The sequence below is a fragment of the Triturus cristatus genome, chromosome 11 (genome assembly GCF_964204655.1).
Source record: "Triturus cristatus chromosome 11, aTriCri1.1, whole genome shotgun sequence".
NCBI classification, from domain to species: Eukaryota; Metazoa; Chordata; class Amphibia; order Caudata; family Salamandridae; genus Triturus; species Triturus cristatus.
Genome location: NC_140594.1, coordinates 1069228895 through 1069373073, shown reverse-complemented (window position 1 = coordinate 1069373073; position 144179 = coordinate 1069228895).

The following is a 144179-nucleotide window of genomic DNA, read 5'->3' as shown; positions in this document are numbered from 1 at the left end:
ACGCAACAGGGCTTTGTGATTTATGTAAGGGAGGATTGCAAGATCTAACTCATGTTTTAGTGCTCTGCCCAAATCCTACTCTAGTAGAAGGAAGGTGGAGGTATATCAGGCCTATTAGAATTCAATACAATGTTACTTCTGCACAAAGCTTAATTACTCTCTTTAAATTAACACCGGACGAATTAGTTTGTTGCCAACTGTATACATTTTTAAAACTTTTCTTAAAGCTGTTTTAAAGTTGATGATGCTAATGTTTTTAAACTCCTAAACATCAAAAGCCGATTTTATGACCAATTCATAACAGACCCAATTTTATTTTTTCTCAAGGTCTACGTAAATTTAGAAAAATAACCACTAGACGAACACAAATATTTTATATGTTTTAAAGTGGCATAAACTCTTAAACAGACTTGAGCTAAAATCGTTTTAAAAAGCTATGTTGAATAGATTCTGCATCATAAATGCTTAAAGTTGATGATATGAGTTTTCTGCTATATATTTTAAAATCGTGTTTGTATGTTTGTTGACCTCAGACGAGGTCTATATCAAATAAAATAAACTTGAAACTTGTAAGTATAGATAATTTAGGAACATCTATCCAACAGGAAAGTTTAACTTTAAAAGCAAGCGCAATAAAAAAGATACAATAGTAAAGGTTAGGAGAGAAGTGGTAAAAAAACATTTTTTAAAGTAAGCGGTGCATTACAATGAAAATTCTTTAAGCACTTAGTGCCTTATTTATGAGAGCTCAGCGTCAGTTTTGCAAATGAAGTGTTAGATGCGTGACACAGGGATCTGTATCATATTTATGAATCTTCCAGTTGTCTCATTCATTATGAGTAAGGCAACACAGGGCATATCGCTGCATTGCCTTACTCTGCACCTGGGAGGCTTTCGATGATCATTGCAGTGGGTTTTCCCATGCAACACCCATGGAATTTGATGCTGTTTCATATTTACAAAATCATGTAAACCTGGGAAAGCGCCAAATCCTTTTCCTCCCAAGGTGAGGTGTACTGAAGAGAAATATGTTTATTTCACCAAATCTTTCCTCTTTCTATGTGTGCTACATTCTGCAGCACACATAGAAAGAGGAAAACACCTCTTATGATTATTTTTTGTGCAGGAAGGTGCCCCTACAAAAACAATTCTGCATGCAAAGGAGACAACCTTGCATCATGGTGTAAGGGTGCCTACATTGGAGCTAGGCTGCCAATAAGGCACCAGCGCAGGGAGAAAGGACAGGAATGCACAATATTGCATAAAAACCTTGCATTCCTGCCCTTTCACTTTGGTGTAGGGCAGCACAGCAAGGAGCCTTGCTGTGCTCCCCTATGCCATAATCCCATCAATGAGGCCCTTAAATCATACAAAATGTCACTTTTTTTTAACATGACAACAAGCATAAAGAATCAAATTCAACAATAGATATTGGTGTTATAACAGCTCTATTGGTAAGAAAGAAGAGGGACTGTTTGATGCGAGCAGCTGTGGAAGTAGCAAAAATCTTGCGCCATATGTTATCCCAAAATTGTGGGGAGAAGAAAATGGATATATCATCCTCCCAAATGAGCTTTAGAGGACTTTTAGTTCTAATGGAATCAGGGGATTGGAGTGTCTTTTTAATGATGGCCGCTTTGGGCATAGTGTGTTATAAAATCTTATTCTAAAGAGGTACATTTGTTGCTGGTTAAGAATTGCTTTGGTGTTTGGAAGAAAAACCTAAAAATGAAGAAGAAATTACATTCATAGTCCTTCAAAAAGGAGCCAGGTAAATGATTATGAAGTTGTAAATATTGCTAGATACAATAGAATTATCTTTCAGGAATTGGTGAGCAAAAAAGGTCTTTCTCGTTCCAATGTTTAAAGTAGAAAGTTCAATTATGCAATTTAAGAAATGCATTATACTAAACAGATGAGTACAGAAAGCATTGATGTAAAGAAAAATTATTACAAATATTTTATGAACTAAATAATGTGAAAATATTTCAAACTGGGATTTTTAGACATGAAGGTACAATTTGATATATAAATAACCTCTTTAAAGGAAAAATCTTTCGAAAAAGCATGTTCAAATTTATTCCAACCTTCAGAAGGTCTCTATTAATGCAGCAACACCACATCAAAATGGCCAATGACCTACTAAGTCTAAGAGGTTGAAAAATGATCCTCCATCAGCCATCATGTGTTCTAACAACCCCGTTTTTGACTCCATCCTTGATGAGGTAAGGCGCTTGCAACCTTTTTTGTGTGCAACCAAGGGGCAACTTCAACAGATTGAGGATTAATGGATCATCGAGGACGGGAAAATGGTTGAAATGGAGCAACGTGTGAGTTCTCTTCAAGATCTGGCCTCTAAAATTAATTTGCTTGAGTAGGAGATCCCAAAACTTAAACTTCACACAGTAGATTTGGAAAACAGAAATCGCTGTAATAATTTCCACCTTTATGGTCTGCCAGAACCACATGAAGGCTCTAATCTTCTTGTCTTCCTGAAAATAATTCTTCCTAAAGCAACTCGGTCTTCCTACTGCTCTGCCTCTCGACATACCACAAGCTCATCATCTGGGCCAACTTAACCCTCATCCTACTAAGCCTAAAGGAATAATTATGCTGTTTCTTGAATTTCCAGACTTTTAACGCGTCTTTGAAAATGCTAAAGATAACTGTGGTCTGGTTTAGTCTGGCCATAACATCTCTCAAGACATCTCCAATGTGGCCAACGCTAGGCGTTAGGAGTTCCTTGCTCTGAGACCTCAAATGAGACAATCAAATATACGTTACGGTATTCTGCATCCCAGCCTATGCTAGATAACTTACTTATGGCTCTTCTACATCCTTTTAGGATCCTTCAAAATTAAGAATGTTTTTTCAGACTGTTTGATCCCACGTTATGGATATCACTGCTCAGAAATCTTTAAAGTTTCTCATGCATATGTTTTTTCTCCTTTCCTAATAATCACTTATTTTGTTTTTGGTGTTCTTAGTTTTTTATCTGCAGTTATTCTTTACATGGTGCCGACATGCCTCGTACCACCTCTAAGTATTTTTCCTTTCATATCTGGATCTCATCCTTGATCTGCTCCTTTCTTAGTTTCTTCATGTCTTTTCTTTCCTTTGATCTTCGTTCTTATTCATTATATTTGAGCTCTTCTGTAGTACTTTTTTTGCCTACCTGTTCTCATCCCATGTCACATTTAATAGATGTTGTCATTTTGTCCCTTCTCCCTTTTTTGGAGCTTGTCAAACATATTCCTGTACTCTCACACCCATGTTTTCAATATGTCTAAGGTTGTCTTGTGTAAATTTTGAGGACTTGGGCACCTGGTCAAGTAGCAAAAGGTACTTTCACATCTATCACAGTTTGATTCTCAAATTGCATTCTTACAAGCAACTCATTTTAATACTGTTGAATCTGTTAAACTGAAAAGACAATGGGTTGAACACGTTTTCTTCTCTCCTGCTATTAATTGTCAAGGTGGAGCCTCTATTCTTTGTCATAAAGCACTAAGACAACCACACAACATAATCTCAAAAAATGAAGTACACCAGACAGGTGGTTGGAGGGCGTTGTGGCTTTCTCTTGCTAAACTCAAAATTGGTGTCTAATCCTGCCTTGAGAGAATTTGGTATTTTTTGCTGTGCATCAGTTTTTATTTTTAAATATTTTGTAAGTGGGATTGAAGCTTTACTGAATTTCTAGGTGCGCGAAGATACATCTAGGAAAAACTATCTGAAAGTAATTCCAACCTTTGCAGTTTTATCAGTATTTAAGCAGGCACTTTTTAAAACCCATTGTTATTGTATTTGAAATTAGGAACTACAAAGCTGCTACGCGCCTTTTGTGCACAAAGAAGTTCCCTACCATATGTTTCATTGTTACGTCTTTTCTCTCTTAAGCTATTTGCAATAGGAAAAGAATGTTTCAATAATTTTTGCCACTGTATTGTTAGTTTATTATTGATCCTTGAAACACATATTTTAATGTTTTAACTTGTCTTATGAAGCATTGCATTATATTGTATATAACGTGCTTTAATGAACTATGGTAACAGTGCCAAATAAAGATGTTTTGATTTGACTAATCCAAACCATTTTATGTTTTTGCTCCTAAATAAGGTAAACTACACTAAAGACAACCAGCCCTGCATGCCTTTCAGAATGAGCTATTTTCAATTTTCATTTGTGAGAGACAGGAAATGACATGCCTTCCAGCTGAATGTTGTTCACGTGCCAGTAATCAGATAGGTGGTCCCTTGAGGTCTTGCCCAGTTTTGGAGGGTTTATACTCAGGAAGTGGCTCTGTGTAAAGCATTATGTACTTTCTCCACAGAAAGATTTCTTTGATAATGCGCCTTTGTAGTTTCCATTTTTCTAGTAGATGTATTACCATGTCTGTACATGCTTGCCATTTGTCTGCTCTTCTACTAAAAGAACAGACTTTTGCTAAGTAATATTTTGCTGCTAAAATTGCTAGGAAAAGAATAATAGCAGGTGGAATGCATATGATCGCATGAACTCATTTTAGAATTAAAGCTTTATGAATTACTGTGTGTAGGAATCTGGCTCTTTATATAATATACCAAAATTAAGTATATTGTGTAGAGAGTCCAGGTATTCCTTGTGAGTGGACAGGTACTTGCTTTAACAATCTCAAGGTGCACTTTTTATAGTAGCGTGGTCGAGCAGCCTTAGGCGTATCAAGGAGGAGTGTTAGACATTTGTTTCACACACACTCAATAAGGAGATCCACACCAATTTAGAAAAATAGCACATGTTTTTATATATCTTTAGAACCAAGAACTTTTTGTTTAGGGTAACTACTTCTTAAAATAGAAGTTTTAAAGAAAACAGGTAAATACACTTGTATTGTCTCTAATGCGGTAATGTTATCCTACGGAGAAAAACACATATACTGCATATGGGTACTTTGCAGTGACTTACAGGACCAATCATCTGGAGTTAAGATAAGTATGGGACAAGGTCCAAGGCAGCACCAACAGGTGACCTTGGTAGGCTCTGGGGCATCTGAGTGCAGAGGTGCTTTACGGCGTGGGATGCCCGTTGGTTTCAATGGGAAACGCTCCTGGGAAAAAGAGGCTGCAAGCTGGGACTGGGGGGCCAGTGCAGTGGGAGCCACAGTGGAGCTTGGACCTTGAGATGCTCTGGCACATAGGGGCACCATCATTCCACTTTTCCTTGGTCTGTAGGGCTCAGGTGCAGAGGTGTTTTTAGGTGGTGGGTCTGTGCCGCAGAAGGCACTCAAGGTTGAGGGGGCCTGAACAAAGAGGCTGCAGGTGGAAACTGGAAGTCCAGTCTGGGCAAATGCAGGGTGGGGTTCGACTCTGGAGGTTCTCAAGACCTCATTGGCACTGTTGGTACACTTAGACTCTGGCTGGGAGGCACGGGTACAGTGATGTTTTCCGGTGTTGAGTTTTGATGTCTGGAGTCATTACTGTTCTTCTTAGGTGCCTAAAGTGTGCAGGGAAGTAGCTCTGCTACTCCATAGGAGATGCTGGTTGCTCATTGAAGTGCTGCCAGCCCACCCAGGCTTTTGGAGGGAGAGCATCCTCATGATGAGTCATCTTCGGTGCAATTGTTGGGGAAAGCAGGCAGAACGGCAGTGTTGGTGTCAAGTCAGTAGATGCTCCTCAGTGCTTGCTCTTCGTGGCTCGTCGGTGTCCTTCTTCTTCTCAGGTTCACAGAATCTACTTTCCTGATGTCAAGGGCTCCCCTAAATGCTAAATGTTGGGACATTAAGTGGGGTGAAGGGAGGTAGCCAATGGGCTACTTACCTTTGAGGTCATTACACCCCTTGTAGGACCATTTCCTGTGGGAAGTGGGCATAACCCTGTTCCAAAGTTCCTAATTCTGCCATCAGGAAGGTGGTCACATTTTCTTATAAGGGGGCACAGCAGGCAATTCCCCTTAGGGGTGTGACTGGCCTGGTAGTGCACCACGCCTCCCTGCATATCTAATTTACCAGCTGTCCTGGTGCCAAATAGGCCACAGGGCCGGGCTTTGTCATTTCCCCTGTCTGGGGAAGCAGTGGTCACATTTCAAAGGTGGCAGAGGCCTTTGAAACATCTTGCCTTGATATGCTGATTACTTAGCGATCCTGCTTGGAGGAAGTGACCACGCCTAAGTCCAGAGCAGGCATTGTTTTTGCCCTCAGAGAGAGTAGGTTCTCACCTGCAAGGGGTCAGAAACCTGTGTGTGGTGGCAAGCTGGTTTACACCAGTCTGCCAGCACACTAGAGTCTGGTAGGTTTTCAGGGGGCACCTCTAAGGTGCCCACTGGGTGCATGTATTATTAACTCCACCACTGGAATCAGGGTGGGTTTATTAATACAAAGTGTTTGATCTCAAACCCCATAGATTTCAGTGAAGCCATCGTGTAGCTGGGAAACTCGTTTTTACCAGTGTCCAGCACACATACTTAAAATGGTTTCCCTGTTCACTTGTGATATCTAAGAATTGAATTAGACATAGGGGCATATCTGTTCATGCAGATATAGCCTCACATGTGGTATAGTGCACCCTGCCTTAGGGCCATGAGGCCTGCTGTAGGGGGGGCTTACATATAATGTATGCGGTGTCTGCAAGCATAGCACACAGGGATGTCTGTCATGTAATGTTTTCACTTTCATCTGCACCTAGACACGCAGCCTGCAATGGCAGTCTGCATGGGTTTGGTGAAGGGTCCCTTAGGATGGCACAATGCATGCTATAGCCCTAGGTACCAGGGGCACCAATTCCTCGGGACTTACAGGGGATGCTAAAGGTATTGCCAATTGGGGCAACAATTGTTCAGTTTAGGGAATGAGACTTGGCAGCGGCGTCACTATGGGGGTGCGGGGGGTGCGGACCGCACCGGGTGACACCCTCACATGGGGTAACACCAACAGGGCCGGTGTGTGCAGAGCAACCTAACCTTTTAGGACGAGGAGGTGCCTGTGCGCATTGCGCACTGTCTCCTCTCCTTTCTTTTATTTGCTTCCCTGTGAAATAGATCCAAAAAAGAAAATCACTTTTGCTGGAAATCAATGTCGTATTTTTCTGACATTTATTTCCAAAATGCAGCATCGGGAATAAAAGATTAAAAATATGAAAAATAAATAACTAAATAAAGTAAGGCAGAGTGGTAGCAAACTGTCCAGATTGATTTTATTCATACCCAAACACATTAGCACCACTTTTACAGAGTTTGCCAGTGAAGCGCTATTTTTGTTGTCTTGGCTTTGTTTTCCCTGGGCTTGGAACTAGTGCACCAATCCTGGAGGTACTGCAATGTGAGGATTGAAAAACTAAATTTGTACTGCTGCTCTGTATCTAGGGATGTTGTCTTTTTTTTACCATACTGCTTACGTTTTGCAAGGATATAAGCAATGGCCATTGAAATGGGTCCATTCAGGGCCCTGTTGTCATGTCCTTAACTTGGCAAAAGCACTCACTGATTTCTGAACAGTGAGTGTAAAAGTGTTAAGGTAACCATGTTGTTCCTGCTTACATTTCACATGGTTTGCAAAATTTTGCATTCGCTATGATGGTTTGCTTTTTCCAGGATGCTGTCACTTTTTTTTTGTAGGCCACATATTGCTCTTGCCCAGTGCGTAATTTAAATTGAGCCGCATCCAGGTGTTTATAGCTGGCAACAATTGGGTTGTAGTTGAAGGCAGACTGAGTTTTTCTCAGTGGGGCAGTATGGTGTTCAGTGGGGGAGAGGATGTGGCACTATGGCCAGAGCTGCTGAATTTGGAACTGGCGAACCAGGTTTAGCCTTAATAACCCGTCCGCCAGACAACTCTCCTGAGAGAGCACTATCTCATGCTAGACCTTAGAAGGCTTCGCAAGACATTAGAAGCCCCGGTGTCGTAGCACCAGCAGGTGGACCCTAGCATTACAAGTGTAGGTTAACCTTCAAGGCTTGTCCATCACTATTCATACTGAAGTTCACCTCCAGTCTTGCGGGCAGGCCTATGAAGCAGTACACCCTAGAACAGTGACCCTGTCACTGAGATCACAGGACCCTTGAGAAGGGCCAGCTCTAGGGCGGTGCAACCGGTGTGACCGCACCAGGTGCTCCCTTTAGGTGGTTTTAAAAGCGCTTGCTGCCTCCTTCCTGGCCTACAGTAATTTTCGGTAACAATAAAAATGTCATGATGACTCTGGTGATTAATGTTCTTCCTAGAGAGAGATCGGAATTTTGTCTAATGGAAGATTTGACTCATGGAAAGGTAGCTCAGAGGGTTAATGTACCTGCTGCAAAGAACATGTACCATGCAGATCACAAATTGCACATAATGTAAATAGGCCAGTGGGCTACTGCTTTTGCCAGAGAGATCCTTTTGTTACTTGCAGTTTATAAGTTAAAATCCTAACATAGAACAGTGAGCTATTAACTGTCATCTACGCCGCAGCAACACAAGTCACATTTTTTATTAACTTTTGATACGTTTGAGCTACAAACAATTTATTAGTTTAAATGGTCAGATCATGTTGCAGATCTTGCATTATGAGGCAAATATGGCAGAGCCATTATTATTTAGAAAACATTTGCAAACTAGGATTTTTAGCCATTCATGTTTGAACTGCTGTTTTGGAAAAGGGAGAAGTGCTGATGACAAACTCCATGGCTCGGAGACAAATGGCTTGTGCTTCCACATTTTATCGTATTTGGGATCATTCTGTGATTAGAAGCATATCCCACTTTGTGAACACATTTTACTGTCATTAGATCATTATAACCTTAAATAATCATGTGTATCTATTGGTTGATAAAACTGGGCAGTGAAACCAAACAAATACAAAAAATTGGGATGTTTGCGCATTCTGGCCACGCCTCTGGCTCTGCCCACTGATCCAATCCTTGGGTTATTCCCGCCCTCTGATTCTCCGCCCACAGTTCCCCTACTTTTTTTCCCCCTCTTCGACCACTGATATATCGTGTTGCTGGATAGTGGGAACACCACACCAGTAAAAAGTACCATACCTATGATATTATAAATTCCAATAAACTGTTGACTAGCAGGTAGCCCACTGTACAACCTGATTAATGAGTCATTATCACACTGTTGTTAACAGGCACATTTTGTAAATATAGGACGTACATTTACAAACGTTACTAAGGATTCTGTATGGTCCCCTTATTTACCAACTGTGTCCACTGGCGGACTCGAAGCGGAGGAGGTCCATGCGGTAGGTCGTGAGGGGGTGACACCATGAGTTACCCGCACCGGGTGACACCAACCCTAGTGACGCCACTGAGACTTGGCACTAGGGACCTGGATAGCTGGAACCCAGTGCACTTCTGTCAAAATACCAGGCAAAATGTCGGGGTGACCATGTTAAAAAGGGGCACTTTCCTACACTGTGGGCTTTATCATTTCCTGAAAGCTTAGTAATATTTGGTATTCATTTTAAGTATAGTTCTTGTAGTTGCAGTCATGTCTTTCTGTGTAAGATCTCCCCCTCAGCAGGCTCGTTGTCATATAACAATTTAAAAAGAACATGTGTTACTGCCTGGCATTAAATTGTCAGTTTGCAAAGCAGACGTCTTCATTGCAACTTCTAAACAAATCATATTTACAACATTGGCACCACAAATCTAAGTGCATCAATTTAATTAGATTTACATTTTCTAGCACAAGGCTACAACATTGAAAATGACTCATTCTGTAAAAATGAGTAAAGGGCATCAACTGGCAGGGCAACCACTTTCCTCAAGAGATTTCAGTAAGCATCGACGGCAGGCAGAGTTTAATGGTTACACTATTTCAACATTCTTCTCCCACCACACAGCTGCCTTCCATTTGAAGAATCAACAGCAATATCAAGAAATGTTCTCTTCCTCTTCCGCACTAGTGACATCAAACACTCAAGGATGCATCCAATCCCACTCTTTCACATATAAAGCACAGCTTCTTAATTCTGAGTTGTGACATTACAGCTGTCAAGCAGGCCTATTGCTGACAATATAGAGAGGGCTTTGGGTCCTCCCCTTTCAACCATTGGCTTGTTTTCAACCCGCCTCTTTCAGCCATTGCTAGAGACATCTTGGCTCACCTCAAGGAGTATTCATCTCTCTCTCCTAAGGCTATTGGCTGTTTGGGTGTATGCTTGGGCCTCCATTTAAGTGCTTGCATTCAGCCGCGGCTCCTGCAGGTGAAAGCAGTGGGGCGGTGGGCCGGCTGGGGGGGATTACGAGAGACGACCACATGGGAAAATTAATTATTTATTGAATTTTCCCTTGTGGTCGTCTCTCGAAATCTCCCCCCCAGCCCGCCCCACCGCTCTTACCTGCAGCAGCTGCTTGCATTAAACTAAATGAGGAACCTTGCAGTTAGACTTTCCTTAATCTCGCTCTTGCTGAACCCATGTTTATGGCTCTACTACATGCGTTACCACATTAAAACCAGATCTATTGGCTTTGTCAATGATTGTTTCTCGTTGACTTTGATGCTGCGCAGCATCAGCCGAGTCTCATCTTCTCAGTTCTGTCAGCTGAGCTTAATCTTACAGGCTTTTATCAGCTGTCTCAGCCGCTGTACATCTTTGTTCAGCAAGCCAGGAAAAGGTTTCAAGTAAATTGGGCTATTTTCCAACTCTCCATGTCTTCTATATCACTACTTTTTCCAGTAAAATAACTGCGGAAAGATGCCGCCTCAGGGGGCTGATCCAGAGCTGAGAGGATAAAGGCTGTGTTGGCTCATTGCCATTACTCAGGCGTGTTCTTAATAAATAATTCTGTATTGGTGGCATGATATAGTTTGGTTGTCCAGGGAAGTTTTACAGTTTGATTTCTCAGAAATGATTAAGGCTAATTTCTTGGAGAGATATGGATGTTTTAATCAACCACAGACCCTCGAGAGGGAATATTTTTCAAAAAGGCTATCTGAACATTACATTTGGCAGCAAATGATAGTAAACATTGGCTGTATTAGAGTCATACTAGGAAAACTAAGTTTGTAAAACCTTTGGATGAGTGTGTAGGTAGGACTATTGCTCTCTGTAGGGCAGGACTTCTAGGGGCTTTATAATGCACTGGGAATCCTATACCCACAAAGGTCTTGGTAAATACTATGATTTGTAGCCCAGACTTTTCACATATTTGTTTTCCTGTCTTGAAAAACTGTTCCCCACCTTGTAATATCTAAAGATGATGTGTCATTTTTTAATCGTTGTTTTTCAAGTATAGGAGCTATTTTCCCTGCAAGTAGTTTTAGTAGTTAGAGGAACTAAGGGTTTATGTTTAATACCATTTTCATTGTTCATCAGTATCCATTGATTAACCCTTTGATTTGATTTCCATAGTGATCATTGAGACCTTCTAGGTGTCGGGAAACATCATTTACCCTGCATGCATTACAACGTGGTCATTACAACAACCGCATTGTTACATCGTATGCCATTACAATGCAAGCCGTTACAACGACTTGCTGTAGGGAGCAGAAGGTGTTGGATTTGAAATCCAACACCTTCCCTACTGTTGCACAGACTGGAGTTTGAATAGTAAAATATACTATTCCAACATTCAGCGCCCCCTACAGCAAGTCGTTGTAATGCTAAGCGATGTAACAATGCAGTCCTTGTAATGACCCCGTTGTAAGGCATGCATTCTAAATGCATGCATTATAACTTGGCCTATTCCTAGGTGTCTCCTATATAATCCAGTCCTGATGATGACCCTTATCGAAACAATTTTGTATTGTGGGTCGAAACGGATTTCAACACTCCTACACGGAGTGCTCTCTGTTACATCCTAACATCCTTATCTGTCACATGTATATACTTGTATTATGTATATCACTTGTGTGTTATTTACTCACTGCATCACTCTCACTGCACCATCACACAAATAGGAGCACCTTGTTTAAGATCGACACTTAGAATTACTACATCAAGTTCTTGTTTGTATCAAGATAATTTTTTTATGAGTAACAAAATAAACTTATGAATCGCATATTAAACCTTACGAATGAAGGTTTTGTTGTAACTATTGCTGTGGAATTCAAGAACTACACTTCCGCCACAGGGACTATCTGTGTCTTTAATAATTGTCCTACCCACTTTCCCTGGTTACTGGATGGCCCCTTATTCTATAGTAGAATAGTCCCGGATTGGCATGTAGTTGGCATGATGGCTCTGAGCTTCAGTCTGGGTAGCTGAGCTCCAGCTGGATCGTGCTGCAAGCAAGCAGACTTAAAAGCCCTGCAACAGTAGTAGTTATTTGCATTCAGTGTGCCTTGTGCTGTCTGTGACTGGGGATGTGTGAAATTTTGCAATGGCCATGAAATTCCCAACATTTGCAGATTTCATTTTACACAAAGTTCCATTCATTTTGCAGGTATGAATTTTCATACACCTTTTGAGGGGGACTAACTCAAACAGAACATTTCATGTGGGAAACAGCTTGAAGCAGAAATGGTCTCACAGGAGACATTTCTCCATGAGCGAGTTCCTTAGTCGGAATCTCAGGTCACATTTGAAACTGAGGCATGCTCTCATATTACATTTACATGTGTGATACCATGAACTTAATGTCTCTGCACTGATAAACATTTGTCCAAGTTGTCATTTAAAATGGCCATCACCCATTTTAAAATGTAAATTAAATATGACCGCCATATGTTATGACTCTTGCACATGCATGTGTCATGCCGCAGGCACATTAATGCAAGAAGACACTCACCTTTGCATGCAGCACAACGCATGTGTATGCATTGGCAGCCATCTTGGAATGAGCTGGAATGGCAATCAAAAAAGCATTTTAAAAGCCAATAGCTCAGCATTGAAGAGCCAGGGCCTGCCAGCTAGGCCAATGCATGTTTAAGAATGAAATCAGAGTATTAGAGTAAAACACTGGTGGCCAGTAAATCAAATATGCAATACCACTGTAATGGTGCTGAAGAATTCCTTTTTTTGCATTTTGATCTGCTCTGGCAGCATGAGTGCATTTCAGTGACCTATTATTAGATTTGTCAGGCAATCACTTCCTTTCTTCTAGCTACACTCACGAACTTCTGGAAACACAGATTTAAAAACAAAAAAAAAAAAAAAACATGAGTGATACATTATGGGGTTGGGGAAGAATGCCAGGAACCTTTGGTGCAGTAAGAACAAAGTCAACATTTTATTTGAATACTTCAGTAGATAGTACTAAGAGGATCAAATAACTAAGTTCTTGTGCAATTAATCTCTTTCATTTGGATTTAATAAGTGGAAGATCTGTATCTATTATTTAAATTAATTTAAAATTTCTCTAAATTATGTGTTACATTTTAGTTGTTCATCTAGAGAGTGCAAATTGAACACTGAATAATAATGTCCTGCTTTTCCGTGAGCTTCTATGATGTCAGTGCAAACTATATCCAAGGTTCTTCTCATTGGACTTTCTTCTCCAATAAATCACATCTGAATCCCTTTGTTTGTGGAACATGGAGTGTGTATGTCAGACATCACACCTAGAAACAATTGGACCTTGTAATTACAGTTATTGCCAATTAATTCACCAGTTGAATACTGAAATGTTTCCAAAATGAAAATGCTTAACATTTCTTTTTTTAAGCTAATGTCAGAGCCAATTTCCCTCTCTTCTTAGTAATCTTGCATACACTCTTAGATAGTGGCTTGGCTTTTTTTTCGTATGTGCCAGTTCAAGTCTATGCTCCAAAGCATGCTTTTCACAGAACGTGATTAAAATGTTGAATTAAAAAGCGAATAGTGCTTTGCTCCAATATATATGAAACATATAGGCTTAGATTTACTAAAGCTTTGTGCTGTTGCAAAACTACATAAAGTCTAACTATCAAGCCCAAACGGTGTTTTGTACTAGAAAGGGGCCTTTTTGCAGGGCAGCATTCTGTACAAATGTCAGACCACAGCCACCCCAGCACCAGAATATTTTACATAAATGTGTCCCTGCTGTCGTTCTATCTATGTGCAAACCATCTCTGGTGCACCTGTAATGTCAGGTAATGCTGTATCCATTTCAATGTCAGATTCCCTGATGCAATTCATGGCAATTTCGTTCTCAGATAGCCAGGAATTGCACCACAACTGCACACTTGTCAGTCTACCATCTCACCTCTATCTTTTACCAGACAGTGCTTTCAGCAGCATCAGGACCCTTGAAGCCATCTTCTTCATCTCTAGCATCTAAACACTTTCTCCCATTCTGGAATCATTCAAAAAGGTCAACAGACAAGTGCAGGTTGGTGTGCCGGACAGAAAGCCATTTTGACAACCCTAGCTGGTCATGGCCTCTCAGTAGTAGGGAACATCCACTGTATCATAGGTGTATCATAGGTGTATTTTATGCCATGTCATCTGTAATAGGGCTAACCATACATCATTTACAATAATGAGCATGGAAACTGAAGCAATAAAGACTAGTGGCCTGTTTGGTACAACTGTCGGGAAACGACCTTTACAACGCAGTCATTACAATGCACTACCTTTACAATGCAGTCATTACATCGCAACATCCTTTACATCGCATGCCATTACAACCCAGCAATTACAACACATGTCACTACAACGCATGCCATTACAACGCATAGCATTACAACGCATAGTTATTACCCCTTGTCAGGACTTGAAAGGATCTAGACCTCTCTGTCTGTTCAACATGTCTACGTTCAGCAATTTCATGTTTACCAAAGGTAAAGGCTATTACCTGGAAAGAAGCTTGGAGATTAAACTACTCCAAGATGGCCGACCATGCAGGGAGAGTGCAGTTCTAGTTTTCCTCTGCAAGCTGAGTTACGTGAGGCGCTCGCAATAGAACGTTGATGCACTTCACCTGAACTCTTGACGGAAGCACACGCACCTCAAGTATCTCGTGTTTAGTTAGTTAGTTTAGTCAGGTTATCGCCGAGTCCGTCGGGCTTTCGGTGGTGAGTTCTACAGTTATTCCTAGTGAGAAACGACTACGAGTTCAAAGCAGTTATTTCTCTTTCGTGTGAACGCTTGCTACAGAACTCATGCGCACCTCGCTACTGAGGAGAACGCTACTTCTTGAATCCTGCGCTATTGAAGAAAGACACTACCTCGTCGAGGGTATAGTGTTTGAGGCGGCGGAACACTCACAAGACTTCTTCATCCATTCAGTTCGACGGAATTGAATGCTGAAACACATCAGGCAGAGTACAGTCTCTGGTACCAGAATTCGTAATGGAAAACTAGAAACCAACTGCAGCCAGAGCTAAGTACCCATATAATGTTTGAGCATTCTGAAGAATAGTTTTATGATTTAATCATTCAAGTAAAGTCTACAATGAGTTAATTCTTATCAACTGATTCCACTTGATGTACACCAGTGAAGATAGAAAATGAGAGAAAGGTCATAATAGGAATAAGGGTCAGTACACCTCATAACCCAAAATTATAGACAAACAGAGTAGGTGGAAATAAAGATTAACTCAGTGTATGTTTCTTGATTATAACAGAAGTTCATCACACAATAAGAAATGTCTATTTAACGGTAGCAGAACTTATGAAGACATTTGAAGAGAAGCAAGACCTAAGGTTATCTTGGTACGTGGGTTGGATTTAGAAGGGAATTAGAGTTAATATAAGACTTGTGTTAAATAACTGTTTTGGGTTAGAGAGAAAACGGCCGAGCTGAGAACATTAGACGAAGAAGAAACAGAAGGCAGGAAGCAGATAACCGCAGGCAGTCTCTTTGTCTTCTTATTTATTTTATCCACTCCCCCTTCCCCCCTTGGGAGGTTCTGCTTGGTATTACTAAAACATTACCTGGAGACCTCCTTGGAGGGGCATCGGGAAAAGGCATCTCTGTTCCTGCGCAAGTTCTGGAAGCACCTGACAGAGTGAAGTGCCCAAGTATTGAAATGGCTGAGGGCTTAAATTTAAAAGATTTGGGAGAAGTCCTTGGTTTAATTAAAAAAGAATTAACAACAGTCAGAGAAGAGAATAGAGGGTTGAGGCAGGAAATGGTGGATGCGAGAAGAGAAACGGTAGAGTTAGCAACTAGATTAGCTAACATGGCTCAAACTTCTAGTCAGAGATTTTCAGACTCGGGAGGAGGAACCTTGGGTTCCACGTCTAGGTTAGCGACGCATGTAGTGCATTCCCTTTCCCCAGTGATTCCGTTAGCACCACCAGAACGATTTAGTGGGGATCCACAAAAGGCCCAGACATTCTTGACTCAATGTTCTTTGCATTTTATGTGTCGACCTGCGATTTTTCCGGATGCACAGACCCGCGTTGCCTTCATGTTGTCCTACCTCGGTGGTGATGCCGCCAACTGGTCAATGCCTATAGTTTCAAGAGATGATACCTTGTTATATAATTTTGAAGACTTTAAAAAAGAATTTCTTCGGATCTTTGATCGACGGAAGATATCACAGGCCACAGACAACGAGTTACTAGAATTAAAACAAGGTAATAAGGACCTGGTTGCATACTTGGCCCAGTTTAATAAGCTGGTGGTAGAAACAGACTGGCCAGAAAGCAAAAGAGCCGCTGTTTTTTATCGAGGTCTTAAAGATGAGTTGAAAGACATTTTAGCCCAAATTCCCAATCGTCCCACAGATATATCGGCCTTAATAGATTTGGTGTTAGAGATCGATTTTAGGCAGACTGAGAGGAAAGGAGAAAGAAGAAAGGAATTCAGGTTCAACACTCCAAGATTCGACAGAGCTAAGACAGATCCAACGAGAGCAACTGGAACAACCGAGGGTCAACCAGGGGTGGAGCCAATGCAAATTGGAGCAATTCGTGGTCCGCTAACTAAAGAAGAAAAAGAAAAAAGGCGACAAAATAATTTATGCATGTACTGCGGAGGTAATGGACACTTTGTAAAGATGTGTCCAAAGAAGCCCAAGATGTTTTCAAAGGAGAAGGAAAACTTCAAGCACCACCAGTAAACGGAGTTGGACTGGTGGTCGCAGAGAATAAATCAACTCCAGAAGAGCATCTTTTGGCAAATACCTTACAGTCATCTTCACCTCATTTAGTAATACCCATGACATTGAAATTCAGAAATAATACCTTGACTGGAGTTTCGGCCATGCTAGACTCCGGTGCGACTGGAAACTTTTGCGATCTAAGGTACGCCAGGAAGATTGGGTTGAGAGCTATTCAAAAGGCTACAAGTGAACCAGTGAGAGCGGTGGATGGAACAAACCTTTCTTCCGGGCCCATCACCAGTCATACGGAACAAATCAAGATGATCCTAAAAGAAGGCCATCAAGAAATCATACAATTTAACCTCATAGATGCCCCGCAATTTCAGATTATACTAGGAATACCATGGCTCTCAGAACACAACCCAAGTATTGATTGGGAGAAAAGAACAGTAGAGATGAATTCCAGCTTCTGTAAAGAAAATTGTTTTGATTCCCCAACAAGATCAAGAGAACCTGGACCCGCTTCACTTTTGTGTAAGCAAGCTGAGTCTGTCTGTGTGATTCACACAACAGAAATTCCGTAGGAATACAAGGAGTTTGAAGACGTTTTTGATGAAATTGAGGCTGAAAAACTGCCACCTCACCGATCCTTTGATTGTCAAATAGAATTGGAGCCAGGAGCAAATCTACCATGTAGTAGAGTCTACGCTCTTATGGAAAAGGAAAATGAACATCTGAAACAATACATTGAAAGATATTTGTCCAATGGGTTCATCCGCCCCTCCCAGTCCCCAGTCTCCTCGCCATTATTTTTCATCCCCAAGAAAGGAGGCGAGCTCAGAACTTGTATCGACTATCGAGCAATTAATAAGGTCACAATTAAGAACAGGTACCCTTTACCGCTCATATCTGTGTTATTGGACCAGGTGAAAGAGGCACAGATATATACAAAATTGGATCTTCGAGGTGCTTACCACTTGGTTAGGGTAAAAGAAGGGGACGAGTGGAAGACAGCCTTCAGGACTAATTTTGGATTGTATGAATACCAAGTGATGCCTTACGGATTATGTAATGCTCCAGCTGCCTTTCAGCACTTTATAAACCAAGTTTTGAGAGAATACATAGACCAATCCGTTATTGTATATATAGATGACATCTTAATTTACTCAAAATCTGAAGAAGATCATCCAAATCAAGTGAAAAAGGTATTACAAAAACTAAGGGAAAACCATCTGTATGTAAACTGGAAAAATGTGTATTCCATACCAAGGAAGTTGAGTTTCTGGGATTTGTCCTCACACCATCTGGAATAACGATGGATTCTAAGAAGGTGATGGCTGTCTTGAACTGGAAATCCCCAGCGAATGTAAAAGAGCTACAAAGCTTCATTGGGTTTGCCAATTTCTATAGAAGATTCGTTAATGAATTTTCACATAAGCTCATACCCCTTACTCGGCTCCTTCGGAAAGGTGTTCCATTTAATTGGACAGAAGATGCTGAAAAGGCTTTTCGACAACTGAAACAAGAGTTCACTACCGCGCCTGTTTTGTTACATGCTGACCCTGCAGAACCTTTTTACCTGAAAACAGATGCTTCAGATTTGGCGATTGGTAGAGTTCTCTCCCAAAGAAATAAGAGAACAGGACAACTTCATCCGGTGGCGTATAGATCTAGAAAACTAACCCCAGCAGAAATCAACTATACGATTACGGAGAAAGAATTATTAGCCATCAAGGATGCATTTAAGGAGTGGAGGCACTACCTGATGAGAGCCAGACATACAGTGACAGTGTTCACGGACCATAGAAACCTGAAATTTTTTAAATCAGCTAAGACTCTTACTCCACGTCAACTTAGGTGGTCATTATATTTCGCGGACTACGATTTTGTGATCACCTATCGAGCAGGAACCCAGAATGGGAAGGCTGATGCTTTGTCTAGATTGGATGTGGAAAAGATGGAAAAACTTCTAGAACAACAAACGATCATTCCTGATGATAAGATCGTGGCAACTGTAAATCAAGAAACCATTGAGGAAAAAATAATAAAAGCCATGTCACTTGAAGAGATGGTAGAGTGTCAATGCACACTAACCCCAGATTCGCTGGGGGAGGGAACTAGAGGCTGATTAGGGTAATAGGAGACGGCCTGCCTCCAACACAACTTGATATACACAAATGGGGCCGCTCCTATCCGAATGACCTAGAGAACAGCTGAGTAGTGTTATGTGACTGTGGACATCTCACTAAAAATTACGGACTGGCCTCACACACCACCTGGTGTCATGCTTCATCATCGGCCAGTCCTCGCCCTCTAAAAACTTGGTTTGATAGAGGGCGGGCATACACCTGACGACAGGGATGCACTTCTAACTAAGTGGGGCCCAAAGTGAATAAGTGAGATTAAAAGCCATTATAGTAACCTCATTCTCTATTTAATGGTTACGGAAACTATATGGTCTATAAAAACAGGTGTACGGCGCAATTGGGAGAAATTATTATTCCCTCGCCGTGTGGTCATTGGTCTGAAAGTGGGTCGACATGTTTCTGCCTAATGTCAACAGAGGTACTCGGCATTCATCAGGACCTAAATATATTACCAAGAAACGGGCTCCACTCTTACCAAATTATTGGTTAAATGGAATCATCGGTGGAGAGACCATGGTTACTCTCCACTGTGTGTATATGGGTCAGAAAAGTACCCTGTAGAAAAAAAGGAAATATAAAATAACACAAACTCAGCAACCAATAGGTTATGGGGTCATTCTCAAAGAATCAGAACAGGCGCAACTGTATCTTATCTAATGTGCGCATAGTGCAAGTGTAAAACACGTGACTGGCATATGTGAATACACAAGTGAGAAAACACACGGGGAACACAAGTACTCCCCATTTCTTACCTACAACCTAAACTCCATGTACTCCATGGGAGGGGGAGTAAAGGAGAACCCCTATAGTCAAACTCTGAAATGGCAAAAAAGAGAAACTAATTTAGGCAGTATATTGAAGCCAAACAATGATAAAAACTGGAGAGGGGGCATGATATTGTACACCATACCCTACTCGACATGCATCCCACTCTCATTCATCCAGAAAGCTGCGTCTTACTTCATCAAGGTGCGTTCTCCTCGGGATCACCTAGCTGTGTACCACACTCCTCCCCGGTGACAAGTAAGTGGGGGAAGAGCTCTCTGTTAAATAGCCGTCTTAATTGGTAAATTAATGGGAGGTACTCGATAGTAATGTAATTACGAGACCCAATGATGAGATCCGGTGTCCCATTCATTCTCAGTGTTGGAACTGCCTGGCTCGGCCTGTCTTCCGGGGGAAAGAGCGTCATAACATGTGACGCTACGGAGCAATATATCAAGATAACCTGAAGAAACATTGCCCAAAACATCCAAGTAGTCCCAAAGGAGGTGTCTAATTACTGGGATCAGAAAAAGCTCGATGCGCGTTTAAAGGAGGGAACGGCAACACCGCTTCGTGTGTGCTAAGAGACACTAACGTTACCACTGGGGGAGGGGCAAAAACCGGAAGACTACGTCCCGAGTGCTGGAGGGAGCGGAAGTCAGGCACAGTGCCGAGAGTAAGCCTCGTTAAAACATTGTTTGCTCAACTGTCAGGGGCTTCTCGAGTAAACATTACATACAGAGAGGCCATGTATATCAAATATTAAAGTGCACATAGAGTGATGTAAGACAGTTATTTCAATATCAACATATAAATTGCTTGCATTAGCGGCGGAGATATTCTATATTCAAAAGAGGCTACTACTATCTTAATGTAAAGGAGCCATCCTGACATTTACGATCATGATATACTTGTCAGGTAAACATTACATATGGAAAAACCATGTGTACCATAAATAAAAGTACACATAGAATGGTGTGAGAGAGTAATCTCAGTGTCTACGTGTGGACTGCTTGTATTAGCTGGGGAGACACTATGTTCAAAAGAGGCTAATATGATTTCAATGTAGAGGGGCCACCCTGACATATGTGATCTTGATATAAAGGCGCCACCTCAGACAGAAAGGGGGTATGTAAACCATACAACCGCAAAAGGGAGGAAACCACTGCGGAGTATCTGGTATATGTTGTGTAGGGAATATGGAATGAATGTTCTAGTTGTTATTTATTCCCATCCTGATATGTCAGGTAATTACCTTCCCACTTGAAGCCAAGGAATTGCGTCATTCAAGCCTACGTCCCATGTACGTAAGCGGAACACCCAGCGTTGTTCCCTTTGAAAGAGGGCTTGGGTTATGACAGTCTTTCTTTTTTGCATAACCTCTAAAACCACCCATCTGATATCAGTGTCTTTGTGGTTTGCCTCATGGAAATGTTTAGTTAATTTAGTATTGGATCTGCCGCATCGAATATTACTGCGGTGTTCGTTGACTCTAGTTTTTATTTTTCTAGTAGTCATACCCACGTATCTAAGGTTACATGGGCATGTCAGCAGATAGACCACCCCCTCGGTGTTACAGTTGCTAAAGTTCTTTAGCCTCCAAGGGTTCCCAGTCCCAATGTCCACTTCTTTTGTCATGTATGTCTGTGAACACGCTACACAATTCCCACACGGGAAATGACCATAGGGTTTCGGTTGGCTCCAGAGTGTCCCTTGAGCCGTAGTTATATTCTGATGTACCTGTGCCTGGACCAGGTCATCCCGTAAGCTCTTGCTGCGTTTAAATGCAAAAAGTGGGGTTTCCCACTTTTGATCAGAACTGTTCAGAATAGACCATTTTCTCTTGATAATATTTTGAATCCGATTTGATGCAGGAGTGTAGGTGGTTACACAAACAATCCTGTTACTTTTCTCTTTATTAGTAGTTTCCAGGAGACTCTCTCGATGGTTATTCCAAGCCCTCTTTTTTGCTCTCTTAACCATAGTTGTAGGATAGTTCCGGTCCAACAGTTTCCTCTCTAGTTGATTGGCTTGTTCATTGTAAGTACTCATATCAGAACAGTTCCTACGTATCCGGAGGAATTGTCCGACAGGTAGGTTCTGTCGCAGTGCTTTAGGGTGGAAGCTTTCATAGAGCAGTAAGCTATTTTTGTCAGTTGGTTTATTATGTACTTTGGTGTGAATCCCATCTGAGCTCATAGAAATCACCAGATCAAGAAAGATAGCTTGCTTATTGTCAATGGAGTATGTAAATTTCAGATGTTCATCTTTGGAATTTACCCATTGTGTGAAAAGGATAGCTTCTTCCATAGTGCCACGCCAGATGATAAGAATGTCATCTATGTAGCGTTTCCAGGTTTTGAGTTGTGCTGCATAGGGGTTATTCTGATTAAAGATGTAATCCTCTTCGAATTGGTGTACATATAAACATGCCATGCTTGGCGCGAAAGTACTCCCCATGGAGGTACCGGAGATCTGGTGGTAGATTGTACCTTCAAAATCAAAGAAATTCTCAGTAAGGGCAATTTCTGCACATTCTAAGATAAAAGGTATCGGAGTGATGTACGACCATTCCATATTCAACAGAATATGTTCGATTACAGCCAGGGTACGTCTCTGCGGAATGCTGGTATACAGCGCCTCAATATCCATGGTAATGAATATATCTTCAGTGTCGTTTATCTCAAGATCCCGTAGATGGCACAGGACATCTTTTGTATCACGTAGATATGATTGTGATTTCTGGACAATAGGTTTCAAGAACCAATCGCAGAATTGTGAAAGGGGTTCAAGCAGTGAACCTATCCCGGACACGATGGGTCTACCAGGAGGTGGAGTTTTGCCCTTGTGAATTTTGGGCAAGATATAAAATCTGGGAGTTCGAGGATTATCATTAATCAAAAATTCAGCTTCCTGTTTCGTTATCCAATTGTTAGTGACTGCCTCATGTACCATGATCCCAATCTGATTCTTGAGGCGGTTGGTAGGGTCACTGACATGGATCTCATAACTATTGGAGTCACTCAGTAGTCTATTGCATTCATTCCGGTACATATCCAGGTTCATGGTTACAATAGCACCACCTTTGTCAGCTGGTTTAATTACCAGTTCTTTGTTGTTTTTCAAGGCTAGAAGTGCGTTCCTTTCATCTTTTGTCAAGTTTTGATAGCCTTTGGTTTTCTGGAAGTCAATCTTGTCCACCTCGTTCAGCACTGCCTGTTCAAATGCCTGGATGTTACATGATATTTCTTGTGAAGGTGGCGAGAAACTGGATTTTTTCCTCAATCCTGTATTAGTTTTAGAATCGTGGTCATCTTGATGATCACCGAAGAAATCCCTAAGTTTTATTTTTCTGAAGAACTGGGCCAGTTCTGTGTGAAGGCGGAAGGGGTCATTAGTGGGCGTTGGTACAAATCCTAAACCCTTTGATAAAACCGATTCCTCATCCTGTGTAATTATATGGTCACTCAGATTTACAATGTTACTCAGTCTTTGCTCGTTGAGGGGCCGTTGCCCTTGCCCATGCTCCGGGTCACCGCCCCTGTCACATTCGGTGTTTGGTCGTCCCATTGGACTCTTGTGTTTCTTCTTTGTTTTTGTCTTCCTCTGCCCCTGCCACGGCCTCGATATAAAAAAGGCTGTGGTCCTGGAGGAAATCCAAATCCTTGGGGGTAGAAGGGTTGTTGCCAGAAACCGAAAGGGGGCATCGGTGGTGCATACATAGGGTGGTGTCGATTCTGGTATTGTTTTCCAAATTGTCTACCCGTATTCTCATCTCCGCTACTTTCCGAACTACTCCTATCTTCGCCTGAGCTGAATGTCCAGTTCTGTGGGGTTGGTCTGGGTCGTTGTTTTCTTGTTATTTTTGATTGTTGTAATTGTTGTGGCTGATCATAATATTCATCTGTCGTGTAAGGATAAACTGTGTCTCTATTGAATTTTTGTACATCCTTTTGCAATTTAGTGATTTTACATTGAGTTAAATATTCACGGTATTCTGATTGATCATTATTAATTTCCTCCAGTTTTTTCTTGTAGACAGTAATCTGAACAAGTGTTTTAAGTCGGCTTTCACTTTGTTGTATCTCTACTAGTAGGGCATCTGCCAGTTGTCTAGCTGTGTTAATTATAAGGACTAGCCAGTCCTTCGTGCATTTCCATGCAATACCGGACCAGTTGATGCGAAACTCTTTATTATCTAAAAAGAGTCTTGGTTCATTGGTCACCACTAAACCTCTAGGAGCTGTATTCTTCCTTAGATATTCAGTCATAAAAGCTCCATGAAGGGCTGTCCTAACTTGATGTTTTTTCTTAGCTGTCAGAGCTTCCCAGTCGTCTGAATTCTTCAGTGTTTGGGTTACTACAGTCTCCGCCAGAAGGGAAGGAGTTCTCAAAATCTCAGCATAATTTTCTTCTCCAAAAGCCAGTTCAGATTCCATGTTTGATATAGGGTGTCAGTAGGTAAAAGAAACACTTGTGTGAGGAACACTAAATGTAGTGAGTCCTAGGTTATCAACTAGACTTGCTTAGTGTAACCTTTATGTATTATTATTAATGTGAATACAAAAAACCAAAAAATACCCTAAAATATGTTCCCACAGCCGTTGGCTGTACCACTGTCAATGCACACTAACCCCAGATTCGCTGGGGGAGGGAACTAGAGGCTGATTAGGGTAATAGGAGACGGCCTGCCTCCAACACAACTTGATATACACAAATGGGGCCGCTCCTATCCGAATGACCTAGAGAACAGCTGAGTAGTGTTATGTGACTGTGGACATCTCACTAAAAATTACGGACTGGCCTCACACACCACCTGGTGTCATGCTTCATCATCGGCCAGTCCTCGCCCTCTAAAAACTTGGTTTGTCTAGATTGGATGTGGAAAAGATGGAAAAACTTCCAGAACAACAAACGATCATTCCTGATGATAAGATCGTGGCAACTGTAAATCAAGAAACCATTGAGGAAAAAATAATAAAAGCCATGTCACTTGAAGAGATGGTAGAGTGGTCAAAACAAGAAGTTGAGAGAGAAATAAGACACGGATTACCTTTTCGCGCAGGGAAACTGTATCTGCCTAATCGAGAGTTGCAACAATTGATCTTAGAGGAGAAACATGACAACAAGTTGGCTGGTCACAAAGGAACTTTGAAAACTGAAGAATTGATTAAAAGGAATTTTTGGTGGCCACAAATGTCTAAAGACATAGATTTTTACGTGAGGACATGTGAGGCCTGTGCTCGGGGAAAATCGGAGAGACAATCTCCCAAGGGACTCCTTCAACCCATGCCCACTCCCCCACATCCATGGCATACAATCACAATGGATCTAATAGTGGACTTACCTTCAGACCAAGGCTACAACACTATATCAGTATTCGTTGATGCCTTTACCAAAATGGACCATTTCATTGCCTTAAAGAAAACCCCAACAGCCCAAGAATTAGCTATTCTTTTCAACACACACATAGTGCGGGCTCATGGTGTACCCAGGGTAATAGTCTCAGACAGGGATTCCCAATTTCTATCCGATTTTTGGAAAGCATTCATGGAGGGGCTGGGTGTAGAAACCAGGTACTCCACTAGCTTTCATCCAGAGGCAGATGGGAAAACAGAGAGAGTGAATCAGGAGTTAGAACAATATTTACGGTTGTTCCTACTTGATCAGGAAGGGGATTGGCCAGACTATATTTGGGCAGCCGAGTTTGCGTATAATAATGCAAAAAATGTCTCCACAGGATACTCGCCATTCTATTTAAATTATGGGAGACACCCAAATTCCTCTGCGAATGAGAGTGAAATCTCCGTTCCTGCAGTAAAAGATCTGATTGAAAATCTGGCTCATGTCCATCAGACTGCTATCGAAAACTTGCGTAGAGCTAAGGACACATATAAGAAATATGCAGATAAAAAGAGAAGAGTGGGCCCAGTCTTACAAATTGGAGACAAGGTATGGTTGAATTCAAGAAACCTTAGATTAAAAGGGGTTCGCAAATTTCAGCCTAGGTTTGTAGGCCCCTACCAAATTGAAAAGATAATTAACCCAGTAACTTATCGTTTGAAGTTACCCAAAAGAATGAGGGTTCACCCAGTTTTTCATGTTTCCTTGTTAAAGAAAACTTCACCAGGTTTGAGATTAACACTTCCTCCTAGAGCTGTACAATTAGAGTCTGGAGAAGAATTTGAAGTTAAAAGAATACTAGATTCTACGAAACGTAAGGGAAAAATCTATCATTTTATTGACTGGAAAGGGTATGGCCCAGAGGAACGATCCTGGGAACTACATACAGATGTAAATGCTCCTCGTTTGGTGAGGGCCTTCCATAATAAATTTCCAAGAAAACCCAGACCGGAAGAGCCTCCCTTGCGAGGGGGTACTGTCAGGACTTCAAAGGATCTAGACCTTTCTGTCTGTTCAACATGTCTACAATTAGCAATTTCATGTTTACCAAAGGTAAAGGCTATTACCTGGAAAGAAGCTTGGAGATTAAACTACTCCAAGATGGCCGACCATGCACGGAGAGTGCAGTTCTAGTCTTCCTCTGCAAGCTGAGTTACGTGAGGTGCTCGCAATAGAACGTTGATGCACTTCACCTGAACTCTTGACGGAAGGACACGCACCTCAAGTATCTCGTGTTTAGTTAGTTAGTTTAGTCAGGTTATCGCTGAGTCCGTCGGGCTTTCGATGGTGAGTTCTACAGTTATTCCTAGTGAGAAACGATTACGAGTTCAAAGCAGTTATTTCTCTTTCGTGTGAACGCTTGCTACAGAACTCATGCGCACCTCGCTACTGAGGAGAACGCTACTTCTTGAATCCTGCGCTATTGAAGAAAGACACTACCTCGTCGAGGGTATAGTGTTTGAGGCGGCGGAAAACTCACAAGACTTCTTCATCCATTCAGTTCGACGGAATTGAATGCTGAAACACATCAGGCAGAGTACAGTCTCTGGTACCAGAATTCGTAATGGAAAACTAGAAACCAACTGCAGCCAGAGCTAAGTACCCATATAATGTTTGAGCATTCTGAAGAATAGTTTTATGATTTAATCATTCAAGTAAAGTCTACAATGAGTTAATTCTTATCAACTGATTCCACTTGATGTACACCAGTGAAGATAGAAAATGAGAGAAAGGTCATAATAGGAATAAGGGTCAGTACACCTCATAACCCAAAATTATAGACAAACAGAGTAGGTGGAAATAAAGATTAACTCAGTGTATGTTTCTTGATTATAACAGAAGTTCATCACACAATAAGAAATGTCTATTTAACGGTAGCAGAACTTATGAAGACATTTGAAGAGAAGCAAGACCTAAGGTTATCTTGGTACGTGGGTTGGATTTAGAAGGGAATTAGAGTTAATATAAGACTTGTGTTAAATAACTGTTTTGGGTTAGAGAGAAAACGGCCGAGCTGAGAACATTAGACGAAGAAGAAACAGAAGGCAGGAAGCAGATAACCGCAGGCAGTCTCTTTGTCTTCTTATTTATTTTATCCACTCCCCCTTCCCCCTTGGGAGGTTCTGCTTGGTATTACTAAAACATTACCTGGAGACCTCCTTGGAGGGGCATCGGGAAAAGGCATCTCTGTTCCTGCGCAAGTTCTGGAAGCACCTGACACCCCTACACTATCCAACACTTACCCTACTGTTGCACTCTCTGGAGTGGGAATAGTAATTTTTACGCCTACATTAGCCAACACTTACCCTACTGTTACCCCCAAAAATTATGCGATGTAATGGTATGCGTTGTAATGGCATGCGTTGTAAAAACATGCATTGTAATGGATGTTGAGATGGAAAAACTGTGTTGTAAAGGCATGCGTTGTAACGTCATACATTCCAACTGTCCCTTATAACTGCAACAACCCGATGTATATTTGTTGTTTAGGCAGGTATGTGTCTGCTGAAACCAGTCCTTTTGTAGTAAACAGAAATCAGGTTGTATCCTTTTACACAAATCATATACAAAACACATCATCATACAACTTGCGCAAATCTTACACCTTCAAAAATTCTTCATGTACATTAAACATGTGTCAAACTTAACTGCTCACAACTTCCCATCAACCTACGGATAGGCCATCGCAAGTATGTGGTCCATTAGGGGCATCAGGGTGCTGCGCACGTGCTTCCCACATTGGGAGGACTTACCAAGGTGGACTTCGGATGACCTCTTGGTCCGGTGTTGTATGCCCTCCCACCACTTCTGACAATGAATGCTGACCCGTTTGTACACCCCCAGGGTCCGTACCTTCTTGGCAATGGCCTTTCAATATCTGATGGGCGTTGAATTTTATGGATGCAAATTTTTGTCTGTATTGATGCAACACAATTTTACTTCAGCAATCAAAAGCATTAGTAAAAGAGTTACTACAAAATATATATATTTTTTCATCCTGCCAAAACTAAACAATAAATAATACTTTTGTCTCAGCCTGTTGACTACCCTTATACCTTGTCATTTCCAAGATTAGTAATCCAGGCTAGTGGCATCATCTAGGCCAGGGGGCTCCAACATTTTCTGTATTGAGCTACTTCTTATCTGTGAATATCATTGTGAAAAACTGAAGGCTAAACAACATGTGCATTGTAACTAGGCCTGGGAGGTGAACTCTGCTCCGTTTGCAAAGTTTGCAGAGTTTTCTGCACTCCTTGCTCCGTAGAGCTTACGAGTGCAGAAAACTCCGCTTCGCGCAGTGCAGTGGAGTTTTTTCCCTGCTCGCGATCGTGAACGGTAAGTTTTTGTGCGCGAGCTGCCGCTTTGGTAGAATTTATAACCAAGCAGCAGGAAGACCAGCGCTAACGTCAGTTCGCACTGCACTCCGCCACTTGCGGAACTCCACTGACTTTTTTTGTAACTTCGTGAAGTTCCGCGTATGTGAACTACACCAAGGCCTGATTATAACCACACACCACCATTCCCAGCTACATTGAGTTGAAGCCTAATGTTCATATAGCCAGATACTATGGTTTGAACTAAATACTATGACTATGGGCAGAATGAAAGGGCTGCCATGTGTCAGTGAGAACGTGATCTTTGGGGATGTATAAAATATGTGCATATGATGGGGATATATGTACATGGGTGACTGAGAGCCTGTGAAATGTACACTGCTTATATAATTAATAACTCTCCATTTCATTTTTCTTTCATTTAAAAACCTTCCAATTTTGAGTTGAGAAGGAATGTTTAGCTACTGGTAGCTCTCAATCGACTGGTTGGAGACACACCTGATCTAGGCTGAGTGATTTGTATGATTATACACATAGCAAACATAATTTTAATTTGGCATGTAAAAAGTTATATATATATATATATATATATATATATATATATATATATATATATATGCAAAAAAGAAGCAGAGAACTCTGGGTAGTTCTCAAGTTTAGGTGGAAAGCAGCTCCTGTATGGAACACTCTCAACACCAGTGACACTCTAGATCTGCTCACCTCAAATGTCTGTTTTTCTATCAAAATCTTTAAGCATAGGATTAGCACAGTGCCATCCACGCCGAGATAGAAAAGGACAAAGTCTTTTCCCTTTTGTACAGCGAGGTCTTTAAGCATAGAACTAGCACAGTGGTGTCCTTGCCGAGCTGTAAAATGACAAAAGCCAATTACCACTCCAGGCACCGTATTACAGCTTTGAATTGGTAAAATACCAATCAAACCAACCTGAAATGAGTAAAAGCAACCCCTGACACAGTGTTTCGCTCTAATTAGAGCTCTTCAGAGAGGTATAGCTTTGTCCAGACACAAGGGAGCACCCAGTATGAGTCAAAGAAATACCCTTTCAGGCATAGAGTGACGAATAAAATATGCAAAAAAGAAGCAGAGAACTCTGGGTAGTTCTCAAGTTTAGGTGGAAAGCCGCTCCTGTATGGAACACTCTCAACACCAGCGACACTCTAGATCTGCTCACCTCAAACGTCTGTTTTTCTATCAAAATCTTTAAGCATAGGATTAGCACAGTGCCATCCACGCCGAGATAGAAAAGGACAAAGTCTTTTGCCTTTTGTACAGCAAAGTCTTTAAGCATAGAACTAGCACAGTGCTGTCCTTGCCGAGCTGTAAAATGACAAAAGCCAATTACCACTCCAGGCACAGTATTACAGCTTTGAATTGGTAAAATACCAATCAAGCCAACCTGAAATGAGTAAAAGCAATCCCTGACACAGTGTTTCGCTCTAATTAGAGCTCTTCAGAGAGGTATAGCTTTGTCCAGACACAAGGGAGCACCCAGTATAAGTCAAAGAAATACCCTTTCAGGCATAGAGTGACGAATAGCATTTGCGATCTCAATGTGCCTTTCTACATATGGCCCAAAGTGCTTAAAAAATTCACACCATCATTGTTTTATGTAATGTAAAAAATTAATGACACTTCACTTCAATCATTGCACTTCACTCAATAACTCAAAGGGACATTCTAGATTGTGTACTAAAAAAAAGTCAGTTAGCCAGATTTACAAATACATTTTGAACATGTATCTGTTTCTCTGGTGAGCCATAGAGCTGGCTGTATAGGGACAAAACCGCACTTACCAACAACTCCAGCTCCTCTGGCGAGAAGGGTGGGGCCTGTCACCTGCTCTTCCTGGCCGTGTGGCTCCCAGAAGTTGGAAATTGCAGCAAAAGTTGAGGAGGTCTTATTGGCTGCAGTTTTAGGAGGCAAACGAGGTTTTTAAAAATTGCTGTTTCATGTACACAGAGTACGCAATAGTCCACGGCGAAGTACACATCCATTGACTATCATACGTTGCTTTCACACACGTTATCCTATGGTGGGTGGTGTTTGCACCGCTGTTGATGGTATTTATGCAGACAAAAAGAAATAAGATTGTGGGGGGGGCGTGGGTTGCCAGCCAACATGGCGGACATGGTACTGCCCTGAGTGTCACCGGGTGGTAGTGGCGCTACACCTGACGGGGCCCACCCTTGCATGAGATAGAGGCGGCACGGATTGGCGGGCCCTTCCTGACTGTCAACCCGAGCGCAGAGTCCCTCTGAAGAAGATGGCCGCCTGTGCTTAACTGCCGCGACTGGAGGCAGCAGTGAGAAGTCTGACCCAGTGCAGTCCTGTGCAGCTCTAAGTGAGTGGTGGGGTGGGGTCGCTCCAGTCGGCGGTGCGCATCGGGCCGCGTGGCCCCCCCTCTTTTGTACTGGCGGTGTAACCGGGGGAGAGACAAACCCCTGCAATATCCCAGGTGCACACGGGCAGCGGAGACTCTAAGCCCGGCGGGGTCCTACCTACCTGCGCGGGCCCCGTTGTGGTGGCGTGGCTCCTGCTGCGGGTGGCGGACGACTGGAGCGGGGACCGCCCAGACTGGGGTGCATGGCACCGATGAGACTCGGTGCTGGGGGCCATTGAGGCAGCACACGTGGAGCCCCTTCAAGCCTTGACGGAGCCATCCCCGGTGGGTTGCACCTGTGGTGAGGGTGCGACCCTGGTGTGGCAGAATTGCAGGAGTTGGGCGCACTCTCTGGCACCCCTGGAGTGGCCACGGAAATGGTAGGATGCCCCGCACCGGTCTGTGGCATCAACGGTGGCGGCCTCTTGTGAGAACGGTGGTGAGCTGTGCCTACTGATTGCTGCCTGGGGGCCCTGCTGGGACTGCCCCGCTGTGTCTTGACACCTGTCATCTTCGGTGGTCACTCCTGTCTTGGCGGGGGCCTGGCCGGGTGGCGCCCTGACACCATGCCCGTGAAAAGAACATAGGCACTGGGGGCGGCCCCTGCGGAACACCTTTGGAGAGGATAGCGGCCGGGTTAGGGGTGCGCCAACGTTTGCAACGACCTGTTGACCGCGCGCCCCAGCCTGGCGGCCGTCACGATCGGCTGCCCCCCTCTCGCTGGACGCCTGCAGTCGGAGTCCACCCCGGGCCCTCGTGGGGCATCATCTGCGCACTGACCGCAACCAGCTGGACGCATCCGCTGCACTTTGCCTCGCCGGAATATGCTCACGTGCACCTGCCACGGGAGCGGCTCACTCTGTCGATCACCCCTCACCGGCATACTGCCCCGGCTGGTGCCCAACTGCGAATGCCCACGGCGCAACAGCTCGTGATGGGTCGAATAAGAGCCAAAATGCAACAGGGGCCCCTGCGTGGGAATACGCTGGACCCTATAGCTCTGAGTACTGGTGGAGCAACGGAACGCACGACCACGGCCCTAGCAGCGAAAATAGACTCTGTCCTTGCAGCAGTGGAAAAGATAGGTGCTGCCTTGGAACACACCAGAACCTCCCTGGAAACCCGGATCGACAAGGTCACCTCGGAATTCGCCCTCCTACACGCTGACCATCGTAGGCTGGTTGACAAAGATACCGTGCAAGGCCAAACAATCAAGGAACTTCAACCAATCACGCAGTTATGCCGCAGCGCTGCAAGACCTAATGGCCTGGGTTAATGACCTGGAAGACAAAGCTGACGACACAGAGGGTCGCTCCCGCCGCAATAACGTTCGCGTGGTGGGCTTGCCGGAGGGCGAGGAAGGTAGACACCCGGAACAATTCACGGAACGGTGGCTTCGCGATCTCATGCCTCCAGGACTATTGTCCCAGCAGTTAGTGGTTGAGAGTGCCCATCGCATCCCGGCACAGAAACCTCAACTGGGGGCCAGGCCATGGCCATTCCTCTTAAAGCTTCTCAATTATAGAGACCGCGATGTGGTCCTCCGTGAAATACGCAAGTTGGACGATCTCAAAATAGGCGGTAGTTTAGTTATCTTCTTCCCTGATTATACAGCCCGTGTGCAAAGACGTAGGAGCAACTACACAGCGGTGAAGCAACAACTCCGTGCCCTAGAGCTACCATATTCATTGCTGTTTCCAGCCCGCCTACGTGTTGTGACTAAGGGGAAGACTCACTTCTTTGACTCCCCAGAGGAGGCATGGGACTGGCTTGAGGAGTCGGGACTGTGGTCGGGAGTGAGGCCTGCGAATTCGGATGGTGATGCTGCGTCGGGTAGGCAAACCCGGCATCGTCGTCGACGCGGGACCATGAGGAACATCCAGCCTGGGTCCAACCCCCTGAATCCAGAAAGCATGCAAAGGGAGAGAATGGAAGCCCTTGAGGCGGTCACCACCCTCGGCTCCCCACACGCCCAGGAACGTTTGGACTACCGCATGCAGCCCGCATTGGTCCCCAGCGGCTCCTCTTTGCCATCCACCATTGTCTCGGATGATCTCGCACTCCCTGTGGTGACTCCGCAAACTGCAGAGGATATCATCTGAACTGAATTTTTTATGTTGGTAACCATACTGGGCGGCTCACATAAGTAGATCATTGGCTGTTCATTCTGTGTTGCACCAATGGTTGGGGGCGGGGGGGGGGGCGTATTCCATCAGCGTCACTGCTTGGCCTTGAAGGTGTCAGTGAGGTGGTGTCCGGCCAGTCGGGTCATGTACACTATTTCACGAGGGTTGGGGGGGCTGAGCACATGAGGCGGCGCATTTCCCTAGCTCGGCAGTCTGACTGGCACCCCGTTGGTCCCATACGGTGACACTGGTGTTTACATTGCTGGCACACATTATATGCAGGAGCAGAGGGACGGCTACAACGCGGCATATCTGGCGCGCACACCCTCACAAGCACTCCACTGACTTAGTCTACGCCACTTCATAGCTCTAGAAGTTTGGACGGACACCACGCAATGTCTGCCCTCGATGTTACACCGTTTTTGGTTCGTCAGTTGTGGTTATTGTTGCAGCACACTGACATGACACTGCCTGTCCCCATGGCCCCGGCGCCTCCATTGCGTTGGCTTGCCCGAGATGGCACGCACTGATATAATTACGTGGAACATCCGTGGCATGTACACAACCACACGTCGCTACTCCATCTTTGCGTACCTTTGGAGATACTCTGCTGCCATCGCCCTCCTACAGGAAACACACATGACACAGTTGGAACTTGACAGATTACGCAAACGTTGGAGAGGCCAAGTATACGGCACCACATACTCGGCGCATGCACGGGGCACACTGATCAGGGTGCGAGCGGGTACCCTGTTCATCTGTACCAGCACAGAGATAGACCCTGCAGGCAGGTACACGTTGGCTCATGGCATGCTAAATGGTCAGCAAATACTGTTGGGCTCCATTTATGCTCCAAACATTGACCAGCCCTCATTACTGGCGCAACTGTCTACGGCGTTGGCCCCTCACGCTGGACTCCCATGGCTGTTGGGCGGGGACTTCAACTCGGTACTGGACACACACCTAGATAGGTCCTTCCCACCCCTCCGTACCACACCGGCTGTTTCAAACGCGCAGGCCCTCGCGGGTTGGCTTTCGCACTGGGCGCTGCTAAACGTGTGGCGCAGCCTACATCCAGATGCCCGTATCTACTCTTACTACTCCGCTGTCCACGACCTCCATGAGTGATTAGACAGGGTGGTGGGCTCCCACACACTGATCCCGCTGGTTGAAAATGCTTGGTGCAACGTGGAACATACGTAAAAATCTGGCACTGTCGCTCACCCGCATCGAATCGCAATTACTCAAATATGAACGGGACGGCGATGGCGGAGGCCGCCACTCTGCTCATCTGGCTCGCCTCCGGGCACAACATGCAGATCTCATGGAGCGCCTGAGTTGTCACAATTACGCGGCCCACACGGCATGCCAAGGTCGATAGGGCGGGTCGCTTGTTGGCTTGGCTGCACAAGCAGGAAAATGCTCACGCCCCGATCGGAGCCATACACACACCCGAGGGGTCACTAATATACACGCAACGCGAGATACATCAGGTGATGTCAGACCATTATGCACAATTGTACCGCTCTGGGGGACACTGCTCCGGGCCAGAGCTGGACAGGTTCCTGGAAGCCGCCCGCCTGCCCAAGGCTCCCATGGAATATCTAGAGTCGCTCGACGGCCCCCTTCATCCTGGAGGAAATTGTAGAGGCGATCGGCTCCATGGCAACTGGGAGGGCGCCGGGGCCGGATGGCCTCCCTGCTGAATATTATAAGGCATATCGGGAGTCCCTAGTGCTGAAATTGCACGCCCTTTACTCCGCAGCTCTTGAGGAGCACATCTTACGCCCTTCAATGGCGAGGCCTACCTGGTGTCCCTGCTCAAGCCAAACAGGGATCCCCTGAGCCTGGGATCATACCGGCCCCAGGCTCTGCTTGACGTGGATTATAAAATATTCGTCAAGGTGCTGGCGGAGCACCTGGCGCCGGTAGTACCTAAGCCGGTACACAGCAACCAGAACGGCTTTGTGCCCAAGCGCAGTATCTCACTGAGCCTGCGGCGGTTCTTTCGGGTGGCATCGGACGGTGTACAAAGGTGGCCCAGGGCAGGGTGTCTTGTACTGGACCTTGAAAAAGCCTTTGATTGTCTGGAGTGGGGATATCTCGCGGCAGAGCTGACACGCTACGAGCTGGGTCTGGGATTTCTACAGATGGTTGCACTCTTGTACAGGAGCCCCACAGTGAGGGTGAAAACTGGGCCCTACATCTCTGCAGCAATACCAATTTGTAGGGGTACCAGGCAGGGGTGCCCACTTTCACCTCTCATGTTCGCACTGGCAATCGAGCCCCTAGCAGCGACATTGCGTGCGACACTCGGAGACGGTATCCCCTTAGGGGACGCGACACATCAGGTGTCGCTATACGCAGATGATCTCATGGTGTACGTCAGAGATGTGGGTAATATCCCAGCCACTCTAGAGCGCGTGCTGCTCGACTTCGCCGCTCTCTCAGGCCTCAGGGTGAATGCCACCAAGTCCTGCCTTTATGTGTTCGGCGGGGATACCCCGGACCTGGGCTATATTCTGGATGGCGTGCGTGTACAGTGGAAAGCAGACACTTTCCGATATTTAGGAATTCAGATATATCGTCAGCCGGCAGATCTCATTGAGGGCAACCTAGGCAGGGCAGTAGGAACGATAAAGTCCCAGATGCGTTTTTGGAGCACATTACCACTCACGGTTACAGGCAGGGTAGCCCTATCCAAGATGGTGATCCTCCCCCGTCTCCTGTACTACTTTGCCAATCTGCCAATATATGTCCCGGCGGCCTTCTTTATCACACTAACGCAGTCGCTTTGTGACTTCATCTGGGGTAGTGCGCATCATAGGATGGCTCTGCCCATGCTGTACTTGCCCACCTACCAGGGAGGTCTGGCTGCGCCGTGCTTCGAGCATTATTATTTGGCAGCACAGCTACAATGGATAGCCCGCTGGCTGGCACGCAGAGGCCTTGACGACACTGCAATCACGGCACCTCCCCTTTCTCTAGCTGGGATCACCAAACTATTTCATCCCGCAGCGAGGGCCTCAATGCTGACATCACTTCTCATGGTAGTGGCCTACAAATGCTACCGCCGCAGTCTCTACCTTACTAGAACCCTGGTACCCTATACTCCGGCCATACCACTGGAGGGCTCCCCCAGTGGGCTGGGGGCGCTCACCGCTCCTGCACTGGTGGAGTGGCACGAAGTGGACATACGGACCCTGGGCAACCTCTATAGGGATGGCACCCTCATGCGTTTGAGTCCCTGGTCGAAGAGGTGGGCCTGCCATCTGGGCAATTCCTCAGACATCGCTCCCTGATCGCGACATTGACCGCTAGATGGTGGGACATGAAGGAGGAACCGAGCCAACACCTCACCCTGCAATATCTCCATGTTATGGGAAGGGGCAGACATTTGATTCGGTGGTTTGCGACCTCCCTAGGCACGCATGCAGCGATCAGCCTGGAACCGCTCCACCGCAAATGGGAGGCGGACCTAGTGAGGCCACTGGATGATAAGGAATGGGGCAAGATGCTACAGAGTTCAATACGCATACCTCGAAACATGCGGTTCCGCCAAATACAGTTGTTTATACTTCATAGGGCATACCTCACGCCCGAACTGATTAATAGATACTTTCACCGTACTGACGCGGTTTGTACTTGCTGTGCGGAGCTAGGAGCCGGGCTTCTACACATGCTGTGGAGTTGCTGCAGGCTAGGCCCATACTGGGAGTCGATACATGGGACGCTACATGCATGCACAGGCCGTACCATACCACTTGAGTGGCCCGTTTACCTACTGCATCTCTTCCGCAGAACGCCATCTACGAAAGTCACCTCCCGCTTCCTCGACTTGGGGCTGGTGGTGGCTAAGCGGTTCCTCACTAAACGCTGGAAGGTGCCGGACCCACCGCATGCACGGGCATGGTGGTACTCGCTCCAGGCATGGGCCAAGGCGGAAGGCATAGCTCTCCTGAGAGAGGAAACATTGGGACTCCGGAAGACACCTATCACAACACAATGGGAAGGTCTCTTACAGGCCTTGACACAGATTGGGGGGGCACTGCGGTAGGGACATTCCATTCAGGAGGGTGGGACCTTCCTGTAGATCGCTGAGTAGGCTAATGTGGATCGTTTGCCCACCACACAGTTGGCTGTGCACTACCTGATACTTGGAGTGGGCGACGTCGGGCTGTTGATGTGGTGATGCCCGGCCGGGAGGTGTCAGGGGTAGGGGGCGTTGGGGAAATGTGGCGGGATGGAAATTTGCATGTCGGACTTTGCTGCTGTTCTTGGTTTTTGGGGGCTCCTGAAGTTCTGCCCTTTCATGTTCTGTTTTTTACTATCTGTATAAGTACGTATCCTGAAGACACTGCGTAGACTCTATGCATCATACCACTGGACCTATACTAACAAAGCATGATGCCGGGTACGGTATCATAGTTTGTATTGTCACCACATTGTCACTGACCGCTCTATATACCGGGTGGGGGGCTTCCGTGATTCACGGTACTGCTCATTTGTTTTGTCTAATGCTTTGTGGTGTGGTCGATGTTCATCGATGAATACTGCCTGTTTGTAAACTGTAAACTCTGCAAAACAATAAAAACAGATTTAACATAAAAATATAAAAATAAAATTTAAAAAAATAAAAATAAGATTGTGTAAATTTTACATTAACAATGTATTATTTACACTATAAAAAATTATTAATTTGCACATGTAATAAATGTTAATGCGCAGTGATTGAAGGGAAGTTTTAATAATTGCATTAGACTTGTTTTCTGTTGAATGTTGGCACTAAGCCAATATGTGCTGCTTGAATTGCTCTAACAACATGTGGTTGTCGACCCAAAGCATACTAATTTCCCTTCACCCTGGCAAAATGCTAATTTTGTGTTAAGTGTATGAAGCTGTTGGTATGTCTCATCAATGTACAAAGAACTTCTCGTAGCACACCACTTAAAGTTGGTTGAGTCTTTCCCCCAGATACTGCAACAGTGTGTTGGAATTATCTAGTGGCCACAGAATTGAGTACTGCCTTGATTTATAACTATTGGGGTTATTGTTGGGGCAGATATGGCTCCAGCTCATGCCATAATTAAATAATATTTTGTCTATTGAATCTGATTGTTTTGATTGTATCCCCTTCTTCCATGGTGACAAAATGCAGAACTGTAAATGTAAAAATGCCACTGCGTATTTGTGTTATGTATGGTGCTATGTTTTTGATGTCGGTCACGTGGGGCCTCTGCTCCCCCATCTCTTCCACCTCTCCTCTCCCCTCTTCTCTGGTCCCCTTCTTCTATTCCCGGCCAGGACCCCCCTTCCCTCCCGCTGCCCTCTCCATTGGCTCTTCCTCTCCAGGTGGCCCAACACACCCATTTAATTGCCTACGGGATGCCTACTGCTATGCTCCACCGATAAGAGTGTGTTGGCCTGTGCCTACATATAGAGTTCGACCTTTACTTTTTCTTTTAATGTTAATTCACTTTGTTGCCACTATGTGACTTAATGTTAAGACCTGATCTGTGTAATAATGATGCATTTTCCTTTTGCTATCATGACTCTTGTTACTAATGGTTGATGTATCATGCCATGGAACTGTACGATGTCATGTGTGGCAGAGTGAACTTTATTTCTCACTGAACTGGATTCTCCTGGCCTCCTGTCTGAGCTACTTTACTTATTGTCAATATAATGTCATTGCTGGATGATGTCATGCAGATGTTAATGATCTCATTATGTCAAAAATTAATAAAAATCATATTTAAAAAAATGTATGGTGCTATGTTTAAGAAAATCTGACAGACCAATCTATTTCACATTTAATAAAATGCTAGATGATGAGTTTTTGGTATTTGTGTTTTGTTGTCATGGTAGAAAATTGTGAGAAACAGTACCTACCTGAAATTCATTCATAAATAAACAATCATTTAATTGGTTACATTTTAAAATGTATGATAAAAGGAAACAAGTGAATGAATATGAAAAAAACCTAGAGCGTCAGTCTTTGACTTTGTTATTTTTGCTTTTATTAAACAAAGTAAAATATACTAAAACAGGATGAAAACCAAAAATGAAAAAGTCAGTCATGGTAAATGATACCAGTACTGAAGAGCAAAAAGTGTTTGAAGTCCAGTGTCCAAAATACAACTGTCATCAGAAAGGTAAATGTGTCCAGAAAATAGTCCACAGAGTGAATAGTATTCACACACTGGAAGAAATTATGTTCTGGGTCTCTTGGTGGTAGTCTTGCCATGCTCTCCTGGTGGTACAGATGAATGTGTGCCCCTGGCGGGGGCTGGTGAATCCAAAGTTGCAGGGACTGAGGTGGGTGCAGGTGTTGTCTTTCGTGGCAGGGCCTCCATTTCTGTGGCTGAGGCAGATGTAGTTGGCTCAGATGTTGTTGGACCACAGAAGGGGGAATATGGTGCTGGTAAGGCCCTGTACATATGGATGTAAATGTCAGGCAGCAATCCACTCTGGGAGCCCAATTTGAAGTTCAGATTCTCCATCTGTACACTGTGCTCCCTCTGCAACTGCTTCATCTCTACTCCCAAGACTTGGTTGATGGTGGGCTGGGTGACAGTAAACCCAGTGGCCTCATTATGCTGGCACACAAATTCCCTCACATGACCCCCTACCCCTGCTACCTGTGCCCTTGACCCACTGTGCCCCATAGTAGCACCCTGAATTGGAAGTGGTGGTGGTGGTGCTATCTCAACAGCAACCAGGAGTGAGGGGGAAGGGGCGTAAGATCAGTTGATGTTGGTTTGGATCCAGGAAGTGGAGGTAGCCATAAGCCAAGGTGTTTTGACAGCTGGGGTGTGAGGTGTAGGTGTGGGCTGAGGGAAACTCACTGGAGACATCTGCCCAGGCAGACTAGATGGACCAGCCCACTACTCTTCATCAGGACTTTCAGGAGTGGAGTCCTCCCTGGAGGGATTGATCAAGGGCTGGAGTGGGGTTTTTTCTCAGTGACAGATGTTTGGTCATGTGCTCTGGCAGTTGGGGCTATTTTGAATGTGAAAAAATGAATACATTGCAAAAGTTTGGATTATACATCCAATTAGTTTCAAGCAAAAAATGTAGCAACCTAACAGGGAAAAGGAACATAATATCATGATTATACCTTTCAGTGGCATTGTAATTAATTAATTAATTACACAAACAGTTTGAATTTCAGACAAAACTATTTCAAATAAACAGGTAAGAAGATGTCCTGAAATGAAAAAAATATACATGAAATGTATCAACCATTCAACACCACACAGTAGAGATGAGAAGTGTCAAATTAACCATTCCAAGGAATAGCAGACCGAAAAACAGACATTTACACAACTTAGGGCCACATTATCAAGGACATTATCGCCGCTTTAGCGGCAGGAAACTGGCGCTAAAGCGGCGATAATGGGCTTGATAATATGCCCTTGAGAATCAGAACCTGGGCTTCTCTGGGAATTCACAAGGGCATATTATCAAGCCCCATATCGCCGCTTTAGCGGCAGTTTTCTGCCGCTAAAGCGGCGATAATGTTATCGCCGATCCTTGATAATATGGAGAATAGAAGGATAAACAGTGCAGAGTCAACTTTTCACACATTAAAGTTATATTCTGCATACAAATTTACATATCTTACATTTTTTGGGACAACAAACTGATGACATCCATTTAATTACATTACAAGAAAAGGGCAAGATATAACATTCAACGCAAACAATTTTCAAAGAGATCATCACATAGAGATTAATCAATAAATTACACTTTACTGCATATGAAAATATGATAGAAAAGATAGAATGAGCAAAATTACATTGCAGTATTATTATTATTATTTTCACAAAACAGATGTAAGGCCTCATGGTAGTTGTAGTTATTTCTCTGAAGCATTCACAACACTTGCAACATTGTAACTTGAACATAGCTAGTGAACATCTGCAGTAAACAGAGAACAGACATTTACTATATGGAACACATATATCTTATTTGTTATTTGGTGTACAAACACTTACAAGCACCGTCACATCATGTGAAATGTAATGGCGATTGAAACCTGTTATCTTAAATACAACACAATACATTCAAACAAAGAAGCTAAACAAGATCTTACTGTTGAATTTAGGTTTCTATGTAAAAAAAGTGTTGTACACATTAGCAACAGCTAACTTCAAAGAACACAGAGGGCCTCATTTATGAAAAGTGATGCATCGATGCGGGAAAACAGCGATGAGTAACTTTTCAATGCACCCTCCTTGCAACATGATGGATGTGTCATATTTACTGTATGACGCATAATGTCGCAAGGAATGACAGGTATGTCAGATTTACTGCGTAACTGTCGACGCAAAAATGATGCATTGCTGGAGTTGTGTCGGAAGTGTGATGCAGCTCCAGCAATGCAGAGGGGAGTGCTATGGATAGATTTTGACGCATTTGCGTCCTAGAAGTGACACAGTGAAATCTCATAGATTTTACTGTGTCTCTTCTACGAGGCTTTCCTGCGAGGGAGTGCCCCCTGCATACATTATACCTGATGCAGCTATAATGTAGCGCAGGGGTTTACCAAGTGAAGCATCTGCTTAGATGCATCATTTTGTAAACAAGGCGCAACAGGGGGCATGTTTTACGCTGCTGATGAATCACAAAAAGTGACGCACCTGTAGCATAAAAGTGACACAAGACCTCATAAATAAGGCCCAGGACATTTAGGTTTAGTGACACGTTGAAAAGTAAAACTTACCAGTCTCCACTCCACCAGGGATTCCTGTCAAGCCTTCAAGATGTAGGATCTGCAAAAATGTCTTCTCCCAGGGAAAGAGTTGTAATGTGGGTCTGAGAGAACCACCACCAGTCCTCTGGGCTTCCAGGTGATGCTTGGAAGCTAGGGAATGCACTCTCCCCCGCAGGTTGTTCCACCTCTTCTTCGTCTCTATTTTTTTTTCTTTAAAGAGAAAAAGGGGTCAGAAGATAACCAGGGGAGTTACTCCAGTTACAAATACATGATTACAAATTAATTATTGAGCCTGCCGTACATAGATGGACAACAAAGTAAATGAAATACAGAATATAAGACCAGTATATCAAGGATACAAGAAGAACATAAGTAAATTGAACAATAGAAACAGCTCCATTCCACAGCATATGGACTATAGGGTCATAAGAAATAGCTTAAACATTGAACTGAGGATCCAAAATAAATACAACTCAAGTTCCATTGAATAATTTGTGCGAACGAAGACCTCTAGCTTTGGCCAATGGCAATTTGACTTGTATATTTTCAGAATGACGGCCCACCACTCAGCTGTTCTCGGCGGAGATGAAGAGACCCATGGCCTGGTGACAGAGAGCTTACCAGAAACAATTATTGAGAGCAGCCATCTTAACCCAAGATCAAATTTCATTTATATCCCATCATGATCCCCTTAGGGGTAAACTGCACTTCAAATCCAAGACAAGATTTTGTTAGTTGTGCCACCCCTTCACAATATACCTGGAGGGTAATGCAGGTAACAAAAATATGTAGAATATCTGCTACAGAGCAACCACAAGTAGGGTAACTAGTCTTATCAGCGGCGTGGTTCCCATCCAATTTAAAAATGCTCTCCAGCATGTAATACAGCAAACAAATGGTCCTTAGTTGTTGCAATGCACCAAAATACCCACGGTATCAAGAGTACAATGAATTTCTGAGGGCAAGATCTTGGAATAAAGCATGCTGCTCCACTTGGCCGCAAGTAGTGGTCAATCGTCAATCCTATGCTAACAGAACCCTTGATAGTTTGTGCTAATTAAAGGTTTCCTGCGTGCCTTATTTAAGCAAGACATTCTATGAGAACCTGCCAAATCAATTGGATACTTGCAACCTGATACAAAATAATCCCTTAACTGTAATTATAGGTGATGAGGGAGATCATAGGAGGCCTGATGCCCAGCGAATGAATGGAATCCATAAAGATTGCAAAGCTGCCCAACTGTCTCCAATCCTAATCTTATCCAATTCTTGCCCATTGTATCGTGAAATACTTCCGGGAATGCTGTATTATCCCAGTGTGGTTTGTCACTGTGCATCAAAGCTAAAGAATGTTTGGCGCATATTTCCCACCAGATACGTATACTGTCCTTAAAGAATTTGAACTTTATACGTTTTTAGAAGTTGTGATCCTCTAATCTATGGAGAAATAGCCTAAATTCAGGCCCTAATGCAAGTCAATCACCAAGTAGTCTGGTTCTGCCTATATTAGCAGATTGCAAAAACGACCCGCACATGCTGCACAGAAATATAACTTAAAATTGGGTAACGGCAACCCCCCCCGCTTGTAAGGAAATTTTAGAAAACATATAGCACATCTATAGCCCCATATAAAACTGCCTATAATGCCTTCCAGACATCTGCAAAAGGAGTTTGGGCCCAAGAGTGGGACTGCCCAAAATAAATAAAGCAATTTTGGCAGAACATTCATTGTTGAAATGTCACAACAGCCTCTAATGCTAATAGGGAGCCTGTTCTAGAACCCTAGTTTAGAAATGACATAGAGTAATAGCGGCTCATAATCCAATTTGCTAATTGTATCGACATGAGTACTTGACACCCAGATATATAGCTGTTGAAGTTGCCCATGCAATTGGGTCATCTGGTTTAAAGTTTAGTAACACTTGGGTTTTAGCTACATTTAGTTTATAGCCTGAGACTTTTCTGAATCTGTTAGCTGCGTCTGTTATGCAATCCAACGCAACTGAAGGGTTATATGAAAAGATAGCAACATCATCTGTGTATGCAGTGATTTTAAGTTCGCAGTCACCAGAGGTTAATGGCTGAATTCCATTATTCAACTAGAGATTGCAAATACAGCTACATATAAAGAGCAAATAAAAAAGGAGATAATAGACACCTCTGCCGGATGCCCTGATGGATTTTAAACAGCAGTGAAAATTTCTCATCATAGGCTAGCTCAGCACAAGCGGTCCTATATAATGACTGTACCCATTTACAGAACCGATCCTCCACACTCAAAGCTCCCACTGTCACCCATAAACAATACCAAACAACGTGGTCAAAAGCCTTCTTGGCAACTAATAAAACCATGTCCACTAGAAACAGGGGTACCCCAATTAGGATAATAAGGTAGAGCGAAGGGGAAAATAAGCTCATCAACAACTCAAGAAAAATATGCTCTACCTAAACATATATCAATGGATCAGGAAGATCTCTCTGATTAAATAAACAAATTTGCCACCATAAAGAGAGGAACACACACTCATAGAAGGCATCAGGCAGTTGATAAAGAAGATTTATGATATTTTTATTATTGTTTTTTTTATATAAATCATATAAGATAACGAATTCAATCAGTGAGTTAACACATAGCTCCTAAACAGAAAATGAATGCACATATGATAATTGATAATACACAATACACATAGTAATCAAAAAGTGGGCCCCCTTCGGGGGTAGAAAAGAGTGAATGTATAATTAAATAACAATCAAATGATCAGGCATACAATACATTCATACACAATCAACCTTAAATGGTAAAAACATACATTGACTCTTAATTAAAAGTAGAGGGACAAAAACAGTGAGCAGAGGGGAAATCTCCTCGTGGTGAAAGGGTGTCTAGGATCAGGCACCGCTAGCTCATAGGGGGGGGGATGCGTCAGGACAAATGCAGTGGGACACGCCAATAAAACCATACCTATTCTTTTGTCAGATCTAACTGCAACATCAAAATCAGTGATTGCCGCATTGATGTGGCTAGTGGTGTACCTGCCTGGTATGAAGCCGTGCTGCTAGTGTGAGACTTGGACTGACAAGAGAGGAGCAAGTCTGGTGGTAAGGATCTTTGCAAATACCTTTGTGTCAGTGTTGATCAAAGATATGGGTTGATAAGAGCCGCTGTCATCAGGCTACTTACCTTACTTCAGAAACACTATGATATTAGTCATGTTACAGCAATCAATTCTCCACCTTTATCAATATGTTGAATTACACTTTGTAAAACTCAAGTGGGATAAAATCCTCACCTGCCGCCTTGCACGGTGGCAGGGCTGCAAGCGCCGAATCAGTTTTCCCGACAGAGATGTCTTTCTGAAGTGTGGATGCCTGAGGAACCCCTGAACACGGTAGTCTGCAGCTCTGGATATATTCCATAGACCCAGACAAACTAATCATTTGGGGCTCGTTGTATAGAGCCTGATAGAAAGATGGAAATTGCTCTGCAATAGCCTAGGGAGGAGTATGAACTATTCTACTGCTGCCTTTAATACACTGGATTGTGCACCTTGATTTTCTATCAGAAATTTGATGGGCCATAACCCGCCTGACCCTATCCCCATATTCATATTGGAGAGAACTAGTTTACAGATAGCTAGCAGCCACCTCTGGACTTCCGGTAGCTATTGCCTGAGTGTGCAATATTTCCAACTGTAAGATTGACTGGCAGAGCAGTCTAGCACTGTCTTGCATGTATGCCTTCATCACACACCACCAGCGGTGAGGCGGTACCTGTATTAACCCACAAAATTCCATGAGTGAGCCAGAGATATACTTGCAGTAATCAGGATTTTGGGAGAAGGTGGTGAGGGAATGAAAACTGACACTGATCCTCTCTAAACTTTCTAAGATTAAGTGATAGTAAAAATGGAGTTATGATCTGAAGTGATCTTGGGACAAACTTCCATTTCTGAATCTTTTATCAATCGCCCACTAGAAAAGACAGTAGCTATCCTGAAGTCATGTTTATGTTGAGATGAAAATAAAGTATAGCCTAGCTTATTAGGGTGTACAGCCTTCTATACATCGGACAGCCTAACTAGACGAGTGAGTTCCAAGATAGATGCCCTCGTTTTAAACATGCCGGGAGAGGCAGAGTGATTGGTCGAATCAATGCTATAATCCATAACACTGTTAAAATAGTCCATTGTAAGTATTTCCCCCAAACAACTGAGCAATTCAAAACAAAGCATATCCAGTATCCCAGGCTCTTCTATATTTAGCCTGTACATCGTGCAAACAACATACTTCTGACCATGCATCACCAGCTGGGCAATCGCCCATCTACCTCTTGGGTCTCATGCAGTTTTCACTTTAAGCACTAGGTTCTCAGCAGACATAATAGCAATCCCCCATATGGAAACAGATTGTGATGTACTTGTAATAATATTATAGCCAAGTTGCCTAATGCAAGAGACGGTGCTTATAAGCAAGATGAGACTTAGTTAGAAACAGTAGCTGTGGGTTGTACATTTTGTATCTATTCCCATACTAACTGTTGTTTACTGGCCGAACTGAGGCCGGAAACATTCCAACCACATACATTTGAACCTAATCATTGCAATAAACCATCTTCCATATAACCATCCGGTACCGCAGACACGGGCCCAAGTATCCCACATAAAAGCAATTCAAATAGCAAAATTGAACAGACTTATTTCACCCCTCAGCCCATCTAACCCATCCGTTGCAAGATGTCTCTTTATGGACCTACGCTGTATGACCGCCTTGCTGCAAGACCCACACCTTTGTCTATAGCAAGCAATCATCCCCACTCTAAGGCTGTTGGTGGACATGAGAACCCTGAGAGACTTCCCACAAGCCTTCTGACAATCCACCAACCACACATACTGTTGCCCATAAAAGAGTAAAGGGAGTGCACAAACCCAAGAAAAAAGAAACCCAATATACTCTAACTGAGCTAACCAAATAGTAGGAAGTTTATAAGTGCAGGATAAGAAGAAAAAAAGGAGATTACAACCCATGAAAAATAACATCGATAGGACCATAGCACAGAGAGAACCTGCTGAAACTAACTATGCATTCATCTAAATTGAAACAGCAAAAGACAGATCTGCAATGCAGATCGCTGCAGGTTGCTAAGGACTTGTACAGTGTCTTGCTCCATATAGCATATCTGTGTACATCCCGACTTTAAAGAAGTTAAGCCTAGCTGGTTCCTGTAAGAAAACTTGAGCATCAACAGTCTTCAATGGGTCAATTAGTTGGCAAAGCTTCCAGCATCCATCCGTAGTAGATTTACACAAGTCTGAACACACTGATATCGACATAGTATCAACCGCAACATGTGAAATTAGGTGTGCCTTTAGAAAAATTGCCTGCCTTAACAGAAAGTTGCCACCATATATTAAGATTGGCCCAGGTTGCATTGACTTGACATTAGCAGATACTGTATTGCTATTTTGATTTATTGGGAGACAATACAAACGCTGAATTCATAAATCACTCTCCCAGTCCTTAAAATCAAGAAATGTTTTCCCAAACAACTGTATAATACACTGTCGGGGGTCATGACCCTCTTTCCCTTCCAGTATACCAAACACCCTGAGGTTGTTTTTCTTCTGGCAATTCTCCAAGTCTTCGATTTCAGACTAGACTTATGCCAATTAACGGTCATGAGCCCCAACAGACTTCACTGTAGCCGTTCATACTTCCTCAGCATCAGCAACTCACTGCTGTAGTTCATCCATTTCCATAGTGAGAGCTGTTTTCTTTGGTCAGAGACTGCTAAATTGCCACAGTGTCTGCTCTTACTTGAGCATAATGCTGTTGTACCTCTGACCACTGAGCCTGTAACAGCTGTAGTATCACCAACATTGAAGATTCCTGCGTTCCATCTGTCAAAGAGGTTTCCTTAGATACCACTGGTAAAAAGCAATCAGAGGGGACACCGCAAGATGAATCAAAACTGTTATCAGGAGATGAAATGGCTTCAGGGCTGAGAGATGTTATGGGGTGTGACTCAGCAGCAAGTTGCTTATCCACCCTTATCATTGGTTGACCCGTTGAGGGAGCCAAGGACAATCAGGAGATTAGGGCTTTCACCTACACTTAAAACATAACCCAATTCCTCAGCAAGCTACCTTTAGTACTACTGCTTGTGGCCCTATTCATAAGACGTGAAGCCGCTGACTTGCCAGGCTGAGAAGCTTTTAAGGTTAAATTAACTTTCTTGATATTGCCTTGGCTGTTTTGAAGAGACTGCTTGTCTCTTCTAATTCAGATGCCTCCATTTACAAAACTGCTGTGCCCACAGTTATGTCCAGGGTATTATCATTGAAAGTGCCACTAGAAGCATAGGTGCGTGCAGAGGCCAAAGCAACAGGGGACAGAAATAACATGCCAGGGTCTAGAGCTTGCTGGAAAGTATGTGGCAAACAACATTGGGAGGTTAGCTGTATTCCAACATTCAGCAACCTCCGATTTGCCCCCAGCCACAGTGCAATATCTCCCACCGAGGCCCCACTTAGTACTCACTATATTGACGGAAAGTCATGAGTCAGGATTTTCTGCTGGCTAACATTCTACAAAGTCTCTAACAGCCGGCTGAGCAGGAACTTCAGGCTTTCTGAGAGGTAGGGAACTAATAATTTGTTGCAAACAAACAGATTCTGTGGTCTTTGCAGGATTGTTGACTCCCTGTGTCGCGCAAACAGATGTAGCCATTAGAACTTCTGCGAGGGAAGGCTCTTCTCCTGGGACAGACTTCTTGTTGCCGCATGCCTTGAAAAGACTAGCTGCTGTGCTGGATCTGAGCAGTTTTAAGATTGGGCGACCAACCGAAATGATTGTCAACCAGCCTCATCCTCCATAGTTACATCAGGGTCCAAATTCTCTATGCTGGCATTAGCTGGGTTGCGGGCCCCTGCCAGCCATAGAGCGCATATGACTGCAGCAGCACCATGCTGCCACGAGTGATGACCCAAGTACAGACAGGAGACCGTATGAGTGCCAACTGTTGAACTCGTCATAGTAGCGCTGGAAGACCCGGCAGCCCGAACACGCAAAACTGCCGAATAGGTGTGTCCTGAAACTTCTGTAGTGATGCAGTGGCAGCCAGCAACAACCAGGATGCTGATGGGGGAGCTGGGCAGTGTAGTAGCGAACCAGTATTGCTAGCCAGCAGAAAGGTCCACCGGGTTGGCAGCGGCGAACCCTTTATGAGAAGGGAAACACCCTGTCAAAACGGATGGCTATTCAGCCAGCACACATCTAAATATGGCGGGCAGGATTCTGCAGGCTTGATGGAGGATTTGTAAACTCTGCCACGGATGTACGACAGTAGTCAAGATCTAAACGAGTCTCTAAGTCTAAATTTAAGTCTGTTCCTGACTTTTCCTGACTATTCCGTGTGTGACCAATAATACTGCATTTGGTCCATCTCCAGAATCAGAGAAACCCTCGATATTGATTTGAAAAACACAAACTTCATCTTTGTTAACCCTTTTAAGCATCAGTTTTTTTTACCAGTTTTGAGAGAAAACGTCCTGCAAATGAAGAGCATTTTATGTTTGCTTTGCAGCATTCTCTGCATTGGGGGTTTCTTCGTGAAAGTAAGAGAGAATGCTGACTGGGTTGCTGCATCATGGTGGCCTGTTCGGTATTCACCAGTAATTAAACTGCAATCACCATTCCAGCGGATGCACTTTCATTACAGAGATACGCGCCATGCAGGAGGGGTCACTATATGCGGGATTGGTTCTACACATATGGAAGGAGGCCTGTACCTCTGCTAACCTTGAGAGCAACACGTTGAGGTCTAAAAGACCTCTAAAAATCCATCATAAAATGAGACCAACATTTCAGTGCAACATTTGAGTATTTGGCCAGTTGAAGGCACACTGATGATATCTAGACATATTGACCAAGACGAAAACCTTTTAACCTTCCTTTTGTTTGCTTCATCTTTCCCCTCACACACACCTATTCACTGACTAGAATAAAATTGTTGCCAGGGAAAAACCCTTTACATGGTGATGAATGTGCACAACTGCCCTGAGTGCCCAAACTGTAATGATGTCTGGATCTATGACGCTGATTTTTGTCATCATGGACGAACATGTATCATGCACAGTGGTGGCACATACGGTGTATTGATCAGTAGGAGTGAACAGGTCCTTTTTTTACCTACATCATGGGAGTGAGGCCTAAGGTCTCCATTATTTAAAGTTCCACTGCTGTGTGCTTAACTCAACCTTGGACTACATTAGGTTGATGTACATTTCTGGCAGTTCAAAGCTTACAGAAAAGGGTAGTGATGGGAAACTGATCGCACTTCTTTCGTCATGTGCAAATTAAGTAAACATTCAATTCATTTGTATTTTTCAGGATGCAGTTAGGTACATTTGGATCTTACTACCCAAAATGCAAAACCCACTCGAGTAATGGCCCTCGTGTTACACAGAAAAACTAGAGATCAACGCACTCCTGCAGACAATCTTACAACAGTCAAATATACATATTTGTGATACAGTCCTTATAGGACAAAGAAATGTTTCACACTGCAAATTCCAATGTTGTTCAGATGATGTTTATGTATGTCTCTTAGATGGTACAAGCAACAGCCGACACGTGTTTCGTCACGACGGTGACTTTTTTCAAAGCTAGATGGTCACAGTAACGGTCGCTGGTCTGAAAGGCGATTCCCAAAGGTATCCCCAAGTCAAATGGGAGATGCGGTGTTGAGAAATTCCAACACAGTCTGTGTGTTATTTCCACTATACGCAGTTCAAGCGGTAGAACTCAAAAAGGTTCATAAAAAACTAGGCAAGAGCATATGTAATTTGTCTTCTGCGGTGGAGCAGTAAATTATTCTCTATATGTAAGTGGTGTCCTCCTGCTATCCACCCATGGATAAAATTTGAAGTAGAGCTTTGATAAGCCCCTCTATTAAAGTACTGCCACATCCTCCAAAAGTCCCACGTATAAGAAAAGTCCTGGCAGTGCGTGTGTGTTTTACCTATGCTAAGTGTACACCATAGGTAACTTTGCATAATTTGCAGTATAACACAGGAAAACAAAAATGTGCTTGGTGGAATGGTGAAATTAATCTGTGCCACTGGTAATTGTTTGGGGCTGGATTCCATGCCTCATTTCTTTGTCCCATGCCACCTTGGACAGTAGTCAGTCATTTACAAATCATCCTCATTCCTGCTTTATCAGGAACATCTGATGCTGAACTTCCAGCCCAGTTCCTACTGCACAAGGACACATGCCAACCCAGGCCAGTTACGGGCTGTTTGGGCATTGTCAGTAGTGTGCAGCTTAAGTCCAATAACAAAGTAAACCCTATTGGATTTCTCAATGCTTGTTTAATTTAGTAATATGTATAATTTCCAAAACCAAATCAGATCTGTGCAGCAACTGCATTAACAAAAGAGGCTATCATACTGCAGAGGTGATGTGCTGCATCCCTTTGAGAACACCATGACGTCACCAGTTGCCGTGCCAGTGTGTCATGGGTCCTATTGCAATGAAGGAAACTGGTCCCTTGGGTGCTGTCTGAATTATAAAATACTGCAAAAATAAGGGTTCAGAGGATCCCTTAGGCCTCTGGGCACTTGTGCCACTGCATCTGCTGGACCAACGGAACTCATATAAGGGATAAATACATTTGCGGAAGTCACGATTCTGTCACCTACTTAAAGAATGTTTTGTCCAGGCATACTTATTACAATTAAAGTAACTTCACCTTTTACATTCATCATACATACTTAATGTCTTTAAAAAAAATCTTGATAACTGTAATGTAATTTGCAATGTGTATAATGTCACTGAGAAATGATACAGTTGCCTGCTTGTAATCAATTGATGTGTTTTGGTCGAACTGTTCAATAAAAGGAAATATATAAAAAAAAAAATCTTATTGAAATACTCAAATTAATGACTTGCTGTACAGTGTCTCATCAACTAGTTTCAGTACTGCAGCAAATTCATGTAAATAAAGATATACGGCAAAGATGTAGCAACCGTGCTCTCCTGAAATGATTGCTTATGCACGGTTCTATGAATAACATCCAAAACAAAGATTATCAATAACTCAGTTTTTCAGGATCTTTACAAAAGGGATTATACTGTAAATGTCAACTGTATTTCATTTCCTTTCCATAAAGGTTAAGATACTGAAACAGAACAGATGATCCAGGTAGGTAAAAAAGGAAGGGCTGATGACGCAAGTACCTTTAAGAACAATATTATTTTTGTTTTTCAAAAGCAGCAGCTGAGGACAGCTGTGGATTACCACACCTACTCAGGAAAAAAGGCAATCTCTTGTGAGATGTTCTTTGATATTTAATTAGTGATGTGGGTTCCCGGAGGGCAGCTGCACTGTCTAAAACCAACAAATGGAGATTTTAGTTTGCACATTCCAAGACATTTTATTTATGTGTAATAAAAAAGAATATTTGGATGTTGGTTATTTTCCAGTCAATAAAGACGAAAAAGTATTGGCAAAGGCAATAGGTCAGGTTTTGGATGACACCCGTTTGACTTTGTCAATGCTTGTTTTGTCATGGTTTTTGCAAACTTTATTGTTGGGAAAACTGCCAGGCCCTTGCCAATCTAAAAAAAAAGGTTAAATCAGGAAAAAAACTACTTTGTCTGTGGATATGCTCCTTGTCAAATACCACAATTCGATCACCCACTGTGAAGTTAGTCAATGGAGGAAGGGGAATGACTCTTGCGTCATGCCGTATGCTGTAGTGGGTGGAAGGAAAAATGTGACTGACACAGTAATACCGCAATGGGTGTATAATACATGGGATTCTGCAAACCCAATTGCAAAGGGAAAACTTCACACATTACTTAATCCGTGCCTGAGTTGGACTGCCGATATGTCCCTCATTTCCTCTGCATGGATTCCATAAATTCTGCGCAACACCAAAACTGCTATTTCAAAATCCAAAATAGAGGAAATGGGAAGACAAATTCTGTATCCACCATGTGGGACCAGTATATACACGGCCATTGCACGTCTTTGGGACTCTCGCATTAGGCAAAATCTATGGATTTTAGTAAAATAATTTTTTATTATGATATGGGATACCCTTGCCATACATTACAAGGATATTGCAAGTCAAAGAGGAGTTTCATACCCATATAGAGGAAATGAAAGTTTAGAAAGGTCCCATTGAAATCAACGTCATGTAGCATGTTTCCCCACTAGTAATAAGCATCCAATATGTGCCCGCCATTTAATCACCCACATGCCATCGCCCAGAAGTCCCCCCTAACCAACAATGTAGAGTACATGCCGTTGATTGTAATGGGACCTTTCTAAACATTCATATTGTAGTTACCCCTGATGAAGAGATTCTGCTTGAAATGCATTGGGTTTATATGGAAGGATTTTGAAGTGTCATTAACATAGGAATCAATTACAGTGGATTTTACGCCTTGTGATTCTCAAATTGTCAATAAAACACACACGACTTAGATATCTATGTCTCAATTTGTTTAAATTGGACCAAAATGACAAAACGGATACAATATTGATGACATATGTTAAATAGTGTACTAGTAGTTACATGGGCACAAGTGCCTGTCTAATACGGCTGTGCATCTTGGGATGGTTGAAGCACGTACCAGGAGCTGCAGAGTGTAGGTTAAAAAATAGTTGTAAAAGGGGTGTGCATTCTTCTATGTATACTGCCAAATTTCTAAATGTGTCATTTCTTAATAGTAGTATAAAATCTGACTTGGCCATTAAGTTGGATTTTAAAATACTATTAATATGAGTCCTTGAAATATTTTTCCACTGATTACCAATCTGAATTCTGCTCATAATAAGTGTATAATAATGTATATTAAGTGTTAATAAGTGTTTAATAATGTAAACCAGTGTTAACCTAGGGAGAGCCGGCCTTGTCACAGTGAAAAACCACTTTGAAAGTGTTTCACTTCCAGGGCATGTAAAACATTAATATACATGCCCTATCTTTTATATATTATGTACCCTGCTCTCTGGCCACTTAGAACCCATGTTGGGGTGGCTTATAAATATTAATAAGGAATATTTAGAACTGGATAAATGTTTATTTTGACAGGTCAAAATGGCAGTATAAAGCAGCATGCCCAGGCTGCAGTAGCTGACCTAGAGACATTCTACAGTCTTGGATAGCACAGTGCCGCAGCTCTCTAGTAGCATTTAATTTACAGGCCCTTGACACATGCAGTGCAGTATACTAGGAGCTTACATGTAGGGTTCAAATAGGGTTGCAATAAAAGGCAAAATAACCTGCTTGACCCTGCAGGAAGGGTACATGTTCAACAATCAACCACATGGCATGGAGTCAAATGATCTATTTATTTATTTGCTTATCATCCATCTGTAGGCCCTATTATGTTTTCTCACTAAATGTCATATACAAATATTGTCAATTAGAAGTACATCTTACCCAGGCAAAAGTACATCCAACATCCATAATAAAAGTGTTATGGGAGTGCTGCCCTTTATTATTCGAAGCACCTCAGCCCTACTCCCTAGTAAAAGTTGCCCAGACAGGCATGCTCCTTATAAATTATGCCCCCACAGTTCTGATCCTTATTCTCCTTATCTGGGTTTCCCCCACCCTGCTGCATCTTGTTGCTCATGCCACACAGTGCTGCTCCTTACTGATCATATTCCCTACTGCTGGACTAAGTCATGGATTGTCCCCACAAAACAGCTGTTCATCAATCACACTCATACTATTTTTCTTCCTATGTATAATGTGATAATGTTAAATTGTTTGCCATTGGATTTCTGTTAAGAAAGGTATTTAAGCTTTGATTGATTTTCCTTTCCTCTCCAACAATCTCACTATGAGAGGAAGATGGACTCTTTCTCCTAGGTGTGAGTTCAGCTGAATGGACGGCTGGTGCAGGTAAGAGAGGTGGGTGGAGTGGGGGGGAGTCATAAGACGACGATGAGGGAAAATAAAATTTTAAAAAAGAAAACCACTTACCGTGCGCCCGCCATTTTGCTGACTCAGTGATGAGGCGAGCGCAAGGTTAGTGGTTTACTTTTTTTACATTTTATTTTCCCTCGTCGTCGTCTGTCTGTTGACTACCCCCCACTCTGCCCAACTGCTCTTACCTGCACCACCCGCCACTGGTCAGATTGCCATCAGCATTACATCTGTGCACACATATAGTGCCCTCTGTCAAGTGGGACCGGCCTTCACACAGACCACCAGTGCTTTTGCTGCTCATTCTATACGTGTTATGTGTCTGAGGGAATCTTGCACTTCTGCTGCCCATGGTGTACCAGTTCTTTGAATGGCGGCTTGCATTGCTGTTATCCTTGCGGTGCCTTCGGTGTGCTTGGAATGCTTATGCTTGTGTTGTATCTGCTCTGTGAGTGAAATACTGGTGTATCTGCAGTGCTTAAATTATAAAAGGATAAGTGCTGATGCCCAAATATTTGCTCAGTAGCCAGCAGCTGATGCTATTAAATGTGTGCATGTTGAATATTAAGGCTGTGTAGTCTTGGTTCATATCCCAGCGGGTCCACTCAGCCTTTCCTCCTTCTGAGGTCAATAAAATGAGTACCATTGAGTTGGGTAACAACAAACGAGTTATTCGATGCCAAGATGCCCTTGAGTGAATGTGCCCTTTGCAAATACACGTTACATCATGTTATATTGATTCCACCTTGTGCTTTTTAATCCACCCCCAGACACTGCCTGGTCTGTTAGCTCACTCAATTTCCTTTCCATCCCATCTTTCTCACTTTGTCACAGATTTTCCATCTTTATCTTTCTCCTTATTTCCCCCTTCAGGGTTTTTCCTCTCTTGCTCCATGTCAAAGCCCGATGAGAAGAAATAAGTGCCAGTCCCCAAAAATGAGTGCCAGTGGGCTCCACCTGTAACCACAGGCTCAAATTCAGCACTGTACATCTGTGGTCACTGCTGTACTTTTCTCTGTCGGAGAGTGAAGCTTGCCCTGCTGAGGCGCTGGCCGAGTTAGTAGGAAGGTTTTCCATTATTCATGTGAAAAGTTCACCAAGTTGGCAGATTGAGACCGGGGAACGAGGACTGTGCTATGGCTCTGTGTTTGTGTTTGGATATGACTAGGGTGGCAGTGGCCTCAAAATGGCCCTTATTTTATAAGGATGGTCCCCCAGGGTAGTTCCACCTTTTCTTATAACATATCAGTTGCTAACCGCTTTGACGTCCTTCCTACACTTGAGGACATTGACCGAGAGATCAGGAGCTACCATGTGCACAAATGGGGAGAGGTTTAGTACCAGCCTTAACCGGTGCATTTGGTATCTCTAATGATGATTTAACAAGTTCAATCACAGGATTAGGGCCCTTCGTAACAAATGGGCATTCTTCATCAACTCCTGAGGGAACAGGCCGGCCAATACATGAGATTGACACTATATGTAATATAAAGGCAGCGATTCAGAGGGTTCATGCAGAAATAGATTTGCCTGAATGTAATATATTATTTTGGAACGTGGCTGGGTTGCGCCAGAAAGTAAGAGATCTACAATGGGTTACTTTTGTCAAAGATTTCTCAATATTGTGCCTGCAAGAGACCTGGTTGAAGAACGAGTTGTACATAAATGGATATAAAACCTACCACACACTGGCGGTTAGCTCGGTTTGTGGTAGAAATAAGGGGGGTTATGTACTTATGTTTCTAACTGTATTACTGTTAATAAAGTTTCAAATAGATTTTATCATATTGTGTTATTGTATATGGATAAGAAGCACTCCTTGGCCCTTGCAAATTTTTCTAATAATATCCCCAAAGAGCAGCTACGTTGTGTACTGAGCGAATTACAGAAAAATATCTCCTATATACAGGATAGCTTGATGAAAGATTTGTGCATTATTTGGGGCGGGGACTTTAACCATGTTGTATGAAATATGCTATGAGAGGGATTTGTGGTCTAAGCGTGGATAGAGGTGTCGAACACGCTCACTTTCCACATTCAACAACAGGAGATGTGTTTAATACTATTGTTTATCAATTTGACCTAGGGTTCGCTAACGAACTTTGATCCCCAATAGTCCCATTCAAGAGTACATTTAATGGCAGAGGATCTGGTTCTATAATTGATTTTATTTTAGTTACAAAGATCCACTCAAGCAGGGTGTGTAACTTTGAAACTCACTCAAATGCAACGAGTGACCATTTTCCAATAAGTTTATCTATCCTTTTAGTAAGTGCTGTACCAAGTAAGGAGCCCCCAATGGAACAATACCCTTTTGAAATTTCTCCTAATAGATTAAATGGGTACTCTCTGAGTTGGGCGAAAATTGATCCGACCACGTTATTTAACCGACTAATAATTAAGTGCAACAAGGCTGTGGCAGTCTGCCTTGGTGAGTCTGCCGCCGATATCGAGGTTTTAATATCATTTTGTATTATTATGAAGGAGACTAAGAAGTTACTAACAGTGAATATCAAGGAAAGACAGCAGAAGAAACATGGATGGTTCAACTCGGGCTGTACTGAAGCACTAGCAAATTTAAAGAGAGTGCTACACAGGCAGGACAGTTGTTAAAGTGATAGAAGACTGGCAAAGAGCGCCTATAAAATGGCGCTAACAGAACGCAAGAAGATACTAAGAGCCCAGGCATGGCAGGCTCTGCAGGACGCTTGTGTGCTTAGAGATAATAATAGTTTTTGGAAGGTGGTTAATGCGCCCCTACTAGCTCCAAGAGACCTACCTTCAATAGAAATAGCCATTAGTGAAGCAACATGGGTAGAAAACTTCACTAATTTATATAACGATGAGAAGCAACTCAGGGCCCATGTAGAACAGGATCCCTCTTTGCTGCCTGAACCCATTTGTATGTTCCCCCTGGATTTACGTTTTTCCTTGAATGAGATTATAAGTGCTATAAATGATAGCGCTGCAGGCAAAGCCCCCTGTCCGGACGCAGTCCCTGTAGACGTGTATAAATCTAATCTCCCGTTCTTGGGTCCACTCCTTTTCAAAATAACCAGGCGTATCATTTTAAATAGGTTACAGACCTGGGCGGAAGAGAAAGGTGTTCTCTCTAAACTGCAATATGGCTTCCGTCAGGGTCTGGGGACCACAGAACAGGGGTTAAAAGTAAGCCTTGTGATTGGCAAATACACCCAAGCCAAGCAAGGAAAATTATTCTTAGCTTTTGTGGATCTGAGCTCCGCTTTTGATTGTGTGAGGCATGACAGATTGTGGAGCATATTAAAGGAAATGGGTGTGGATTCTCCTCTCATACTTTTTATGAGACAGTTGTATAGAGACGCTGGTGCAAGGGTCTGGTTTGGAAAGCGGGGCGAGTGTACACCCAAATTTCTTGTCAGTAAAGGTGTCAGGCAAGGCTGTGTGCTCGCCCCATTTCTTTTTACTTTATATATTAACGACTTAGGACAATTCTTAACTAAACAATGCCAGGATCTCCCTTTTATAAATTCTCAACCTGTACCCGCACTGCTTTATGCAGACGATGCGGTTTTAATGGCTCGTACCCAATTAGGATTGCAAAGAGTTTTAACCAGTTTTACTGTGTTCATGGGTTCAAGGGGTCTGAAAGTGAATATATCAAAGACTTACAAAATGAAATGTGGCAAAAACAGTGCTAGATGTCGTGATATTTTCATTGATAATACCAAAGTGGAATGTATTACTAGTTTCCCATATTTAGGTATCCAATTTGACTATCGTGGGACTTGGGTACCAGCTGTGCGTGCGAGAAAACTGATGTTTATTATGACAATCGGTGCACTGTCCAACTTTGCTGGAAGACTGGGCAGAAGACTGGTGCCAGAGTTAATACTAATATATGAAGCTAAGTGCCGATCCACAGCAATATACGGAGCGGGCATTTGATACAATTAATAGAAAATGCATTTACCAAATACTTATTGGCTGTCCCTAATAGCACGGCCAATTTTATCTGTCATTCGGAACTAGGCCTGTCGTATATTGCAGAGCTGATTAAAATTGAACCGATGTTATTGTGGCACAAGGTGTGGGCCCCTGTGGATACTAATTTTAATCGCGATGTTGTTAGAGACTGTTTAGGGATGTCTCAGGTGACAGCTATCCCGTGGTTAAATTATATAAAAAAGTTCACAAGTGATATTGGTCACCCTGAATATTTTGAAAGTCCGGACATAATTGTTGCAATTTCAAGAAAGGAATTAAAAGCAATTTGTCTAGCACATTTACATGCTATTAGACTTACTCTGGAGATTGTTAAACCTACAGTACTGGACAATCAATTAATTGTTAAGCCATCCAGCCATATTTAGTTTGTGTACCGGGGAGCTATGATAGGATGCTCTTAACTCGATTTCGTTTGGGGTCCTTTCACAGACTTATAAGCTTCCCAACAACTAATGATTGGTCCAAACATTTGGGTGTTTGCCCGTGTGATGCCATATCGCAACAATCTACACTGCATATTACCTTGGTTTGTAAGTTTTATCTGTACCCAAGAAAAATATTTTTTTTTAAATCGATTTAAAAAAAGAGGGGTTTGAGACAATATCGCACAGCGTTTCTAGGGTTACAAATTTTAGATGGGGAGTTGACTATGTTATCTGTTGCTTCTTATTTGAGTCACAAAGTGTCACAAAAAATAGAATGAGCGACTAACAGATCAAAGGGTTTTGTAAGAAATCTAACTGTTCCCATAGGAACTATTGGCAAAATGGAGTTTCAGTGTGTCAATTAGGAAATGCAAAAATACTGAAACCCTGCAAAAACAGTTCAAGGGCCCAAAGGTGTAGCGTGGTTAGCCAGCGCTTGGGGAAGGCAAGTCCCTTGCACTTTTCGTGTAAAATTTTGCACCCCTTTTGCACCCCTAAGAAATTTTGCATCCAGGGCAGCAGCCCCGTGGCCCCGCCCACGCTACACCACTACAAGGGCCTTTTCTGGGACTTAGCGCTCAGGTTACACAGAACCATGCAGTGCATGATTTTACTGGTGGTACCCTGTGGTCTCCAGAGAGAGACTGGGACTCTTGCCATTGACTTCCTCGGGTTTCAGTCTTTTACCCAATTTGAGCCGGAGGCAGCAACCAGTAATAGTTCACAGTGGAGCTTCTTCTGTAAACAAAAGTCCAGGAGGAATGATGCATCAGGCAGAAGGTGAACTTCATGTGCTAGTCACCTACCTGACCAATGCACCATCAGGAGCTGTGTGGCCTGACCCAAGAAAGAACTGAACAGCAGAGATAGACACTCCTTTTTCAGCCGCTGCCAAACTGACATATCCCCAGTACTTAATTTCAGGAGCGGCCCGTGCAGGTAAGATCAGTGGGGTCAGTGGGAGGGGGATTTGACAGACGAGGAAGAGGGAAAATGTATTATTTATTTGATTTTCCCTGGTTGTCATTTGTCAAATCCGCCAACCCCCCACCCTGCTCCACTGCCCTTACCTTCACAGGCTGCTCCTGCTTAAATTAGGCTGGGGGTTGCAGCTGGGGCCCACTGACACTCATTTTTCGGGATCAGCACTTGTATTTCCTCATCATACTTTCACCCCAAGCAAGAGAGAGAAGCACAAAAGGGGGGAAGAAAGAGGAAGAGAAAGGTAGGAAAACAGTTACAAAGGGAGAAAGCAGGGATGAAAGGAGCATTCAAGAAAGGGAAAAAGAGACAGGGAGTGTCTGGTGGTGGAGGAAAGAGGTGTGAGGTGGAATCAAGGCAACGCAGCATTTATATTTGGCAACACTGATATTCGTACTGCTGGCCGTGCTCGTCTGAGCAAAATTTTGGAACCTGGCATTCATTATTTTGCTGGCATCTCATATTGCCAATTTTAGCTGCTTTGAGCGCAGCTGGGGCAGAGCAGGTCATCCCAGCTCAGGTGTGGCATGTGCAACATCTCCTTTCTCTTGCTGCCTGCCCAAACCTGCCTTGGCCACAGTGCTCTCCATTACAACACAGTACCACCCACATACTCTGTGCATTAGTGCTGCCACAAACCTGCCTTGGCTGCCTGAGCCCAGGACCCAGCACTATTCTCTATTTGGGGATTGTGTCAGAGCTGCACTAGATGTGTGGCAGGCTGGCAGGCCCGCTGGCTGGCTCCACCTGCATCCAGAAATGTGTGGGCGGCAGACCAAAGACTGACTGTACTAAAGGCTCAAAGGCAGTTGCTTAACTGACTGCAGTGGTACTGTTCACACCCACAGACCGGTCTGGTTGGTGGCCTGCCCAGACCGCAGACCTTGCTCTAGCTAAGGAAGTCTTTTGCAAGGCTGCGACTTGTGTTTAAAATTGACCCTCCTATTAGTACTGACCTCAGCTTACCCCCTGAACTGGCTACACGCTGAAGGTACTCATGAATGTCCCAACCTTTGCCTCCTCTGAAGTCACAAAGGAAGTGCCAGGTGTAGCAGGGAGCAAGCTAGTGGTCACAGATGCAACCTCTGACTACCCTCAAATGACGTCCATGAAGGTACTAATTCAAAGTGTTCTCTGTTTTCTATTTCATCCAAATGCTGGTTCGCCATTGCAAAATATATTGATAGACTGTGTTGTTCACAAGATTCCCACTGCTTAGATTATGCAGTTTGCAAATGCCTTGAAAGTGCTTCACCTACAAGTTACAGACTCCAGTCACAGTGATGTCGCTCGGTAGGTTGAGTGGCTCCTGCGCTGATCTATAACTAACTTGCAGGTGACAGGTACGAATGCATCATAGCTTGGTTTGTTAGTCCACCTACTTCACAAGTGTGCATGTGCAGTGTCCTGGTTTGGAAACTTAGCTTTTGATGAGTAGGGTGACCACATGTCCGTTATTTACATGGATTAGCCGGTTGATTCTTTGGGGTAGATGTCCTTTAACGGACAGATGGCCAGACAAATCCATTTGGAGAGTCTCAAATTGCAATTTTTTTGCGACTCTCAATTTGTGACTTGCAAATTGAAATGTACAATAGTGTCTGAGACACTTTTTGCAATTCTCATATGGATCGCAAAGGACCTGCCTCATTAATATTCATGAGGCAGGTCGCAATTTCTGACCCATTAGGAATGGCCGGCACTCACAGAGATGGTGGCATGCTGGGGTCAGCAGACCACCATACCTGTGACTAAAAAAGCAGTTAAAAAAAAAAATGGGATGCGTTTCCAAAGGAAAAATGAAAAGTTTCAGTTTTAATTATTAAGAGCAGGCTGTGGTCACATTCGCAAGCTTTCAAATGGCGGTAAAATAAGAATGTTTTGCGACCGCATGTCGGTCACAAAACATTTGTACATGGCAGTGCGAGTCGCTATTAGGAAGGGACTCCCTTGGCATGCCCTGTCCTAATAGCAAGTCACAGACACTATTTTGCGAGTCAGTAATAGGTTACCGACTCGCAAATTAGGGCTAGTACATGTCACAGAGCTATTTAGCGGTCGCAAACTGCCCGATTAGCCGTTTGCAACCACTAAAAATGGTCGTACATGTGGCCCAGACTTTGTTAGTAATTTCTCTTCTTGTCCTCCACAGCATCAATCTACTCAGCAGTCAAGGTAAGCAGTAAATTGACTCAGGCCTGACATTGGCCAGACGCCCCAGCTGGCCAGCCCCAGGGGTCATCCCTCAGGGTTTGAAGTGCATTAAAGAATTATGGGAACTTTGATCCTCAGTGCAATTGAGGTCAGTGAGTGTGAGGGCGGGGTCAGAAAAGTGGCTGAAAAGAACAAAATATCCTCTAACTGTTTTGATGGCCTTTCATCTTCAGGTAACTGAAAATAAAATAAACAGACACCCTAAATGAAAAATAAATGCAACCTAATCTAATCAGTATAAAAGGCACTCTTTTATGTTATAAAAGCTACCTTGGATAATACGAACATTGAAATTGTCTTTGTGTGTAACCGGAGGGTAACAGAATAGAATCCTGGTTGGAACAGTGGGGAATAGGCACTTATATCTATAGTGCTTCGAAGTCCTAGAGTACAATGTAAAGCACTGAATTCACTTGTCATTGTTTTAAAATGGTATAACACACAGTATGAAATAAGTTGCTGCAAAATGTGCAAAAGGATTCAGAGTTTAAGATTAAAAAGGTGTATCAAAACATATACCTTAGGTAATCCACAATCAGACTATACCTAGTGCAAACTTTTTTTTACATGTTTCTTTTAGAAGGAAGCACTCTATGTCAGCTGGTAACACATTAAAAACAATATGAGTCTGATCTATAAAAAACATGAGTGAATGTTCCATGTCTAAAATGCACAGCTACCCAATCTCTGGATGTCCCGGTGCTAGGAGCAATGGAGCAGATACTTAGGAGTTTCTATCAATAAAGAGTTTCCATAGTCGAGCCTAGAAGTCATCGGGCATGTACCACAGTTTTATGTTTCGTGATAGCCATACATTTGAGGTTTTCTCAAGGGCTTTGAGCGGAGGGGAGCTGGTGGCAGTTACAGCTGTGATCTGCAATGCAATGGTTAGATTTCAATCTATCTTAATCAAGGGCTTCTAGGTGATAAAGTAGTGGCAGAAGGTTTGGGGGCCCCATGTTGTTGGCCCCTAAGCCAGGGAGCAGATAGTGTTCAAATGGTCAATGGGAAGGATTGCTGTCTTTTCAAAATTAAATTGGAGGCAACTGTAGGTCATCCAGTTGACTCAGTTGAGACTCAAGCTTTAGAATTGCTCCTCAAATCTGACTCAGAAGGCGATGAGCTGAGTCTCGACAGCACAGGACAAAATGTTGAAGCAGCAGGATTGTACTCGTTTGGCTGTAGGAACGGTGCATACGTTGAACAGTGTGCGGCTTAGGGCGGAGCCCAGAGGAACACCATGTAGTACTTCTGTGGTGGGGGACTGAAAAGGAAACATGAACACTCTGGACAGGAAGAAATGGATTCAATTTAGGGCAGGACCACAGATCCTTAGATCGGAAAAGCAGTCTAAAACTATGTCATGTGAGACTGTGGAAAAGATGACTCTTTAGTCTAAGAACATAAGATCGGCAGAGGTACCCTGATCTAATTGTTCCTGGATGGATTCCTTTGCCTCTAAAAGTGGATTCAATTCTATAGCCTTTATGGAAGCCTGACTGACTATCATATAACAAGGAGTAAGATTCAAGATATTTCAAAAGCTGCCTGTTCAGTGCCTTCTAGAATTTTAATAGGCAAAGGTAGCAACAAGATTGCCTAAAATTTGCCTGGATGCAAGGGTCAGCTAAAAGTTTTTTTAAATTGGATCCCATAGGCAATTTTCCAGGTTGAGAGAAGAGGTGAGGGTGAATTTGGGAGTTGTATAAATGGGGCTAATGGTTTCCTTGTCCATTGCAAGAATAGATGTGGAATAGGGGTCAACTGAGGCACCCGATTTACAAGTCTGGGGAAGGACTGACATGTCTTCATCATATAGAAATCTAAAATTGTCCAGAGAAGATTAATAAAGGCTGATAAAGGGTATCTTCTAAATCTTAAGTGTTTGGGAATCAAATTGCTTCTGAAAGTCTTTATATTTAGCAAAAACGTTTGTACTGAAAGAATTTGTCCAAGTTATCTTACAATGCTTGAGAGGAGAATATGTTCTGCCTACAAGTGGAGTGCTGGAGGAAGGAACTAATTGCTGAAAAGATTTCTTTGGGCGATTTATGTGAGGAGGTGATGGAATTCAAAAACTCTACACAAGTTTTCCACACTAGTTTTTGAAATTCTGTGAGCATATTTTTATATGTGTCCTTTGCTTGGTAAATAAGATTGGGGTGCGAGAACTTCAGATTTCCCAACAATCAAGAATGGCATGAGTAGAGCTTAAGGAGTAGTGCTTATTGTTACGCACAATATTTTTCAAACTAGTCAAAAATTTTTAATCTTCAAAACTGATGTGAGAGCGTGTGTGTGGAAGTGTGTATGCAGTGGTGGCTGGTACTGAACAAGGGTGGCGGGGCAGTTTGGAAAAATTAATCTTGCTTACCTTTGTAAGGCTGCCACCTCTCCTCCGTCATGTCTTTCGTCTACTTCTTTTCAAGTCTAGAGTCAGGAAGCACACAGGACTCCCCTATGGCATTTACAAAGCTGCAATAGCGCATTGTGATTGGTCTGAGCACCGTGGGTTTATGCTTAGACAGGAGTGGGAGCCTGGGCATGTTCTCCACCCAGGCTGTGTATTAGAGCCCGGTGGAGAACATGCTAAGTGCGCATGAAGATGGCCGGCCAAACCATCATGCGCACTTAAGTGCACATATTTCCTCCTCCCCTTGCTGGCTGTGATGACAGCCAAGCCCCTCCCCAAAACCTGCTTCAGCACGGAAAAACAAAATGATAACAACATTGTGTTATCATTTTATTTTTCCTTCTGTTCACTGCTAAAAAGCAATGGGGCGATGCTCCTCCACCTTAGATGAGGAGCCGCCACTGGAATTATAGATAGCATACTTCCAGTTAGGAGATTCCACGTAGTTAGTAATTGGAAAATAAAAGGAAAGGAAATAGCTGAAAGTACCCTCTCAAGTCAACACACTGTGAGTACACTGTAATGCAAATTGCGTATTTTACTTACAAACATGCACAGTGCAAAACAGTGCAATAAAACATATGTATATGTTTATATGTGAGTATATATATATATATATAGTCTGGCATGTCATTTCGTTGCCATCACTCATTAACATAGCAGGCTGTTGTGCCTTCATTCGCACATATACTCATTTGTTATCTCTCTGCAACGGGGTAACTCTTTCGCCAGTGTCTCGCATTATTTAAGGAGATCCTCATGTGTGAACAGTGCTGCTTAAGGATATTTAACTACAGAAGTTAATAGTCTGTCCTCTATGTTTTTCCATGCCTATCAATGTCACAGATATGTTACTTTCCTCCATGTGGTAAAACAACACGCATGCAAAATGCAGTAAAATGCGGTAAAATGCCTTTTCATTGTAGTTGACATAGTAACAAGACTACTACACTCACCTGTATATATTTCACCTATGACTTCACAGCGCACTATGTGATCAAGGCTGCATGTCTGGCAGCCGAAACGCGTCATTTGGACCTTGATGCTTGAATAAACTTCTAACTACTTTCATACCAGCTTTTGGAGTCTATGCCCTGGTGTAGCTCCGCAGTGGATGTTGATGCTTTGGGATTTTGCAGGAATATATGTATGTATGTAAACATATATATATATATATATATATATATATATATATATATATATATATATATATATATATATATATATATATATTTATATATATATATATATATATTTATCTTAGCATTAAATTACACGCACACTCGAAGTATAATGCTTATAAAGAAGCTAGTTTATTGCTCGCTACGCGTTTCGACAAATAAATGTCTTGATCACACGAACTGTAAAGCAAACAATGACGTGCATAAATAAACATAAGAGATGGAAGAAGGACTACCTTGAGTTCATCGTATGTCCTGTCATTGAAAAATGTCGGCCATCTTACAGTGGTTAGATACATTTCTTAACATTAGTAAATGAATAGACATTATGACATCCTTGTATTTCCATCGAAACCAAAATAATGTAGTAAAGTACTAAATGCATATTTACATCTCGCACTAGTGGCTGAAATATTGATTAGGAAAGAAAAAGAAAAGACAATGCCCCATAATTCATACGTAATTCAAGATGTTATGTTCGCTTTCAGTATACAAAATTTTTTGTCAACAAAATGTATTTACAAAAGAACACCATTGTAATTGACTGATATTGCACATCCTGTAGAAAATGGGACTAATTTTCATCGCACTAGTGGCATTAAGATCGTTATATATTTAGAGCATAGCTAATACAAATGGTACAATTGCTATCAGAATGTCATGCTAGTTATCATATATATCTTCTGATATCTCGGTAAATACCTTGTGAGATAAAAAATTCCTAATGTTCTAAATTCCATGTCAAGTTAGATTCTTATACTTGGTAGTCAAATAACCAGGCCTTGCACATATATCAATATTGGTGACAAGACTAATGAAAAGAGGCAAATGCCTACTTGAGTAGAAATATATCCAAATTCCTCCCAAAAATTACTGATATAAGACCGTGAAAAGTGATAAAGTAGAAATATTCAAACTTTCAAAATATTTGTAAATAAGAAAATGGTTAAAAAGTCTCTTATCTTGTTTCACATACTTCGAGTGTGCGTGTAATTTAATGCTAAGATAAATAATTATTACCGGTGAGGGCATACCGGCAAACGCACCACCTGACGTCGGGCTCAATCCCGGAATGACCCGTTTTGCGAAGGAATATATATATATATATATATATATATATATATTACCTACTGGTGGTCGCCAGTAGGTAGTTATAGTTAGGACCTATTATCCATAAGAAAATCATAACATTCTATTCCCAATAACGTTGGCGCCGGTTGACGAATCTTCGCAAAAGTTTCAAAACTAATGGCCCGTTCCGGTCAGCTCCTATTCTGAAAGTTTGGGGATGATTCATCAAGCGGGGGCCGAGAAAAAAGGGGGGTCCCTAAACACGTTTTCCCCATGTTATTTCTCATAGGAAATTTTAGACACGGCTACAGCCCGAACTGCTGAACAGAATTACACCAAATTTAGCAAAAAGGTAGCCCTTGGTTCAGAAAGCGCCCTTTCTTTAAATGGTGTAAATCTGTTCAGTAGTTCCTAGAGATATTAAAGAAATAGAGGTCAAAAAATCAATTTCCCATAGGAAACTTTAGATACAGTTATAGCAAAAACTGCTGAACGGAATTACACCAACTTTGTCAAAAAGGTACTGCTTGGCTCAGAAAGCGACCTTTTTAAAAATGGTGTAAATCTGTTCAGTAGTTTTTGAGAAATTAAGAAATAAAGATAGTGATATCTAGAGGCACGGAGGATCCGCGCGCCCTCCCGATCACAAGCTTCATGCTAATTGGCTGTCAACACTTCAAACCAGGAAGTGTTGGCAGCCATCTTGTGCCTCGGTAAAACCGAGGCACAAGAAAAGCGAAAAACAAACACGCAAAACACGAAAAGGGGGCAGGGTAGAAACACCCTGACCCCCTAGGCCTGCTCAGGGGGTCCCACAAGGACCCCCAGGGTCAAAAAAAGCAATAAAAAAAAAAACGTGGGATGCGCGGAGTATCCGCGGATTTGGAAGCGAAAATGAAAAAAAGGAAGCGCGCTTCGTTTTTAATTAGCCCCCGGGTGGGCCAAGTCCCGGGGGCAATGGTTAGATTATAATGGGGGGCCCGAAGGGCCCCCCCAGCCCCGGGGACTGCCACCCCCGGGGCTTTTCAAAAGTATTTGCGAGGGGGGCTCACGGCCCCCTGCAGCCCCGGGGACCACCACACTCCAGGGCTTCAATAGTAAATGGGTTGGGGGCTCAAAGGCCCACCAAGCCCCGGGGACCACCACCCCCCCGGGGCTTTTATAAAATATTGGTGGGGGGCACATGGCCCCCCTCAGCCCTGGCTACCACCATCCCCCCGGGCCTGTTTTTTAAAAAAAAATTAACTACCTGTGTGGGGGGCTAGAACCACCCCACACGCCCGGGGGACAGCCACCTCCCCGGGGCTCAAATTATTACAATTGGAGGTCCGTAATGGACCCCCGAGCCCCGGGGACTACCACCTCCCCGGGGATTTGCACATGTTGGGAGGGGGGCCGCGTGGCCCCCTCCTGGAGCCCTGTGATGGCCCTGGGGACCGCCAACCCCCAGGGCCGGCTCCTCCAGTGTCCCGCCCTGCCATAGCAAACTGCTTTGGCTTTTGGAAGAGAGAGTAGTTTACGCCGTGCCCCTTTTTACACCTCTCTGCAACGCAGCTCTGTGGCGCTTACTGGAGGTACCTAATGGGCTAGTTGGACCCCAGGGACCCTAAGGATTCAAGGGGACTTTATCCCCCAACTTAAAACGCCCACAGGGCGTGTTTGCACACATGTCACCTCAGGTTCCCCCCTCCCTTCACCAATGTGCAAACGCATCCTGTGGCACGTTTTAAGAGGTAGTTTTAATCCCCCTGCCCTATTATGTACTAGGGGCTTACAGAGGAGGTCATGCTAATCACAGGGCTACCCCAAAGCATAGTGTTCCCTTCTGTATGTAGGTGTTTTCACTGTATTCTAAGTGTCTTTTAGCATACCACTTTCTTTAGGCCTGGTTAGTCAGAGTCAGTTAACACCAGTACCCGTCTGAAAAAATGTGGGCACAGGATGATTTTGTAACAAGGCCTCTTTCTGCTCCTCTGTTGGTTGTTTCTGCACATGTCTTGCTTTTTCCTGCACTTTTCTTCATCTTTGAGGACTTCTGTTGCTTCTTTCTGCATTTATTTTGCTTCTTTCTGTGCGTTTTTTCTTCTTTCTTCACATGTTCTACTTCTGTAGGCATAGTTAGAAACTAGCATTTAAAAAACCTTAGAAATTCACTTAAAAAACCATAGGTTTCAGGCACGTTATAGTTAGAAATTAGCATTTAAAAAACCTTTGAAATTCATTGAAAATAACATAGGTTTCAGGCATGTTATAGTTAGAAATTAGCATTTAAAAAACCTTAGAAATGTACTGAAAAAACCATAGGCTTCAGACTGCATGCATAGTGCTTAGTGGTTTGAAGCAGTCCATGTGCTAAGGCCTGGCTCAGTGTATGAATACTTAGGCACTGACTGAATGATTAGAGTACTGCAAAGATAGTATCTTGGTGAATTTATAAGTGTTTGGGTTTTAGCACAGTGAATGGATTAGTACATGGTGCTGAATGGGTCACTAGAGGACTGCAAAAGGAGTGACAGGGTATTTCCTGGAAGTGTATGGATACTGACTAGGGAATTGAAGGTGAGAAAGACAATTGTGTAGGTGGTTAGAGGACTGCATGCATAGTGGACAAGGGTTTGAAGCAGTCCATATTCTAAGGCCTGGGTCACTGGATGAGTACTTGGGTACTGACTGAATGATTAGAGTACTGCAAGGAGAGTGCCTGAGTGAATTTATTAGGGTTTGGCGCAGTGAATGGATTAGTACATGATGCTGAATGGGTCACTAGAGGAGTGCAAATGGAGTGACAGGGTGTTTGCTGGAAGTGAACGGATACTGACTGGGGAATTGAAGGTGTGAAATACAAGTGTGTAGGTGCTTAGAGGACTGCATGCATAGTGGATAGGGGTTTGAAGAAGTCCGTGTGCTAAGATCTGGCTCAGTGCTTGAATACTTAGGCAGTGACTGAATCATTAGAGTACTGGAAAGAGAGTGTCTTGGTGAATTTATAAGTGTTTGGGTTTTGGCACAGTGAAAGGATTAGTACATGCTGTTGAATGGGTCTCTAGAGGACTGCAAAGGAAGTGACAGGATGTTTCCTGGAAGTGTATGGATACTGACTAGGGAATTGAAGGTGTAAAAGACAAGTGTATAGTATGTTAGAACACTACATGCATACTGCATAGACATTTGAAGCAGTCTATTTGGTACTTAGAAACTGACTAAATAATCAGACTACTTCTAGGACAGTGCTTAGGTAAAACTTTTAAATTTTCAGTTCTGCCACAGTGAACAGAATAGTACATGGTACTGCACCTTAGTGTCAAACCCTGACTCATTTTATCAATGCATAAGCAAAGACTAGCTTCTAATGCTACTAAAACTTGACAACATGAGAAGTTTTAAATTAGTTATCTCTCAGAAAATACACGATCTTACCAAATGCTTCTCTCACAGTGGTTCTCAAATGCACACAGACTCACAGTGTAATTCTAGACAACAACCACTATACCTAGGTGTTTACCAAAACTCATTCACTACTGTGGAAGTGGTAAGCGAACTGCACACAATCTTCATATTTCAGGACTGCACTTTTATGTCAAAGCCTGACTCATATAATCAAAGCATAAGCAAAGACTGGCTTCTAATGCTACTAAAACTTCACAACATGACCGGTTTTAAAACAGGTATATGTCAGCAAATACACGATGTTACCATATGCTTCTCTCACAATCCTTACCCAAATGCACACAGACTCACAGTGTGATTTTAGACAAGCAACACTATCCTAGGAGTTTACCAAAACTCATTCACTACTCTGGAAGAGTTAATGGTACTGCACACAATCTACATATTTAAGTACACCACATCAGTGTCAAAGCATGACTCATTTAATCAACGCATAAGCAAAGACTGGATTCTATTCCTACTAAAACTTCACAACATGACAGGTTTTAAAACAGTTATCTGTCAGCAAATACATGATGTTACCAAATGCTTCTCTCACAGTGATCCCAAATACACACTAACTCACAGTGTGATTCTAGACAAGCACCACTATCCCTATGAGTTTACCAAAACTCATTCACTACAGTGCAAGTGGTAAGGGAACTGCACACAATATACATATTTCACAACTGCAATTTACTGTCAATCCCTGACTCATATAATGAAAGCATAAGCCATAACTGTCTTCTAATGCTACTAAAACTTGACAACATGACATGTTTTACAACACTTATCTGTCAGCAAATACACGATGTTACCGAACACTTCTCTCACAGTGGTTCCAAATGCACACAGACTCACAGTGTGATTCTAGACAAACAACACTATCCCTAGGAGTTTACCAAAACTCATTCACTACAGTGGAAGTGGTAAAGGAAATGCACACAATATACATATTTCACGACTACACTTTAATGTCAATGCCTGACTAATTTAATCAAAGCATAAGCAAAGACTGGCTTCTAATGCTACTAAAATTTGACAACATGACAGGTTTTAAAACAGTTATCTGTCAGTAAATACACAATGTTACCAAATGCTTCTCTCACAATCCTTATCCAAATGCACACAGACTCACAGTGTGATTTTAGACAATCAACACTATCCTAGGACTTTACCAAAACTACTGTGGAAGGGGTAAGGGGACTGCACACAATCTACATATTTAAGTACAGCACATCAGTGTCAAAGCATGACTCATTTAATCGACATATAAGCAAAGACTGGATCCTAATGCTACTAAAACTTCACAACATGACAGATTTTAAAACAGTTATCTGTCAGCAAATACATGATGTTACCAAATGATTCTCTCACACTGATCCCAAATACACACTAACTCACAGTGTGATTCTAGACAAGCACCACTATCCCTATGAGCTTACCAAAACTCATTCACTACAGTGCAAGTGGTAAGGAAACTGCACACAATCTACATATTTCACGACTGCAATTTACTGTCAATGCCTGACTCATTTAATGAAAGCATAAGCCATAACTGTCTTCTAATGCTACTACAACTTGACAACCTGACTGGTTTTAAAACAGTTATCTGTCAGCAAATACACGATGTTAACAAATGCTTCTCTCACAATCCTTACCCAAATGCACACAGACTCACAGTGTGATTTTAGACAATCAGCACTATCATAGGAGTTTACCAAAACTCATTCACTAGTCTGGAAGAGTTAATGGTACTGAACACAATCTACATATTTAAGTATAGCACATCAGTGTCAAAGCATGACTCATTTAATCAACGCATAAGCAAAGACTGGATTCTAATGCTACTAAAACTTCAGAACATGACAGGTTTTAAAAAAGTTATCTGTAAGCAAATACATGATATCACCAAATGCTTCTCTCACACTGATCCCAAATACACACTAACTCACACTGTGATTCTAGACATGCAACACTATCCCTAGGAGTTTACCAAAACTCATTCACTACAGTGCAACTGGTAAGGGAACTGCACAGTCTACATATTTCAGAACTGCACTTTTCTGTCAAAGCCTGACTCATTTAATCGAATCATAAGCCATAACTGTCTTCTAATGCTACTAAAACTTCACAACATGACAAGTTAAAACAGTTATCTGTCAGCAAATACACGATGTTACCAAATGCTTCTCTCACAGTGGTTCCCAAATGCACACAGACTCACTGTGTGATTCTAGACAAACAACACTATCCCTTGCACTATACCAAAACACATTTCTTCATCTAGAGGTAGTACTACATTTTAGTATAGAAACATAACTTAACTCATTTCACAAATTCATAAACAATGACTGGTTTCTAATTCTACCAAAATATAAAAACTGCACAGTTATCTGTTTACAAACACATGAAAAACACAAATGCTTATCACAGAATGGTTTCTACATGCACACACATTGTAGAGAAAAAAGTACTCCCTACACTTTAGCAGGAAAAATACATTAGTCTGATTAAAATCAAAATAGTCTACATACATCCCCTCACAATTAAATAACTCATCTTTCAAGTTCTTTTGTAGATTAAGAAGTATATCAATCACTCACCATATTTTCTTTTACAGAATCTCTGCACTGTGCACCTCTCAGCAAAAGCAAAGAATGAAAAAGTTTCCCTTTCATTTTCCACACATATACATGTAAACATCAAATCACAATCCTTCGCACATAAACTCAAAAGCAAACACACATTTCTATTGGTTAAACATTTCAACCCTTTCCAACTGAAATACATTTCAACCCTTCCCCCAATCTGCCTTCTGCCTGTCACCATAGAAACAGGTCATGAAACACTGCACTGAGCTCACAGGTCACAAGTTCAGCCCACAATGTTCCTACACAAGACAGGAAGTGTGCTTGACTTTTCAACATATCAGCTTATCATATATAATGTTCCTTACAATCTGTTTTTGTTAACCAATAACAATCATACCTTTAAAAAACAGAAATACACACCCTACCTTTCAGTGTAGAAAGTTGTCATACAACCAATGATTTCTTGTCATTTTTCAAAAAACGTTGCCGTGGATCCGTGCATCCAACGCGATAGGATGCGCGTACCGTGCGCGCATTTCCCCGTGTTTTTTTTTTTTAAAAGGGGGCCCCAGGGGGTCCTTCTGGGACCCCCTAATCACCTCTAGAGGGTCAGAGTATTTCCACTCTGCCCCCTTTATATGTTTTACACACTTATTCCCCTTCCATCTTCTGCCTCGCTTCTACCGAGGCAGAAAATGGCCGTCAACAGTTCCTGGTTTCGAATGTAGAGGGACACTCGACAGCCAATTAGCATACAGCACGCAATCGGGAAGGTGCGCGCTCGGTTCGGGGAGGGTGCGCTTACGGTGCGGGTAGGGTCCGCGGATCCTCCTTGGCCATAGATATGACTAACTTTTTTACCCTAATTTTCTCAGGAACTACTGAACAGATTCACACCATATATGCAAAAGGCACGAGTCCGAACTGAGGACTACCTCCTTGCCAAATTTGGTGTCATTCCGTTCAGCGGTTCGGGCTGTAGCTGCGACAACAGATCCTATGGAAAATTGCATGGGAAAAACGCGTTTTGGGGCCCCCCTTTTTTCTCGGCCCCCGCTTGACGGATCACCGCAAAACTTTCAGGGTAGGAGCGGAGCGGAGCTGGCCAAAAGTTTGGAAATTTTTGCGAAGATTCATCAACCGGCGCAAAAAGATATTCCCAATAGAATGTTGCGGATTTCCTATGGAAAATAGGTCCTAACTATAACTATCTAATGGCGACCGCCAGTAGTTAATATATATATATCCAAAATAAAACTGCTGGTCCAAGCAAGCCTACGTGTGTGCCTGGTTCTTTCGTTGGAGAGACCTTGGTTGTTATATTCGGTGCGTGGCTACTTTGCACCTTTGGCACCCCACCCTAACAGTAGCGCAGCAGGACAAGTGGCAACTTTGGTGTTTTTTCGTGTGGAAAACTGCTGCGCCGCCGCTTCATCTAACATCAAACAACACTTGTTGGGGCCAGTATTGGTCCGATACTCCATGCCGGGATTTCCCGCTGAGGTGAGAGCGGCTGGGTGAAGGCTTGTGGGATCAGCAGGAGTGATGCCCAGGACAGAGGTGTAACTGACAGGAATGAAAGCACTTTCCACATGGGGGATGGTACTTACCGTATGTGTTTGAATCCTTGCCACGCCCACCGGATGTTCTTCGCCTATCAGAGCGATGCAGGCATTACTTTAAAACTGGACACCGACAGCACTGCCTGTTAGCGGAATGGCGTCTGACGAAGGAACTATCCGAAATGCATTACGCCGTCCAAAATAAAACTGCTGGTCCAAGCAAGCCTACGTGTGTGGCTGGTTCTTTCGTTGGAGAGACCTTGGTTGTTATATTCGGTGCGTGGCTACTTTGCACCTTTGGCACCCCACCCTAACAGTAGCGCAGTAGGACAAGTGGCAACTTTGGTGTTTTTTCGTGTGGAAAACTGCTGCACCGCCGCTTCATCTAACATCAAACAACACTTGTTGGGGCCAGTATTGGTCCGATACTCCATGCCGGGATTTCCCGCTGAGGTGAGAGCGGCTGGGTGAAGGCTTGTGGGATCAGCAGGAGTGATGCCCAGGACAGAGGTGTAACTGACAGGAATGAAAGCACTTTCCACATGGGGGATGGTACTTACCGTATGTGTTTGAATCCTTGCCACGCCCACCGGATGTTCTTCGCCTATCAGAGCGATGCAGGCATTACTTTAAAACTGGACACCGACAGCACTGCCTGTTAGCGGAATGGCGTCTGACGAAGGAACTATCCGAAATGCATTACGCCGTCCAAAATAAGACTGCTGGTCCAAGCAAGCCTACGTGTGTGCCTGGTTCTTTCGTTGGAGAGACCTTGGTTGTTATATTCGGTGCGTGGCTACTTTGCACCTTTGGCACCCCACCCTAACAGTAGCGCAGCAGGACAAGTGGCAACTTTGGTGTTTTTTCATGTGGAAAACTGCTGCGCCGCCGCTTCATCTAACATCAAACAACACTTGTTGGGGCCAGTATTGGTCCGATACTCCATACCGGGATTTCCCGCTGAGGTGAGAGCGGCTGGGTGAAGGCTTGTGGGATCAGCAGGAGTGATGCCCAGGACAGAGGTGTAACTGACAGGAATTAAAGCACTTTCCACATGGGGGATGGTACTTACCGTATGTGTTTGAATCCTTGCCACACCCACCGGATGTTCTTCGCCTATCTGAGCGATGCAGGCATTACTTTAAAACTGGACACCGACAGCACTGCCTGTTAGCGGAATGGCGTCTGACGAAGGAACTATCCGAAATGCATTACGCCGTCCAAAATAAAACTGCTGGTCCAAGCAAGCCTACGTGTGTGCCTGGTTCTTTTGTTGGAGAGACCTTGGTTGTTATATTCGGTGCGTGGCTACTTTGCACCTTTGGCACCCCACCCTAACAGTAGCGCAGCAGGACAAGTGGCAACTTTGGTGTTTTTTCGTGTGGAAAACTGCTGCGCCGCCGCTTCATCTAACATCAAACAACACTTGTTGGGGCCAGTATTGGTGCGATACTCCATGCCGGGATTTCCCGCTGAGGTGAGAGCGGCTGGGTGAAGGCTTGTGGGATCAGCAGGAGTGATGCCCAGGACAGAGGTGTAACTGACAGGAATGAAAGCACTTTCCACATGGGGGATGGTACTTACCGTATGTGTTTGAATCCTTGCCACGCCCACCGGATGTTCTTCGCCTATCAGAGCGATGCAGGCATTACTTTAAAACTGGACACCGACAGCACTGCCTGTTAGCGGAATGGCGTCTGACGAAGGAACTATCCGAAATGCATTACGCCGTCCAAAATAAAACTGCTGGTCCAAGCAAGCCTACGTGTGTGCCTGGTTCTTTCGTTGGAGAGACCTTGGTTGTTATATTCGGTGCGTGGCTACTTTGCGCCTTTGGCACCCCACCCTAACAGTAGCGCAGCAGGACAAGTGGCAACTTTGGTGTTTTTTCGTGTGGAAAACTGCTGCGCCGCCGCTTCATCTAACATCAAACAACACTTGTTGGGGCCAGTATTGGTCCGATACTCCATGCTGGGATTTCCCGCTGAGGTTAGAGCGGCTGGGTGAAGGCTTGTGGGATCAGCAGGAGTGATGCCCAGGACAGAGGTGTAACTGACAGGAATGAAAGCACTTTCCACATGGGGGATGGTACTTACTGTATGTGTTTGAATCCTTGCCACGCCCACCGGATGTTCTGCGCCTATCAGAGCGATGCAGGCATTACTTTAAAACTGGACACCGACAGCACTGCCTGTTAGCGGAATGGCGTCTGACGAAGGAACTATCCGAAATGCATTACGCCGTCCAAAATAAAACTGCTGGTCCAAGCAAGCCTACGTGTGTGCCTGGTTCTTTCGTTGGAGAGACCTTGGTTGTTATATATATATATATATATATATATCCTTAACCTCTTGTAGCTCTCCTCGCAAGCGTGGCGCTCTTCACAGCTGTGTGTTGCCTCGCGGTTGAGCAAAACCGCTTTACATAATCCAACACTTTCCCAAAAGAAAGGAAACAGTTCGCAATCCGGTAGCCATTTCAAAAATCTTAGTGTATTTATTTCACAACACTCCCCATTTTGGCAAGCAAAACCAACGCGTTTCGATCTCCTCTGAGATCTTGTTCACGGTAACGCCCCCTTCATTTGTTTCACAAACTTAAAGTGCACAAATGCTTACATCATTTCCTGTGTCAAATGTTAAGCGGCATTATGGGATTTGTAGTGACTATGTTCTCATTTATACATTTGCATGTGAATAAAACAACAATTCGTGAAAATTAAATTAAACCAATTTCTGCTTCAATTTTTAAAAATCTTCAAGTATGATTATCTATAAGAAACAACACATTTAATAACAATATATTGTATTAATGCCTCCAGTAGCCATTGTTAATGGTTGTTCATTAAAATACTTTCATTGTTCTTATATTATCTAGCTGAAATTTACCACAATAAATTGCCTAAACAATCAAAAAAAAGGGAAGAGAAAAAAGTGAAAAGGTGCAAATGAATAAAATAAAATAAAAATACTGTGATTTCAGTGTCCTATGTACACACAACAGGCTAGAGAATTGTTCTTCTCTAGTTTATCAATTTCCATATATCATACTCATTGAATTTCTCATGAAAACTGCTGCTGCCACGTTTTTCCTGCATTGTGTTATTTACAAATGTGTATAAAGTTCCACACTTTGGTTCAATCCATATGGTGTTAAAGAGCGTAAATTCAAAATATATTTTGACTCTTTTTGTCCCAAGGGTGGGGCCGGGAGGGACTGGGTGGGACCCCCCCCCCCCCCCCCCCCCCGAGGTGGAAAAGATCAGTTATCATCCCAATCTATACAAAAAGTGCCCTGTTCCGAGGAATTGCAGGCCAATTTTCCTCCTGGATGCTACTGTTAAGTCCAAACTTAATGTGCCACGATGAGCTCGGCATTCCATACATGGTGGATAAAATTAAGTTGGCCCCACTTTTGCTCTGGCGATCGATTTGGATCAGGGATTCTGTCCCACTTAACTGTCTCATCCTTCAGGATTGTCTAACACTCCATGTTAAAACAGCCCTGGAGCAGATTGGCCTATTAGATCTATTCACCTTCCTCTACGCTTGTGGGGTTTGCACAAAGACTACACTGACAAAAGGGTTTTTGGCCCAGGTTAAGTCAAATAGAGGAGCTGTTGATAGACATATGTCTATCATGTCCTTTTAATAAGTTGGTTTCCACACAGGAACGCACTCAGTTTAAATTATCTTCCCTTCAGAACCAACAGCATCCTTTTCTATTAACAAAATGTTGTTTTAATTACCTTCCCTTAATGGAAGAACATCCCTCAAACTGCTATTCGATATCTGAGCTTGCCCCTTGTCCCTATGACAGGGAATCCATCCAATCAAGTTTGCATATTGTGTTCTGTAATTTTTATAAAGCTCCATGGAAAAATAGTGATTTTACAACTTTTTAAATTATTAAAATGTCCTCAGTGCAGGCCACCGCTACTGTTTCTTTAGCAGGTGCATTGTCCTCAGGTGTGTTATTCAAGGGCTTCCTTTACATGGCAGATTCTGAATCTAAGAAGGAATGCAGTTTGCAACTAGGCTATGGGTCGGTTTTGCACCGGTTTATGCATTTTATCAGAGTTTTATTGGTTTTAACTTTTTTTGAGCTGGCAGTCGAACAGACAGAAGGAAGTGGGGCAATCTTAGTTGTATTTGCACTGTTTGATTTTATATTTAGTCCTTTGGATTAAATCCTTTTTACTATGATACTATGAGCCAGCAAAGATATTGAATGTATTTTTTATGTGTTCACATTATGATTTCATAGTGGTTGTGATGCTCATGAAATGTATTTTATTCTCTTGTTTTTACTTTGACCTTTTATAGAAAAATGACAATATGGCTGTTTTGCAATATTCCTATGAGCTCATCCCTTCTGTGTCAGTCAGAAGCAATGATTCTGGAAACGTGAATCCTCACAGTCTGGAAGATGAGAAGAGGGGGCTGCAAGTTAAGGGGTTTCATCCTCATATTACAGAAGCAATTCTTCATTCCAGGAAGCTTTCAGCTTTAAAATCATATGCTACGCACTGGGGATCTATCCAGAAGTGGTGAAGTTATTATATGTCTCCTAGAATGTCGACTGCCTGTAATTTAGTGGTTTCTTTGGGATGGAGCTAGCAGTTTTCCCTTAGAAGGCACAATGGGCATCAATGAAACCAGTCCCAGGATGCTTGTTTCCGGTCCAGGAAAGACATGGCTTGGCAGTTCGTGCTGGACTGTTCCCATAAGGCACAGGGTCAAGACAGATTTGCATATAGCTGTGTCTGAACTGGGATGGCAAAGTGAGCTAAAGAATGATGATGGATTTAACCCAGATCTGTGACTGGCGGTGAGTGTCTGAAAAGTTTCAGCGCTCCGTCCATCATCTCCTTGTGTTTGCTTTGTTCGCCCTCAGTTGGCAGGGTGTGCCCAGACGTGGGTCCTTTACTCACTTTGCCACTGGATTCAAGCTAGCCTGGCTGATGAGGACTGTTAGCCCGGAACTGGTCCCAGGATGCTTGTTTCCAGTACAGGGAAGACATGGTTTGGCAGTTCAGGCTGGACTGTTCCCATGAGGCACAGGGTCAAGACTGATTTGCATATAGCTGGGTCTGAACTGGGTTGGCGATTTGAGCTAAAGAACGATGAAGGATTCAACCCAGATCTTTGACTGGGGGTGAGTGTCTGAAAAGTTTCAGCACTCCGTCCATCATCTCCTTGTGTTTCCAAAATCTAAAAAAGAAGGCACACATTTTGTTGGGAGACCATTAAGGAGTGTTTCCTTAGCTTGTCCTATTTCCACATCCCATAGCCCCAGTATGGGAGTTAGCGTTGGTCCTTAAAACACTGCAATCACTTTAATTTTAATAATTAGTGGTCAATCTAACGTTTTTGGCTATCAAGGTTGCCTTTTCAGTGGCAGTTACCTTAGCTCGCAGGTTAGGAGAACTGGGTGCCCTGTTATGCTGTTTCCCAATTTTTCCTGTTTGTGAGAAAGGTGTGAACCTTCCAACAGAACCTGCTTTTCTGTCAACAGTAGCAGCAGTGGTGAATACATGTGACAAGCTTTTCTTACCCGTGTCTTTTACTTTACATTCTTCAGCAGAAGAGATTTGCATGTGTTGAATATCAAAAAGCTCTTCTAATATTTTTGAAATTCAGATTTTTTATGTTTGCCATTTGGTTTGAGAAGCTAAGGTCATAACACATATACATTTACTTTAAGTAGATGGATATAATCAGCCATAACCTTGGCCTATTCATAAACAGAAATTAATCTGTTAGAGGGCACTCAGGGAGGATCCCCATGGGGCATGGATACATCCTGAGCAGAGGACCAGGGAGTTCCTTGTGAGAGATATGTATGGCAACCACATAGCATTCAGCAAATCGGTGTATTCATCATTATAGGTGGAAAGGGTAGAATTTAGACATTATGCACTTTTCTGCAGGAGTTCTAAGTCCAGTGTTGTCTTAATTGTATTACAAAAATAAATCTCCAGTGTGTAAGCATGAAGTGGTTTGTTATGAATTTGTTTTGAATTTACTGCAGTCGAAGGCCAATTATTGCTTTGGCATTCTTCGTTTGTAATGATGAGTATCAGAAAAAGGGATATAGAGACAATGCCTTGGTTATACATTGCTAATCTTCATTACTCTTCATCCTTGTTGTGCTAATATCAGTCATTACACTCTGCCCTATCACCAAGATCACCCTTGGCCTTTAATATGAGGTTTGGCATTCCAAGAGGATGCTGGGATTCCAGACCATTCTTGTAGACCTCAGATACAATAGGCAGAGCTGTTATTAGCAACTGGGGCAACTGTGTTTTTCCTGTCTTGAGGAGAGGAGGTTACTTCATTTGTAATGACTGGACCAAGATCAAGTAGGACTAAGAGTTATGACGTTTATTGGTGGGTAATTGGGACATTAGTGCATGAGTTACAAATTTTCTTCAAAAACACATGCATTGCCACCTTTTACACCCATGATACAGCCGGAGCTGTACACACCAGGTGCAGGAGCTCTATTGACTCTGGTAAAATACCATTGCTGCTGTGTAATGTAATTGCCCATTTTGTTCTCCAATGTTGTTTACTGTGGAAGTTGGTTACAAACTTTTCTTTTTATACCTCATAAAAATCTCTCGTAAGGCCACTTAACAGGGCTCCTTTTAAATAGGAACCAATTTCACCAAGTGTTGCAATTGGGTTCTACTCATTCAGTACACCTGTATTTTTTTCTTTTTGGATCACCCGGTTTTGGACTTTTTACTGTGGGTGAGTCTCACTACATGTGTCTCACTCACAGTAACCACGTTGCACATGGACTGCACATGTTACCACCAATGTCTGCCTATCGTGCACAGCCTGGCAACTGCACACATGTAACCTGGCGCAATGGGGATTCTGCAGGATTAGATATACGTCTGTGGTAGGCCTTATTATTTTAGGTTCCACTGATAGGGAAAGTCAGTGTGATTTACTGTTTTGTCTAAAGTGACACTCTCTTATACACTTAGGGAGGGAACTGCCTTAGAGTGCAGTTTTGCTTCCATTTAGCCTACAGAGACCATTGACACCTTGAATTGGAGTGTAACCTGTGCTGGAAAACCAATTTTGTAACTTCCAAAATGATATCTGTACACTTTATGGTTCATCCAGAGTTGTCATATTTCTGTGGTTCAGCTCAGGAGGATCAGAGCACAGGTCTTTTGTCACCCTGCTGTACCCAGCTAATTAAGTTTCTCTCCAGCAGCAGGAATGAAGGCCACCCCACACAAAAGTAGCAATTAACAGTACTTCAACCAGCTCCTGAGGAGGAATGGGGTTGGACATCAATCACTCAGCTAACACACTGTACGAGGGATGGATCCAACCCAGGAGGGGGGCTTCATTAGAACTTTTAGTTTGCAAGGCCATGGCAGTGATGTCAGCGAGGGGAGGAGCTGAGACCCCAGGAGCAGAACTGACCAGTGACTCCTGGATAATGCCATTTTGGACTGTCCCAGCATGCGGTGCAGGAGGTTGGGACAGGAAGGAGAGGTTGTGTGGCACCCTAGGATTGGCCAGGGGTGCCTGACTTCTGCAACCTTCCTCTCCCCTTTAGAAACTCTTGGATCCTGGGAACACCATGGAGACCTGAAAGTAGGAACACCCCACTCAGGACCAAGGACTCTGCCCAGTTGACCCCAGGACCAGTGGGTCTCCTCAAGGGCCAGTGAGCTGGCCCCCTTACACCACCTGAAGACCAGTTGGTGGATAGCCATAGACTTTTCTGCATCCAGAAGCCAAGATCAGGAGGAGAGATAGCGCAGGGAGCCAGGAGAACCAGTTCCTGGGGAACGGTACCACTGTGAAGGTGAGAAGGTTTGGTGCCATTGCCCCTGTTGGCTATATCTCACCACCAGGAGTAAAACTAGCCCAGGATCGTCCATTTCACCCCAATTTGGCCCAAGTTATGGCATTTCAAAGTTTTGGTGAACCTTGACTTTTTTCTGCCTTGGACCATGTGTGGTTCCACTGTCCAGCCAGTAAAATTCCCCTGGGGTGGGCCAGGGCCTGAAGGAAGGCGCAAGGAGGAAGACTACATATCCTGCAGGCAGGAGGCATGCATGGGGCTCCATCCCACGCTTCAGCCCTTAGCATGGGGATACCATACCGAGACATGTTTTCATGTTGGGTGGCCGGAACCCCAACACTTGACCCCCAATGATATAGAGAGTGTGGGGAGTAATGCCACTGCACTCCCCAACGTGGCCTTCCTGCCCTGCTTCCTGTGCCCATGACGTGAGGGAATAGATGGCCAGCCACAGACAGACATACTTGCCCACTGGAGTAGGAAGACCAGAAGAATGCTGCCAGCTCCCACTGAAGCACGCTGGAGTACCGCCCATGCAGGAAGCCCACGGGGACAGCCGAGGGTGGGCTCCCCGAGCCGTCCACCAACAGTGGACTTTGAACGCAGGGTGCCTGGGTGGGACAAGGCATGCAGAGGAAACAAAAGAAATGTGGCGTGAGGCGTGAGGCCACAGCGCAACAAACAAAAAAACTAAAGAAAAAGCATTACAGCTTTCCAGGCTAAGCGGGAGTGCCAATACTAAAATATTCTCTGCTCCCAGAGGAGCGCTCCATAATTCCCTTTGGGGCCTGGTGATTTTTGTCATAATTTCAGTCATCTCTACCCTTGTGGTGGCCCCAGAATGACGGGGTCACCACCAATCGTATGAGGAAGGCACAGCCTTTCCCCACTACAGATTTTAGGAGTCTCCATCATAAGTTTGGGGGACTCCAAAACATGCACCAATCCAGGATTTCCCTCACATTTGTAAGCAGTTCCAAGACTGGAGCTTTTGCTCTATAGCTGGGAGTGCTGCGCCCTCTAGGGGCTATGTGTATGGTTGCATTCACTATGGCCTGAAGACACAAAGGTGGTTAAAGGCAGGATATGTATTGAAGTGCCTTCTAGGGGCCAAGTGCATGGTATCATTACACTGTGATGCCTTCTAAGGGCTGCTTTTATAAGTGCCGTTTGATGGTTAAAAATGTATCAAAAGACCACACACAGGTGCTACTCATTCTAAATGCTTTATTGGTTCACATAATAATGTCAATGATTTCTGCTCACAGTATATATGTTTCATCACTATTAATAAGGAAGGGCATTCATGCTGGAACATTATTTCTGATAATTGCATTTAAGTACACAATGATGATTTTCATATGTGGTTTGCTGCTCTTAAACCTGGGCAAAACCAATAGACTCACTTGATATGTTTGTGTGACCCCTTTAGGGGGTCACAGGGGATTATACAATCTCTTATATGGCATTTTCCATCTACCAGTGTACATATTTGCAAATTATTGCATAGTATTGAGTGTTATTATTGCATGCCAGTGAATGCTGATTATTATCTCACACCACCTCCGCTGAGTAGGCCTTGGATTGCTCTGCCTCACTACCCTGGGACAGTCAAGCACTACAAGGACAATTGTGGATCTATTACTTGTTCAGGCAACATAACTAATAACCCATTATTTTACACCAAGTGATAAAAGATGATGAACTTCATCCTGAATACAGATATCCTGTAAGGTGTATCTTAAGGCTCTTACACCTGCTTTGTTCACTCTGTTTCTAGATTCCCTGAGCATGATTCTTGACAATGCAGGTGTGTCATTTCACCTTTATGCCAATGACACACAATATGTATCAACAAAATATAAACAGTTGAGAACATTGCCACTTTAAACCACATTTCTGGATTGACTTCAAAATTGGATGAAGAAATGCATGCTTATCCGAAACAAGCATTTGCAATGCAATAGGTCTCGCATTTTAGAAACTTTGACCTATTTGTATTGTAAATGACAATGCCTTTTTTTCTTTGCCGGTGTTTTTTAAACACATAAATAAATAGCATTGTCATTTACAATGCCAATAGGTCAAAATTTAGGAATTGCGAGACCTATTGCATTGCAAATGCTTGTTTACCTATGGGAACACATGTGCAGTCTTCTCTTCAGAGGTACTTCTAGTCTGTGTAACAGACTCATGGAATAACAAATGAAATAAATGAAAACACTAGAGTCCTGATTCGATGAGGAGTATATAAGGCGGACACACTTAACTTTTGGTAAGGTGTAAAGGGTATACCTGATCGAGTGTAAGAAGAGGCAGGTGAGAGCACAAACCTGGAGAACGATGTGAGAGCAGGAGCCTGGAGAGAGAGTTCTCCTTTTTTACAAGAAGCCAGGTAGATTACAGAAGTACTCCGGGATACAGAAGGAAAATGAGCAATTGTAACAGAACACTTTGCGTGGATTTGAGAGGTGAAAGTCCCCTGCTCTGGGGAGGGAAAATACGTGACACCAAGAAAGGGGGAAAGTTTACCTTAACATTTGGAAGCATTGGATATATATCCTAAACCAGTTTTTTGAAAGGCTAGGTTAAACAGTATGCTGAAACTGGACACTGAAAAGGGTGCATAATTCTAACATAAGGATTCTACGGAATGGTTGCATTTTTATAGTGGTCTCTACTACACACATTTTATAGCGCTTCTTGACGAGGTGCCAAAGGCTTCCAGGAGGTCTAGTAAGGGGCTAATCTGTTTGTTGCCTATGGGTAATAAAGTAAATAGATTTCAGAGTGGCCTATGCAGTAACTGCATTATTTCTTCCCTGGAAGGGGGGCACCTGAATGTGTGTTGGGCTATTCTCCGGGGTGACCAGAGGCTATCAGTCTAGCTGATTCAATCCTCCCGGCTGCTTCCCTCGCACACAAAGGTGTTTCAATGTCGACAATTAGATTTGTGTGAAAGAAGCCAAAAAACACCTCATAAAGCGCTAGAGAGTAATATCAACAGTTGAAAGCGTTACACAAATCACTATATAAAGTGCTTGGCTCCACGCGAATATCTCATAGTGTTATATGACTGCCAATAATATAGAAGCTGTTATACACAAAAACATAGTGGGTGGTTTACTAACAACTCGAGTGCTATGCACTGATCGCTGCTACAAATATGTTTCCAAAATTACCCACACACTCTCATATATCCCATGCAGGTGACTTGAAAACGTTTGGGCTTGCAAAGAGATCCGAATAACCAAACAAAATATTGCGCACTAAAACAAACTCCACATTTTTTTTTAAAGCTGTGTATGAACAAAGGGGACGTCCCGTGCCTCCCACGGCTCAGATATTAAAATGCAATAAGGAAAGATCGTTAGGGCATGCAAATGAGCTCCATGTCGCAGGGGGTGAGGCCGCGGCACCAGGATAAAGGATGTTTGTGTAAGGCGCTCATATGACAGCCCGGGAACAAAAAAGAAAACGACACCTTACATAAGCGTGGGCCTTCACTGCACTGCCAGCAGTCTGAGGAGGCGTGCGGGGAAGTGCGAAAGACGGGGGCTGCGCAGTATGCAGACTGGGGGGTCAAGCAACCCAAGAGAGATACTAACCAGTGCACTGCTCCAACCTTGGCATTCTACTGACCCCGTCCCCCAAAAGCCTGCAGTGAGACTCAAGAAGCCGGTGGCATTACCGCCTCGCATGCTTGTGAGGTGCTTCAAGGCTCCCCTTTCATTTGTTTCACAGACAATCATCACAGTTCACGTGCCAGTCCTGCAGTTTCACTGACAAGAGCTCTGAAAGCACACATTAGAGACTTGAAAGAGCCGTAGTGGGCCTTGGGTGCCCCAGTAGCAAACAACTGAACAAAATGTACCTGTGTGGATCCCAAAGAGCAGCGTGACAACGCATAGCTTTTAAAAAGTTTGGAGAAATGAATCTGTAACGCTCCTTTCCATAATAAGAGGGCACGTGGATGTGGCTGTATCCACTTCCAAGAGGCAACGCCGAGAGTGCAGTCGCAGCTCATCCCCATACAACGCCTACAGTCACTGCATATTCAACCTATTCGAGCAACCTTACTCAGAATGAACTTCTTCATGCAATCACAAAGTAATAAGTGGGTACGCACCCACTCACCAGACTGCGCATACATGCATGCAATCTCCACACTGTCGACTTGATCGTAAAATCTCAGAGCCCACCATGGGTTAAGGTCACCGACCCCGTGCAACCCAACCTCTTAATAAAAAAATCCTGAAGCAGATCATCTTTCTTCAGAGAACAACGTCGGGAAGTTTTGGGACACTCAGTTCAGCCTGAACGGGCGCTGTGTTCAATAAAGAAAACAGGGCGCGCGCCTGCTGCTGTGGGCTGAGATGGCACAGTGTGCAGCGGCAGAAAGCATCGATTAAAACAAAAAAAGTAATACATAACATACCTAAAGTTGCAGCGCAATGAAACTGTAGTTGGTCGGTGCTGCTTCCGATACAAACTGAGGTGACGAATCGGAGCAGCAACAAAAAGGGAGGCCGGAGGCGTTAATAACCCAATTTCAAGAAGCAAGCAAGCAAGCAGCAGGCGGGATTACTCTCGCTATACAGATTACTGGATGTCTCGGAGAGACAGTGCATCCGCGCTGCCTAGGCGAGACCTAAAAACACTGAGGTGCTCCTCTTTTCACATTCTGGAAGGTACAAACTTGACCTCACAACGCTGGGCTAATTGAAATTAGATCTGTTCTCTTACTCAGTTAACTCTTTTGGCTTTACTCTAGACTTTAGCCTAACTTTCACTCCCTCAAAAAAGTCAAGCACTTTATCTCTCACATACCTCTGAAAATAGTTGTGTATGATCTCTTTGGTTCTGCATTAGATTTTGGTTAACCTAAAAGGTGTCTGAAATCCGGCTTCTGTACCTTTAGTGGTGATATTCGACCCAGCAGCCAGACCGATCACTAGATCAGGAAAATGATAACCTATCAGCCGCTGCCCGTGATGGTCATTGTCTGTAGAAACCCCCCCCACATTCGTCCCCACCGCTCTAACCCGCATGGGCCATGGCTGTAACCTATCAATGCCATACTTCATTCTTCTAAGTCCATGGAACAAATTTAAATTATGCTAGCCTAATATTTCTCACCTACTGACAGACTTTAGGAATTGAAACTCACCAAAACCTACTGCAAGCTCACTGCAATTTGGGGTATCAGATTGAGAACCTTCCTCCTTCAATTGGGGTGCGCCTCCTGCCTAGAACTGATTATCTCTCAGTATTACAATAGGCTACTGTTTTTGCTTTCAGGAGGTATCTAAAACCCCATCTACTCTACTTATATCTGAATGAATGAATTCACCTCATCCATAAAATCTGCACATTATTCAGATCAAGTGATTTTTTCTTTTACTCTTCTACACTCCTCTTATCTTATACAAAATCTTCCAATTGTCCAGAAATTGTTCCCAGGAGGTGGGGTTCCTCTGATAGAGCTGCCCTACTACAATCGATCAGTTGTCAAAAAGAGCTTGTTTCTCTTGTTTTATTAGACAATGTGAAGTGTATTCTATGAAAAGTACCCGAAATACCTTCGGGTTCGGCGGTGCACTGTAAGCTTGTTATCTAAAATAACATTTCTTCTGCACTTTTACTCTTTTGTCCCTCCAATTATGACCCAACAGAAATATGGCGCCTTTGTTCTTTGAACCAGGGGTTGCTTAGTAGATTTAATAAATTACAAATCATTTCTTACTTTCTGACATCATAATCTATAAACAGTGGCTAAAGGCTCTTCTTCAATTTTCTGCTTCAATGTTTGTTAAACCAAATCTAGGTCAATGACACGTGAACAAATTAAAATAAAAACAAATGCAAAAACTTTAGAATGAAAATACACAAACCATGACACGCACAAAAACGAAAACAAAGCATTAAACATCAACCCAGTCCAATAATGCAAGACTCTAAACATCAAAATACTTATTATTTAAAAAAATATATATTTTTATCTATTTAAAGAATTACTATCCTTCTTTCCTGGATTATATTGACACATAAAAAAAACACACGTACGTACTCATTATGTGTTATCTGCAAAAGTTATTGTAATTTGTAAAATGCATAAATACCCGAAGCCTAGTCTGCTCCAATTTTTTCTTTTATTATTAATTAATTAATTAATTAAATATTTGCGGCCAAATGAGAGACATAAACTGGTATACACTTTACTGTAATGCCCGAGATGATTGGAGGATAGCTAAGGAATGCGTACAGAGTTAGCAGATTCAGCAGAAACGTTTCAGTCCTCTTGGCACTTTTTCAAATGCTCTCTATCCTTTCACAGAGAGTAAACTTAATCCTTGAGATCAGCGAGCAAACGTGGATTCGGTTATAGAAGAGTCAGCCTGGAAAAAAACACATGCAATCCTTGTTCAAAGGAATTTATTTGTTATTTTTAATCAAAAAGTTTTAATTTGGCTCTGTCTCAAAAATGTGCTCAGAAGAGGTATTGTTTCTATTCATCAAGGGTTTTTTCTTTGCTGTCCAGATGTCGGCGTGCTTGGCTTTGTGGCACCGACATTCGCCCAATTTGACAGCGATATCACTCACAGTTCATTCACTGTACTTCTACTTCTTTACAGGGAAAGTCATTCACCCTGGATGTCTACGAGCCAGCAATCCCAGTGACAGAATTAAGTCTAAAAAGTGTGGCGATGAGGAAGCTGAATTCAACACTCTCAAATATGTTGATAATTGTGTAATGATGTGAACCAAATAATTCATATAATTCTATTTTAAATTATTTTGCAACACACTTATAACAAACCTGGCAGCTTCAGAAAAGGACCTTATCAACATGAAGGGCCAGATGTACTACCATTTACTTTTGCGAGTCGCAAATTGCGTCGAATTGCGGTTCGCAATTTCCGACTTTGCAAAAGTGAATGTACAACAGTGTCTCAGACACTGTTTGCGATTTCCAATGAGGTCGCAAATTGCATACCTCATTAATATTCATGGGGCAAGCACAATTTGCCACCCCATTTTGAATGGCCAGAATTCCCAGGGATGTTGGCCTGCTGGGGTCAGCAGACTACCATGTCTGTGACTGCTTTTTAAAAAAAAAAATGCAGCCCGTTTTCCTTAATGGAAAACGGGATGTATTTAAAAAAGAAAAATGAAACTACTCAGTTTCATTCTGCAAGGGCAGGCAGTGGTCTCTGGGACAACTGCCTGCTCTTGAAAAACTTTTTTTTTGCACACACTCAGAAAGGGGAAGGGATTCCCTGCGGACCCCTTCCCGTTTGCAAGTGGTTTATCACCTTCTTGAAGTAGGTGGTAAACTGCGAGTGTTTTGCGGCCACACATGCAGTTGCAAGACAATAGTACATTGCATTGAGACTCGCTATAAGAAAGGAACACCCATTCCTAATAGCGAGAGTCGCAAATGCTAATTTGCGCGTCAGTGATTCGCAAAACCCTTTTTTGCAAAACAAACGGGCTGAACTCCCGTTTGCGACAGCAAAAAACGATCGTATATCCGTCCCGAAGCGCTTTAAAGTATAGATCAGGAGAGACAGCCTTCAGTACTTGATTACAAAGGGACCAGTTCACATAAGCCTTTATATAACTAAGAGACGCTTCCGTGAAACACAAATCGTAAATTTGTGCACACAAATGGATGCTTTGGCAACAAATGAAGGATAGAATGGTAAATAAATCAATAATTCACCCCCAGTCAAGAGATCTTGGTTAAATCCATCGTTCTTTTGCTCACTACAGTGGCAGCCGGTTCAGGTAAATGCATGGGGTGCGGTGGGGTGCTGGAGGGGAAATCGACAGACGACGGAAAAGGGAAAATAAAATAAATAAATAAATCCTAAAACATCGTCTGTCAACTTCCCCCTCTCGCCCCGCCCCACCACACTTACTGGCAGCGGCCACAACGGCAACCGAAGTGACAAGCTGGGTCCTCCCCTGGATTGTTTGCGCAGTAATTTTCACAAATGGATTTAAGTACACTTAAGATGATGCCAGAGTTGCAGAACATTCTGTGTGGCTGAATCTGGGTGTGTTGTCAGCGTTCCAGAACAGAGTTGCCTGCAAAATTAGGAGAACACCCATGATAATACAGGTCTCCTGTGTGCATCTATTGAGAAGGAAAAACTTGCAAAACTGGTGTGTGCAGTAGGGAAAGAAGATTTATCTAGATTCAATAGGGAAATCGATTTCCTTTTGAAGAAGTTAAAAGTTGAAGTGATATTATACTTTTGCATTCCATTTACACATATCAGAATATAAACTGGCTGCATTACTTTGTCCAGAAATGTTTATGATATGTTTTCACCATAGAGGTCATTTAGGGGTCGCCAGGGGTGGTAGCTGCGACCCCTGGCTTGCCCTTTGCTACCCCTAGCACTGCCTTTGCGACCCCTGCCCTCAGAGGTGACAAATTCAGTGCCAGGAACCGTGGGGCAGCTGGGCTCCACTCTTTATTTGATGTCAATTGTTTTATTACACTAATAGTGAATCAATAAAATATATTATTCACTAATAGTGTAATAAAAAATGGAGTACAATAAGCTAGAATATGCCCTTCCATGTCAGCTGAGGTAACTAAAAAAGGCTTGTAAATGTATGTTGTGTGCGTGCTTGCGGGTGAGAGTGTGTTTATGTGTGAGAGAGTGTATATGTGTGAATTTGTGTGTGAGTATGTGTGTGTGAGCAAAAGTGGAGGTCAAAGGGCATGTGATGTCACTTCCGCTACCCCAGGCATTTTGGTGAATTGGCCTCCATGGCCTACACCTGTCTAACATTCCCTGGCACACTCCTGGAATTGTTTGAGAATTCCATGTAGGTCGGAAATGATGTAAATCCCTTGTGTAATCCTACATATGCGAATTGAGAGTTCTTCTACCAGATGTTTTCTGAACCTGGCCAAAAATGATTCAATATCCGACAAACCACTGCTTAACTGCTTTGCTCTTCTATCCTAAATTGTAATTGTTCATATTTTGTGTGAAATAGTGATAAAATATTATGCACAAGTGTGAGAAAGATTGAGAAAACGTCACAAAGGGAGAAAGCAGGATCTGCAAAAGTGTCTGGTAGTTGATCATGGAGGCAAGAGAAGGATTTCAGACTACGTTGCCTTAGTATTCAGCTCACTGACATTTAATGCCAAAGGCTGCTGGCTGCTGAGCAGAGCTTTGGGCAACGGCACTCATTCTTTTACAAACTAAGCTCTGTGGACAAGACAATTTTTTATATAACATATTGATTCCTAAAGTAGTTGTTATTGCATACATTTTTTCGTGGACAATCAAAAGAATCTTTATACATGTGCCACTAAAACATATCTACCATAGAGATATCATTGGTTAAAAAATAAAAACTACATCCCTAAGAATTGTCTATAGGTATGAGTAAACTTGTGACCCTTTAGTTACACACACCTAATCAAATAATGGTAAATCTCTGCAAATTTCATGAACTTTTATGTAAATCTGAAAACTTATATTTAGAAAAAAATAGATTTTGCAGGAGAAAAGGTTGCCTGCAAATTGGTTTTTGGTGGTTGGTTTTAGCTAAACAGATTAAACATATTTTTAATGTTGACATTTATTTTGCTCAAAAATAAAATCCTTGCAAATTAATATTTGGCTTCTGAATTTTGTCTCTAAAATATTTCTGCAGGGACATTTCACAAATTGAGTAATTTGTAAATATTTGTAAACATCGTTTGAGATTTCACCAAAAAATTACTAGGCATATTTACCAGCCCATGTCGCTAAAGGGACACCTTCCTGCACATAAACAATCTTCCCCTACAATGGGTGCAAGGGTGCCTGCGTTAGCACTAGGCATATAAAATTACCGCCAGGGCAATGGGAAATGGAGGGGTGCGCCGTATCCTTGAAAATACGGTGCAGCCCTGAGGCTTGGAAGTGGTGGAGTGTGGCATTAAGCCAAGGTGGCTAACGCCACGCGCTGCCACTTCCTTGTAAATATGCCCCTATGTTTCTATCACACAAATGTACCGAAGTTTACAGTTTGAATAATTCGATGTAAATGCAGTCTGCTAATACATATAAGGCTAGTACTTTTATCACCATGAGAGTAGTGAAGAAGGGGAGATATTAAAACCAGAACTGTTTGCAAAGTAGTTTGTATGTGCCAAGAGACAAAGTAGCACTATTTAAAATTAAGTCAGTGAATTTCGGAATCAAAGCGGCATTAATAACTCCCCAATAATAAAATTGTGAACCAAGAGTGTGTGATTACTGTGGATATCAGTTCATGCAGACCATTAGCTAGACAAATGCTCTAAACAACAATCCCAGGTTGTGGCCCTCTTAAACTTGTCATTTCCATAAAATGATGTCATGTTTTTTTAAAACATATTTGTCACCTAAGATTTTGATTTGCAGACCGTTTTATTCTGAATAGAAATCTTTGTATGCCTTTGAAAGGGTATATGTCACATGTGCCAATGCATCCATCCTCTGGTTTTAGGAATCAAGTTGCATTTTAGGGCCCGATTACGATGTAGGACGGTCCAGAGTCCGTCCGACATCGTTTGGGAACTGGAACCGAATGACCTCCTATTGTCGGTTCCAGCCCAACAAGTAGGATGCGACTGAACACTGCTCGATCACAATCCTATTCTTTACAATGGGAGCATGCATTCCGAATAGAATGCATGCTTACATTGTAAAGATCAGAGGTGCCGTTTATCCCTGTACCCCAAGGTGCCTGCCACCGGGTGTAGAGATCAACAGGGGGGCACCATGGATGCCCCCTAGACCACCATCCGGGGGCCTTGCACCCATGGGGGCCCTGATGGGAGCCCCCAAAGTCAGATTCCCACAGCCTTTCTGTGTTGGAAAGGCGGGAGCATTAAGGCTGTGGGAATCTTCCATCGTAATCTCTCGGCCGGAAAGACCAGCCTGAGGGATTGATGGAGGATATCCTAATGGCATCCGGGGTCTCCGAGCCCATCGGCGGCCATTCGGAAATCCGTTTCGGATTCCTTTACGACCGACCCCATCAAAATGGGGACATTTCAATGTGGTCGTAACTGCTTCGACCGATGGTCAGAGCCGTTTCCGACCGCATCGAAATTGGCCCCTAAGAGGTGAAATTTCTATCAGAATATGTTTTTCCAGAAACATTATGAACGTAGAAAAGCCAAGAAATGATTTCAAACTGTTCACATCTTTTTTCAAGTATGATTTTCACCTGGATTTAAAATTAGCTGCTGTTCCTGTGAGCTGAAGTCCTCATGTTGCACTGACTGTATGATGTATGAAGCAGACAATGTTGCATTGTTCGAGTTGGCAGTGTAATTTAGCATTCCCTGGCTTGTAAAGTGCATAACATTCTGCTCATGTAATTCATAAAGATCCGTTGGTAGGATAATTATGGGAGTACTCAAAATTGCATATAAAGCTATATGAGATAAAAATATAATAGATGCAATGTGCTACCGGGCTACATTTATTCCATTTAAAGCATTTACAAAGGAACAATAATTGAATGCATGATATATCAAAGGGAATTCCCCATTGGGCGCCAAATTTGAGGCACAATTTTTAGCTTGTGCCAAAAGTGTGAAGTATGCCAATGTAAAGGTTCCAGAAGTTGCTGAAAACTTCATGAAGCGAAATTCATTTTTCTACCTCCATTTTAGAACACTTCATATATTCTGTATACTGTTCATTCTTGGCTTGAATTTCATTGTTATCATCACAGTTAGGATGAATGTTATACAAATTAAATATGCCTTTGCTTGTGATGTATAATTATTCTTACATCCCAAGCAAAGGCATCCCATACTATTACAGCTGTTCTTGATGTTTATAACTTGAATTACCTTGTATATTTAGTGTTATTTGTAATAATGTGCATGGGTATATGGTGTCTTTCCTTTCTCACTTGTACAAAGCGAAAAAGCAGACAGCACTTAGCACTAAGACGTGTTCATCTAATGTGCTCATCCATATCATGGCATATTATACATAAAAGGTCCAGGTTTGTCTACCTATCTAGCAACTTCTCCAACCAATTGGGCTGGCATTGGACAGCAACCCAATGGCAAAGACTGGTAAAGCTCTAGCAAAATCATTTGTGCATTGTATAATCATATTTAGAACATTGGAACGTTGGGAGCTTCATTGAAGACAATGCAGTTCTCCGGGCTTCTAACCGCCGGTAAAAGCCTGGGGCGCCAACATTCCAATGCTTGACTTTGTTCACAGCTGTTGCTGTTAACAAAGGCCTCTTGGAGCCCAAGGGGATTAAAACCACCTCGGGCTTCGAGAGGCCTTTGTTTTTTACAAATGAAAACATTCTGCCCTGAGGCGGAAGGTTCTAATTGCCTTAGAGCCCTCCGTGCGGGCTCTAGCACCTATTAGAGGCCTGCACCCTTGTTAAAGGCTCGAGTCAGCTAGAGAGGGCCTTTAATGGCCAGTAGAGCCCACTACGTTGGGCTCTAAGGCTATATTGTCTCTCCATAAGTGTCAAAACCTGTTACATCAAATTCAATAAATTAATCTAACTCCTTGTTTTGAATGTATCTGTAGAAAAGTATAATGTCTGAAGGTATATGTCTATTCTGTTCTTATGTACTGAATACATCCTTTAATTGTTTGGATTGTTTGTAATATTTTTAAACTCATAGTAACACAGTCTCACGTGTCATTTCACTATGGGTCTGATTCACAAAGGTAACTGACACTTTTGAGTAAATTTACACTTTGGAAAATGTTCACTACTCTTGGTAGTCACAAACTGCAAATGTAAACTTACCACAAAAGTGTAAATTTTACATCTTCACCCACTGAGCATTTCAATAGAATTACTCTTGTGTGGGTGGGTGATGTCCCTTCCTAAACCCTTCCATAACCATCACTACAACCCTCCTATTCTCCTGAATCCCAAACCCTTTTGTAGTAAGTCTGTCTGTCTGATTTCTAGTTAGTCTGTTAAAGCCATTCCCCTTTTTACATTGTCTACTAAAACCGATATTCACATGTGCAGACACATAAGTATAGGTAATGCAGAGGCACAAAACTTTGCAAGTAGTTTGTGAATTGCAATTTGTAGTACGTTTTGCCATACTAAAAAATGTACTAAAAAGTGTCGTTTGTAAATACAGTCTTATGTGTCTCACTATCTTTGAACCAGGAGATCTCTATAATATTGGTTTTTGCCATGTGGATTAAAGGCATGATACTATACACTGATGCCATTTGAGTAAACTTAACCCTTTGTATACCTTTGCAGCTTAAGTGATCCATCAGTCACTGGTGTCCTCACAATGTCCCACAGATTGGACATCAACGAACATCCTGCAAGCAGAACCTCATCTGTCTGCCATCTGCTCGGTTAGGTTAGTCTGTATAAGTCTGTTGCATTTATACATGTACACCAAATTACAGTCCTTTCTAATTTATTTTTACGATTTATCATTTCTAACAAATATCTGTCCACTGACAAAGTTCTCTCTCCTAATAGACAATTGCATATGTTTTTAGAAGTTTGAATAGCCATGGGAACATAAGTGCAACATATCTTAATTATCTTCAGAAAAAATCCCACTTTTCTTCAGCAGTTGTTGGATCTAGGGACTTATGTCAGCTACCTGCTTTCCAGCAACCAGATGCAACAACTGATATCTAAAGGTCCATCTACAAAGGAAGCATCTGTGGCAAGATCAAGTAAGATATACATTTAGATCTTGTCTTTGACCATATAATAATCCTGAACATTAAATTATATTTGAATGCATGATTTATATATGCAAAAGTGTCATCTATTGTTCTCAACTAATGTATACTTCGTTGGATTTAGGAAAATGCAAACTGTCCAATTCAAATACTTCTAATGACATTTCCCTTTTGTGTTAGCTTCTGGGGACAAAGAGCATGAGAATGATGCTTTATCATCCCCAAATGTAGGATGATGTGCAATCTAAAAAGAAAATCCTATCATCCTCCAAGCTATCATGCCTGTGGACCCCAGAGATCAAGAGAAGTAGGGGTAGGAGAAGGAGATAGTTGGTATCACCCAGGATGCCATCTGCAAGAAAGACCCCAAGGCTGACCAGGCAACTCAAATGACCACACAGCAGTTGTACGACTGCAAAAATAAAAAATATCTCCCCCAAAATATTGATAACAATAATATTGACATCCTTTAAACAATAAAACAAAAATATCAACAACAAAGAATATTTCCATAAATAATATCGACAATCCCTAATATCGACCACAAAAATGAAGGAATGCAAAATATTGTGATCATTTTAAACATATAGAACACTACACAAGTATTAAAACCAATAATACTGACTGCTAAAAGTATAGTTAAAATAAATAACAAAACTATATTTAAATTCCCCAAAAATTACACATTTAGAAATTACAACTAAAACTAAAATAAAATTAACCCTAGAAATATACATAACTATTTTTTCAACTATTTAATACTAACAAATATTTATTTTTAAACAGGCAAAAGCCAGGCACCCATCCCAAAACCTTCCCAAAAGAAAACCTCACAAAACATGTCTCCAAAATAAAATAACATCAGATCAGTAAGTATAAAATATAAAAATCATGTTTTATATGTTAAATACTTAAAGATGAACACTACTTAAAAAATATAGCTATTATATACATGTAATTAATATAGAAGTCTAAAATGCACAAGTGTAATGGTGGAAACTTATATCACATCAGAAGAAGGAAAACTGTTGTCTCACATCAGATATTCTCACAGTAAAGTGAGAACAAGAACAGAAAATATGCACTAGAAATGCACAAAGTATTACTTGTATGCATGTTATGCGAGGTCTATAACTAGGAATGATACAGTTCTGAACATTAGAGACAAGGCAAGTGTCTAACCAGCTGGATTAGGATACCTGGCGCCTCCAACAGGCTTAAATAGCCAGTCGGGCGGTGGTCATTTCATACTGTGGCTTGTGCTGCAGGCCTTTTCTGGGCTGCAGCACAAGCCAGAAAAGTAAAGGGCATGTTTCCGACAGCCTACACTGCGGTCTTATCATAATATGGCAGGTGGAACCGCTGACTACTTGTCAGCCGGTCTCCATCCAGCTGCGATGGCCATCAGTTGCTCATCCGACTGCCATCGTAATGAGGGCCATAGTGAGGAACCTTTCTTTTTGCATCACAACACTAACAATGACAGAAGAATAATAACTTATTCAACAGAAAGTTACAAGTGGATAATGGGCACAATGTTTAAATTGTGCCCTCAACCATTAAGACATTGAGACAAATTCTAAAATATTAATGGTGAATACCACAACACACTTATCTTCAGTGTATGCACCTTCAAGTAACAAACAAAGTGCTACATACTACAAACTACTAACTCAAAATAGAAAACTAGCAACTACTATACCCCAAAAAACATAATTGACTTTATACAAGCAATGATTAGTTCCATATTGACAAATATACTCACATGCAGTTGCACAGGGCTTTCACAACTAGAGTATTTGTTGACACCTCAAAATTCTGAATTAAATGTGGAGGTTTTTGACAAATGCCCAATTTGGCTGTAAGATAAAATAATTACTAGCCCTAGCATATGTCCCAGTTACAGAAGTAGCAAACCAGTACAACCTCCTTACAGCATCACCTTACTACCAAACACATGAACACAGGCTAAGTTCCATAATGGACCCTTTGGGAGATACTTGTGTTGACAGAGTGCACAGTTTGTGTCACAGATGACAACCAATGTATCAAATGCCGTAGTGGAACGTATATGAAAGCACCAAGGCTCAATAAGCCAAAATAAACAACATTGTGGATGGTGATACAAAGCCTACCAAAGCACAAGAGGCCAAAGCCACCCTACAATCCTATCAATTCCAAGAAATATTTTTAAAAGAACAGAGTTACCAACAACTTAGAACAGAACAATCGATCACCCAACTAAAACCTAAAGTAGTCAAAACAAACTTAAGAAATGTATGAAATACTATATTGCAAAGTACAAACATTTGTTAACAAACAAACTGTACCATACCTAAAATCCATAACAAAATCACTGCTTTAAAATAAATCTAAATATTTCAACTAAAATACAACTGTCAGTAGGAAAGACATACCAAACTAATTTATTTATATATTTGTAAAAAATAATTTTAACTATTCAGTCAAAATATAGGTTTTATAAATAATTATTCAGCCATACTTAAAAATTAAAATAAAATGTAATAAATGAACTAGTACACATTCAAAAAATATATAACATCTCTTAAAAATGCAACACCTACGAGCCACTAGCAATAAATCAATACAATACCTAACCCTTAAGAAACCATTACAATAACAGAAACAAATGGATAGCAATTAAACATTTCCCACCCATTAATAATAAAATGAGATATAACTTAGTTTTGTCGCTAATGTCCACAATGTCAAATTAATACACGAGGGGCAGATTTATTAAGAAATCCCACAGCGTAGCAAGTCTCCTTGCTGCCCTGCACTGCATTATAGGAAAGGGCAGGAATGCACAGCGCTTAACATTATACGGCACATTCCTGTCTTTTACCTGTGATGTCGCACAATGTGCTGCCTAGTGCCAATGCATGCACCCTTGAACCATGGCGCAAGGGTGTCTGCGTTGTAAGCAACATTGTTTTTGTGGAGAAAGGGACACCTTCCTGCACAAAAACAATCCTCAGAGGCATTTCCTCTTAATGGTAAATCTGACAATGTGCCAAAATCGATGGGTGGGTGTGTGGGAACACCCACTCTCCACCTGTGGAACGCCTTTCTGGGGCAGGGTAACGCAATGCAATGATTTGCACTGCGTTGCGTTACTCTGGATTTATCAAGTCATACAGAGACATGCAAGGTGGCCCTCTGTGGCTTGAGAAGTTCGACTTAGGCTTTGTGTCACCCTTTCACCAACTAGCGAGGTGCTATGGCACCGCAAAACCTTCATAACTATGTCCCAAAAAGTAGATCAACAAATTATAGATAAAAGAAACTCCCCATCCCAAAAAAGCAAGAATCCAGTAAATTTGAAAAATATCAACAGGCAAAAATCCCTCCAGGAAAATAAAGGAATGTAAAAATAATGTTAGTTAACATATAACCAATGTTATTTCCTTCCTAATAGGAAAACACAGCCAAAAATAGGGAAAGTTCTCGAGTCCAATGAAAAACCTGCAAAACTTTTTTAAATACCCACCTACACAACACAAACAACCCAATTAACATTGAAAATAACATTACATTAATCATAAAATACACATGTATAATACATAGTAGAACACAGAGGGGCCGATTAGAAAGCCTGCAAACACTAGTCTGAAGCTTTCCGACCACTGTCGGAGAAATACCGACCAACCGGTTGGTTTGCAGTCTAACTGCCAGATTACGATATCGGCAGTCGGACTAAATTCCGACCGGATGTCGGAGTCTTCCATCTGGTCGGAACCGCACTGTAATCCCCAATGGACAGTGTTTCTGCCGTCGGGATTACGATGTCGGTTTCCCACAGCCTTTCTGTGCTGGCCTTTCCAACATGGAGAGGCTGTCGGAAAGCAACTTGCCCCTTAACCCTATGACCTATGGTTGGTGGTTTAGGGGGTACCTCCCTGTAAAACCCTGTACTGTGTGGCAGGCCCCATGAGGATTTTGCACACACACCCATTTCTCTATGGGAGCCTTTATTATGTCTGGTTTATGGCTGTGACACAAACTCCCATAGAGAAAAGTGAGTATGGGACCGAACAGTGTTCGGTCACATCATAATCAGGCGGTCAGAACCGCTGACCTCAGGTCGGCCGGTCCCGAGTCTGAGACTGTGTCTGTCAGAGGCAACTCCAAACAACATCGTAATAAGGCCCATTGTATGAATCCATGCATAGTGTAGTAAGGCCTACCGCACTAGACAATCAAAACTCAAACTACAACCTAAACGACTAAACAAAACTAACTTATACTAGCTATACTAACACTAAGCACAACCACATCCCCAAATACCAAATCCCCAAAAAGTAACTTAAAAGTATTCTAACCTGGTCTCTACAGCAGCAGGAGGGGAACTGCGACCGCAAGGAAGCTGGAACGACCCAAAATGAGGTAAATAGACTAAAACAAGATAGTAGTGGTAGAAAAAATGGCTGCTAAAAGAACATAAAAAAGACTACTTATTCATAGAAAACAACGGGAATTAAATGATCAGTTTAACAATATTTATATGTTCACGAAATTGTTTCATAAATGTTTTAAGATGTTATAAAAATGTAATAAAAGGTATGTATGCTAAAGAATACTAACATATGCATGTTTATAGCTCATAGGACTTACTGATATATAATAACTGTACATGTGTTAGCACGAAAGTTTCCAAAATGTTGCTGTAAAAAATTTACTTTGTTCAAAAAACAGTTGTAAATTTGAAATAAATTACAATATAGTGACATGTAAAATATATATGTGGAATTTTTGGGTAAAAAAGTCAAATTAGAGACATATAACGAAATTATAAAAACAAATGTAAAAATATTTATTCCTTGCAATGTATGTTGAAAAGTGTTATCAAAACTAATACACAGTACAAAATTGTAAAACTGTGTACAAATCTACTAATTGTGTAAAGATTTAACTGATATTAAAAAAACAGCGTTTAACAAATATTTGTGATAAAAAAAACAATACTGCACTATAACCAACTTGGGGAAAACTATACACTTTAAAAAGGGTGTATTTACTATTGTCGCTCCAATCTAAGCTACAATGGATGAGGTATTGGACTTTAATAGGGATAGATTTACTAATACCACACAAGACAAAGCTACATCGGATAAAGCGTGGGACATTGAAAGGGTTAAATGCACTTTTCCCACTCCAATCTAAGCTACATTGGAGAAGGTGTTGGACCTTCACTGGGGTAGATTTAGTACTCTCACTTCAATCTAAAATGGATTGGGGAAACTGTGAGAAGTGAAAGGGATAGATTTACTAGTCCTACTCTAATCTAAGATACAATGAGAAAATTGACATATTTAATAATCATTATTTTGAACACATTTCTTAGAAATTTGCTTAAATGTTTGATTAAAACATTTTATGTTAAAAACTTTTTTTATTTAATTACAATTAAAAATGTTATATTAACCACTATAATTAAAAAAATTCTAATAATTTCAACACTGCTCCTCCCCCTTTCCCCTATAAAACCTAACTCATGTAAAAAAAATCCAAACTTTAGAAATTGCATCAACTCACTCAAATTATAAATAAACAAATCAAATGAATATAGATATATAAAAAATATATATTAAACCCAAGAAAACAATTATTTGCATATTAAATAAAAAAATAAAAATTAAATTAAATGTTTCAACAAACTACCCACTCAATTCCCTTGCTAAGCATGATCACACTTGCAGAATATAGATACAGAGTGCATAGAAGTACCGGTGATTAGCTGTGTGTGGTGTGTGACTTACTCCAATTTTTGCCTGGAGCAGATTTTTGCCATTTTGTCAGTATCACTACTGAGTAGATCTAGGTGTAACTTTGGTGAATAGCCATTGTATTTCAATATTTTATTGCGCTAACCCCTAAGCCGCAATTAATTTTGCCTTAACTCTACTAATTTATTAGAAAATGTTTCCCATTTTCCCAACACTCCCACTTGGTCCTCTGACATATACTACTACTCTGCATGTGGAAGCATGGAAGCAGAGATCTCTGGCTGGTGATCTGAACATAAAATAATACTACTTGAGTACTACTATACATAGTCAAAATGGTTTGGGACTACTTTAATTGTCTTGTGAGCTGTGCTCCAGTGTCAAAAACACAAAAGGTGGTAGGAGGCATGCTCCAGTGTCTCCCTTTCTTCCAATCTCTCCCTTCTAGTTCTTTGTACAAAGAAAATATGCACCTAGAGGTGAACTCACAGCTGCTATTGGTGTGTGTTATTTGAATACCTGTGTGCATTTAATTTCTTTTTAATGATGCTGTGTGCTGTGCTCTAATCGCTCCCTGCTGCAGTATTGTTCAAAAAAGTTAAGAGGCACTATGCCCTTATCTTCGCGTTGCTGGGTGTCGGTTTTAATTTATTGGTACTTGGACGACTCTCTTCTAAAGCGTTGTGGAAATAACATGCAACCTACCTTTATCATGGTATATTATTGGTGTGTGTGGAATATATGTGACTATTCATGCATCAGTATTAGAGTGTGTAGGGAAACATGTTGCAAGAAAGATCCATGGATACTAATGATGAAAAGCAGTTTGTCAAAGACGAATAGAGGTGTTAAATCATACTGTGTGTTTTTCACCACAAGACATTTTCTCATCAAACAAATCACAGACTATACATATGATGTGTATGAAGCCAATTATTTTGGACATAGGTGTAGTTGAATAAGTGAAGGTAATGTGTTATCTTTGCATTACAGATACAGAGAATATGTTCATATTCATGTGTGTATCAGTCTTCAGGCCTGATTTGCAATTTCTCAAGTATACTTCAGCGAGAATCCAACTTAATTATGAATATTTTGCTAGTAGGAAAATAGTTTGATTCTGCCAGTTAGCTCCTTCCATAGCAACTTTGACAGAAGGCAGACCATGTACCAGTCAATGCCGGCTACTGACCACAGAGTGTCGGATCAGCAAGTGACTGATTTGGTGACATGTCTGTGACATGGTTGACAATGCTTAGCAGGGTTTATAGGGCAGTGGTAATCTCTGCCGGAGTGTTTAAATGACCATGGGTTCCCAGTTAGTGGTGTTGAATGACTAAGCATTATCCGTGTTTTTGATGGCTGACGGTCATGCCATTGGATAGAGGGGTTATGCAGAATAATCTATGGAGGAAGGACAAGAACAGTAGCCAGAACCAGCAAGGGCAGGGACAAGGGAACATCAGTTTACTAGACTGGGCCCTATAAATGACACTGAATGTGAGAATGCAAGATTGTGCCCTAGAAAAGATCCTGCATTATATTTAATATACAAAAACCACTGTTGAACTTCAGTATGATTAACAATGAGTTTACAGTAGTAGTGATGGGTACATTCTTTCATACAATATGGGAATGTCCCCAATATTCTGGCTAAAGGAGGGGGAATACCAGCCCATTCCCTCTGCAACCCAAATAAGATTTGAACCTAAGATAATTATTTTGGGAATTTGAAATCATGATTCACCTAAAATATCAGAAGATTATATGTGATATAGACTGGTGATTACGATAAATCATACAGTTAGGGGCTTTTACTACCAAACGTTTGGAAGTGTTTCTCAAACATGGAATGATGCATGGCTACCAACTGGCTCATATACAACTGATGTGGATTCCCTCAGAGGTCCATGGGGTGGTGGGCTGAATCTTATGGATTTACGTGCCTCCAATATGCCTATGATATGTCTCCGTTGTCTCAGTTGAATTAATTGTAAAACCATTATTCACTTTATCAAGACATCAGAGTTTTCTACATGCACGTCACCAGAAATATGATCCCTTAGAAATTATTCTTGTACGGCTTTGGAATTCATACTAGGCACTAGGCAGTCTCTCATGCAGTGTATTTTCACACCACCGACACAGTGGCGGCTTCTCTGCTAAGGTGGAGGAGTGTTCCCCCACTGCTCTCAGAGCAGTGTAAAAGGAAAAATAAAATTGTAATAACAGAAGTTATTATCATTTTATTTTAATATCTTCCAGCCAGGTTAGGGGGGGTGGGACTGGGCTCCTGTGATGCCAGAGGGAGGAGGAGTGGTTGGTGCATCTTAAGTGCGCATGACGGTTTGGCCGGTCGTCTTGGGCTGGCCAAACCAGCATGCTCACTTAGCATGTTCTCCACCGGCTGTAATGCACAGACTGGGTAGACAACATGCACAGGCTGTCAGTCCCTGTCTGAGTGCCGAACCAGGGCACTCAGACCAACCACAACGCTGCTGTCACGGTGACAGCAGCGTTGTGATTGGTTTAGGGGAGCCTGGGTGGTGCCGGGAGCCAGGAGAACAGCAAGGAAAAAGAAGAGGCTGTGGCAGCTGACCTGCGACAAGCGGGTAAGCATTCTTTTTTCTTAACCTTTCTTTCCCAGCCCCTGCCCCCTGCCACCGTTCCCTACCAGCCGCCACTGCACCCAAACCTATCCAAACAGTGCATACATCTGTAGGATATCATGCCAATTAATGTATATCAAAAGAGACTGAAGTTGGTTCAGACATGCTGTTCCACAGGTAAATCTACGGTTGCGCATGTGGCAAACATGCTCTCCATGTGCTACCATGTCCTGACACAGGTGTGTTTACCATTCTCTGATTAGAGTCAATCTCTCAGGGCTGGCTCTCTTCACTTAGGGATTTGAGAAGTTGTGAAACAATTTAGCTCTTTTGTTTATAACTTTACCAATTGCCTGGTGTCCTGACTCCTATTTTGTGTACTTTCCACTCTACGCCAATATTAGAACTGGGGTCACCAATTCTGACGTGGTAGCTGGGCGCGAGGTAGGAAGGCACCCGAAGGCAATGTGTAATGCAGTTGTGCAGCACTCACTCACACGGGTTCAGCCATGCGCACACAATGAAGGACACGACACCAAGTGGTTTGATAAAACAAGATGCTTTACCAAGTTCAAGTAGCGGTGACTCAATTCATTTCAGGAAGAATGCAGGTAAAATCAAAGCCACCCTAAGTTCATTCAAGAAGCTAAAAGGATATTCGTAAGGCAACCACTAGGTTATTCAGTCAAGTGAAACAGTGCATTTCAGGGCAACCAGTAATTCATGCAGTCAAAGGTGGTAGTGCCTTTCAGTGTAACAATCAACGCATTACCGTAAGTAAACCAGGACATTTTTAAGTAACAACCAATTCATTCCAGGGGATAAAGCAGGGCATTTCAATATGACAATCAATTCCTTCCCATCAATGGATTCTCAGGGTTCAGAGTAGCAATTAATTTCCCTCAGTGACCAAATCCCTTGTGGCCCAAAACAGGCAGCACCCCTTTACTAGAACTTCAGGCCCCGGACAATAGGTTTCTTTGAAGTGGGGCATTAGGGGCATCGTTCGTGAATCAGGGCCAACTCACAGGTATAGTCACCGGCCCAGCCGTTCTTCTTTAAGAGTTCCAAGGGGCCTACCAGGCCAGGTGAAGGGAATTCCTCAGCAGCTCCCACGTTCCCCGCAGTTACTTTGCCCTCCCCCCAGGGGGTGTTACGTCTTAGTGGAGGGGTTCCCACCCAGGCGGGAGCCCGCGCAGGCCGAGCGGGCTCCCCGCGACTCTGGTTCCAGGTGGGGCGAGGCCGGGGCTTCTGAGCCGGTCTCAGCCCTGCAGCGTCTCTTCGTCCCGGGATTGCCCCGGCGCAGGTCTCCCAGGCCGCACCTGCAGCGGCCAATCCCCATGCGGCTCGCTGGGGGGTGCGGTGACTCAGCCCAAAGGCTGCGCGGCCCTGGCAGGGGCGTGGCGGGTGATGCGGCCGGCACCCCGTCACATGATACAGGCCACGCGTGCTTCAATGGCCTACCACAAGCTTCTTCCGTGTCGCGGCGGACCTCTCCTGGCATCGGGGGCTGCTGCAAGGATGGCGCAGCCGGTGTCTGCGATGGCGGCGATTCCCTGGGCCACGGCGGTGACAGCGGCACAGCGTCTCTTCCAACGCGGAACAGGGGGCCGCGGCGGTGTCTTAGGCAGCTAGCGCTTCCAGGCACCTAGCGCTAGACGGTAGGTTCCGGGGCAGTGGCGGTGGTTCCCGCAAGGAGCGCTCGCATCATCTTGGCGCTGGGGCGTCGGTACCAGGGCAGCGGCGGTGTGTGGAGGGCTTGCAGCACTCAGAGGGCACAGCGCTAGGAAGGGACAGCACTTGACAGGGGAAGCACTTGACGGAGACAGCACTTGGCAGATACAGCGCTTGCTGGGCACAGCACTAGATAGGTACAGTGCTTGGCAGTTACAGCTTCTTCTGCAGGGGCCCAGTTCTGGCAGCACAGCGCTCGGGGGACACCGCGCTTTACCTGCAGTACTTGTGGGAGCCACAGCGACAGTCCAGGTTCCCAGGGCAGCACTTGCCTCGGGGGGGAGAAGAAGATGGCAGGTCTCCTTGGCAGGCTTAGAAGGGGGAGAAGGGGGTGGATTTGGCCGGCATCAGAGGCAGGGTGGGTCCCTGCAGCACACTGGAGATGGTCCCCTGGGTTACCCCCTCACCAGGCAAGATCAGCAGGCAGGCAGAGTCCCTCATCTAATTTGGGTACAGCAGGGCCTAGACTCAGTCAGTCCCAGTAGTGTAGGTTTCTCCCCTAGGCCCAACCGCCTGCGCTCTGGCAGAGGTTCCCCCAGGTCCAGTGGTGCCCCAACTGACTAGTTCAGTTTCCCTCCTTTCCTCTTATACCCCAGGTCAGGCAACCCTCCTGCAAAGGCGGCAAAGCATGATCCCTCCCAGGTCTCTAAGGTTCCAGGAGTTTCCACATAGCTGTCTATGGGACAAAAAGGCGGGATAGAAAAGATACTGTATCAAAATGTCCCAGCCTGCTCCTAACCACTAGTGTGTGAATGTAATGGCCACTCCGCAGTAGCAGGAGCCTATGGCAGCCATGTTGTTAGGAGGGAGCACCTGCACCTCAGCACTGTTTGGCAGTGGTAAGGCGCCCAGAGACCTAGGGCCAATAAAAAGATGGCGGCAAAAATGAGGTGACAAGGGCAAAAAAAACGGGGTAGACCACCCTAGGGGTGACAGGTCTAACAGCCAAATTCCAAAGGCGAGAGTTATACTAGTGTTTGAATCAAAAGTAAAGGCTTCCAGGCAGCAGCTACTTTGTTTGTCATTGCCACGTAGGGCTATGGGCTAAGTGACAGGGGGGCCACGTGAGAGCAGGAAAAGATTTCCATGCAGCCTGATGTTCCACAGTTTGTGGGTAGGACTTCGGCTGCACGTTATAAGGGTTAGTTGAAGCCATGCTTCACCTCAGTCACTCTTGGGAAAAGTCCAGCTTTGCGAAGGTTCCAATATGTTCTTGACTTTGTGGGCAAAGTTATAACATCACCCACGTGTATTTGCAATTTAAGCAACCCATGCAATGCTCACTGTTTATGAATGTTAAAATCATGAAAAAATGCACAATGGTATAACAAAATAACATGTTATCAAAAGCAAGAAGTAACAATTGAAACATTGCACTAATCAGTAAGTATCTAGGGAAACAAAAGCTAAATGTACACGGTGGAGGCCAAATAAACAGTACCTTGTTTATCAGTATGACACTGTATTCAAATAAAATTTAAAGATGGAGCAAGGCAAAGGCTATTGATTTCTTACATTAACATGCCAATCACTAACTCCACTGTGTATGTCCCTAGCTGTAAGTCGCCATATGGTTTATATTGCCTACAGAGACCTACTGATTAGGCTGTACGGATGGCTTAGAATGGTTACCACAGCAGCAGACACTCTGAGGCAGTGCAGGCATCCTTCATCCTCCTGTGTGGTCTAGAAATGTTTTCCATATTCCATATCAAGAGCCCATAGTTAAGCTTTTGAATAATCTGTCTTTTGTCTTTCAACAAGAAAATACAAAAAAATTACGTTCACTTATGTTTTTTGTTCCTCTTTCTATGTAGTTTCCATTGCATCTGTACAGAATGATTGTATTGGTAGTGATTAAGTATGTATGAGCATTCGGAAGATGTTTTTTCTTAAGGATGCCCCACTATCAAACTTCTAATAACTTCATTGTGGAACACATCCATTTTACTGGGAAAAATTACTGTATTTTAGCAAATGTCCTTTTATACTGCAACCTTAAACTAAGCTAACAAATAAATATGGCCAGATTCAATAACTTAATGTTGTAAAACTATTTCAAATCACCCATAACAATTTGTGTAGCTGAATAGTTGGGGGATGTGTTAAGTCTTCAAGAAAAGCACATATTCAAAGAACATATTGTAGTTGGGTACAACATAAGTATTAAGATCTCGCAAAGACAGTTGGGTGTTCAATATGAATAGTTGTGCAGAGGGAGAACAGCTTTTGCTCTGCTGATGTTAGAGTGTTTGATACTGACAAACAGTCTCTTTTGTGTTGTAGGCTGGTAGTATGGTGTGGTAGTGATGTGATATAGTGTGGCAGTGGGCGGAGGCAATGTGGTGGTAGTGGTGGCTGGCAACATTAAAATATGATGCAATGCCCAAAAACCTAACCATATATGTTGCACGAAGCCACGTCCGGTGTCTCTCACCTCAGCGGTGACTCCAGCAGGCAACAGGAAAGGGAAGGACTTCTGCCCTAACCCAGTGCTCATTTTGTGGCGGGGGGCCTGTGGCTGCAATCCCTCAACTGTTTTTCAGCCCTGAAATTGTGAAGTCTGAAGTGTGCATGTTAGATTGGCCGGCTATAGGCAGCCAGCCAATTTGTCATGTGCACTGGCAGGGGCTGCAGAAATAGTGGAATTGCACTAATCAGCCTTGTCTCCTGCCCTTGCGCAGTAACAGCGCAAGCTTGCGACCTAAATAAAATGGTATTAATTACCATTTGATTAATGTGTGTGCCTTCTGCGCTCGCAGCAGGCGTGGCGACTCTCCTCCACCATAACTGAGGAGCCTCCGTTGGTGAAGTGTTGGCTTGGTATAGCAGTAATATGGGCTGGGAGAATGATAGTGAGAGATGGTAACAAAGTGGGAGGTGGTGAGTCAATGTAGCATTGGTGATCGTAGTGCAGTGGAGGAATGGGGAACACAGCTGGAAAAGACAGTACAGACAGAGGAACACATAGTATAGTTCTGGGGCTCAGAGTGTGGTGTCAAAGATAGGTATGCAGTGCTAACTGTTCTTGTGCTGTGCTAAAATGCTGGTGCAGTGTTGGCAGTGGGTGTTGCAGTACTTGAGCATTTAGTACTGTGAGCTATTGGGAATTGCAGGGGTTAATGATGCATGTGCTGGGGTGGCAATACACAACTGGGAGGTGGAGATGCAGTGATGAGTTGTAGGGATTTGCCAGCCATATTGGGGCCAGTCAGAAGGGTTATTCAAAAATGTCTACAGTAATTGCTTTGAGTCCCTATTCCCAATCCTAACATTGGCCAGCACATTCAAAACATACTCCTTCTGTGCAGTGGATACATTTTTTGGCTCAGCACTGAATGCCACCAAATTGAAGGCCACAGTGTAAATGAACAACGAAAAGTCCAATATTCTTTACTGAGCAGTAGAGTGCTTCTAAAATTCCCAAATATGCACTAGCTCTGTGAAAGCTCATATGCTTGCTGCATTGCTGTGGGATACAAGAGGTTGGGTCTAGTTTAAACATATGAAACAAAGGGCCTGATTCACACTTTTGAGTAATTTAGATTTTTAAGTAAGTCTACCTCTTTTTCGCTAGTCACAAAATACAGGTGTGTATTTACTCCAAAATTGTAACTTACCAAATCAAAGGCCCTAGGGGCTTTTCACAAACTGCATTTTGTACTATGTTTGAAGTTTGTTTCAACAATAGTAATACAAATGTGCAATAGAATACTAATCACAAACTGCATTTTGTAGTACTACAGTGCTACAACAAAGCGAACTACAAATTCAGTTTGTGAATAGCATCTGGAACTCTTTATCTGAATTAAAAGGTCTCATTCCTCTGAGAAGTCTGAGTTCAAATTTCACATCCTTAATTATTGTGCTAATGTGTGTTTGTAGTTTGAGATTATTGTCAGTAGAAGCCAATATCTTTGGCAGACTCCACAACTGAAGGGTTGCAAGTTGACATCAATAAATGAAGCCATGTTGCATTGGGATAGGGCAGATAGGAAGGGATAACTTAAGGAACATGATTTTAGTGGGTTAAGCATCAGGCAGTGATGTGGTATCCAAGTTGGAAGGTCCTCGAGGACTTTGTCTATATCTTCAATACATTTCACACAAGTAAGTTTCAGATAAAGCAGAGTGTCATCTATGTGAAGGTAAGAGTAAGCGATATTAAATCTATTATGACTGGTGGCTAGAGGCTCATGTAAAGATTGAAAAGGTGAGGGACGGAACAGAACCCAGAGGAAAACACAAATGGACCAGTTTTGAGAGACAATTAGCCACTTTTAGGACTATCTTGATAGCTCAGCTGTCAGCCAGATCTATTCTTACAAATTATCCAAAATATACATATAAAGTGATCTTTGGATTTACCTAAAGGAGTATTTCTCTGTGACCTCATGCGACTGTCTATTTGACTCTTTGTCCTATTGAGTGCTATGGAGTGTTAGCATGGGGATACATGAGGGGCTATATTGCATCTTAAAAAGCATGCAGAGGCATCACACATTAAATTATTTATCTTGTAGTCGCCTTTTATGCTAAAAGCAATTGTTTTTATTTGTTCACTGCAGCGGCCTTTTAATATTATTTAGGTCTGGACTTGTTGTGCATTGACATCCATTTTCCAAGAATGTAGAGAAGCATTTGAGGACAGCCCACTCATTACCATTCTCATTTCCAGGGTTCTCATCAGCATCATATGGTTTCCCTCAAATGCTGTTGATATGTCACTGAGGATCAATACTCTTTGTCTCGGTGACTACAGCATCTGGAGGTATCTTCCAAGTTTTTTCTGCATCTGGTTGTCCAGGTCCTTTTAGTCGTAGTCTGACAGAGGTATGGGCGACCCCTTCTGGTAGCCACTCCTGACTTGTTTGTGAATAAATTGAAAGTATGCAGACCAAATCAGGGGCCTGAAAGGAATCTGTATCTTCCCAGGACCACTCACTGGGTGGATAACCCTTCTAACAAATCAGATATTGCAGTTTCTTTCTGAAAAAGTGGGAGTCAAGAATTTCCTGTACCTCAAATTTAGGAACTTTGTCAACTAACATAGGAGGGGGAAGAGAAAAAAGATGTCGGAAGTGATCCACGCAATAGGGCTTCAACTGAGAAGAATGAAAGTCCAGGTCCAGGACCACTGAAATTGAATGGTCACAGGAGTCCTTAGAAACTTTGGAGCATCCAAACTGCACCTTTTCTGAAAATGATTGTACTACTCCAATGATCTTTTGCTGAGGAAGGAGTGTCTGATTATAGGTTGGTGAAGATTCTGGGTATACAAAGCAAACACAAGGAGATGATGGACGGAGAGCTGGAACTTTCCAGACCCCAGCCACAGATCTGAGTTGAATCCATCATCATTTTTTAGCTTACTTCGCCACCCCAGTTCAGACCCAGCCATATTCAAATCAGTCTTGACCCTATTCCTCATGGGAATAGTCCAGCCCGAACTACCAAGTGAGGTCTTCAACATTCTGTGATGCTGGGATGTAAGTAATAAAGAAGCCATATTGATTAAAGAAGTTTGCCTTCCAGTACTGCTTGTTGTTTTTACATAGCATGTTCCTAAGACACTGTAGGTTTCTATGGGCAGTTCAGATCTCAAATAGTTATTTGGCCTCATCAAGAGACGTCTCCATTTCAAACATGCTAATTTCATAGCCATGAGTTCCCACTCGAGAATGGAGTAGTTCCTCTCAGAGTTTGACAAGATGAGGGAACGATAGAAGATGGAATGTTCTAACCCATCATCTTGTCGGAGTTGTATCAGAACAGAACCAGTGGCTCTATCAGAAGTGTCCACCTCGACTATGAACTTCTGAGTTGGGTCAGGGTACAGAAGGATCGGAGCATGATTAAAGGCTTGTTTTAGTTCTATAAAGGCTTCATCAGCTAGGCAATCCCATCAAAAACCTTGATGTAGCATTTCTTTCTTCACAACTCATGTGATGCTACTAGGAAGGAGAGAAAAATGATCAATAAATTGGTGATAAAAGTTGTCAAAACAAAAGAATCGCTGAGTCTTTGACATTGGATGGTGTGGGCCATTCCAGAATCACTGCTACTTTCAGAGGATCCATAGATATTCCTAGGTTGTTCAACCTACATCCTAGATCCTCAACTCTGGAGAGACTAAATTCACGTTTTTCTATTTTACAGAAGATTTGGGTTTAGAGGAGCCTGTCCAGTACCCAGTAGACATGTGAATGATGTTTAATAGGCTCATTAAAGTAAACTAGAATGTCATCTAAGTAAATTACAACACAAATTATTCAATATGTCAGCAAAGATTTGATGCATGAATCGTTGGGGGATCGCCGGGGCATTTCTCAAGGCATAGGGCATGCATTGGTATTCAATCAATCAATTAAAACTTTATTCGGATACAAATTTTGTGTCCATAAAAGCATACAAAAATTTAAAAACAAATCTTTAAAATCAAGAGAATTCATGTAGATCATGAAAAGGTTCTTATACGCGGATTGTACCAACAAGTAGTATATAACACATTATTTCTTTCAGTCTTAATCACAATTACAATCTAGCGATTTAAGAAGGGTCATGGTTTGCACGATATTTAACACAAGCTTTTAAAAAACTGGCTGTTGGTAAGATGCTGTACTCAGTGTCCAAACATTGTAAAGCAAGGAGGGCCGGGCGACACTGGCGTAGGCCTATGAATTTTAATAGAGGTAAAATCCATTTTTGGCGTGGAAATTCATAGTAACTACAGAAGAGGACTACGTGCAATAGCGATTGTTCTGATTGCCCATCACATGGACAAGGAGTTAGTTTACTAGACCAATCTTTTGTCTTCGGGAAAGTTAACAACCGATGAAAAGTATTAAACCTGAATTGTCTTAAAAGATATTTTTCATAATGATTAGCACTAGATAGTAAATATGGCTGAATCCCAAATGAGACTTGTACCGTGGCAAGATGGAAATTTGTAGGCTTTAGAATCTCAGATGTTAAGCGAAGCTCACGTAAATGGGATAGGCACGCGGTTTTCAGCTTTTTGCGTGAAATATCTGCTAAGGACTCAGGGAGCATGAAAAGAGATTCCAGGTTTACATCTCTCAGGAATTTATAGACATACAGCAGCCATGGGATGTTTTTCCAACCTTCCAGTGTGAGACAGTCAGAAATAAGCAAACGAGTCAGTTTACACTCTAAAGTAACCCATAGTCGATGCCATAAAAGGATTGGTTGGATTGCAATAAGATCAGAGATATAATCCTCCCCCAACTCCATATGGCAACCATAAGTTGGCGAACTATTAGGAGCGGCCAAAAGGTACCGCAAAAAAGCATTTTCTATTTTTTGGATAATTTCCGAATTAACGTGACCCCAAACCCCGGCCCCATACATTGCCACTGGGCGGCACTTGGCCCTGTAGATCTGAATCAACTCCCGGGAGGGGCGCTGGCCTAGTTTTTGCGCAAATGTGACCAAAGCTGTTGTAGTTCTGAGGAGCCCCAGCTTTCTGGCCAGGAGGGTAGAACCCCATCTAGAGGTATTATCTATCTGAATACCTAAATAGGGGTATGAAGTTGCGGTCTCCAGAGTGGTATTATTTATCTGGATACTGCCAGAATGTCTAAAGCGTTTCCCCAGATGCATGGCAAACGTTTTCTTTATGTTTACTTTTAGATCAAGGGCTGCCATGAAGTCACAATATCTATCGAGGAGAAGTTGGAGTTGGCGTGGGGTCCTGGCCATGATCACCGCGTCATCCGCGTAAAGCAACGCGGGTATTGGACGGTGATCAATCATGGGCAGGTCCTGACTACCAACCAACATCGCAGCCTCTAAGCCATTGGTGTATAAATTAAAAAGAAAGGGTGCCAGTACGCATCCCTGTCTGACACCCTTAAGTACTGGGAATGATGTTGTAAGTTCCCCCCCCGAACCATACCGTACTTTTGCTGAGGCCCCTGTATAAAGATTCCGAATAAAGCTCACCAAGGGAGGATCAACCCCCATAGCCAAAAGTAGTTTCCATAATTTACTATGGGAGACGCAATCAAAAGCCGCCGATAAATCGACGTAGGCTAAGTGCAACCTCCCCTTTTTGGCCCCTACGTATTTACCTATCAATAAAGAAAGGTTTAATGCCTGCTCCACCGTCCCAAGTCCCTCTCGGAAGCCATACTGAAGGTCAGAAACCACTTGATTACTTTCAGCCCAATCCTGAAGTCTTTTAAGAAGTAACCGACCCATCACCTTCCCAGTAGAGTCCAAGAGGGAGATGGGACGGTAACAGGCAGGACTATCACGGTCACCCTTCTTAAAAATAGGAAGAAGAATGGAAGTTGTCCAGGACTCTGGTGGGCCGATTTTAGTGGCTGCTTCGAAGACCTTAGTGAGAATAGGGGACCATAATTCTAAGTTATTTTTAAATATGTCCACGGGAACCCCATCAGGGCCTGGGGCTTTACCACATTTAGAAGCCTGCAGTGCCATAAGTACCTCATCATGATCAAAATAAAGGTTAAAATTAGGGGAGAGGGGTGGTCTACTATAGTTTTGGGTAGTTGACATCCCTATACTATCTGAAGGGGGCTCTGACATAGAATCCTCCGAAATACCAAAAATCCTTGAAAAATGACCAACCCAAGCTGCCTCACCCACTGCTACCTCGATCCTAGGGATCTCTTGTTGGTCAGTTAGAAAAGGTGTTCTTACTATTTTCCAGAAGGAGGCCGAATCCTTAAGAGAACAACTCTGATGTAACGTGGCCCATAATTCCTTCTTAATGTCTATCTTACAAGATTTGAGTGCTTGCTTATAGCATTTTCTTAACCTTATCACTTCCACTTTATCCCTTACGGTGTTAGTCATTGGTATTCAAAGTGACCTAGCGGTGTCCTCCATTCATCACTTTCTTAATGCACATGTGATGGTATGCACCATGTAAGCCAGCTTAGTAAAACTCTTTGAACCTCTTATAGATTCCAGAATATCCTTAGTTAAAGGAAGAGAATAATGATCCTTGATAGTGATCTTATTCAGCCATTTATCGTCAATACAGGGTCTCAACTAGTTTGACTTCTTTGGCACAAAAGACATTGAGGCTCCTAATAAAATGGAAGATCATCTTATGAGACCATTACATGGATTATCTTCTAAACGTTTTCGAAGGACCTCGTTCTCAAACTTGGATAGAGAATAAATCCCACCAAATGGGAGTTTTTCCAGGTTCGAGAGGGATCAAATTCTCTATGAGGAGTTAGGGCCAGTCCATTAGAATTCTCACAAAGACGGATGATATTGAACTGAAACTCCTTGAATTTATCACCCCAATGTCAGAAACAAGACTTGAATTGAACTCTATATGGTCCAATATCCCCCAGAGAGATAGCAGTGGTTATGACAAAACTAAGCTAGGGAGATAGCTCAAGTCACCAAGTTTATATACAGTTATATCATGTTAACCAAGTGACACCCAGTATGATGGTATGGTCAGTGTAATCTTAAGGCTTGCTGGGGCCACGGGCAACTAATATATTTGGGGGGCATCTGTCGGAACAACTTTGAATGTTATTACCTATTTAGTAAAAAATTAAGCCTGCACAATGCCACACAGCATTGTACTTAAACTTCTACTCAAAAGCATCTGAAATATGCAGCACGGCCACAAAATCATCAGAAAGACACTGGGTACAGAAAGTCGGAGGTAGATAAGGACAAGAGAAGTTCTGATTGAAAAATAAATAAAAGTGCAATAAAGTGATCAAAACTGAGACTGGTCATTTAACAAGGGCGCCCCTTAAATCGTGGGGCCCTGAGCAATTGCTCATTTTGCCCATGCCTTACAACTTTTCTGGGTATGGTTAGGGGAGGCAATATGATCAAAGGAGACTATTTGATGAGAACCAAAGATCAATCTTAGGTGTACAGGCAACTCTGTCTCTGGTCCTGAAACTAGAGGAGTACCATCTACAGTCTGGATTTACTCTGGGATTCTTTAGTGGTACATAGTAGACTGACTTCTAGCCCAAGTTTCATCTGGGTATAATCCACTATCACCACAATTACGGAGTGTAGGAACTTTAACTAAGGTACCCTTATACAACCCAATATGGACTGGTAAAATGAAGAGTGAGGGCCAGAAATCCCCAGAAAGTTCAATAAACAGGACTTTACATAACCATGTACTATACCCTCTCACAAGGGATGGGGTCTGGCATTTTCCAAAGACCTTTGAAGGCAAAGGAGACAGGTATGAATCAGATGATTTGGAGACTCATAGTACATGCAGAGCCTATTCTTTCTATGATGTACACGTTCTGCTTCCGTGAGAGATGCATGGGCAGACTTAATCTGCATCAGCTCTTCTCCTGCATAGGTCAAAGGTGTTTCAGAGGCAGGTCTGTTTTAATAGGCACAGGCCAACAACTTCCCCAGGCAGGGGGGAATCCAACCATTCTTTTCTCTGATTGACTAATCCCTCAACCGATGTTCAAACATTAGGTCTTGATCCATAAGTTCAGCAAAAGGAATGGACTGGGCAGTGTGGACTAGTTCATCCTTTATTTCTCCTTATAAGCCCCTTTGAAACCGTGTCATTAAAGTCTGTTTAGCCCAGGAGGCTTCAGCAGCTAGCTGGCAGAAACAGGTGATGTAGAGCAGGACGTCCTGCTTTCCTGGACTGATATAAAAAAAAGTGCCTCTTCACCAGAACATTTGAAGTCAGGTTCTTGAAAAAATATTTTAAAGGTGGCTACAAAGGTGGCACAATTAGAAAGATTACAAGAGGGATTGCACAGGCAAGTGGAGGTCCAGGCAAGGCACTGATCCTACTTTGGCCCGATCTTGTGTGAGCTGAGCAGGATGAAAGGCACAGAAAACAGTTAAGGAACCCTGGAACTCTTTCAATTTATTTGGGTCTCCAGAGAAACGTGGAATTGTTGGAGAGATCATTGGAACATCGGAAGCTCTAGAGTTTAGGGCCTCTCGCAGGGCAAGATTCTCAGTGAGTAATTGCTGCAACTCTTGGGTTTGCTCCTGAACTGTTAGCATTCAAGATTAGGTTTGGTCTGTGGGTACCATCTTAGCTAAAGCCTGAGCTTGATCCATCTGAACTAACTTGATCCATCTCTTCAGTTCTTAGTTTGGATTCTGGGTGTCACAAACTGTCATGTCTACGGCATCTGGAGGTATCTTTCAAGTAGTTTCTGCATCTGGTGGCCCAGGTCGTTTGTAGCCTTAGTCTGTCAGAGATATGGGTGACCCCTTACACTTGGAGGCGCCAAACAGGAATATGCCCCCAGCAGGAGTCACAAAGGGGAGAAAACCCGAAGGCAAAAAACCTCCAAGAGGATGGTGAGGCACCCTGGAGAGGTTCTCTAAGGTACCCGAAGCCAGTTGTTGACTAAGAAGGCTGAGGCACTGCAGATGTCTAGAAACAGCAACAGGATATGAAGGAAAGGCTGGGCATGCAGTGGAAGGAACAAACAGCTACAAGGCAAGCGAGGACCAGAAGCAAGGAAACACCATAAAATACACTCGAAGCATTGTAATGTGTGTTTGAAAATGTTCCATTTAAATAGTCCTGGGGCAAAAAGAGGAAGTAGAATCAGGCGAATCCTTTATAATCGGTTGGGAAAGACTCAGTGATCTAAAATGGCATCAGACCTTTTGGATTGGGAAGCTATTTATCCTTCACAGAATCCTCCTAGAGATATTCTGAGAAGGAGAAAGGAGAACAACATGGCCATGACATAGCAATCGACAAGTGCACTGGTGGACCGGCCGCAAGCAGGCAAGTGTGTGGTGAGAATGTGGTGGATCATCAGCACCACCTGCGCTGCCAGGAAGCTCCCAATGCCCATGCTGTAGTTAAGGCAGAGCGCCCTGCTATCCTGCGGCCAGCGGGTGGGTAAAAGCAGCATGATACTAGGATGCAAGAGAATAATTGACTATTTTAAGGTTCTAAAAATGCTACTCCAGCAGCATGCAAAAGTGCAACAGCTACAATTCTTATTATCGTTGACATTGTTTTGTTTGTATTATCGAACTGCAACGGAATTAGACTTTCAGTGTACTTACAAATACCAGGTATGAGTCAAGCTCAAAACTGCAGACACTATTTTTCTTGATGTGTACTATCCTTTGCCAAGTGGATGCATGTTGGCTATGATTTTGAAATTAGTAAAAATCTTATCAGCCTTCTCTAATGCTCTAAGAATATATACTCACAAGTACCTCAGTTATTGCTGGGGCTCACAACGTGTCTAGGGATGAACTTGTGTTAGCTCAAAGTAGAACATGAATGTAAAACATTTAACATAATAAACACAATTCATAGAAAAAATTTAATTTTCCACCTGTCATTTTAGATCTCCATTTAGGTGTAGATATAATTTCACAAGAGTAAGCAGTCACACACATGGAATTGTACTTGCTTAACAAAAATGGAGGAACAAATAGCAACTTTTTTCTTTTTGTCCATGAGGAACATCTTCTAGCCCCTGGAGATTCCTCTTCTCATATACACCCAAGGGTTCCCATCCCATTTCACACCTCACATATGGCTTTACTGCTGCACTTCATAGGAGTTAATCTCTGGTCATTTCATGAATGAGAATGGGATATTGAAAGGTATGTGGATACCCACCTACCTAAGTGCTTGTTTGTGTTTACTTAATTTCCATGGCCATCCTACATTGGAGCACTGATTGCCAGCATCTTTGAGAAGATTTAATCACATATAAAGTTGCATCAAAGTGCTGTAATACTAGGTGTGAATACATCAGATTATGACTGGACATTCATGCTTTGTGAAATGCAAACGTCAATTTGCATTTGTAAATAAAGGCATCAGCATTCGTAAGTTGAACTTAGGTGCACAAATAGATTTTTATATCAGCGTGTAATGACACCATTTTTTTTAGCTAGCACACCTTACTTGACTTTGTTCCTACAGGTATAATTATGGGAAAACAATTGAAAATAAATTGCAAATCGGAGGTCTCAACTTTTCCCTGCAGTCCAGAGGCTGGATGGGTATTACGTTGATCTGATTAATGCTCTGTTGGTTTTTTGCATCAAAGCTTGCACTGGTGCCTACCTGCTGATTTAGGGCTGTATCAGTGCATTGCGGTCACTTCCATCTTTTGTGTATTAGTGTACAGACTGACTACCTCAGTGGAAAGATAATCCACTAATATCTTATTAGGATTAAATGACCATGTATTGCTAAAGCTCAGGGATGTGTGATGGACAACGGTGCCGCATCACTTGTCTTCCACAGTCTCCCATTTCAACAATTGATGGACATCAGTAGACGCGTCTACACATAGCATGTTATCAAGATGGATGTTGAATAGGTAGAATAATAAGACTGTGTGAAACATCAACAAAGGACATCTGCTGCCTGAGATACAAATGCTGTCCCAAGGATGTATGGGATGACAAGACTCTCATTTACGCTCCAACAAAGGGCAGCTGCTTCCTGTGATATCAGTGCTGCAACACAGCTCATAGATTTGTCAGATTTAGAATCCCAAGTGCAGTGCCGCCAAGGCTCCTGGCTGCACAATGTTCAGTACTGTGTAAATATGTAAAGAGACCATCACATAATACCCAGGATAAACAGAACTATGAATTTATAGGAAAACCATTTATGCCTTACACTGCAAAAAGACAAAAAGATTTTAATCTCTGCCCAGGACCAGTATCATTCATAGTGGCCCATGTGATATTGATATGGTGTTTATTTTTGAACTAGTCTACAGCTGCATCCAGCTTTCCTGACATAATCAAGTATTGCGTACAATGTTTTATTCTTCATATACATTTGCAATAAGCCTACTGTGATTTACAAACCATTTAATGCCTTGTCTGGTAAGTCAAGCCAACATGAGGACATTATTGTGACCATGATTACTGCATTAGGCGAATCGATTGATTTTTCACAGTATGCATATGTTATTAGTTTTACATATATGCAATATTTACTGAATAAGACAATTTCATGGCTAGGCTTCATATATGTTTACATTGGAAGCATTTGTTTACCTCAATTAGACAGTTAACTATGCAGAATTTAAAGACATCTTTATATCTTCATATTCTACAGAGTTGAATTGCCTGTACATCAGCTAAGATATAACTTTTGTGACTCGTAATATGAATGCACATTAGAACTGTCATCTATCAGTTTATAGCATAGCTTTGATCTTTGTACTTCATTTTCTGTATTGATGGTTATTGTATGAGAATCACCACAGATACTCTGTTTAAGTGATAATGGTTTATAATATATTTGTTTTTGATTTTTCCAGGTCAATATCCCCTTATGAAGGGCACCTGCCTGAAATGCATTGGGATGTTTAAAAACAAATTGATGTATTTAAGGAACAATGAATATCCATAAAGAATAAACTTCTTGAACTTCTTGGATGAAACTAAGTTGCAATCTCAATTTACCTTCAATTTACCTGGATTAACTTGACATACCTATCCCACTTTGGGATACATTGTAGTGTGTTTAAGGGATGCTGTTCCCAAGATGGAGGAGAGCTTAGTTTGTTATTGACTGACACCTAGGATCGTAAGGTAATGACAACACATAGAATTTGGGCTCCTTTTTCCTTGCCTCCTGCGATGGAAGGGTATAGGTGTCTGACTAATAAAAGGAGTCTGTATCAACTACAATTTACCAATCTCATTGTAACCCATTTAGCCACACAGTAAAGCTCAGAGTCAGTTGATGGGGTTAAGTAAGGATTTATTACAAATCCAAAGCCAAGGTGATACGCATCAGTCGCAAAAACAGAATAACCAAGGGATATCCAAAACGACACACAAAATGTATCCTCAATAACAGAAAGTAAATGAGGAATTCTGCTATACAGAGAATGAGAAAAAAAAGTCTGGTGAGTCGATTGGAAGTTTCGATCTTCCTGCCTATACATGAGGTTGTCTAAACAGATCTACTAAACCCCATGCTAAACTAGAAACCTGTAAAACCCCATTCAGTTAGGGAAGCACAGAAATGTGTCAGCATAGCAGAACCTCTGTAAAAGTTCTCTAAAGGCAAAGGATATTGTGTTTCATAAAGCCACACAACAGAGGTGTCACAAAGAGGTCTGTACCTCTCAGAGTCTAAAGGGAATCTGAACAAAGCTGAATTATTCCTTCAATTATACCTACAACAGAAACTTCGAGAATACCAGTCACAGGTCTAATTTTTTCCATCTTCTAACAACAAAACTTGGCAACTACACTCAAGATTTCGTTCCTTTGGTCCACACATTAGGTCATCTTTGATTTCCTCCCGTCTCCCTATTCCGCAAGAACAGTAGTCCTCCCTTCGTTTGTCAAAACTTGTTGTCCTTGCCAAAAGATACTCCTTTCGAGCCTCGCCATGTCTTTCACACAATGTGCCTTCCTTTAACCATGAGCTCACACAACTGCACCTACAGAGGAGAGAAAAATATTACATCGAAAGCAAACATTCATGTTAAAGGTAAAACTTCAAGAAATCCCACTGATTAAGGCCTTTGGTCAACTTAGTTTAGCAAACATCTCAATACACGTTTAAATGTATGATCGCAGATATATATACAGTTATAATATAAATGTAGACTACTATTCAAATGGATACATTTTCAATAATTAAAAAGATGCAGAGTAATATTGAAATTGATATGCAAATATATACAACAATTGTAATATTATTCAAACTACACATACAGATATAAGTGAGAACTGCAATTCGTTGTTACTGGAAAGAAGACACTATTGTGCACAATCATATAAAGGCTGAGACTCCACAGTGGATGCATTTTCTGTAACTGTTCACTACATTACATTAATAATATAACATCACACAGGTACATGAGGCCATACATACACATAAATGTGGCCTAATTAAGCGTGAAAGAATGGAGCCAAAATTATACTGCTCCAGTGATACCCTTTCATGCACAATTAAACTTTAAGCAATCGATTATCTATTGAAATATCGAAGAGGTGCATTGCCATATCGCCATAATTAGGGTGGGTTTGACAGGTGCACCTCTCTAAACAAACCTCACTCATGGCAGACATCTGCCTCTGAGAAGACATGCTCAGGCATCTGGAATGCAATGTGTTTAAGTTCGATATTGTTTAGTTAGAAGCAGTCTCTGTGGTCTGGCTAACTCCTGTGTCACTGACCTCTGCATTGGCCCCTACCCCCCACAGTGTTACTGATGAATTGAAAATCCAGGTAATCCACATCAGTGCTTGGTAGTTTTCTCAGAAATGCCTTTCCCCAATTCCTGTGGTCAGGGTCTAGGCAAGATTTTTGATAATATCTTTCTTTGTGGGCTCCTCTCTAACTACAAAGATAATTCTGATTACATTTTTAAGACGTCTTTCTGAATTATTCTCCGTAGGCGAGGCCCTTCTCCTGACAATCCAATCAGCCACTCTTTCAATATACCTGCTATTTGTTATCTGTAAATCAACAATGTGAAACAACAATCAATCAGAATGTGCTCTATAGAAATTAGATTGTATAATTGTGCATATGTATGTTTTCTCGTAGATCCCTTTGATACAACAACTCAGTGACCTTAATGCAGATTCTATCAACATTTCCCCATGCTGATAGGTGATTATTTTATAGTCTTCCAAATATGGCTTTGGTGTACTAATCAAGTTCCTAGAACAGTTTATCTAAAGTGCTTAAAAGCTGTTCTATTTAATTACTTGCTCCAGGGTAGTATGACATCAGCAATTTGTAAAGACAATCTACCCACAAGAATGCTCTAACTTTATGTGATTAATTGTACAGCTAGCTAAAGAGCCATTATCTGATCAATGACATTCACCCTCCCACACCACATTGCTGTCTCTGACGTTTACTCTTATGAAGCTTAGATTTTGACAAACGCTGTTTGTCATGCAACTTCTCACCACTTTGTTGTTCCTGAATAGTTGTTGAGCTTCACTGTCAGGAGATGAAACATCTGTGTCTTTATTCCTTATAGTTTGGACATTTTCCTGAAAGCTAGTCTTTCCTCTCTTTCTCTTTTCTGGAACTCAAACTCAGAGTGGACCCGAAAGTCAGCTTTTTTCCTTCTCTTCCAGCGATAACCTCCTCTACCACATCTATGGGTTGATACACTGCAGGTTTTATGAGTAGAGGGTCTTGGAAGAGGCTGTACTTTTAGTTTTAGACTGATGCTTGATCTGATGATAAAGAAACAATTGGAAAGTGTCTAATCTTCCATCCTCAATACAGTGAGAGCATAAACAGCTGCCAGTATTGTTTGTGATTCATGTGAGAATAGTTAAAGCGAATAGAAAAAATCTTGACTCACAAATGGTGAATACCAAACATGAACGGTGAGACAAATGTTGGATAGCAAAAAATGGGAGTGTTACACCTAGGTGTGGAGGTATATATACACATGCACATTTACCTTTGTTATTCTCTGCCCAATATGGCTAGCAAATGGAAGCCAGAGTAAAACTATCCTAATTATGGCTTTTTAAATAAGCATAAGCAAAGCTAAGATGTCTCACCTTTCAATGGCGTTAGTCAACCTTTTGGCCATGCCAATGATGCCTGCTGATCCTCTTTTGCAACAGGAAAAAGAAAAAAATGCTTATTTGCCGATGTGAAACAGCATCTACAAAAAAAACAGCATGATGCGGTATGCATGTGCATGAGTAGTTACGCATATGCTCCTATGTGTCATGCCACATCAAGCACAGCATTACCATGCATGCACGAGCATGCATCTTGATGCAGAGGCCATTTTGTTTTCTGATTTCAATTGCCATCCCAAAATGGCAAATGCCCACATGTTGGAGAGTTAGTTAAAAAAGTATTAGAAGTACACATTAGTGCATTTTTTTAAATAAAGGAGCAGCCCAACCGCGAATTGCACCTATCGCACCCTCTAAAAAATTATTATTAATATTTTTTTAAATAAAGGAGATTGAGCATTGCAATGGTGGAGTGGGCGGGGGTGGTCATGTTAATGGTGTGGGCGGGAGCAGAGGAAGCAACAGTGGAACTGGTTGGGGGGTGTAAACATTTAAAAATAGAACATTCAGAACTCTGGGGGGATGGGGAAGCAATGGAAGAGCTGTCAGATAGGAAATCGAGGGTCCACAACAGGCATTTCAGTTACAAAATAGCACGTAAGGGAGAATGTAATAGAACACATCCTCTTGTATTGACTTAGAAGATAAAATCCATAGTTCCCAGAATGTAAGCAGTAGAAGGATACAAGCTGTCTAATTAAGAGGATAGTAAAGAAGTTATGACCCAGGGAAGAAACAAACACAAGACGATGAAGGACAGATATAGAAGAAGAAGCAAGCAAATGAGATTGTTAAGAAAGCCTACCGATGGAAGACACAAGGCTGTCAAAAAGCCCACTGTAAGCATTGCTACTGTCCACAACAGTTATTCCACAGCAGACTGGTAAAACTGTCTCTAGGTGAGTCCTAAAAAGCTTCTTTCCCAAAACAAGCACTAATAGCGTGGTTCACAATGTACAAGATTGTGGATAACTTTGGTTTAATATTACGGGAAAATATTCAAGAAGCATAAACCTATCTTCTAACCGCCAAAAGTAAAATCACAAAGTATGACAGTTTATTGGCATTTGGAAGCATATTTTATTTTCTGTCTGAAAATAGACACACTTAATTTACTGGTAATGACAGGGATTCTTCCAGGTAGCCCAGTAGTTACTGATGACATCTGGCCTCTGTCACTAGAAATTAAGATCTCTGGCTTGTCACTATTTGAGAACAGCCAGTTTGTCTTGCATCCAACTGCTAATGTCCTTGGGATGGTTATCTGCAGTCTTTCAAGCCAAACCATAATCACTTCATCATTGGTGCAGTATATGAAGCCAAATGATGCCATCAGCCCCTGCAGGGGACAGGTAAACACATCAAGTAGGATCTTATTTTTTTTAATATTTATTAATGTGAAAAACATGCATGTCACAAATAAGCCTATGGAAATTATTATATTAGATAAATACCTAAACAATTATTTGACATGATTCTACTTATAATGTAATGCTTATACCATTATTAACAGATTATTTATTTTACTATTTTTTAAATTAGTTCACTGAAAACAAGGAGCCTAACCCAAATAATTTGAGTGATACCATGATAATTCACTAAGCAATTTCTATTCTATAAGCAATTTTATGAAATAAAGGTCCCTCAACAGATTTTGATAGTATATTGCTTTTCTTCATCACATCAAAATGTGTTGGTTTATTCAAAGGCCTGCATATGGCAGGTTTTGTCTTTGCACTAGACATTTCTTGTTTTTTATTACAGATTTATCTAAGAATGATTCGCAAGCAGTGGGCTTTGCTAGGGGTACATCTGACTAGATGGATGCAGTAGAAGATACTTGACTCATCCATAGGTAGAGTCTGGTTCCATTATGAATTAATGTCTAGTCATCTACTGGTAAGTTAATGGGGTGCTCCTGACAATACTCATAGAGTATGCAGTGAAAACACAGGAGGGCACTGCAACACTGGAGAGAATGTTGTCTGTTCTGCCGCAGTGCTGAGGGTGGGTGGGTGTAGTAATGGGGTAAATAGAATGTTAGCAATAGTAGAATTAGAATGTATTAGGCATTCTATATTCTATGTACTTAAGCTAGGGTTGAGAATGTTGGTGTGAGATAATGCTTCACTAGACTTTTGTGTGAACAAGTCCTACAGGCTGTACGAGGTTGCTCCAATAAAGAATACTTCAACTTGTATCATGCGGTGGAGTTACTACAGATTTTAGCGACGAGTTGAGCAACCTCACGGACCCATGGATTTAAATTGTCAAGTTTTGATTACTTCGGAGTGTCTCACAGATGACTAAGAATTTGTATGCTACGCAGCTGGAGAAGAAGTATAGTGGAATTCGCTACCATTTGGGACCGATTTACATGCTGATAATACGATTCGTAGTGAGTGGAGAAATAGTCTGAGGCATTTTTAGGATTGATGTGGCTGCTGGTGGTAGCACATATAATCGTCAGCTGGGAGCGCACCTAACCATCAGAAATTTTAGTTACAGGCCTAGCATGAGGTAGTTGATGATGGCACGTGAAGTCTTCAGCATGAGCGTGTCTTGCTGTTTAACGAACCGAAGCAGTGCTTCCCTTGTGAACGCGAGACAAATCTATGTCAGGACCGGAGGCTCCGATTATGCTTCTCATTTTCTTTACTGAAAATCTCAGCAGCCAATCAGAAAGTAAAAAACACAAATATGTAGTACAATACCCATAAACCTAGTGGGTATCACGTGACAACCATAGAGTAGACCCCTATATATGGAGCATAAGAGAATACTACATCCTCTTTCTTTGCTGCTCCGCAGCCAGTTAAGTGTCTTTTCACCTTTCCTAGTGTATGCATGCTTCGTTTTTCCTAGCTTGCTTAATGTTATTTACTTACACTTTGTTTGATTGTAGGGCTGTTGTGTGCGCTGCTCGCACTGCCGTCTTTTCCCTGTGCGCGCTTTCGGCGCTGCCGCTCGTATCGGCCCCGTGTTTTATCGCGCATTGTGGTTTCATGGTATCGGAGCTTGCTGCTTTGTTGCTCTACAGGTGCCGCTCCGTTTCCAGGGCACCGCTTGCGTGGGAGCGCATATCGCCTCCCGGTTATGGGCGCTTTAAGCCCGCATAGCCTCTTAGTGGAGTGGGAGACGGGGAGTGAAGATGCGCGCACTCAGGGAGTGCTGTCCTCTTTCTGGCTTGTTTCGGCCGTCCGCGCATGCACGGCGGCCATATTTGCATACTGGCATTTCTCCACAGATTTCACCGGTAATTTTGAACGCAGCGTTTTTTCTTGGCTCTATACCCACAAGCTTGCCAGACTCCCCAGTAACGTCCAAGTCTACAGTAGGGCTTGGGCTGTATAATTAGCATAGGCTCTGCCTAGAGTGGCATTATTAGGCAAGCCCTCCCTCCACATTTAAATATTTGCATATTTATACACTTGGAATTACTACATTCCTGTGTTGTTTGGCTTGCCTGGGGTTTGGCCACTCCCCTTATTTATCACTGTCATTCCCCTTCAAGTTGTTACACCTCTGACAGTGCATATTAACTCCATTAATTTTCCTCCTGTGAGCATATATTGTCACTTCTAAGTGCCTACAATGTCTGAATTTTATTATGATGAAGCAGACTATTTTGAGGAGGAACCCTCTGGGTCTTTAGAGTATGAGCTTGTTGAAGCTCTAGATGTGGGAGTTCAGCACTCCGTTAACAAAGCTATGGTCAGGGCTATTGAACCCTTGAAGCCCCATTTATGTAATTATGCCTTACAGCAAGGCTGGCTTCCAGCATCAACGTTCCGCGCTTCATCTGGTGTTAAACGTTCCAAAAACCCACACTCTTCAGATTTTGTGAAACTCGCAAAAACCATGGCGTCGGACCATTCTTATGGATCTACGTCCAAGGATACTCCTTCTGGCTCTCCTCCCGGAGATGATGGTAATACCTCCTCTGGTACGTCGTCGGAGTCGGAGCCTTCTCCTCCTCCCGCAAAGAAATCACGTAAAGAGCGGTTTGTGGACGCCCCCTCACATCCCACTTTATTGACCTTTGAGCCTTCTACAATTGTCCATCCTAATTCTTCCTCATGGCTCCCCTCAACTGAAGTTGCGACCTATGTCCATTCCCACTTACGTCAGCCTTTTGATAAGGATGTTAGAGCGCGTTTGCATTCTGAATGCCCACGTCCAGACCTCACGGACAAGGTGGCGGATACTCCTGATGTGGATCCTTCCATGTTCACATATCTTAAAAAATATACCAAGGATCCTAAGAAGGGTCTAGATCGTGCATGGAGATCCTGCCAGGATAAGTTGCTTGATTTGTCCGGCCCCCTAACAAAGATTTTGGATTTGGGTTACATATCCAAAGCCTCAGGACAGATTATCAATCCAGATGATTTAATTGGTTGGGCTCAATGTGCAATATGTTTATTAGGCAATGCAAACTGTGCCATGTCCAGTGAGCGCCGCCGCTCTATTCTTTTAAAACTCGATCCAAAGTTAGCTGAGTTGTCTTCTTCGGAGTATGGCTCTTTGGCTCAGGGTCTCCTCTTTGGTCAACCTTTTTTAAAGGAATTAACTAAGTTTGTCGCAACCTTCAGTGGCCTGGATAAAGCACAGGGTTCCTTAAAGCGGGCTTTTCGCCCGGTTTTTGGACGGGCCGGACGATATAGTGGGCGGTCGTTCAGCCGTGGTTACCAAAGAGGCACCCAGCGAGGTTATGATTCCCAACGTGACAAATATCAGGAGTCCACTTCTTCCGCCAATTTCTACCCCACACGTGGATCCCGTAATTACAACAAAAAGGGACGCTATGGAGGCAACCAAGGAGGTCAACGCGATGCCACTCCTTCAGGTGAGCTTAATTCCCTTTTCAGAGGTTCAACTGGGGGGCCGTCTCCACTTTTTTCTCCACAAATGGCAAGAGATCTCACAGGATGCGTGGATCCTGGATACGGTACAGGGTTACAGGATAGAGTTTCTTCATTCTCCCTCTCAGAGTCTTTTCTCGCGACCGATGGTTTGTTCCCATCTGGATCAGGTTTTTATTTCCAGCTAGATAGATTCGCTTCTCCAAAAAGGGGCCATAGAGCGGACGGTTCGTCATCCTCACGGCTTTGTCAGCAACGTCTTCCTAGTTCAGAAGAAGGGGGGTTGATCCAGGCTTGTTTTAAATGTCAAGGATTTCAATGGATGGGTCGTATATCGTCACTTCAAGATGGAGGGGATCCATCTTCTTCGCGATCTTCTTCAGGAAGGGGACTGGATGGTCCACCTAGATCTGAAAGATGCTTATCTGTCGGTACCCATTTACGGACCTCATCGTCGTTTTCTTCAATTCCAATGGCAGGGAATGTGGTACGAGTACAAAGTCCTTCCTTTCGGCTTCTCGTCAGCACCTTGGTGCTTCACGAAGCTTCTGAAGCCTGTGGTCGAGTTTCTTCGTGCCAGGGGCGTTCGCCTCATCATTTATCTGGACAACATTCTCATCATGGGTCAGTGTCCTCGTCTTGTTTTGCAACATCTTGCCTGGACCACGGATCTCTTCCAGAATCTAGGATTCTTGATCAACCCTCAAAAATCAGTGTTGATTCCAGCTCAGTCGGTGGAGTTTCTGGGCTTTCTAGTCAACTCCCTCACTTGTCAACTCCTCTTACCCCAGCAGAAGATCAGATCGATCAAGAGAGAGTTGAGGTTGATTTTGAACAAGCAGACTGTGTCTTTGAGGTCTGTAGCCCGGGTCGTAGGGTTGTTAGCTTCTTCTATACAAGCGATCTTTCCGGGTCCCCTTCATTACCGAGCGCTTCAACGCCTCAAAATCCGCCATCTCCAGAAAGGCCTCAGGTATTCCGATCAGATCCCTCTTTCAGAGGAGGCGAGGTGGGAGATGTTGTGGTGGCTGGAACATATGGAATCGTGGAACGGTCGAGCCCTATTTGGTAGTGATCGAATCCGAAGCCAGTCGGTGGGGTTGGGGAGCCCGATGTGGTCAAGTGTCCACTGGCGGCCGTTGGTCTCCAGAGGAGTTGAATCTTCACATCCATTGCCTGGAGCTTCTGGCGGGCTCCTTTGCGATTCGTTGCCTCTCGCCCCGCCAGACAAATTGTTGCATCCTTCTCTGCATGGACAACGTGTCAGCGGTTTGGTATGTCAACAAGTTGGGTGGGACTCGGTCCCGTCTTCTAGCATAGATTGCCAAAGACTTTTGGCACTTTTGCCTTCAGAACAGTCTCTTTGTAGTGGCCGAGTATCTTCCAGGGTGCAGCAACCAAGTTGCGGATTGGAATTCCAGATATGTCTGAGATTTCAGCGATTGGCGGCTTCATCCTCGAATGTTCCGATTGTTGAAAAAGATGTGGGGTCCTTGTCGGATCAATCTGTTTGCTTCCCGACTCAACAAACAAATTCCGGAGTTCTTCAGCTGGCGTCCAGATCCGGAGGCTCTAGCAAATATGGCCTCCAGTGCTTTGGTATGCCTTCCCTCCATTTGTAATGATTCCAAGGGTCCTAGCCCGAACCAAATGTTATCGCTCGGAATTGATTCTGATCACTCCTCTTTGGAGGGCTCAAGCGTGGTTCCCAGTACGTCTAGAAATGTTATGTGCGGTTCCGGTTCTTCTTCCCCTTCGGTGGAATCTGTTCTTAGACCCTCTCCAATCTCCACATCCGTTGATAACATCAGGTCAACTATGGCTGGTCGCTTGGCAAATTTTGGGGATCGTTGGAAAGTCCCAGGCCTTTCGACAGACGCTACCAGATTTATCAATGAGGCTTGGTCGCCCAACACACACAAATGTTATGCTACAGCATGGAAACGATGCTGTGATTGGTGCTCTTTATGGGATGTGGATCCCGCTGCAGCAGATGTCTCCTTGGCGGTTAACTTTTTAGCATCCTTAGCCGCTTCAGGTCTTGCTTATCGCAGGGTCAATAATTTTCGATCAGCCATCTCGGCAGGTCACGTGGCTATTGAGGGCAAACCACTTGGTGACCATCCTTTAGTGTGTAAATTACTTAAGGGTATCCGGTTGGTAAAACCTCCGTGTCCTAAATATTCCGAGCTCTGGGATGTCTCCATTATCTTACGTTTCTTGGATTCATGGCCTTGAAATCAAGGTTTGTCTCGCAAACAGCTTTCTGCCAAGCTAGCTATGCTACTTTGTTTAGTATCATGTAAACGCGTATCTGATATCCGCGCCCTCGATCTAGCGGGTCGTAGATTCTCTCCTGAGGGTGTTACTTTTTTGGTCACTAGACGCACTAAAAGTAACACCACGTCTGTCACTTATCCTGCATTTCCTGACAATCCCAAACTGTGTGTGGTACAATGTATCCGGGGTTATGAGGTAAGTACTGCAGGTTTTCGTCAAGATATGGCAGGTGAATTGTTGATTGCTCTACAGAAACCTTTTCGCCCAGTGACCCCAGCTACACTGGCACGATTGGTGCGTTGGCTCATGAGCGAAATTGGTATTGATGTTTCCAAATTTGGTGCTCATTCTGCTCGTGGTGCTATGGCATCCAAGGCCTTTTCTATGGGAGTCAGTTTATTGGACATTATGAATGCAGCTGATTGGTCCTCTGACTCTACATTTAAAACTTTTTATTATAAGCCTATTGTAAATGTTGCATTTGTTGTGGTGGCGCAGCTTAGAACAAGCATAATCGGAGCCTCCGGTCCTGACATAGAATTAAAAATTTGCAAACATTTGTGACAAGAATTTTCAATTCTATTAAGGACACGGAGGCGAGGATTATCCCACCCATAATCAGTACTGCATTGTCTGATTTGAAATGCTTTATAATGCAATGTATATTTATGCTGATGTTTTTCCCTCCCCCTTTTGCTATATCTCTTCCTGGGAGTGTGGTATTACAGCTTTATATTTCTATTTCAGGTTCTGATCTCAAGTGAAGTTTGCTGCCTTTTCACCTTTAAAGAAGGTTCTTTCAACGTCTTCCAGGACATGCTGTTACATTGAAGCTGACTTCAAGTTTTCTCGTTGCTGCCATTGGCCTTTGGATTCCTTCGGTTGAATGGATTCTTTCCAGTTGTTTCTCGGATTCCGGACTGTGACTATATTTTGACTTACCTGTTTTTCACACAAAGAAAGAGGATGTAGTATTCTCTTATGCTCCATATAGAGGGGTCTACTCTATGGTTGTCACGTGATACCCACTAGGCTTATCTGTACATATTTGTGTTTTTTACTTTCTGATTGGCTGCTGAGATTTTCATTAAAGAAAATGAGAAGCTTAATCCTCGCCTCCGTGTCCTTAATAGAATTGAAAATTCTTGTCACGAATGTTTGCAAATTTTTAATCCTTCGCAAGACCTGTAGCAACAAGGGCCACAGCTTAAAAACAAGCCCTACTTCTTTTGGAAAAAGACAGCAGCATCCTGTGACATTGCGTTCCACATAAAGACGACGACTCATGTCAGGCAAGTTCTTCCTACAGTAACAGACGCTACCTTCGCACCAAACAGTGCTCGGTGATGGGCACACGTGGAGAAAGAAGCCTACTACATTTATTTTTCCATTTATTTATCTGTACCAGGTATTTGGTGCTCGGTGATGAGCACACCATTTGACACAAAGTGTTTGTACTGTGCAATAAGTGGGGAATTCCGATGGTCTCATTCTCCTGTTTGTTGTCACTGAATTATATCGAGAAATTCTTGCATATTTTGTTCTCTTCTCTTTCCAGTATTACAATTTAAGTTTTTATTAAGCATGTCTACTTCTGAATCTCCTCCTGCAGCGAGTACTGGCTTACAATTAATCTCTCTAAAGGAATTTTTACATCACCAGGGGAACAAGCCATTCAGTGGAATGAATGGAAAGAGTATTTCCTTAACTATATAGCCAATTTGGAAGATAGTGGTGGTCCTGTTTCGCCAGAAAGGAATAAACATATCCTAATGTATTGTTTTGGTCCTGAAGAGTTACGAATATATAATCAAATACAAAAATGTGATGGCAGTTCTGGTGAGGTGGACACCTTCAGTCTTGCTCTCTTAGGAACTGGATGAGCATTTTTCGTCTACAGTATGTGTCGCAGTGATGAGACATGCGTTTTTTCAGAGGAAACAAGAGAACCATGAGTTGATTAAGGACACTGTATCGGCGCTTAAAAAACTGGCTATCACGTGCAGTTTTGGTGGATTACATGATGAATTTGTATGCTAAAAACAAGTCCATTCAAGGCAGATTATGGGTGGAGGGGAGTGCAGTTTGAAAGACGTTATGGCAATAGTAAAAAATGTGGAATTGTCTGAGAGATGTGCAAAAGTTACGCTTGCGCAGGATAGGAAGGAAGATAGGAATACTGTTAGTAAAGTATCTGAAGGGAAAAATAAATTTGCACAGAACACTGGTCAGGGTAGTATGAGGAAGGATAATGAAACAAAGAAAGTTGACAAATTTGTAAGTTTCAAGAATACAAACTATGCTTGCTATTGTTGTGGAAGTAGTACCCATTCTGCTCGAAGTGATAGGTGCCCAGAAAAGTCAGCCACGTGTATGGAATGTGGCTTTATAGGACACTTTGCTAGGGTGTGCAGACGTAAGGAAAGAAAAGGAAAAAAATATATTAAAGTAGCATGTGTTAAAGAAAATAAGGAAGAGGAAGCCACGTCAGATGATAGTGATCAAGATAGTAGTTCTAGGTGTGAATACAAAAAGGAGAGTAGTCTGGAAAATCTCCGAAGAAGGAGATAACAAGCCTTTGTGTTGGGTTTCTTTAGGTGGGGTTACTATACAAGTGGCTGCGGATTCTGGATCTCCGTAAACGATTATTGCAGAAAGCTTGTGGCAGAATAATTTTGTGAGAACAATTGGGGAACACTTAGAGACAGCAGATATCAATCCAGAGAGATGTACTGCAGAGAAAATTAAGATGCTAGGTATGAGACAGTTAATTTTCAGATGATAGAACAGACATGCTACTTGTAATTTGAATGTAGCTAAGGACGGACTTTCTGTGCTGGGATGAAAGGATCAAAGGAAACTGATTATTATTTTGGATCCTAACAGTCCTGAGCAAGTGCTGGTTGTGTGTGATGGGGAGAACAATAAAAAGTGGGTGCTAGAGGAACGTCCTACTGTGTTTTGTGGTGAAATAGGCAAATTGAAAGGTTTTGCACATAGAATAAGATTGAAAAAAGGTGCTATTCCAAGAATACATAAAGCACGCAATACACCATTTATTGTGAGGGAGGAAGTTAAATTGGAGCTGGATAAACATATTGAAGATCTTATTAATGAACCTGTAGCGGCATCTGAGTGGATTTTTCCATTTGTGGTAGCAGGACGGGCGAACGATAAAGTTTGTTTGTGCGTGGACTTGAGGAATCTAAACAACAACATACTGGTGGACCAATTCCCATTGCCACAAATTGATGAAACGTTATCACTTACTAGAAATGCTAAATTGTTTTCAACTTTGGATCTTTCCACTGCCTATCATCAGGTGTTTCTGGCCACTAGCAGTAAGCACCTAACAGCATTTTGCATTCCATTTGGATGCTTCCAATTCCGATGCATGCCGTTTGGTTTTGCGTGGGCAGTTTTCCAAATGTTCATGACACAATTGTTTGGTCACATGCGGGAGGTAACATTATTTCAGGATGACATACTCATCATGGGAAAAAGTAAAAAAAAACATGAAGACATCCTGAGGAAAGTTTGAAACATTTTAAAGGAAAAAGGTCTTACTGCATAAATACAAAAATGCAAACCTGCGGACCAAAGTGTCACTTACTTGCGGCATGAAATTGGTGATAAGGGCATTAATCCCAAAGAGAAATTGGTAGAGGCCTTTACTAAAGCCCCTTCACCTAAGAGTAAAGATGAACTTTGCTCATTTTTGGGATTAGCTGAATTCTATTCCAAATTTGTAAAAAAAAAAAAAAAAATTGGGAGAAGGCGCACGGAAAGTGCAATTTGCTTAAGAACAAAAATAAGGTTGATTGGTCTGTTCAGTGTCAAGAGTCATTTTTGGATATTAAGCAGGCGATTAGCAGTCCACCTACGTTACAGGGTTTTGACGCTGATGTGAAAACTTTTGTGACCACAGATACAAGTATGAAAGGTTTAGGCAGTGTGCTCGCACAGAAGATTATTAATGAGGGGGAAGATGTAATTGCATTTGCATCGAGATCTTTGACACCTACAGAGGAGAAGTGCTCTGTTGTTGTTGATTGGAGACATTAGCGTGCATTTGGGCACTGGAATATTTTCGGAACATCTTATGGAAAGGACATTAATTGTCTGCACTGACCATAAGCCTTTAACAAAATTTCTGACTACTGATGGTTTATCAAGGGCATCAGCACATCTTGCAAGGCTTTCCATGAGATTTCAAGATTTTATTTATGAGGTACAATACATGCCTTGCAAAAAAAATGTAACAGATGATTTTCTAAGTAGGTTGCCCTTGCCTCTTAAGGAAGTGGATTGTAATCCTTGGAATTATGTATGTGTAGCAAGTATTTTCAATGCAGTGCCATAAAGATGTGTGTGTGACCTGTTGTCGCATTGTTATCAACATTGCCCCCCTTTCGCGTTATTCCATGTGGCAATTCTTTCAGGTGTGAGGTACCAGTAATGGGCTATCTTTAAGAGCATTTCCTTACTGGTAGTATTAAGCGTGGCGGTTCGTGCCTGGTGTCAAATGTCATTCCCTTCTTTGTCTGTAAAGGGACGTTCACATCCTCAATCCCACCTAACCGGTGCAGGCGAGTCGAGTGGGCGTTGTTGTTTTACCAGGAAGGCATAGATGTCGTTAAGTAGTTCCCAATTAGTGGCGTTTGTGGGGAGATGGGTGTGGAAAGGCCATGTCTTAGTTGTATCCTGTCCCAAACCCCAAGTTTAGATAGATATGATGACTGGGGAGACATATACTCCAGAGGATCGGTGTATATTAGGTAGCCAAGTCACTTTCCATATATGTGGGGCAGCGATAGCCTGATCTATGAAGCACTAGTATTTTCTGTGAGTATATGGGACCATTCCACCATGTAACGCAGTTGGGCCGTTTGGTAGTAATGGTACAGGTGTCTTCCATTTAGAGAGGTCTGTCCATGTCAACGTTAGTAGGTTCCCATAGTTATAGGCCAAGGTGCACAAGAATGTTGCTTGTATCTGTATTCCTAAGTAAGGGATCCTGTTTCTGCCCACTGAAACAAACGGGAATTGAGTGCTAAGACGGACACACTCCGAGTCAGGGAGATGTAAGTCAAGAATCAGGGACTTCTGCGAGTTGACCTTAAAAGCAGAAGCCTCTCTAAATATGGTTAGTTCTGCCATAACGGCTTTCAGGGAATTGCTCGGATCAGTGAGGGTTAGGAGGATGTCATCAGCGTATAACAGTATCTTATGTTCCCCCCCCCCCCAATCAAGATACCAGTCACTTGTGGATTCACTCTTATCCATTCTTCAAATGATTCCATGTATAATGCAAAGAGTAGAGGTGAGAGTGGACAGCACTGCCTGGTCCCTCGTTCTATGGGGAGGGTGGCCGACTTCACTCCGTTAATGCCTGGGGGCAGCATAGCAGGATTGTATCCATCTGCAGAATCGTGGCCCAAGGCCCACACACTCTAGCACCTGATACAGATAAGGCCAGTGCGCCCAATCAAATGCTTTCAAAGCATCAATCGTCAGTAAAAGGGCTGGCACCCGGGAGCGCTGTGCTTTGTCCAATAGGTGGCAAAGTCTCTTTGTATTTGATCACTGCATCCACGCTCCGGCAAAAAAACAGCTTGGTCAGGGTCAACTAGTCACTGTACATATGGAGCCAGTCTCTGTGCTAGGACACTTGTGAAGAGTTTTGCTCCCACATTCAACAGTGAGATCGGGTGATATGATGCACAACACTTAGTGGCCTTCCCCTGCTTAGGGATCACCGTAATGGTGGCCAGTCACATCGAATCGGTTAGGGTGTCCACGTATCAAATTAATTGAATAATCCTGTCAGGATCGGCGCCAATTGGGGGGGCGAAACTTTTATAAAGTTCCGTGCTATAGCCATCCAGGCACGGGCCTTGTTAGGTTGTAATTTAGTTATTACATTAAGAGCCTCCTGAGTCGTAATGTTCCCTCCCAAGTCCACAAAAGTTGGAGCTACCGCCTCAGGGGTGAACACCCGGGCCAGGTAGGTCCCTACATCTGAGTCAGTGGGTCAGCAGAATAGAGGGCCTTATAAAAGGTCCCAAACGTATTCACAATATCCTCATCTGAATGACATATGCTGCTGTCTGTCCCCTTCACCTCTGATATACTGTGATCCACTATCTGTGCCCAGAGACAATGCGTGAGCATACGTCCCGCATTGTTGCCCCCAGCATAATACTTCTGATGTAGCTTTAACTATGCATATTCTTGCGAGGTGTGGTGCAGCAGCCAGGGCAGCTGACTTCAGTGCCAGGGTTCACCATTCGATCCCCGGCTCTGACGGCAGCTCAGCTCAGCACCATGTGACTCTGGGCAATAGCTCACTTAATTTCCATGACGGCCCCCAGCGCCTTGAGACCCGTAGGGGTGAGTAGTTTGCGCTTTACAAATATGGATTTATTTATTTATAGTCTGCCCTTCCCATGGAATTGTTTACGGGTGACTGTCAGTTGGCAACGGTTCACTACTGAGCTCGACCGAGCATGGGAGACTTCCAATTCTTTAATCTGTATTTCCGGTCTGCAGCATTTGTCCCGCCGCTCCCTATTGCATCCCGATGTGATCCTAATGAAGTGTACTCTGAGGACAGCTAAGTGGAGATATTGGTGTTGGGTGTGTAGTTGAGCTCTAAAAATGAGGTTATGGCTGTCAGTGTCTTTGCATGGATATTGTAGTAAGTGAGAAGTCTAGCGTTATGTCGCCAGCAGAGAGGTGCGGTTGCCCGTCAGCTGAGAAAAAACCCCACATTTAAATGGAAGAGTGGTCCGAAAGGATGGCCGCTCCAATATCCGCTGAGAGCACGTTGCGTGTTATTCCTGTGGGTGTGAGGAAGGTGCTGATGCGTGCGAATGTCTGATGGACTGCTGAGAAAAAGATGTAATCTACTTCCATAGGATGGGTATGTCTCCAGATGTCCGTCAACCCTGCGTCCGTCAGCCAGTGTTTGGTGCCCGAGGATAGTCCCCCATCTTGTCCCATTTGCATAATCGATCTGTCTTTCTCCGTCTCTATGGAGATGTTGAAGTCAAAATCAACCACTAATTCCTTGTCCGGTGAGGTCAACAGGTGTCCCAGTGTGTCCTTAAAGAAGGCCTCCCGTTTCTCGTTTGGCGACTATGGACAGAGGCTATTGTGTATGGAACCTCTTGTGTATAGACGTGTAGTGCTAAGAGTTGACCTGGGATATCTAAAAAGACCTTTTCCAGTATTCCTGCGAAGTGAGAGGCAAGGAGTATTGCCACTGCTGTCTTCTTGGTAAACCCCAATGAAAAGTACTGCCGGTCATACAAGCAAAAGTGCATTCTGCGCCAGTCACTCTGAGTAAGTGTGTTTCTTGAAACGTGCATATGTCACACTTTGAATCTTTAATTAAGGAGAGACTGCCAATTGCTTAGCGGGGGCATTAAGACCTCCGATATTAAGACCAAGTAAAAGCCACTTCCATTGATACCAATTGCTGTTTATTCCCCCCTCCCATTCACAGTGTGTGCCCACTCACCCTCCCAGGAAGGGGATAAAACTGTGGAACCAACATAGAAAGAAGGGTAGGGAAGTCGGAGAAAGAGTTATAGAAAAAAAAGTAAGTAGATATTGAAATAAGTAAGTGTTTTTTAAGGGGAATTGATGTGTAGTAATGAGGTGAGTAGAATGTTAGCAATAGTAGATTTAATGGGGGTTTTCACGGAGTTTGGTGGGGAGCATTGGGAAAAATAATAATATATATATATATTAAATTCATGTGACATTACAACTTCCAGTAGCTACTGCGGAGGGTGGAGCATGTTTTATGATGGGGGATAGGTTTGCCCGTGATGGGAATCAATATCTTGAGTGTCTTAGTTGGAACGTTAATAGCTTGAGAGTTAAAAGAAGACAACACCTGATTCTTCAATACTTAAGAAATAGTTCAGCTAGATTGCTCTTGATCCAGGAGACCCATCTTTTGCAAGCAGAGTGCAAGGCACTATTTGGCAAACAAAAATGGGTGGATAAAATTATTGCTTCGGATCAGCAATGCTGTTCTAAAGGGGTTGCGATAATAATAAAAATGAACTCGGGAGTCGAGTTTACTAAGTCTCAGGTAGACAATAGAGGATGTTGGGCTATCGTCGAAATCAAATTTAAAGGGGTTAAATATACTCTAATAAGTTACTATGGGCCTAACGAAGATGGTATTTTCCCTTTGAATAATCTTTGCTTGGCCCTTGCAGACTTTGATGCCCCTTTCATCCTGGCTGGCGATTTCACCGTACTCTTAGACAATAAGCTTGATAGGTCTTCTCCCCGAACTCAGATAGCAGCCCCTCGTGTTAAAGCTCATCTGTTGAATATTTTGAACATTTTTAATTTATGTGATGTGTGGAGGAAAAAACATAGTGAGGTTAGGGAGCATTACCAAAGAAAATAATGTCCCTATCGTTTTAATATCATAGGGGGAATTATCTCACCATGGACCAAGTGTCTGATTTTCTATTTAGTCTAAAAAGTGTCATAACATTATTTTGAGTAAGAGCAAAGTCAGCAATGAACTAATAATATGTAAAAGTATCACAATACAATTTATTAATAATAAACTTATATTAAAAATATACAATCTAAGCTACTTCTAGCTTTGATGAATACCATAGCATTCCTCCTATTTCAGGTTACAGTCTATATTTCATTTCACAAAATTAAAAGCATTTGTTAAAAAACAGTCAATACAGTTGTTAAAAAACAGTCGACGCAGCGTTTCGGTGACTTCTTGATGCTTTCACCTTCTTCAGGACTAACAAAGTTTTTTTTTTAAATCTTATGATATATGGTCGTTCTGATGCCAGAATCTATGGGTTTTTATATTTTTTCAAAGGCCACCGGTATCTCGGCCTTTCAACACCAGTTATACATTCTTTTATCCGTTAGAACCACTGTGTCATCTTGTTATGAGGATAATAAATTTTCCTTCTCTAAAACAGAGTGTGATCCTTTTATATAGATTGCAACATTTGTACTTGGCTTATATAGCAACGCTTTTCAATTGGCGCCTTAGTGCTCTCGGTCTGGGGTGTTTGACATATATCCAGTCGATTAGTTGTTTCGCAGCCTCCCTGTTTTAACGGATTTCCGGGTTTGTGCGGACCCGGAAAACACCCCAGACCGAGAGCACTAGAAAAAATCAATTTTTATGATTATCCTCATAACAAGATGACACGGTGGTTCTAACGGATAAAAGAATGTATAACTGGTGTTGAAAGGCCGAGATACCGGTGGCCTTTGGAAAAATATAAAAACCCATAGATTTTTTTTTTTAACTTTGTTAGTCCTGAAGAAGGTGAAAGCTTCAAGAAGTCACCGAAACGCTGCGTCGACTGTTTTTTAATAATTGTATTGACTGTTTTTTAACAAATGTTTTCAATTTTGTGAAATGATATGTAGACTGTAACCTGAAATAGGAGGAATGCTATGGTATTCATCAAAGCTAGAAGTAGCTTAGATTATATATTTTTAATATATGTTTATTAATAATAAATTGTATTGTGATACTTTTACATATTATTAGTTCATTGCTTACTTTGCTCTTACTCAAAATAATGTTATGACACTTTTTAGACTAAATAGAAAATCAGACACTTGGTCCATGGTGAGATAATTCCCCTTTTGATATTAAAACGATAGGGACATTATTTTCTTTGGTAGTGTTGCTTTTACCCCGTCCATTTGCCTTGCATTGGGGTAACTCCCTTTTCTTTGAAAGAGATTAGGGAGTACTCCTTTTATAGTAAAAAGAACTTCCACTATTCCAGGATTGACTATGTATTTATGGATTACGCAGAATCCCATAAGGTGAGCTTAATCAAATATCTGCCCATTCATTTATCGGATCATGGAGCTATGGTTTTTAACTCGATTTTCCTCCGGACTATTCTTTAAGGAGATGGACATTAAGGGGTCGATTCCGATCCTGGAGAAATATTCCCCGTATGAATCGTATCCGGATTTTTTTACGTACGAATCGTACAAGTCCCGTACAAACTGGCAAGTACGATTCGTATGTAAAAAACACCATACGAATCGCATTGGGAATATACCCCGACACGTCCTCAGGTCGGAAAAAGTGTCCGACACATCCCCGGACGTTTTTACGTACGACTCGGTAGGTAAACCGACGTCCGAACGCGCAAGTACGATCCGTCCCGTCCCTCCGAATCCACAACCGTATGGTAAAAACACCGCACGGAGCGAACCTCCACAGCAACCATGGAAACGTCCAAACATGTGCCCGCATACGCGCTGAACACCCCCCCATGTCCGCGCCGTAACCCCATCCCCCCGGCTTGTCCGCGACTTCTCCCCAGCCCCCCCGTATGTCCGCGACGTCCCCCCAGCCCCCCGTATGTATGGTGTAGACCCTCACCCCACCCCTGTATGTATGGTGCGGACCCCCACCCCACCCCCGTATGTACGGTGCGGACCCCCACCCCCGTATGTACGGTGCGGACCCCCACCCCCCGTATGTACGGTGCGGACCCTCACCCCACCCCCGTATGTACGGTGCAGACACCCACCCCACCCCTGTATGTATGGTGCGGACCCCCAACCCTGTATGTATGGTGCGGACCCCCACCCCCCGTATGTACGGTGCGGACCCCCACCCCCCGTATGTACGGTGCGGACCCCCACCCCCGTATGTACGGTGCGCTGGGGGTCCGCACCGTACATACGGGGGTGGGGTGGGGGTCCGCACCGTACACACGGGGGTGGGGGTCCGCACCGTACATACGGGGGTGGTGTGGGGGTCCGCACCGTACATACAGGGGTGGGGGTCCGCACCGTACATACAGGGGGTGGGGTGGGGGTCCGCACCGTACATACGGGGGTGGGGTGGGGGTATGTCCGCGACGTCCCCCCAGCCCCCCGTATGTATGGTGTAGACCCTCACCCCACCCCTGTATGTATGGTGCGGACCCCCACCCCACCCCCGTATGTACGGTGCGGACCCCCACCCCCGTATGTACGGTGCGGACCCCCACCCCCCGTATGTACGGTGCGGACCCTCACCCCACCCCCGTATGTACGGTGCAGACACCCACCCCACCCCTGTATGTACGGTGCGGACCCCCACCCCTGTATGTATGGTGCGGACCCCCACCCCCCGTATGTACGGTGCGGACCCCCACCCCCCGTATGTACGGTGCGGACCCCCACCCCCGTATGTACGGTGCGCTGGGGGTCCGCACCGTACATACGGGGGTGGGGTGGGGGTCCGCACCGTACACACGGGGGTGGGGGTCCGCACCGTACATACGGGGGTGGTGTGGGGGTCCGCACCGTACATACAGGGGTGGGGGTCCGCACCGTACATACAGGGGGTGGGGTGGGGGTCCGCACCGTACATACGGGGGTGGGGTGGGGGTATGTCCGCGACGTCCCCCCAGCCCCCCGTATGTATGGTGTAGACCCTCACCCCACCCCTGTATGTATGGTGCGGACCCCCACCCCACCCCCGTATGTACGGTGCGGACCCCCACCCCCGTATGTACGGTGCGGACCCCCACCCCCCGTATGTACGGTGCGGACCCTCACCCCACCCCCGTATGTACGGTGCAGACACCCACCCCACCCCTGTATGTACGGTGCGGACCCCCACCCCTGTATGTATGGTGCGGACCCCCACCCCCCGTATGTACGGTGCGGACCCCCACCCCCCGTATGTACGGTGCGGACCCCCACCCCCGTATGTACGGTGCGCTGGGGGTCCGCACCGTACATACGGGGGTGGGGTGGGGGTCCGCACCGTACACACGGGGGTGGGGGTCCGCACCGTACATACGGGGGTGGTGTGGGGGTCCGCACCGTACATACAGGGGTGGGGGTCCGCACCGTACATACAGGGGGTGGGGTGGGGGTCCGCACCGTACATACGGGGGTGGGGTGGGGGTACGGCGCGGACATATGGGGGGCTGGGGGGGTGTTCGGCGCGTACCGGGCCCCCTTTTCCTCACGCTTCGCGGCGTACTTAGCTTTACCGGCACTTTTTGTGTGCCGTAAAAATATTGCCGTCCGGAATGCTGTCGGTACGAATCGTACTTGCTGGTACGTAAAAAGCTGCCTAACTCCGTCAGCATGTCGCGTATGCGCCGTCCAGGATCACTTTTGTATGTGTTTTTGTGTCGGTCGGTGTTTTGTACGAATCGTACGGAAATGGGGTTTCCGTACGAATCGTACTTGCATGTTTGTATGGTGTTTTTACCGGGTACGAGTCGGACGGAGAAAACGCTCCGACCGACGGTTCGTACCCGGTTTCTCCAGGATCGGAATCGACCCCTAAATCGGAGGTTTCTCCTGCTATCTTCTTCTCCAGGCCTTTTGAAGTTTGAAACTGACACCTTTTTCCATAATAACTTAGGGTCTGCCTCCCTATATATCGTCTGGGATGCCTTCAAGGCGTGGCTGAGGGGGATATTAAAAGGGGCGGTAACTGGGTGGGTCAGGTCAGAGAGGGAAGAATTGGTTAATTTAGAACAACAGATAGCGGTGGCTGAAGCTGACCTGAAAGCGAGACCTCATGATGATCCAGAGAAAGAACGTTGGGTAAAGAGAGTGGAGGAGTGTCAGCTAAAATTTAAACTTAAGACAGAAGACATTTTACATCAAAAGTGGGAGATAAGTAAAATGCAGGAATTTGACCAAGGGGAGAACTGTGGTAAGCTCCTCGCCATCAAGTCAAGGATCGATAGAGGTAATATGTATGTTAGCAAGATTAAAGTGGGCACACAATTTAATGAGGAGAAAGATAAAATAGAAGAGGCCTTTACAGGGTTCTTTCAAGATCTTTATCATGAAGATCTCCAGGGAGCGGAGAAGTTTATTGATAGTTGGCTGGAACAAAAACAGCTTCCGAGGTTAACCAAGGCCATTCAACAATTTCTTTCTTTAGAAATATCAGGGACTGAGATATTGGAAGTGTTAGACTCGGAAAAAAAGGGGAAAGCTGCAGGCCCAGATGCAATCCCAATTGAGGTGTACTCTATGCTGAAGGATGAAATCATCCCGGTCTGGTTAAAACTGTTTAACAAAATACTAAAGGGTATAGCTCCTCTGCCGGATTCATGGTCTGATGCAGTTATTACCCTGATCTCAAAGCCCGGTAAGGATCCCTTTCAGTGTCAATCATACCGTCCCATCTCCTTATTAAATGTTGACTATAAGGTCTTTGCAGGTATATTGAATAAACGGCTTTGTAAAATCG